The sequence below is a fragment of the Phasianus colchicus genome, chromosome 17 (assembly GCF_987193195.1).
Source record: "Phasianus colchicus chromosome 17, bPhaCol1.hap1.1, whole genome shotgun sequence".
Taxonomy (NCBI): domain Eukaryota; kingdom Metazoa; phylum Chordata; class Aves; order Galliformes; family Phasianidae; genus Phasianus; species Phasianus colchicus.
The window spans coordinates 2,346,939-2,468,834 of NC_143452.1; the positions used below are offsets into that span (position 1 = coordinate 2,346,939).

Sequence of the window (121,896 nt, forward strand, 5' to 3'; positions counted from 1 at the left end):
CCTGGGTTCTGGTTAAGGACAAGTTGAACCCAAGTCAGAGTGTGCCCTGGCAGCCAGAAAGGCTGTATGCACCCTGCGACTCTGGAACTGGCTGCCCAGGGCAGTGGGCATGGCCTGGAGCTGTTGGAGCTCAAGGAGCATTGGGACAGTACTCTCAGAAATATGGCTTGAATTTTGGCTTTTCCTCTGTGGAGCCAGGAATTGGACTCAATTACCCTTGTGATGATCCTTCCAATTTTGGATACTCTGTGATTATAAAACGGGGCAAGCAGGAGTGGACAGGGCATCCCCACCCTCAAAGAACCTTCCCAGCCTCACAAATTAATGGAAACAAGATCCCCTTTTATGGACCAATCTGTTCAGATATCTGAACCTCAGCCCCATTTAAAACTCTTTTAAAAAGGCTCCTTCCCAAGAGACTTCCTTGTTAAACATCCTCCTTGTCCTCAGAACAAACACTGGTTTTGTAATTAAGTGCTAATCGATAGCGCGTGCATGCAGGGAGCAGGAGACACAAGCGTGCTGAAGCAGCCACCCAAGAAAGCTGCACAGGGTTGCTGTAGGAAGATTTGTTTTACAGCCAGCTTACTTCAGGAGCCATGTGGCGAAACAGTAACATAAACATGAGAGCACATTGGGCATAAACAATTAGCAATCTTTTATTACAGCAAAGTACAATACATGGATTTTTTTTTTTTTCCTTTTATGTCTCCTTCTCTGCTCACACAGCAGCTTTTTTGGAAAGATGATGATTTACTGCACAGCATTGCACAAAACAATTGCAGCTTGCTGAGAGCCTCTCCCCTGTTCTCCAGCCCTTTGACTGGATCCCCTCGGGTCCTGGTGTCATGGGGTGTCCTTTCTCATGTAAGCCTGTCTTCTTATCAGGGAAAGACAACATTGCTGTCCCCATTCCACAGGAAGGGAAGCAGTATTTGGGGGGGAGGTGGGAGGGAGAGGGAACCTGTTGGCCATACACCAGATCTCCTGTAGAGCCCATCCAGGGCACAACCATTCACAGACATGGAGAAATTGACTGCGAGGTCTCCATCATCCAGCATTATTCTCATAGAACTTTTATGAAGGACAGGAACAAGCAGGACTCTGGAGCCCAGAGAGGCGAAGATGTAAATTGTGCAGATGACTGGAGGTTTTAAACTGTAGCATAAAAAATTTATATCTCTCAGATTAATGTTCACCTACTGTCCAGTTCTTGAGATGTCTGGCCCCTTGGGTATCTCAGTTCTCTCTTCTAAAGGTCAATTTAATCCGTGAGCAAGTCAGCAAGCAGGCTATATGCAGAGAGACTAATTAGAGACCACTACATCTGCAAAAGCAGTGAAAAAGAAACCTCATAATAACATTGTCTGTTATTCCCAGGAGTGCTCACCAGCCTTGTCCTCCAACCCATCTCTCTCATCCAAGGTATGAGCCACATGAGCTGCCTTGTAATTTGGGAAGGATTGTGTGGTTCCCCTTTGCTCCAGAGTCCCCCACTTCACCAGCTTTGCAGGAGGAATGTCAGAGCTCCAAAGAGGCCACAACAGCAGCAGATCCATGTCAGAGCTACGGAGGTGTTGTGTATATATTCACAGCTCAGTGCTGGTCCCTGCAGCCCCATCCGGCCCTGCCTTGTCCCTGCCACAGCTGAGCAGGAACACAGCTTTTTGACTGCACAAAATAAATTAAGATCTACTTAGAGGATGCAAGCATAAATCTCCATTCAGAAACAGAACACAGCCAAAGTCTCATCACAGACCTAATGGCAAAAGCTTGGGATGAGGAAATTGTTGCTCTTGCCGTATTTTGATTTCTTATGAAAAATGATTCACTTGGAAAGCTACCCACCACATTTACCTGCTCAGGGCTGTAAAACACCCAGTGATGCCTTACATAAGCCAGCACTGTTAGCACAGCAACATATTCTAGCTGATTTTTCATGTGATAAATAGGTGGTAATAAAGACAAGAGCACAAACAAGCAGAAAATCCTGCCAATGAACAGGAAAGCACTGCCTGGGAGTGTTCTCCACTGCCTTGCCTCTGGTTATCCTTTCTGTTTCCCCAGGGACCTCAGCCAAGCCCTGGCCAGCCCCCAGTTCCCCCAGACCCCTAGTTGAGCCTGTCCCAAAGCATGATGGCAGACAAGCAGTGAACAGCACTGTGAAAGAGGATAACAGCCACAAGAAAGCCAGCAGTCAGTAAAATCTGGGCAGAACAGAAGGTTTCTGCACAACCAGCCCTCCTCTGTCATCCCTCATTGCAGCACAGTAGCCAAAGGGCCCAAGACCGCAGTGAGTCTTGCATCAAGTCTTTTTACTTAACACTTCACCTTTATTATGCCCTTGTGCTCAAATTTAATAATGTACTTTGTAGCCATCAGAGGCTATAAAACTAGCATTTCCTCCTTTTTTGATGTTGTAGAAATCTACTGAAAATCTAATGTAAAGGGAAACATACTATTACAGACATAGTATCATAAATTGAGCAAGGGCAGAAAGTTTTTCATCTTAAACCTTCCAAACACAAGCTCTTTCATTTACCACAGACTTACAGTGTGTAGGTTAGAACAAACTCATAAGAGGTAAATCAGATATTACAGCAAGCCTTGGAGAAAGAGGACAGTGAGCTATAATGTTGATGTTTTGTTTGTCTTTGTGAGTGTTCTGCTGTCGTGTCAATTTGTACTTCCAGGGACACTGCCCTGCTTGATCATTGTCCTGTAGCAGGTTCCAGGAGTCATCAGCTTCTGGAAGATGGTGGTTGGACACATGACCCCACTGATCTTTAGTTGAGGATGGAAGCATTTTTGTGATGGTGCAATCTGCACCATGGCAGTGAAGTTCCCAGAAAGTGGGAGGAGAAAAAGCAACACCAAAGCCCATCTCAAACTCTCTGTGCCAGCAATGCCCTGATCCCCCAGAAGTGGCTGCTATCTGAGGACCAACGTTTCTGTGTAAAGACTTGGCCAACAAGTAGGACAGCACTGCTGCAGAAATGGGAGTAATATTTTTTAATTGTGAATAGGTAGGTCTTATGGAAATATTCATTTCTTTAAAATTTGGCCTAGGGAACAGATTAAAGAAATACTCCTATAAGTATTGGTTCATTTAGAGAAAATCAGCTTTATTTACTTAGGATCTTGGACTAAGTTTTGTGTTCATACGAGAGACCTTGAAGGAATTTCAGAGAATTTCACACCAGGTTATCCATTTGAGGGGTCCATTTCAGGAGTTTCTGTTACCAGACAGATGTAAACATGGTACAACAAGACCAATAAAAGGCATGGAGGTGATTAAAGGTTTGGTACAGAGAGAGACTTAGAGACCTGGGATGATCTACCTGGAGAAGGCCTGGGGGGATGTGATCCATCTGTATAAATACCTGAAGCAGGGAGTAAAGATTTTTCTGGGTGGTGCCCAGAGACAGGGCAGACTCAAATTTTTGGTAAAACATAAGAAAATAGCACTTTTCCTCTCATAATAGATGAACACAGGAATACATTGTCTGGAGAGCCTGTGGGTGTAATACCTGGGAGGTATTCCAAACCCAACTGGACACGGCTGTGGTAGACTGCTCTGCTCATCCTGCTTTGAGCAGGGGCTTGGGCTGTACCATCTCCAGAGGCTGTTTCCCACCTCAGCAGAAGCATGTGAGTCTCACAGTTAGCATCACAGCTGAGACTTTCCAACACTCTGAACAAACTGCTCACAAGCAATTAACAGAGCAGGAAGGAGCATTAACAGTTATTCCAGAAGTTCTTTTTTGAATAACAAATGAACATGAGACACTCATAAACTGCTGACAAACAACTTATGAGCAGGAGAAGTCGCCAGATTCATTAAATAAATTATACATTGAATTTTATTCCACCCTCAGCTCTATTAAAGATTATGCAGCTTTAGTCAGAGGATAAGGTTGAATTATAAATATCTGTCAGAAATAAGCAAAAGTATGTAAACATCCCATGAGCAGCCAACCAGTGGAAGTCTTCTGTAAATATATAATATTATTGTACAATTACAATGAAGAACTTAATATAACAGTCTAATAGCTGGTACTCACAATTAGCTACTTAAAATAAGCCAAGAATCAATAACAATTCATTGAGCTCAACTGACAAAATATTTCAATTATTATTGCTGCACTTATTCCATATTTATTCCACAAACGATATTAAGTACCTGTTCATCTGTTTCTTCAGTGAATATGTTTGAGATATGCCATAGTTTGTGCTCTCAAGATCTGCAGGTTTCGCATAGAGGTTGTATTTTTTACTGATATACTTAACAGTATGTTTTTATACTTCTATGCTTAACAGCTCTCCATGGATTCCCCATGAATTTGTTTAATTTTGTAGCCCAGGTAAACTTTCTGCATCTGCTGCTTCTGCACCCAGGGTTTCCATAGGTTGACTGCACACTGAGGCAAGAGGAAGAGCTGCCCTCACTTGATCTTGAGCCCATTACCTTCAGGTTTCATCTTGTAGCAAGAAACCTTGCATTAAAAAACAGTTAAATTTATTCCCTATTCAGCCTCTATATATCAGCTAAGATTTTACAGCCATTTGTAGATTTCTTTTTTTGGAAAAGAGCCATTTCTAACCACATATCCACTCACTACTCATTAGTCTTAGCTTCCACCAGGTTGCCTGCTAGAGATGGTAGACTGCCACAAATAACTCCAGGGACATTTCCAGTCCTTTTTTGGAAAACAGAAGAATATCAGTCACTTTTCCATCCCCTAATACTGGGACAGTGGAGAACAAGATTGCACTGCACCGTGAGCAGGTCTCACTTCATTCTTCATCTTAAGAGCATGGAGCTGCACCACCTAGCCCTGGCAGTCCTTTGCTGTCTTGTTATTTTTTCCTATAACTTCCTCTAGCAGTGCTTCTGTTCCACAGAAGCGTCCTGCAAAAAGGCACTCTAGAGATGGAGACATCCTGAGCCTCGGAGGATGCAGATGCAAAACAATCCTTGCTATGGCCTTCCCTTCTTTGAGTACTTTAACACCTAGTTTTGCACTGATTACAAGCTTTGGGGCTTTTGCTTTTGCATTTCTCCACATAACCGGTCAGTGTTCACATGATCCTGTCAATTTTTCAGTTGAATGTTACTTCAGTTTTTCTGAAGACTCTTAACAATGTTTATTCATACTTTTTCCTTTGCTGGTCTTTCTGTAGACATTTATGGAGGTGAAGGCTGAAGAATCCAGTGGGACTTATAGGGATGTGGCTCCAGAAGCAAACTGCTCTTCTAGAGGAATTTGTCCAAGAAAGGGCAGGGCCTGGAGCTCTCACCTTTGCTCCAGTAATGTAGAACATCATCCAGTTCCTCTCAGTATGATCTGGCAGTGTTTTGGACAGCCTGTGCAGGTACCTGGAGTACTTGGGTGCCCAGATCACTGACCAAGCTGTCAGCGCTCCTCTACAATCAGACCCTTGCACAAGCAGGAAGCAAGCATCCATCAGACTACCTAGAGAGGGTAGCTGGACTTGTCTTTTCAGAGCCTGAACATTTCATAGCCACCACGGAAAGTGATTTTACTCTCCAAAGATTAGCAATAGAAGAAAAAAAAAATAGTCTGTTCATTGCACAGATAAAATATCTGATGAATAATTTTTTATGGCATGTGTATCCAGTTATGACTTCTGCCTCTACTCCTAAACTCTCAAAGGTAAATGTCATCACAGAGATCAGCTGTCATATATCTTAATGTACTTGGAGGCTAATGTCTCCACTGAAGAGTGTAGATGGCAAGAACGTCTCATTTCTGAGGGTGCTTTATGTCAAGTGCTATTGCACATGATCTCTTCACAGCTAGGTTGGATGCTGTGTTGTTTCTTGGCAAGTACACACTCACCAGGTCCTGCAGCCCCAGCACTGACACACAGCAGGATGCATTTGCAAAGAATCTAAATTGGCAATTGAGCGACTCATCCATCTCCTTAAAAACAGCCCCTTTCTTTCCTAAGATGCCAGAATAATCACAAGGAGTACATTTAAATTACTGGAAAAATTAAATAAAAAAAAAAAAAATCCCCTTAACATTCCACTGCTCATCCAAAGAGGGGAGGTGTTCTTAATTTCCAGGATAATTAATGCTCATTAAGCTGGTAGTCTTGGGAATTCCTTTTCATCTTTTGTCCAGTTCTTCTTGGCTTAGAACCTGCAAGCCACAGCTGTGGGATGTAGGTTTTGCACCTATGCCAGATGCCCAGGGTGGATGCCTGTCTTGTAGGGCAGCTTTCAGTCTGCTCACGCTGCAGGTAGCAGCCACAGCCAGCAGACTTCCTGCCCTCATTCTACAGGAGTGAAAAGCAGGAGATGGAAAACATTTTTTCTTCCATTTATTTCAGAGGAAGGTTTTCATCCAGATTGCCTTCTTCATCTTCAGTCCTGCTGGGTGCTGTTGTTGCTCACTCATCACCACTCATCAGTGATGCCCTGGCCTGCCCCAGGGACTGTGTGTGCAGCACAGCTCTGCTGCCCAGCACTCGCCTGTCCAACCTGCTCTCCCATTTGGTGCTCACGGGTTTCCTTCTCACCACAAAACCAAGGGAACCCTAACCATCAGCCTCACCGCTGGGTGCCTGGGGAGCAAGTGAGACAAGTCAGGAGAGGGGGTATGCTTCTCGTGTTTTATTGTGTCCTCCCATTAAGTTTTTTTCTCCCATTAAGTTAGTTTCTGGCAAATCTAAAATGGCAGACAAACTTTTACGATGGATTAAGAGCCTGAGACACACCAGCAGTCCCACCAGCCTCCTCCTGCAGAGCATGAAAGCCCAGAGGAAGCAATCCTGGGTGCTCTTAGCAATGGAGCAGAGGTCATGCTGGGTTAATCTCTCAGCATTAAGGGCAGCTGCATTAGTCACTCAGTTTTTTCAGTGTGAAGCCAAAGAACTTTTTAAAAGGCAACAAGTATTTTCTAAAAACAGCGCTCAAAAATATCACACCTGATGTGCTTCCAAACAAAGCTACTGCACTGGGTTATTTAACCGGAAAGAATGACAGTTAATTGGAGTCTCTCCACTGTGACAAGTGGGGTCACAGCAATGCAGTCATTGGAGGGGCTCACTCCAAAGGACTCTGACAGTCTTCCTGTACTAGCCCCAGCTGTCCTTATCTACTGACCTGCCCCAGTAACCTGTTTTATCACAAAGACCTGCAGAGGTTCTCCTGACCCCAGAGTGTCCAATTGCATTTGCCTTACAGGCTTCTGTCTGGCATCACTATTTCTGATTGTCCTGGCTTTATTGCTGGGAAACAATGCAATTTATGGCAAAGGGCAGATGAAATCATCATTAGAAGTTGATACCTTTTAACATCCTGCAATAAAACAGGCTGAAGGAGAGGAACACTAAATTATGGTGGTGATCACCTTCTTCCAGCAGAACCTGTAGGGCTTAAAGGGAAGGATTCAAACTCGTGGTGCATGGTGTCTGAAGGAGATCGTGACCTGGTCAGTTCAGTTCCTGCATTGCATACTATGATGCAATAGGAATGAGATCAAAGATTGGCCAGAGAAAATGTTCCTTCTTCTTCCCTTGGCCTCACGTGGCTTTTTTCTCTGGAGATGGCTGACCACAGCCCCAGCAGGTGGGTGGGGAGCAAACTGGGCTCCAGCTGGGATGGCAGGAAGCAATGGGGCCAGGCTGGCACCACAAACACCTCGCACACTGCTGAGAGCCCCTGGGACAAATTCATGGGTTGGTAGGAGACCCACGCAGGGAACATTTGTCATTTGGGCTGTAATGAAAGCACTTTAGTTAAAAAAAAAAAATAAAGCCTGCTTTAAAAAGAAGCATGAGATGGATTCATTCCAGGATTATTCAAATACCTTGCTTTGGGGGAATATACTTCACTTCTCTTTTAACTTTAATATCACATTAGAGACTGTTCCCTGGGATGGTGGATACTGTATTCTGAATGCTTTATCGCCAGACTCTGAGAGCTAGTGAAGTGTTTTGGATAATACAAATGAATAATGTATCAGACATTCATTGCCTACCAGACTGATTTGTTTACTAATAATTTAGTTTAAAGTACATTATTGTTTTACTACTCACACACTGATTTACTTCCAAACAGTGACTGAACAGCTATCATTAAATTAGAATAATTTTTAACTCTAAAAGTACGTTGTTTACAATTTGCTCCTTAGCAAGGCAATTGGTCTGAGCTGCATCTGTTTGTCTCTAGGGTTACGGATCCAAAAGAATCTTCAAGCTGATTATTTCTAGGATGTCTCAAGACTTGCTTTTGTACGCAGGGTCCATTCCAGCCTTCCTGTTAATTAGCTCATCAGGAGAGAACATCAGCAGAGGTGAGACGAGCCCCCCAGCAGCAGACCCTCTGTGAGACCCTGCAGCAGCAATCACGGCTGAGGCTCCATTCTGAACTTTTCCTTGGAGGGTGACTCTTCTAATCCTGTGAAGAATGTCATCTCCATCATTCAGTATATCTGTGCATAGTTATGCAGTGCAAAACGGGTTACAGGTAGATCTTTTAGCATATTTTGCAGTGGTCCTGTGTAACTCTGTTGTGCTCATAAAATTCAGAGGCAGAATAACTCAAGCTTTGAAACCTTCCTCTCTAGTTAGAGCTTGATGGAGTGAACTTAATATGCTATAGCTGAAGAAATGTGGCTAGTTTTAGGCAATGCTGCTAATAATTGCTGCATCTGTTTGCAGAAACTTTCTCTGTTCATTTTTTAGTGATACCATGAAGGCAAATATGTATTATGCCCTTACACATGAGCTTCATTTTCTGCAGAACCAAAGTTGCTAAGTGCATTCCTTATGCTTGCATGTCATTTGGAAACAGATAATTGGATCTATGAAGAAAGATGAACAAACTGGGGAGTTTCAGTACAAAATGGAATGGGTGGGAGAAGGGGAATGATGTGGTAGCATTCTTTAAAGAAATAACTGCTGCAAAGAGAGGGACTGATTGTCTTCCATGTATGTAGAAAATAGGAATTCATGCATATAAAATGAAGTATAAAATATTCACTTTACTCATTTAGGAGCTTTCAAAAAAAAATGTGGGTTGTGGAGCACTGGAGTAGGTTTCTAATGCAATAGCAATGTCTCTATCTTTGGGGGCTGCAAGAAGAACTGGAACCAGCAGTTGTGGGGTGGGATGGGTTTGATTCTGCAGGGCTGGGGACAGAATGGCTCAGCTCCAGCCTCTGCCATTACCCAGGCTTCTGCATTTATGGTTCAAAAGTGCAGCGCTGCACTGTGAAGGTGAAGCTGCTGCTGGGCATTCTCAGCCTCCATCACAGCACTGAGACTTCACGTTGGTTTGGACGAGAGGAAAGGTTATTGCTGTGCTGGATCACCTTCAGTCAAGATAAATGGGGGTAACGGATGCTTGTTCTAGAGGTAGGAAATTGCCACCTCTTAATTTGCTGCAAAAAAGAAACTGAGGTTTTGCAGACCCTGAGAATTGGCTGCCCAGCACAACAGTAGGAATGCATGTACATCCCCCAAAGAGAAGATTGACGCCAGCTGCTGGACTCCAGAGAATTTTAGTAGGCAGTCTCCTGTTTATTTTCTTTCCCATTCAGGCTCAGAGAGGTTAACAGTATCGGAGAAGAGGAAGCCATCCTGACATTGCTCTCAGGGATAAGAACTGGGAAAAGATTGTACAGCTTACAGGCTGAGAAAGAAATTAAACCGCAGCATACAAAAATCCAATATCCCAGCTGCAGGCTCATCCACTAGGTGAAACCAATCTAATTTGTTGGTCTCTTTATTCCCAAAGCCTCCTGAGACCTTGGAGTAAAAGAAATCAGCTGCCCAGAGAGGAAAAAAAAAAAGTTTCCAGCCCAGAGGAGCAAAGGGTATGTCACATTTATTTAAAAAGAGACAGGGAACAGTGAAAGAGAAGGCAATCTTGGTTGCCTTCAAGCACTGCCACGCAGATCCTGACAGATAAGCCTGTGTTGTCAGAGCTTCAGGTTCTCTGAAACATTTCTAACACTGGCTGAGAGCTGCGCATGATGGCAGTGGGAGGAAAGCCTTGGAGCTATCGTTGATCCAAATGTAGAGCAAGAGCTGGAACAGCAGCTCCCAGCCTATTGCTCACAGCCAGAAATCTGCAGGGACCTTCCTGCTTCGCTCCCAGCAGCTGCAGAGGAGAAACTTGCAGCCCACCAGCACGGAGTGCAAGCACTGTGCTGCTCCTAGAAACAGAGGGGGTAAAGGGGAGAAAATGCATTGCTTAGGAGGTGAGGTGAGCAGGAGGAGCAGCCTGAAGGAGGAGGAGGAATGTCTCTTGGTCACCAGGTGCCTGCAAGGGGCAGTTGTCCACAGGCCAGCTTGTGGAAGGGAACTGAGATTAAAGTGCTTTAGAATATGAAAATGATTTCCTTAATACCTTGAGAAAACAGGCTGTCCATCTACCACAGAGAAAGAGGACTGGCTAGTCAGCTGCAATTGGCAAGTTTTCATAAACACTTACGCTCCTGGGAACTGTCATGAATATTCCATCAGCCCAAAGGAAGGGATTCACAGTCTGCCCCCCAGACATGCACGATTTTATACAGCAAACTGCTGCAGCTCTCCTAGAATAGCCAAAGCCTCAACAAGATTATTCAACAGCATTAGTCACTGTGCTTTCACTCCGAACTGTACCTCATGGTACACCGATGGCTGGGTAAGAGCAGCCCATCGTGTGCACTGTCCATTGCTTTTTGCCTTTGTTGAACCTGATGCACTTCTACAGCCCTGTTCTCCAGGACAGCAATTGTCCCCCCAGAATTATGGGGAAGGCACTCTGAAGTCTATGCTCTTAAGGAGAGCAATCTTACTCTGCAATCCCTGCAAGAACCTCAGTATGCTCCTGTGCAATTTAAAACATAAATTAATAAGATTATTTTTAATTGAAATGCAGTGGAGTCTATATCTTGTGCTTCAGACTTCGCACAAACTAAAATTTCTGGTGCCTGACCTGCTCATATATCTAAATATCTCTTTCCTCATTCATAATAGAGCTGGTAGAATTAATACATTATTCAGTGATTTAGTCCTTCCATCCATGATCCAAACCCATTTTCTGCAAATGTATTCATTGCTTCCTCGTGTTTGTTGACTTGTTATGTGAAGGACATTCAGCCTATATAGAGCATTAGGGAACATTTTGCTTTGTTTGCAAAACGTTATCCGTGGTGGGGAGGTCATTGGAGTCTCAAAGTATTGTTCCCACCACCCAAATCTTTTTAAATGAAGGATTAGTGAATTGCAAATGCAGATACTTAACACCAAGTACTAGCTACAGAATATTGCATAGTAAGTAGGAAGTCCTACTTCCAGTTCAAGAAATCTTCATTGCCACAGAAATGTCAGTTTGGTTTTCTTTTCTGGGCTGAAGTTGAGATTGTTTCCCATGGGAAAGGCTGTGGAGGTGAGCATCCTGAATCCCCCCTAATGCCCACGGCAAATGGTGGGATTGCACAAAACCCCATATCAAGTGGGAACTTTTCATGAAGATGCCTTCTTTTCATGAAGAGCCTTTACGAAGACGCTTGTTATTCGGGTGGTGTTTGCGTTGCGGCTGGTCGGAAAATCCCTCACATTGTGAGGTATCTCACATTCCAGCAGTGCCCAAGGCACACCCTGGAGAGCAAGTGTGTAGAAGTGCAGCCACTTTGCTCACGACAGCACTGAAACATGCTCTGAGCAAAATCATACCCTGGTATGATCCCGTGGTGGAGCTGAGCCCTCAGGAGCTTCTGAGCACAGCCTGAGTCTTTGCTGCCCACGTGCAAGGAGCGCTGGCAGGGCTGCACTGGAGGCCTGCAGGGTCTCTGGGTGCTGGGTGCCCTCCTGGCACCCTCTGGGTAGCAGAGCAGCCCCGTCCTGACCCGTTCTCCCAGGGAACGCCTGGCGGTGGCAATGAGGTCCTGGAATTTCACCCACAGCCCTGCCCACCCTGCTAAAGAAATCCCAATCGATATTCTCCATTAGAGAGTTACTGGAGTGGAAGCAATTTGGCCAGGTGTAGTTGCTGGAGGTCTGTTCTTCATCCTGCTTCTGGCTGCAAAGGCTCTTAGGGTGAAGGATTTACAGCATTTTGGAGAGACAGGGTTATCCTTCACAAGACAGGAACATTGACAAGCTGCGCCTCTTCGTCTTCATTCCACTCCTGAAATCCCTCTTGATTCATTACAGTGTGTCCTTCTTGTTGGTGTAATGAAATATAAATGTTTATGTTGATATATAAAGATAGCAACATTGATTTTCTTTTCTGCAGTAGATTTGATTACTATCAAGCTCCAAAAGCCTTCCTGAGGTCTTTTTTTTTATTTATTTTATTGCAACACCTTTTCAAACTCAGTGTTTTCCTAATTGTATTTTTTGCTGAGAGGAGCACGGAGAAGAATTGGGAAAGGATGCAGGTGAGGTCCCAGAGGGGCCATTTCGGCACATTAAAATGTTGAGATGCTCTGATTTTACAAAGACTGTACTTTGCAAATTACATATTTGCAAAAACTTAGAGATAAAATTATAAATATAACACTGCGAGCAAAGTTCTTTCACATTTATTACAACTTCCTCTAGATTTTCATCTCATTTTATATCCCCAGGGATTGGGAGGTTTGCTGGTATTCTGACACTATTTCTATTCCTGTTTCAGTATGTGATATCTTCCATATATTTGTACTGATGAGTGAATGATCAGGTGTGGGTAAGTGTACAAATGCTTTAAATATGCTCAAAAACAAGGCCAGCTTCAGCATGTAGACAGCACATGTCTCTGTGTTCAGTTTGTGCTGGTCATGAACCTGAAGAATAATCTCTTATTGGAAACTTATTTGTGAGAACTGTTTGGTATCTAGAAGCACATTTCACACCTCCACCTAACTCAGTCTTTTACATGCCCTGCTCTGCTCTGTAGAATGGGAAAAGAATAAAAAAAAAAAAAAAGCAGAAGCTGAAGTTGTACTATTGTATTACAAATCCTCAAGATGCAAAGGCACCAGAAACCTGAATGGTGGTACTCCAGAATCGTGGTACTCCAAAACAAGATGCAGAAATCACCCAGAGACCACTGGGATGATCCTGTAGGTTGGTCGCCCTGCCTTTGGCAGGAGGTTGGAACTTGATGATCCTCGGGATCCCTTCCAACCCAAGCCATTCTGTGATCCCTTGCACAGCTGCTCTTTCTCAGGTGCTTAGCTGTTCCTACAGCAAACACCTCTTTTTTAAGCTGCTCCAAGTAATTGATTTACTGAGACATAATGTTAATTATTATGGAATCCATGGAAAGGCTTGTAGTTTCATTACTTTTTTCTTAACGAACTGTATTCTCCAGTTAATCTTGGCTTTGTTGTGAATGCAGGAAAGATTCTTCCTAACTACCAAAGAAATTGATTTTTCAGGTTTCAGTGTGTTTATGTTCAGCACAACTTCACCATTTCCTTGTTTGCTGACAGAAGGGATACAGATGAAATTGGAGCAGCTTCCCCTGGGGGTGATCGCTTAGTGACTCAAACATCATCTTCCCACAAGTGCCTGGAACTGCACATTTCAGTAAGGTTTGATCCAGAAGGTTTAAGGAACACAGATTAAATTCAGGTGCTTCTGGAAAGATCCTTCATGAGCTTCCCTGGACAAGTAGATGTGCACAGACATGGGTCTGAAGGCCAGGGGTCCCTCTGAGCTCTCGTCTGGTTACACATGGCCATGTGTCATTGCCATGGACTGGAGGCCACCTCCTTGCTACTTTCTCTCTGTTAACAGAGATACTGAGCGTGATTCCTCAGCCGACATTTCTTCATAGTACCACTGTGCAGGTGTAAGAAACACGAGGAAGTGATAGAACCTTGAGCCTTCCCATATGGCCTGCAACACCTGGGCATAAAGCAAGAGCAGCCCCAAGCTGAGGCGTGCACAAAGACAGCCCTAAATCCTCCAGCTGCAGATCTCATGGACTCTGAGCTGCTCACAGCCATTCGGACGTCAGCTGGTGTGTGCAAGTCTGCAGGCAGAAGGCTCAGCACTTTGGGGATTTCAGTGAGATGAATGGTGATGATCCCTGTGCCTCCCAGCATCCATCCGGGAAGTGACAGTCTGGCATTCCAGCTCCAGAACAGCGAACACCTAGAAACCTTCACAGATCTAATCCTAAGCAAACCTGCACATTCTCACTTCAGTTTCCTCCAGGACACTTCTGAATCCTAGATGAAAACTCATTCAGCGTTAAACACTTTGTTAGCTGGATTAGCCAGAGGGGATGCTCATAATTACAGCATTGTTAGGGCTGCTTTCCATTTAAAACCATTCTGTTAAAGATGCTTTCACACACAGACTCTTGTAATTTCCCTAGCAGTGAGCTGGGTGTAACTCCTCGTTAAGCTGATAGATGTCTTTTTCTATAAATTCAATTACTGGCAGAAAATCCACTAATACAAAGGGCATAATGCAATTATTTGGAATTGATTTCTTATAAGCTTATGAACAGACATTTGGGCAAGTTCAAGTTTGCTGAGTGAGTTTATAGTAATAACTGTCACGTTTTACATTAGCTTTCATCCCAGGGGACTCCAAACCACTCTGCAAATCCTGAACGTGCATCTCTAAAGAGTAAGCATGGCCCAGTGCCCATTTGTCTTTTGCATGGGAAATCTGCATTTTATTCCCTCTCACCACAGCCTTCCAGCACAATCCTTAACAAGTCTTCAAACCCCAGTCAGAAAATGAGCAAAATGTGTGTTCTCCCTGCAGGGAAACCAGAGTAGACACAGTGTAATGACTGGCAAAGATAAGGAGGTACAAAGCAAGGTGGAAGAAGTTCATTTGGATCAAGATAGGCTCTTAGGATGAGAGAGTCCTGGAGGATGCAATACTCCTGTTTGCATGCCTGGAATGGTGGTGGTCCCTGCCACATGGTGCCACTTCTCCCCATGGGCATTAAAAGGGATCTGTGGTGAACAGAGTGGATTTAGACTTGCAGCTTTTCACTGTTAAAGGAATCCTCCTCACTATGCCATGGAAGTCCCAGTGGTTAGTTCAGAGCTCTGTGCTCTGGTTTAGGAGCAAAAAGGCACGTGGTGATGGTAACACTAACAACAGTGATGAGGGTGAGCTGTGAATGCTTTCAGGAGGATGTAGGCTCTCAGAGCACTGGGCAAGGAAGCAAAAGCATGGCAGCCAAGGGCTAGCTCTGGCTCAGAGGCTGGAATGTGGCTCCTAGGCAGTTCAGTAATGATTGTTGGTGGAGAAACTTTATGTCATTACTTTGCAAAGCTCCAAAGTTATCCAAAAGTAAGGACATGGGAATGACAATCTGCAAGAGGCCTTAATGAGGCTGTGTGTGTAATTGCTGGCCTTTTCCTGGCCCTATGGTGGGCAGAGATTGCATTAAAAATCACACTAAAGCTGAGGCACTAAAGTTAAATTGGGGCGTGTATTCCCCATACAATAAATACATTCAGTATGTCCAGAAGGAGCAAGGAGTCATGTTTTTATTTATTTTCTCATCTGACTCTAAGATGAGCTTCACATAAGCCAGGAAGAAGGGCATGAGCACAGACAGCCCTGTGCTGAGATAAATCCACCTCTCTTTTAGTGTCCCCAACATGTGGCACTCCAGAATAACCTTCTTTCTTTTTCCTTCCCAGCATTGCAATGGACATAAAATAAACCAGACCCTTCTTAACTTACATTGACATCATTTCACACCACTGGAAGAATGATCCTCACAGTTTAAATAGGTCAGATAGTAACTAATGCACTAGATAACTGCACTAATCAAGCCTGATGCCTCGTAAGAATGAGGATATACTCCTTTCATACTTAAAAAGTTTTTTTTAAAATGTTTCAAAGACATTCAGGGACTTCACAGCATTCACTGTGCAGCAGAAGCCAGTCTGACAAGGTGCCAGGCTGAAGTTATTGTAGTATTGTCACTATTTTTAAAAGGACCTGGGAAAAAAAAAAAAAAAGGAGGCATTTTAGAGGAATATTGATGGATTAAATAGATTGTATGATGGGAACCAGGAAATTGCTCAATTAAAGCATGTGTGTATTACAACATTAGGCAATTATTACATTAACAGATGGCAGAGACTTTACAGAGCTCTGTAAAACCAGATCCTAGCAGCATCCAAGTGACAAAGGGAAGTCATACAACTGCAGGCACGAGCCTGAATACCACGCTCAGATATCAGCATGTGGGCATTTAGGAGGTGAAAGCGGGGGCAATAACAGGGGAACTCGTGGTGATGGAAAATCTTTGTGTTTCCGTCAGCCTGCAGTTAGTATCTAACTAGTCCCCAAAAGGTGGTTTGTATTGTTCCCCAACTTGCAGCAAATCTGCTTGAGAAAAAATAGCACGGGAAGGCAGGGAAAGAGAGGAAGGTGAACTCACAGAATGGGCTGAAGCACGCAGTACCTCTGAGCAGAGCGGGTGGGTTGAACCTGTCTGGGATGGGGTTTGAAGGACCCTGTGACACACAGAATGGCCTGGGTTGAAAAGGAGCACAATGCTCATCCAGTTCCAACCCCCTGCTGTGTGCAGGGTCACCAACCAGCAGACCAGGCTGCCCAGAGCCACATCCAGCCTGGCCTTGAATGCCTGCAGGGATGGAGCATCCACAGCCTCCTTGGGCAACCTGTTCCAGTGCCTCACCACCTCTGTGTGAAAAACTTCCTCCTGATATGTAACTTAAACCTCCCCTGTCTCAGTTTAAACCATTCCCCCTTGTCCTATCACTATCCATCCTCGTAAACAGCTGTTCCCCCTCCTGTTTAGATGCTCCCTTCAAGTACTGGAAGGCTGCAATGAGGTCTCCCTGGAGCTTGCTAAACAAGCCCAGTTCCCTCAACCTTTCCTCATAGGAGAGCTGCTCCAGCCCTCTGACCATCTCAGTGCCCTCCTCTGAACCCATTCCAAGAGCTCCACGTCCTTCCTGTGCTGGGAGCCCCAGGCCTGGACGCAGTCCTTGCTCTGGGCATGGATGAGAATGAGTTTGTTTCCGACTCCTGGCTGTCCCCTCTGGAGAAGGGCTTTTTAGGGCTACATCCCTCACTCCTTGCTGCTGACACTTCTACTGGCTGTGAGGATTTTTTAGATTAAATCCAAGAGTGAAAGCTCATTAGCCTGGAGGCAGGAGCAGTCGCTTGGGAAGTAGGTTTGCTTCAGGGAGCATTTAATTGTTTATACAAAGCTTCACAGAGCTGAAAAGTGAGATGTACCACACAGCAGGCAGTTTTTCTCCTTGGGCTGGCAATGGCCAGAGCACTTCCCCGGGCAGATGACTGATCCCTCAAACCCCTCAAGCAAAGAGAAAATTCAGACAGCACCAACTTCCTGAGCAGCAGTAACCTCAGGCCCTCATTATCAGCATGAAAAGTTCTGCATTAAAAGCAAAACTGTGCATCAATCCACACGCAGCGCCTGAGATGTGCATTGTGTGGGAGATGGAGGGTGTAGATTTGCTTCAGTTCTCTGAAGCTCAACAATTTTTTTTCTGGTCTGGCTGTCATGTGGAAAAAAAAATCAATCAATCATTCACAGCATTTTAGCAATTACCCCCTTTTCAGATTTAATTTATCTAAATTGGAACCCTGGTGTAAAAGCAAATCCGAGATAGCTGTTTTATTATTCTGGGCCTCTTGGCACCTTGTAATTTTCAACGCAATCAAATACAAGTGGAATTTCCTGCTCTTGCAGTGGTGTTTTCACTGCAGGCAAGGTCACGTCTGCACACAGATGACAATGGGGAGCATGTCAGTCACCTCCAGCAACCACTTATTGCTGAGACTTACACGGGCAATGGGTGTCTGACGGGCTGGGCTCCGTCTTACCCACAGACTGCAGACACATCAGGATCTGGCTGATGTTTATCAGACAGCTCAGAAGTGCCCTGGAAAGGCATCATAACTTCCAGGGGTGTTTCATATTGGTATGAATCCAGTTCCATCTGAAAAGTCCAAGGAGAAACATCTTTGTAGGCACAGCAGAAAGCATTAAAACTGTTGTTGAGAATAGAGCACATCCCCCCAAAAATAAGTACATACGGTTTATGCTTATTTCTTCTGATTTGAAGGCAAACCACAGCTTGGCTTAAAATTTGGGATTTTTTCACTCTCATAGGCACTGATTGAGAACATTATCTGTGGAAAAGAACCAGAAAACACTGTGGTGATTTAAGGGGTCACTTTCAGCAGTGACTTAGGAACCAAGGGTCAGGTTGGCAAAGGTGTCCGTGGGTTTAGAGATGCACACAGACACAGGTAGCCAGATGCAAAATGGCTACGTGCAGGAGAAATGATCTTTAATGCAGATGCAAGGGCTGCACGAGTGCTAGAAGTGGCTGAGAGCAGGGGGGGAGAAAGTGGGCTGTGAGCATCAAACAGATCTTAAGAAGTGATATGGAAAAGATCTTCATTTACACCACAGTGCAGTTCTCACCACTGATACATCCAATGTGGCTGCCTCTCCATCCAGAGCAAAGGCAGAATTCACATGTTGAAGGCATTTGAAAACTTCTGGTCTGGACTATTCAGATGAATATTGCAGCAAGAAGGGCAAAACAAGTGTAATGACCTCGGTCTCCAAAGAAATCAGTTATGCTTACTGAGAAAGTAAAAATTGAATTGGGCATTATGAAAAATTCTCTGTGTAGCTGAAACTATAACCTGGATAATTCATTTAGGCTAAATATATGGTTGTAATTGAAAATCCAAATAAGGTATGCTTGTGCATTGATCCACATGATTTAAATCAAGCCATAAAACATCAACATTATCCAGCAAAAGCTGCAAAGAAATGGTAGCCAAGCAGAATATGAAATTCCAAGGAGACCACTGCACTGGCTGGGAGAAGGACTTAATTGATTTTGACCAAGAAAAAAAAACCTATTTGCTGTTTAATTGATTCCTACTCTAAATTCACAGCACTTTTGGAGTTAGTAGAGGAGCAGCAGAATAGTGATTACCCATACCAAATTACAGCCACCGGGGTCCAGAATACTGCAGGTTCTGGTTATTCTCTATGCACCAAATTGCTACCTTGGATTTTCAGAGAAACACTAAAATCTCTTTGTATAAGCACAAAAATGTCTCACCGATGAGTTACAGGATAATGAAAGCCATTCAGAACACTAAAAGGAGCTTCAGAAGAGCAAAAGCAGTGAGGATATTCACTTTGTGCTCAGTGTCCATGCTCTTCCGCACCACCTCTAGCTCAGCACAACCCTGCTGGCTTGCGGGAAGGGAGATGAAAACTTGGAGTTACACTGGAACCAACAGCACATCACACATCAGCAAAGGGCTTCACCAATGTCCCTGAGCCCTTGCCTTCACTTTGGACCTATCAGACCCTCTCAAGATGTCTCATCTGCTGGGGCCGTGCTGTTGGCAGGACTGGTCCCTTCAAGAGCAATGCTGGGGGTTGACTCATCCTCCTGAACCCACTGCTGCCATTGGAAGCACAGACAAACACCCACGTGGCACCATCTCACTGATGTTTAAGTTGCTGTTTCCCCACCGCAGCCCTAACAGCGACTGACAGACTCGTGGCAATGATTTTTCAATTTGAAAAATCCATTCTCATTTCAGAAATCATCTTCCTCTAAGTTCATCCATTTATCATACGCCACAAAGCAGAGCTGGGGCACTACCAGCACACGCCTGTTCAACAGGGAAGAAAGGTCTGTGGAACCTGGGAGAGAAAGAATGGAAATCACAGCCTGTTTGAACAGAGCAAGTAACAGAATCACAGAACCATAGGGGCTGGAAGGGCTCTCAGCCTTTCTCCATTAGGGAGATGCTCCATGCCCCAATCATCTTTGCAGCCCTCCACTGGACTCTCTCCAGCACTTTCCTCTGTCTAGAACTGGGAGATCAGAACTGTGCCCAGTGCTCCAGATGTGATCTCCCCAGGGCAGAGCAGAGCTGCATTGAGAGACAGGTTACACTAAGGAAATACGGTTGTGGTTATCAGTACTATAGGTTTTAATCATTCACAGTGCCATGGGTGTCCAACCCGTAGACTTGCCTCAACCATACTGAGTGAAGAGGAATTGTCATGGACCACATATAAAATATACAGCGTACTTAACGTATGTAAGTAATAAAAGTTCATTTATTACAACTGTTAAAAAAAAAAAAAAGAGAGCAAGAAAAAGAAAAATTAGTGGGTTGGACATGTCTGGATCATTTCTTACATCTCCATGCACCTGGGAGTTGTGGAACAGCACTGCACACATGAGGATCCCCAGCACACAAAGGCTGTCCTGGCAGGTGAGAGGACATCTCCAGCACTTACTATGCATGCACTGTGCATCAGGTATGGCACCAAGGCAGACACCAACCTCAAGCCTCTGCCCATAGGTAGATCTTTTCCAGAATTGTTTTCTGCCAAGCGCTGTGAAATGCTGGAACCTCCTCCCTGGGACATGGACAAGAGATGACCACTATCCAGGCTGTCCACTTGCCAGCTCTCTCCTAATTAAAAGCAAGATGCTGAGACGTTGCTTATCCTTATCACTGCAGTGGCCAGAGGGATGGAGGCGGTGGCTGAATGTTTAGTAGCACCTCTCAAGAAGAGGCTCACAGCCCTGCAGGTCCCCTTGTTTTACCAATAGGACTGCAGTGAGCACCTGAGTAGAAAGGAGCTCAGGATGCATGCTAAGCAGTGACTGAGCTTGGGTGAATCCTTCCTCCTTCCAACAGTGCAACATTCAGAATCAAACAGCCTGCAATTAAGTGAGAAAAAGCAAAGCTTGTCTGCAAGCCTGCCAAGGTGCATTTCCTGCAGCACTCGTAATGCATCACAGAGAAGGCTAGATGAAAAAATGAAGTGTTCAGAGAATTCTTTTCTTGTACTAATACTGACCTCTGGATGTCATTGTAAGAGTTTCCCAAGGAAAGGAGCTGAGAGACTTGTCTGTGTTAGGGGAATACAGGGCAAAGGCTGAGCTCCTGCACCTATCCACAGAGCCATGGGGAGAAAGGGACACTGCTGACCCGTGGGGACAAAATGACACCTGGTAGGACACATAATGCCAATATTTTGCGGAACCCAAAGCAAGAAGAACAAGGAAAAAGACAGAACACCTGTGTTATGCATACCAGTATGTGCACACATAGATCCCAGCTGGGACAGGGCCCATTCCCCAATGTGCCAGCCCCTGGCCAATTGATGCTGCTGTTTGCATTTTGCTCCATCACTGAGGAGCTCTCTTTTCTGAGCTTGTCACACAAGCCACTGCCTGCCAGCAGGTGCTGGAGATAAACCCCTAATGAGGGCAAAGAAACAAACTCCAAGATTTCCCATAACAGCTGCCGAGCACCTCCTGAAGTCACCAAAATTGCAGCAATCGGTGTCCCTGTAAAGCCAGGAGCCATTATCCAACATAAGCGGTTTCATTTTCTCACTCCAGTATCTCTCTCCCTTCCCAAAACATCCAAACAGGACAAAAAGAAAAAAACAAAACAAAAGCATTGTTGCAGTTTCTCCCCAAGCCAAGCAGTGAGGTGACATCAGCGCTTTGTGATAACAAGCATCCCTGGGTGCTTCTCTCTGGATCTGCCACACATTTCCCAATGTTAAACGCACAGAACATTGTACAATATATCAGGGCTTTTAGTTTGTAGGTTGTTTTTTTTTTTTTTCCCCATGGCCTTGGAGCTCTTGGATATTAAAGGGAAGGAAGGTACCCAGGTGGGTGATTCACAGACCTGTCCCCTCCTGATGAGCCCATCTCCCTCTGCCCAGCAAAGGATAACAGCACAGTTGGGTGGGAGGGGAATAATTTAGCTGGTATCAGCCCTCGTGTCCCTTTTTCTAGGAATTAAATCCAGAAAATAATTAAAATGAGTGTAAAGGCACCAATTTCATACAGAAAAGATAACAATTATGTCGACTGTGATGCTTTTGTGCTACAGGCCATCCACACATGCTCAGTGCTCAATACCACAGGCTTCCTCCTGAAGCACAGGCTGGCCAAGCACAGCATTCCAGCCACAATGATAACAGCAAGCAGTGTTCAAAAGCAAAGCCAATGATGGGCACAAAAACCCAGCATGGTGGTTTTACACTGTGCCCCCCATCCACCAGCAGCAATAAGCATCAAAAAGCTCAGCTGGAAGCAACACCACTGCTCACAGGCTCCACAAGTGAGGGCTGTGCTGCACCTGGCTCTGTGCTGGATTCCCCAGCTCATTTCACAGCAGGATAAACAACCAGCACTGAGGGTTTGTCCCAGCAGCAACACTCCGTGGGCAGGGACAAGGCAGGATGGTTTTGCAATCAGTCAACCAAATAATAAAAACCCACACAAAACCAGATCTTGGAATGTGTTTTCTCTGCTCTGATATTTTTCACGTATATGCATCAGTGAATGGGATTCTTAGGGGAAAAAAAAAAAAAGCCAGTTCAAACCTGAGGGAATTAAAGCACCTTTGCAAGGCCTTCATTCTTTACTCCTTCATTTGGTGCAGTCTCTCATTTGAGTCAAGCAATGCTGGACAGCAGGGAGACTGGAGAACTGAGCTGGGCCCTGCAGAACCAGTGGGTCCATAAGTGCTGTGTGCTGTTTGAAGGGGCTCTCCTCACCTCTGCTTTGCTCCATTCCACAGCTTTCAAGCTTTGGATGTAGAGATGCACCTGAGCTGCCTACACCACTGTGATTCTTGGGTGATGGGACCAAAAGCACCTCATAATCTCTTTTCTCTGCTCTACAGAATGGCAGGTGTTTCTAATCAGCTTCTTATAGGGTAAACACCCACTTGGTTTGTAATTTGGTTGGTAAACCTTGTATCTGCAGCTGTAATTACCCTGTGAAGGCAGCTGGGTAGACATGACATTTATGGTGACCTTCAGCTTGCAGCTGCAGTAACCATCCCATGGGAAGGGTGCAGCAAAGGCAAAGCCCCAGATGTGCTCTGGGGCTGGAGCAGTGCTTCAGCAAGCACAGCACGTGTGGGGATGAACCTCTGGATTTCCCTGCCACAGGTCTGTCCCTCCCGAGCACACCACAGCCCCTTCCCCATGCTCAGTTCCCAGGCTTGTGCAGCCCATCCTGCACCTACATCCATCCCCAGCCACCCCTTCTGCTGCCCAGTTCCTCCCCAGTTCTCAGCACAATCTGCCTTGCCAACCAATGCCTGAGCTGAACCCCTCTCCCCACGAAGCACTCCTGCTTTTCTGCTCTGAAGATTAAGGATGCTCCATCTATCCCTCCTTCCCCACATGCGCTGAATTCTCATTATTAATCCTAATCCACCCTTCTTAATACAGCCTCTCCCCCGCTCCTCACATCCCTCATGTTTTCCCATCCAGCTCTCCCCTGCCTGAATCTCAATCCCCTTTCCACAGTTCCTTGCCCCCTCTTACACATCCCATGCCAACTTCCCCCCTCCCTCTGAGGCAGCAGGAGGGAGCACAGGGTTCTGGGAGAGCTGAGCAGCACCACCCCATCTCCTGCCCACCAGCACTGCAGGGAACACAGGCAGCCTGGTAGATCATCTCAAGCTGCCAATTTGCCAACTTCTCCAATTTCTGCTCCAACTCAGCTCATCAAGGAGATGCTGCTTTGGAGTATCAAAGGAGGAATCTGCTCCTGGGTGCCAAAGAACTGGGTACAAATATTTGAAGCAATCCACAATGAAGAGAGGTGGAGACAGCTTGCAGAGATGCCCATGGGAAGAGCTGAGCAGGAGTACAACCACCCACAGCAAGCTCCATCAGAGTTTACAAAGTGAGCTTAATGCAAATGGACAAAAAGTGAGGATCAGCCATCAGAATGGCTTGAAATCAGACCGTGTCAGCACTCACCTCATTAATTACCCTCCAGATCACCTCCCAGATCCACTGCTGGAGCATCTCACATTGAATCTAAATAAATATGAGAATCAGAGGGAGATGGGGAAGTCAATACTGCAAACCAACTCCTTCTGCAAATGGATTTTCGTTACCATAGGGGCAGGCATCGGTGTCCAGAAAGCACCACAGTGCAGGCAATTATGTGCTGGTGGTGCTCTGTATTCACAGAAGCTGCTTTGCAGCAGTGAAGGGCAGCCGAGTTATCGATCAGGTCAGCTCCTGTCACTCTTGGAGGCACCAGGGGCTTTAACAAGGCACAGGAAGGCAGTATTGGAATTGTCACAAGTTCATGCTTGGTTTGTAAGGCAATTTGAAGCGGATTTATTGACTCCCTTCCCTGCCATCCACAGGGGGTGGAGGGCAGCATAGCTGTCCAGCTCTAAGCCTCACCAGGAGCTGCCAGAAGAGGCCCCGGGCAGGAGCCTGGGGAGGGATGGAGGAAGAGCTGAGTGCTGGCTTCTGCAAAGATTTCAGGCAGAAAAGCACCCACGTGCTGCACGCGGGAGCTCTGCAAAGTGATGCTAAGAGCAGCCCTGTCCTTCAGCCTCCTCTCCTGTACCCACCTTGAGCAGGGCAGCACCCAACTCAGAGCACAGGGAACTCCCTCCAGGTTTCCTGCTCCCTCTCCCCAGCTAGCAAAGGAGATATAATAGGAGAGAGGAAGGACAAGTGGGCTATGGCTGGAAAGCACAGAGCAAGGAACCAAGCTACAAAATACAGTCCCTGCCCACATCATGGAGCAGCATTTGCTCCAATAGTGGCCAGGCACAGCACCATCATCTTCTAGCACTGACAGCAAAAGATTCATCCAGTTTGCACTGTAGATTAATTCCAGTAAGCTTTGGAGATCTTACATTTCTCCACATAGAAGCTTAAGGTCACAAAAATGGAAATTCAGAGCACTCACCTCTGAGGACTCCAGCTACACGAGCAGCCTTTCAGGGCTGTCACAAACTTTAAAAAAAATGTATATGTATACTGTTTTACAGCAGGCAGTAAGTGGAGATATTGTGTAAAGGCTGTCAGTGTACTAATATGTACAGAAATATGGAAATGTAAAGTGGAATTAGGCTTCTTGCAAGCAACTAGAGAGCTTTTGCCTTTCAGCACTTGCTAAGATTTCTGGTTTCCCAATCTATTGCCTTCCCAACGAAACTGCTTGGGAAACCCTCCATCAGCAGTTTCCCTTGCCAGGTAGAGGTCACAGCAGCATGTTGGCTAATGCCTCCTAACTCAACCTGGGGAAGATGACAGTTCTTTGGAGGGATGCCCAAGGTAGCCTTCACCAAGCACATTCGCTGACCTGGAAGTCAGGCATCGAACAATGAACAGCAGGGACTGAATAAGAAGAGGCACGAGTACACGAATGTGAGTGGAGAATTAAATAATTAATATGCTAAGCAAGCTCGCAGAGGGAAATGAGGTGGCATCGAGCAAAAGGGGAACAAGGAGCAGGTGCCCCTGTGATTGCATTTAAAATTCAAATCAGCCTGCAACTGAGCTGTCACATGTGGCCACAGCCTAAGCAGGCATGAACAGCAGTAGGGGAGGATAAGACAATCACTTGGGCTATAATTATCTGAACCAAGGAATACCACATAGAGTCCAAGAGCTACTGAGAGCCAGAACAGACATCTCAAGGCATGTCTTCCCTGCCAAGGTGTTTGTCTAGGCTTGTCGGATCATTAGTAACATTTCTTACTTCTACCCAAAGTGAAAAAAAAGTAAGCAAACTGGTCTGGACAAAATTGAGAATGCTCTGGTTACTCTCTCAGAACTCAGGAGAATTTACACTTCAACCATTTGCAGGAAATCCATTCATTTCTGTGCTACCCAGCAGTCACATGCCCTCAAAACACAGTCAGAGGAATTCTCACCATTCAGAGAAACCCCTAGCTAATAGAAAGTAGAACTATAGGACTCCAAAATAAGTCACGAGTTGGTTTTCTTTCTAGCCCTTGAATTTTGAACAGTTGGTGTATTTAAGACATGCCCGGAGACATTTTTTGGAACCTGCTGGAGGGAAGGAGTTGCTCCACTTGCACAGAGCAGACATCCTGACATTCATAGCCCTGAGCAGCCTAGTGGCCCAGAGCTTCCCCTTATGAACCAAAACACTTGGAAGCAACTTTTCAGGAGAACCTCTGAGTGATTTCCCTCCTCCCTCTGCACACCAGGTTCCCAAGGCAAGAGTTTCCAACAGTGACTGCAGGAAGTGGATTTAAGCAACAAGCAAGGCTATGCCCCAGCAATCCATAAGCAGAACATGCATGATTTGCTAGGGCAAGCACTAAATTAATATAGATCTGATCTGCTGCACTCATAAATTAATGTGGAGTACAAAAATCATTTCCTCCAGGTAAATTTAGCAACTAGGTAGTTGGACACAGCTTTGACACTGAAGGAGACAACATACAACAAACACACTTCCTACCAAGCATCAGGGCTAGCTCTTGGTACTAACTGTAAACAGCACCCCACTTCCCTCCCTATAAGTGTAGCTGTAATTACATTACACAAACTGAGCATGCCTTTCCTAGAGCTCCTCACTAGAGATAAAAACTAGACAGCAGTAATCAAGGAACATGCATTGGAGAGATGATACCTGCAGTTCATCTCTGATCACAGCAATAGCTTGGCCTGTCAGTTTAGATGGGCTTACCCTTCTGCTTTCAACATGAACCATCTGCTATTTAAGGAACACAGACTTGAGTACAAGTAGTAAGAAGCAGGGCTTCCTGTTCCAGAAGCTTTTGGAAGATCAACTTCAATGACATTACTGTCCAGCAAGTCTGAAAGCAGGCTGTTGTTCTTGCTCTTTAAGAAGAGTCATGTATGGTGTGCAAAGAGCTCCTAGCTCAACTGAAGCATCTCTTGGCCAGGACAGATCAGAACTGACAGGACCAGCACCAGTAAGGTTCTGACAGCTATTCCTATGGGCTGGCCACCTGGATATCCATGTCTGAGAAGCCACTGATGGTTTGTCTATTGATGTCCATCTGAGAAGTCACTGCAACCCACTATCCTGCTGCAGGCTGGGATATGTTCACCACATAGCAGCAGATCAAAGGTTTTAAACTCAACTACTTCATGCCCACTATAGCCAAGACAGCCTCCAATAATCACATCACCCACAGGACTCTCTCTTTTTAAAAGCAAGATATCTACAAGCACCATTCCTAGTCATTATCCATAGTATGTATCTATGTACCAAGAATTTACTGTCATCAAGATGTTTTAGAAATCTCCTGCACCTGTCTATATCAGCTATGTGGTACTTCCACAGTTAATGTCTAGCAAGCTGAAGCCACCATAAGGACAAGCCACCTAATCTAGAGGTATCTCTTGGTTCTTTGAAGAATAAATAAGTCATGTCATCCACCTGGAAGGACAGCCTACAAGGCTGAATGCCACTGCTTAGAGGTTTTGAAGCAAGTTTCTGAACCCAGACTTGTCTGCAACTAAAACAGGACTGCTTTTCTTCTTTAATTTAATTGGAAGGGACAAGAACTCTTGAAGGAGGGAAAAGTAGATCATGATGAGCAATACTCACTCTTGCAGGGTCTCATCATAAGATACGAGATACAGTATGAGTTTCTGCATGCAATAGTTTTATTTTAAGTAGGGTACCTATACAAGCAGCTTCTAGGAGGAATTCTTTAAATTGCATACTATCTGAAAGATGCAGTTATTGCTTTGGATATAGGCTGGATGCACTGATGGAGACATACCATGAACAGCTTCCAAGGGAGGTGGGAACATTGAAGACCTTCAGGTCTATACTTCCAGCCTTGGGCACCACATAGTGGCACTGCTAATTCCACCACCTCCTTTTGAAGCTGCTAAAGACTACTCACTAGAATATAAAAAGTCATCCAAAGTGTGTCAACCCCATTTTCAGCTAGAAAGTTTATTATGTAAGGCCAAGACCAAGTGCTAGGCAAATCATGCCAGCCAGACCTGTGGAGCTTCAAGATCCTCAGAAACTTGTGTTTGCTTCTTTCTCCTGCAAGGCTTCCTCCTCCTCCCTAGGGGAAAATGGTCCCACCAGCCAGGACAGAGGCTTGTTGTCTGACAGGTAGTCCAGCAGCTCCTCCATGTATTCATAGATCACAGCCAGTCTCTCTTGACTCTGGCCCAAGACAGTGCTGGACAAGTCCTGGAAGGAATTTGCTGCCAAGAAAGCAGCATGAAGCTCCTCTATGGTATTAAAAGAGTGTTTCAACCTATCCTGAAGGCTTGATGGAAGGCCTTGGATTGCAGACACAACTTTAGAGCAGGTGATTTGCAGCTGCTGTATGATGCTATGTGCTAGGAGTAGGGCCAGAGACTCCATCTCCTAAGAAGAAACAGCAAGATGATAAGTGTTACGTCAAGAAAAAGAGTGAAGAAAAAAAATAAACAAGGAGATGCCCAGAACCCTTTGCTCCCCTTCCCAGGTAAATACCTCCGGCTTTGCAAAGCTGTTATCCCCGCTCTCATCAGGAAGCTTCCTAGTCCAATCCAGCCACATCTGGCACAATTGCGCTTGCAACTCCTCCTGAAGCTTTTGATTAAATCCTTGCTTGAACACCTCAATCTGAGGGAGGTAGGGAAAGGTGCCAAGACAGGTCACCACAGGTGCTTATCAAAGCAATGAAGATAAGGTCAAGCCAAACTTTTGGTTAACTCCTGCCCTCCAGCAGGAAACACCAAGCTCTACCTACCAGCTCAATGATGCTGTGAAGCTGTCCAAGGGCCTCCCGCAAGCCCTGCCAGATCTGCTTAATTTTATCCTTCGAGTGCAGGTAGGCAAACTGGAGAAGTTCATCAGAGAGAGACCCCAACCGCACAAAATACCTCCTCTTCTGCTGCTGCAGCTCCACAGACATATCTGCACCCTCCCCAGATGCTGCAAGTTTGGCTGAGGAAAGAGACAGTAAACCAATGGTTCTTACCAAGCAGAGCCAAGATTTGTCAGGAGCCAGGTGGACTCCCACATGGCACTTCCCACTAGCCCCAGTCCATACCAGTAGATCAAGGAACGGGGCCAACTGTCCCCCATTTTATGATCCCATTACAGACATAGATACTGACCTAGTTCTTCATTTCCCATGGGGAGAGAGTCGTCATCTCCTGTTCTCTCCAGCACAGCTTCTGCTCTGCTTACAGCTATCTGGCCCACTCTAAAGTCCTTAACCATCCCCACGCTGCTGGTCACTGCAGATCTGGCAGCCTCCACACCACTGTGAAGGGCCTCCATTGTTGCATCTACCACACCTGCCATTCTGCTGCTCACAATATCCTTTGCATCAGCCACTGTGGATGACACCAGCTCTTTTGTTTCAGAGATAACCTGTAGAAGAGAGATGTCAGGTAGGAGAGCAGGTCATATAATGCACTGAAAGTACTCTGCACAGCATCTGTGTATTACCTGCTCTAGTGAGAGCTTACACTGTTCCTCTAGGGGCATTTGATTCCTCTTGAGAGCCTACCTTACTCCCAAGGTTAGAAACCCTGCAAGGAACAGGGCAGCCTTCATTTCTCACCTGATCCACTGGCTTTTGAAGAAGCGGAAGCTTCTCTCCTAGTTTATCCAAACCCTTAGAGGCACACTCATTTGCTGCAGCCACTGTTAAGAAAAAAAAAATAATCAAGCTTGTTTTTCTTAACACTCAGGAATATAAGATTTGTGAGATCAAGCATGTTGTTCTGCAGGGAGCCCAGGTGAAGGTCTCCATCCAGGCAAGGTGTGCTCTGCTGCAAGCCAAATTCATAGGGCAGTTTGCCTTCATCACCCTGTTCACTTTGATTGCAGCAAGCTTTAACATAGACATAGCCATCTACGTGGTGCTTTCTCACCCCTCCCCAAGTTTCTTGAGTTCTTGATGAAATAGTTGTATAGCCACCCTTTCTGCCTAAACATCCATATAATGAGGATCCAGGATCAAGTAGCTACCAAAAAGAGAGATGCCTACTCTGGACTTTGACTGAACCTAGGCCAGTCACACAGACTTCCACTAGACACTTCTCATCAGTAATTAACCCCTTTTCCTTGCAGGGGATTAGAGCTTCTTCAGGGAAGACAACAATCCATGTAATTAAGGATCATAGCAAACAAGGCCAGTAGATGTGGCAGCCCAAGAGGAGGTTTTTTCCTTCAGCAATTATTAACTGGCAAGAATTAAACTATGAGCAGTTATCACTAAAGACCCTGGACCTAGCAAGATCAGTCTTCAAGTAACCAACATCAACAAAGTCAATCCCAGTCCTTCACGGAGCATCCCTTTGTCACATTACTTGGATTAGGACTCAGTTTTTTGGCCTCATGCACAAGGAGTGGTTATTTTAGTGCAGTAACTGTGCATTTCCACACTCTAGATCCCTTCAGCTCAGGAAGGAGGACCCAGGAAGCCCTTCAGAGGGACATGCAGACCACCCCTTCCACAGGGAGTTACCTTGTGGCTCCATAGTAACCAGTACCGGCTGCACACAGCTGGTTGTGGCTTCAGTCATGCTCTTCACTCCTTTCTCTGCTGCATCACACACTGTTCTGATGTAGGGGTGGCTCTCCTTCGTGGAGGCATAAACTGTATAAACCATGTCACAGGCAGAGCTGATCAGTGCCAAGTTAGCTAACTGATTTACTATATCCTAAATGGGGGGGAAAAAAAAGGCTATTAAGCATGAAAACACAGCACTGAGCTTTCAGTGTAGTGACAAAGCTTCTTTCCAGATGCCTGTTTGAAACACCTAGCTGTGAAACGAAGGCTTGCTTCACTTGGACTTGCTTTGAAGACTGCAGGCAAGTTAAAAACATCTGTGGAGCACTGACACTTACGGTGGGCCCATCCTAGAGATGTCTTCCTCCAGTGCACTGCTACTCAAGCAAGCTGTTTTTGTAGAAAACCTCACTGTCAGATACATATCCACCTCCTGTTAAATATCTGTATGAAGTGAACAAGACAGTACCCCTGCAGAAGGCTGGCTGACACTGATCTGGAAGAAACACAGGCTTCAGAGCTGCGGAAACATGGGAGCCTTTCCTCAGAGCTTTTTGCCCACAGCAAGTCAGCTCTAAACCTGTAGCTGTAGGCCTATCTCCCTCCTAACCAAGAACAAGGTTGCTCCACTTAGCTAACTAAAAGGTTCCCCACTGGCCCCTTAGGCCTCCCTGTGCCATCACCTCTACTTCCAGAGAAGCTGCAGGGCAGGGCCTGAGAGAAGACATTCCTCCCTCTGCACAGCCTTAGCCTCAGAGAGGTCATCCTCCTCATACCTGCACTCCAGAGGTGCAATCCACTACATCTTACACACAGCACCCACCTGCTGCTCCTCTGCCTTCACCTCTGCGGAGGTCTTGGCAGTTTCTTCTTTGTCAGCCATAGCAGAGGCCATTGTAGCTGCAGTGCAAGCAGTGCAGTGGTTTAGAAACAAGACCAAGCAGCTGGAGAGCATCCCTTTCTTGGAGGATACACCCTTCTGATGTGACTAGAAGATATTCTTTAACTCCCATTAAGAAATTAAGGTCAGATCCTTAAATGGGTCCCTTCTATTTACAAGGGAGAGTGATCTGAAGAGCTCACAAGCCACCCAGTATTCAGGTTTCACCTTCTTTACATCCAGGAAATAAGGACAGTCTTTTCTCACTCTAGGTCTCTAGAGTCTTCTCCTTTTGTCAGAGAAGTGACATTGATAGCAAGCACTACATTTGTAAGAGATACCTGGTGCCTCCTTCCTCTTCACCAAGGCTAAGAAAAGCTCTGGTATGAGAGGAGATAGTAACAGTAGAATTAGAGGGAAAACACTCATAGTTCTATGTTGTTGCCATCACTACACCCCAGTCCTACCTAGCTTTTCACTTAAAAAAAAGCACTGACCTTTCACCAGGATCACACATATACCAAAAAAAAAAAAAAAAAAAAAAAAAAAAAAAAACCCACTATTTTCACTCTGTGATAAAATGATATACAATAAATTTCTATTACAAACCAAGCCCTCACAAAGCAATCATTGCCTTGCTTCCCCTTCTAGAGAGGACAGTACCTTTTCTCCTTTGTTGAAGACAAGCAGATATCCAGCACAAAGGAATCACACAGCACACCATACTGCTATCACAGCTTCCTGCCTTTTTATACCAGAGAAGTCTGGGGAGGGACCCTGAGTGACTGGCAGGCAGCAGAAAGGACCCAGCCCCTTGCCTATGAGAGGTGGAAAGGGGCAGTGGTGGATCCTGCTGTGGCTCGTTAATTACTCTGTTATCAGGCAGATACACCTTGCACTCTGCAAACTCTTTTCAGAGGCTCTTGCAAAGGAAGAGAAGCAACACTGGCAGAACCTCTGCAAACTTTGAGATCTTGCATGAGTTCACAGGCACGGACAGGAAATGTTAATTTCTCTTTGTAGAATGATAGAAAATCGATTATCCTGTGTTGGCAGGAACCCACAGAAATCATTGAGTCCAATTCCACACAGCATCACCCAAACCCTACATCTGAGAGCACTGTTCCAACAGTCCTTCAGCTTCAGCAGCTCAGGGCTGTGCCCGCTGCCCTGGGTAGCCTGTTCCATGGTCCCAGGGCACACTCCTGGCTCAGGTTCACCTTGTCCTCAACCAGAATCCCCAGGTCCCCTTCCATGGGGTTTGCTCTCCAGCCCCTCATCCCCCAATCTGTGCTTCTGAAATTTCATGCAGTTGGTGATTGCCCTCTAATTTGTCAAGATCTTTTTGCAAGGCCTTTCTACCTCCAAAAGAGTCAACTGCTCTTCCCAGTTTAACATCATCCACAGGATCAGAGCTGATGTGATTTTGTGTTGCTTGAGGAGAACTTGTAAGGCATTTGTGTTACAGCCCGCATCCAGCACCTCAGCTCCTCACATTGTCCCTGTCACCACCAAAACAGCTCTGAGTAGGTGGCACCAGTGTGGCATTAATGTGGAGCAGCTGTCCTGCTAGCTACCAGAGGAGCATGGATCTGGTGACAGAGCAGGCAGGGCTGGCACCCCCCCCACACACACAGTTTGAAGAAAATTACCTTCCTCCTTCCCAGTATTCATGAGCTTACTCCCATCCAGCATCCATCAGCATGGCACAGAAGCTACAGAGCCCATTCCTTCATGCAGGGAGCTCTCTGTTCCCCATGCCCACAGCAGAGCAGATGTCTCAAGGCAGCCTGGGCCCCTCAGCAGCCCTCACAATCCCTGTTCCCATGTGCATAATGGAGGACAAAGCTCAGGAGTTCCTCTAGAGCCACAGCCAGGGCTTTACAGCCTTCATGTTTGCTCTGTGTTCCCTGCAGGAGCCAGTCCTGGTGCTGGGAGCCAACCTCGGTGATCTGGATGCTGTGAGAAAGATCCCTGCAGTCGTATTCACTCTTTTGAAGTTTCTACCCTTGTACACCACTGGAGCAAAGCAGCCCAGCACAGTGTGGCTGCACACGGTTGCCATGTGCTGCAGGCTACAAGCCATGGCTACTTTCAACAGGAGCAAAGCAGGACTCACAGATATTACCATTGATGAGCTGTAAGACTTGAGGTCTTTTAAGGATTTTTTCACTTTCATCTAACCCTGCCAGAGGTGCCACTGCCCTCTGTAGCTCTGGATGCTTGTGTCTCTATATCACTTACCTACACATCTCCTTACATCTCTGGGTGGTGAAGATTATTAGAAATTAACTGCTGTGATGATGGACCCTAGGTACCGTAGATCCTAATTTTACACTAAGTACAAGGCACTGTAACTGTAGTTTCTCAAGTTAATGGCAAACTCAGTGTTAGAAAAAGGAAAAGCTTCATTGAAGAAGGAGCAGTGTTTGTGCCATTTGCCTTGCAGCCTATTTTTCACTCTCTGTTTTGGGCTAAGACAGCGGTGTCGTAAATGTATCATCTGCCTGCACAAGGACTTGCAGGGCTCCCACCACCCCCCTCCTCACGTCCTCAGCCACAGACACCGTGTGTGCAGCAGTGGCTTTATACCAACAGGAGAGCACAGGCTGGGTTTTATGGTGCTGAGCTGACAAATCAGTTGAGTAGGTCTTGCACTTGACAGAACTGACTTTCAGGCTTAGGATGATCAGACTCATAATGAAGCTTATTCCCCCTGTAAGAACAGAAAGGCCTTTGATGTCTTGAGCTGTTCATGCGGCCTTGTCTGCCTGGAGTGGGATTTCTGAGGATGTTCATAGGAGAAACTGCATTTTGAACCCTTCAAAATCATAGTTGTGGAATCGTAGAATGGCTTGGGTTAGAAGGGGCCTCAGAGATCATCTAGCTCCAGCCCCACTGCTCTCTGGGCAGCCTGGTCTGGTGGTTGGCGACCTGCACATAGCAGGGGGTTGAAACTAGATGAGCATTGTGGTCCTTTTCAACCCAGGCCATTCTATGATTCTATGATTCTATGCTCTGGATAGGGTTACCAGCCACTAAATCAGGCACCAGATCAGGTTGCCCAGTGCTCCATCAGCCTGGCCTTGAACACCTCTAGGGATGAGGCATCCAAAGATTGGGCAAAAAATGAATGCTGCCTCTGCTTCTAGCTGTTCCCCAGAAGATGAGCCCACCAGGAGCCTTCAGAGGGCCCCAGGCTGCATGTGGAGGAGGGAAGCTCCTGCTGTCCCATGCCCACCAGTGCACAGAGATGCGAAGGATGGATCCTGTAGCCCTACAGAAAAAAAAAAAAAAAAAACAGCATTAATGTTTCTGTACCTATGCTGAGCTTGAGCTGCCGGGCAATAGAAAGTCAAGCATTTGAACTCCCTTTGGCTTCTGTTGAAGGAGAGAAGCACTGATTACAGAGGGGCAGGTGCATCAACTCAACTCAGTCCCAGAATTCCTGCAGAAGAACCTTCAAAACCACACTGACTTCCAAGAAACTGCTCCTGTCCCCTTTTATACCCTCTCTTTACTATTTAGCTCAACCAGAAAACTAGCTGTTTTGCTAAGCCCCTTATAAACACACTCCTACAGAGGCAGAAAGCAGCAAGCAATTTCATGTTACATGTCTGCTGGTGGTAAGACTAAAAGGCATGTCCTCATGCTCTGTGTCACAGGGTGAACAGAGTCTCTCTGCCTGGAAACTGCTGCTCAAATCCTATGCAGTATTGGCTGAGGCTTTCTTTTTCAGGAAGATGTAGTGAGGGTGATAGCTGCCTGTGTGCTGCAGAGTTTAGCATAATTGCTGTGCAGCCTGGTTCCAGCAGCTGGGTAGTTATGGTGATAACTGCCCCCCGCTGCCTTGGCCAAAGCTGCAGTGCACCTGTGTCTGTACAAAAGATGAGCAGTCAGAAATCAGAGGGGGACGAGAGGAAGCTGGCAGGATGGGCATTGGCTATACCTTTTGCTCACAGGCAGCAGAATGAATGCTGAGCAACTTGGAGAGCTGACAGTGGTGAACTGGAGAACTTTTTGCTGCTTGGCCCTGATGGTCAAGGCAGAAATCTGTTGTTGTTTTTATTTTTTCCTTTTCCTGGTTGTACTCATCTAAACCACACTGGGCAAAGAAGTAGAATAGGTTTGTCTGTATGTGTTTCAGCAGTGGTGACAGGGACAGTGGGTCATCTCCACAGGTGCAGATTTTTATGAGCACAGCATGCAGGCTTGAGAATTTGTTCTGTTATCTTTGTATCTGTTATAATATCCATAGAAATAAATAGGGGGCATTACTTTTGAAGTGACCAATAGCATTTGCACTGGTTACAAATGAATCCAGCCAGCCAGCACCAGTTTCCAAGCCCCTGGCTTTGCTTCCCTCCAGGAGGAAGAGCCATGCTGTGTCTGTGATGTGCTTCTGCTGATGCTCAATTCAAGCACTTGAGCAGAGCTGTCAGGAGGACAGGCTGAACTCTTCTGCCCATCAAATCTCACTCCTCCTGCTGGAACCTGTGTGAGCTGCAGGAGATGACAGCCTGGCCCTGAGGAAGTGCCATCAGCTGCTTTCCACCACCATCCCTTGTAACTGGACTGGGATTGTCAGGCAGGCTGGGACTCAGTGCAGTTTCAGGCTGAGGCAGGCAATGGGGTTACACCAACCCTTTAGCAGCATCCTCAGCTTGGAGACTATCACTCATCCAATTGTGCTTGGTTTCAATATTGGAAATAGATCTGGAGGACCTGTGTGCACAGAGGGGGTTATTGCTCTTCTCTGATGTAAAGCAGGAGGTCTGGACATATGAAGCACATGTATTGTGCTGGTTTGTGTCACAGCTCCAGCAGGTAACTTGGGCCCAATATTTGAAGAGAACACCCACTGAACTGTCAGAAACACCTTTCAGATACTTCATTTGAAGTCCCTCTCATGTAAAGAAACTGAAGCTTAAAATACGTACAGAGCACAAAAGAAGAGGCACAAGCAGCAGATTTTAAAAATCAGTGCTTTAGGCAACCTCCTTAGCAGCCTGTTAGATGTTTTGTAAGTGTCCTTCTCAGCTCCAGAAGAAATAATACTACTAATGATTGTGTCAGATACAAAATAATCTCACGGCCTTTTTTCCTCTGTGAGCTCCTCGCTTTCAGTAAATCATGTGCCCTTCTATGCAGCTGAAGGAATCCAAAACCCGGAGTACAGCCAGTTTGGCTGGGAGAAAAAAAAGCAGAAAGAGGGAAAGCACAACACCAGGGACATCTTTTTTCTGCATTAGTTCCAGCCAATATCTTGTTTGCCTTAGCAAGTCAGGCACTTGCTGAGCTGTGATACCTTCTCATTAGCACAGCTGAGCGCTCCCTGCCATCCCAGGAGGAGGTGTTAGACATAAGCATGGGAAGGCATAATAAGGGAATCAGCACATGCCTGTATGATTCACTGCTCTGCAAAGTGGTCTGGTGGCCCCAGGAGAGCTGGGGAGCAGCTCAGCTCCGGCAGGGTGGGGTGTGAGGCCGTCGTGATGGCAGTGGAAGCGATGGCAAGATATTCCTTCAAGCAGAGAGGTGATTTGCACGTATGGTTTAGCAGTGAGCTGTGGGAGCTAACAAGCTCCTTCAGGTGGCCCTGTGCTCACGATGATTGTCCTTATGGGCACAGCCATACCTGAAAGATCCACCAGGAAAAGCTTTCTGTGCTGCCTTGGAGATGGCACAGATGAAGCAGAGCAGGAAGAACACAAGGGCCTCTGTCTGCCACCCAACAATAGGTTTCCTCCTTTGATTTTAAAAGGGAGTTGACAACCATTATTTCCTCCTCTGCCCTGAAGTCGTGGTTTATTTCTAACAAAATCATCGCAACCCAGGTTAAGACAATCTGAATACTCAGGAAAGGCCTGCATGCATTCACTTTTCCAGATATGTTTTGAACTCCCTCTTGAATTTTCGCAGTGCGTGATGGGGAAAAGGTCCCAGAAATCACTATTTAAAAATAATTTTAAAAAAAGCATTGAAATGAGCAGAGGAGAATGAACCTCCAGTGTTCAAAAATAAATAACGTACACTGCTAGATCAATCTTCCTACGTTGACTGCATACATCTACTTTCTTTGTTCTGAGTAACAGAAAACACCGCTCCAGCCTCTTGCGATAAGCAGCTGAAGCCAACAGCTCTTCACCATACCATCATCAAGGCATGGGCTTCTCCCCACAGGGCACTTGAGAGGGGTGATGGCCTCTCCCGCTCATCCTCCCTTGCAGGTTCTCCCCTCAGCATGGTGCAGGTGTTGGTTTGGGCTGGGGTGGTTGGAGCTGCTCCCCCTGTGTTTGGAGCCCAGAAAGGACTCCTGCAGCGTGACATGAGGAGGAAGATGACTGCATGTCTCCCTTGACCACATGTGGTACCTGAACAGCGGGGCTGATGGAGAAGGTTTATGTCTCACGACTGACTGCAGATCCTAGCTGAGCTTTGTCTTAAATTTATACACCCATAAAGGCGCTCTGTCTCCATCTGATCCTCTGGTGCCTGCTAGACTTTGAGCTCACGCAGTGATCTCTCTCTTTGTGGGGATACTTACACTACATTTTTCTTCTTCAGTTGCCTATTTTTTCACACTTTGTGGGAATGTAATTACCTTTGAAATCTCTTTCCTGCAATGTAAGATCTGATTGAAATTTAGCCAATGGATTCAGAAACTATTGTGTAGGGATAATTTAAAAACCCAAGGAGATAGTTACACTGCGATGTGAACTAATCCACAATCCATTTGAGTTTAATTTATCCATAGCACTTAATTTTTTTTTTTCCTATATGTTAAATGATCTAATTTTGAGAAATTAATTCCAGGTCTGCATGTTCCCCCTTTTTCCTTTTTGCTGGTGTCTGGCAGCACCTGGAGCTGCTCCCCTCATCCCTGCCAGGGACCCCACAGCAAGCAGAGCACAGCCTCCACCCACAATCTCTTCATCTGCAGAGGCAGAAAATGCAATTAAAATGAGGAAAAAAAGGTCAGAAAACACATGGCTGACTAATTTGTGTGTGTTTGTGGATATTTAATCTCTTAATAGTTAATGCTGTATCTGAACTCCAAAGCATGGACATAGAGGTAAACGAGCAACACAAATGTAATGATCTTTTTCAGGAATTCTTCATCTTCCATGCAAGCTGTTTTCCCTATTTTGTTTAAGATTTGGGTCTCATCTTGCTGATTTGAGTCACATGAGTTGTGATAATCCCCCACAGGGCCCCTGGTCACTTCAGTCACAGGCACGAGGGGTGGTGGGGGAGAAGCCCATCCTTCCCATCCATCCATCCATCACAGGACACAGAGTGGGAGCTTTTCTTTCTGATGGAAAAGCCTCCAGTAACTTCAAGCTAAAATTAATACAGATGCCAAGTTGAGGTCATTTGATGTTATCAACCATCCTGTATATTCTCCTTTTCAGAAAGCAGCAGACCTTTAGTGTCTTTTTTCAACTGTCCCATTGACTGATCCCAAACAGATGTCGTTTTTTCCGCATAGCATGGCTTCAGGCTTTCAAGAGAGAATGATGATGCAATATGCAGTCCTCAAGGTCTGGAAACTTCATTTCAGAGAGGAGTATCTGTGTCATACTTCTTGGCAGGAAGACTGCAGGGCAGGTGTTATAAACCATAGATGCTTTCTGAACGGAGGTTGTCCACAGTCAGTTGAATTGTAGCTGCCAAACACGAATGCTGAGGCTTTGGACTATCACACAGTACTTGCCACCAGTTGGGTGCAGTTGGTAGATTAATTTCACTGTGCTTTGATTTGCAGTTTAATGACATCAAGGTTAGAATGGATTATAGCCATCTCATTTGGCCTCCAGCTTTAACTGCGGCACAGGGTGTTGTTCACCGCGTTTCACAAACATTTTAAGCATATCACTGGTATGCAAACAGCAGCCTATGGACCGTCCCAATTATCCTGCCTTTGAATTTCAGACCTAGGGACCTCAGAGGCAAATAGTTTTTGCAAATAAACATCCAGCCTTATGTGGCTACATGATGCCAGGCAATCAGGATTGCTCGTAAAGGTATGCATATTGTAGGATGACACCGATGCAATCAAAAGCAACTTGACTGTAGCATCTACATATTGTTTTCCTCATCTGCCACCAGCTTTTTTAATTTTTATTATATTTTGGGATGTTAATTGTAAAGATGTTAGGGGAAAAACTTGTATCTTAAAGCCATGGTTCTAGTTGGTGAAAACCTTAACATGAGCCAGCAGCGTGCACTTGCAGCCTGGATGGCCAATGGTATCCTGGCTTCCATCAGAAGAGGGGTGGGCAGCAGAGCAAGGGAGGTGATTGTACCTCTCTGTTCTGCCCTTGTGAAGCCCCAGCTGGAGCATTGCATCCAAGTCTGGGGTCTCAACAAAGGAAGGATGTGGAGCTTTTGGAAGGGGTCCAGAGGAGGGCCATGAGGGTGATCCAAGGGCTGGAGCCGTTCTGCTATGAAGACAGGCTGAGGGGACTGGGGTGGATCAGTCTGGAAAAGAGAGGGCTGTGGGGAGACCTCATTGCAGCCTTCCAGTATTTAAACAGTTCAGAAACATGAGGAAAATCAACTTCTTACATGAGCAGATAGTGATGGCACAAAGAGGAATGGCTTTAAACTAAAGGAAGGGAGATTTAGATTAGAAGTTTTTCAGTGAGAGGGTGGTGAGGGGCTGGAGCTGGTTGTCCAGAGAGGTTGTGCATGTCCTCTCCCTGGACGTGTACAAGGGCAGGTTGGATGGAGCCCTGGGCAATCTGACCTAGAACTTGATTTAGCAGCTGGCAGCCCTGCCTGTGGCAGGGGTTGGAACTTGATGATCCTTGAGGTCCCTTTCAACCCAAGCCATTCTATGATCCCATTCTATGATTCTATGATTAACAGCAGTGCATTTTCCAGCAGCCCTCGGAACAAACATCCTGTGCTCTCATGGCCATCCCTGCACCACACGTGGCTCAGCTCTGCCTATGGGGGCAGACACTGACTTTCCTCCCTTTGGAGCCATCTGTGCAGTCCGAGCCTCCATCCTGTGCAAGCCTTGGTGTTCAGAGCTCCAGCAGTGGTCCTGGTGGGCCAGGGCTGGGAGCTCCTCTCCCTGCATCCATAGGATTGCTGTTTCTTGGGGAAGTTTTCCAGAAATCTCTGCAGCTCTGCTCACAGCTCGCAGTTTGCCAGCGTTGGATCCGACTGTGTGCTCTCAAGTAGCCTTTGTTTGCATTATTATCTGGAGCAGCATGCTATGACTGTCCTACTTTGCTTCTCATAAAAATAGCACAGATTTAAGGTTTGATCTCTTTCCAACCACAGAGATAATTGTGAGCTGTTTGCATCCAGGACCTTCCTAGGTTCTTACAGCTATTTTAAAATGATTCTTTTTTTCAGCTTTTTTTTTTTTTTTTTTTTTTATGGGGTCACTGAAATTGGTGGCAAAGCTTGACATACCTGTCAAAATACTTTTTTTCACTGACAGAACATTTTGTGTTACACGTTAGTGTATTTTAATATGTATCCCATTCTTTTGCCGTTCTTTAAAGTAGTTTGGAGGATACACATTTCAAATCTTTTATTGTGCAGCCTTTTGTGAAACTCTCTTCATAATTGCTTCTTTATTCCTTTTGAAATCAGAATTCTTTCTGATAGGATCAAATCCGAAATCACCTGTTATGTTCCTTATATTTTTCATTTCTGAAGTCAGGCATTGCTTTTTATACTGGTTGTTGTTTGGGGTTTTTTTTTAGGCTTTTGTACTTTTCTCTACTTGTAATATGAATTGCAATGTTTGTCAGACAATTTGATTTCTGTCACCTTTATTCTCTGCTTTATGTGATCTGTTCTGTTGGTTCCTTCCTACAAGCTTTCTAACTAAATTTCTTTAATTCCCAGATGATGTGCTTTTCTCTAAGCACTGTTGTCACAGAAGAAAAGTGTAAGAAATACTATAGACTGCATGCTACTTTGCCAGCCTAATGAGACAGAAACAAATGGTACACACTGAAAGAGGCCACGCAGCTCCTGGTAAATGGAATGGGTTCTTGCCTTGGCTGCTTTGACCTCAGAAAGGTGAGATGAATGCCAGTGCAGGTGACTCTGCACATCACGGCCACTGAGCACAAGGAGAAGTTGCTGGGTGGATTCCTGGGAGCACCGTGCAGACCCAGCAGCTCCCTGCAGTGTGCACCCAGTGCCCATGGAAACCCTGGCCTGTCTTCCTATCCAGGCACATGGGCAAGCCCAGTGATATTTCAGATGCCTCCATTAATTTTCTCTCAGTTGGTGTGTTTTTCAACAAGTAGTGCGTTATTGTGGGCAGCAGGGAATCAGCAATGGGGATGGGGTGAGGGAATAGCAGGGTGTGCAGCACCAGCCCAGAGCAGGAGCTCAGGGTGGTTAATTCAGGCATGACTGAGGCTGCCAAAGCGGTCCTCGATTCTCCTAGCCCTTCCATTAGTGCCACTAAAGAGGAAAGTATGCTCTCAACCTGCTGGACAAGAGGACAAAAGGAAGACAAGAACATCAAACATCCTCAGAATAGTTTGAAGTAAAGGCATTGGAAAGCCTGTGGGTTGTTCAACGTTGGCAAAAAACAAGTGGGGGAGCAAGGACTGTGAAAAGCAATAGCAATGAACACAAAGGAGGGATCTTGGGAACTGCTCTCCTTCATCTCCCAACACGGGGGTGAGGGGGTTTCAGTGCTACTGAAGAGTGATGGAGTCCAATGAAGCAAAAAAGAAACATTGCTTTCCTTACAGTGTGTAAGCTGGTGCCATGGGGAAGCCAGGACCTGGAGTATCAGGATGAAAAATGGCCTTGATGTGCTGTATGACTATCGGGGATACTGGGTACAATTCACAAAATGGAACAAGAGAAGGGATCTTAACCTTAAGGTTAGGGCTGAGAGCAGAAAGGATCACTCTGAAGGCCCACAGTCATGGGTTTTTCATGCTGTCTTCTGGCATAGCTGTTGCTGGACATGGTGCAGCAGAGGATTTGGAGCAAGATGGCCCCAGAAGTCCAAGAAAATGCAAAACTCGTTTTCTTCAGCGACTCTTACTAAAATGTAGGCTGTGTGTAGGGGCAATGGCACATTTCTAGTCATCCTCCAAGATCAAGCTGGGAAATAGAGGCTGCTCCTCCCTACAGGTGAGACCAGGGACCCCAAAGAGAGGAAAATTACCTCTTGTGCTGCCAATGGAGCAGATTGGTGGCTTTTTGTAATGGAAAAATAATATATCTGACAAACACAACTGACTTCCAGAGAGTGGCACTGAGCTGTGGATCCAGCCAAGCCAGCATGGGGAAGTAAATTACACTTGCTTCAGAAAGCAGATCTCATCCAGGAGAAGCAGACTGACTTCCACCAGCTTGCTATGCACCAGGGTGGAAATCCAAGGAAAGTAACACCGTAACTGAATGGTGATTTGAAAAATTAACTAGCAGCTTGGAAAAACATACCCAGCTTCTGAGGAAGGCTGGAATTAGTTGTGCTGTTGCTGCTTACGTTTCTCATGCTCTGCTTGTTTATTCAATGTCTCATGTTCTCTTTTTTCCTATGTACTTCATCTCCATGCCACTGCACAGCCCAGTGAGACGTCAGAGAGCAGGCAAGGATGCACGTTCCCACGAGCCTTTTCTGCTCTACTATTTAACACATGAGACTCTTGTCAATGATGTTGAGATCTAGCTTAGATGGTCATCAGACACCCAACTCAATCAAGAAGGGAGATATTGCTGCAAATACATGCACCCAGGGCAGGGTGGGCAGCAAACAGAAAGCCATGAGCTATGGTAAATAGAACTAGCAGAAGCCTGACTGTTGCTGAATGGTGGGAACTTTGGCACCATGCAGCCAAGTGGAGGGCTCAGGCTGGGGACAGCACCATGTCCCATCCAACAGCTCAGGAGATGCAGGGTGAGGTGACAGTGAAGGGACAGCCCAGGATGGAGATGCATTCAGATCTGTCTGCATGCGCTGCCTGTAGAGTAATAATGAAAAAAAAACCACTAATGACAGCCAGAAAAGCAGTACAGTTTTTTTCCCCCCCCCAAAATACTGAGCTTTCCCTTTGAAGGGATTAGAAAAGCCAGACCTCACCACCATCTTCCCAGAGCCTCCCTGGCTGAAGAGCTGCTCATTTTAAATGATTCAAGGCTCTGGTTGTAGGAAGGGGGAAAACCCCATGGGCCCAACTGTAAAACGGAGTAGCAATATGACCTTTTACAAGCAATATGTTTTCTGTGCAAAAAACCAAACTAGCCATGAAGAAATTGTTCCCCAAAGAGCAGGAGCATCATGAGGTCTTTCACTGTTTCCAAGAACCTCTGCTACCAGGTAATGCTTGTTATTGATCAGGAACAGTTTAGGTCCATTTCTTACTTTTTCATCTATGGGCATGTTTTAAGAGCCTTATAACTCATCTGCTGGGGTTGTCACAAAGGAGGAAATTGCAGGAACGTGTAAGACAGAGAGATCTACCAAAAGATATCACCTGCAGGTACACACTGAGCTCAGCCTGGTCCTTCCTGAGGTTGGGGTACTGCCCTGGTGCAAACCCCCCCCTGTGCTGCTGGTGCCCCAATTCAGGGCCAGATGCTGCTCCATCTCACACAGTTGCTGTTGGCAGCGCTGGGAGCATTTCTTTCCCTCCCAGGCCACCTGTGAGCAGCCCTGAGCATGGATGGACTCCAGTTCTTCCATGTTCCTACATGGGGAGAAGTGGGATGTCTTCTAAAAACGCACCCCAGTGCCTGCTCAAGAATGTTTCAGGTTAGTTAGAAATCCAGCACAAGAAAGCATCACCTACCAAGAGAGTTTTGAAAGCTGCTTAGTGTAAAGGAGAGATCAAAAACAGAGCTTCAGCTTGCAAAGGAAAAACGAGCTGAAGAGGAAGGCAATGGGCTCATCTTGAGGTGAGTGAAGAATGAGGCAGGTGGCAGATGGAATCACTGGCAGTGGGACAGTGAAGTGTGGAGAAGGGATGAGTCTCCATCAGAAAGAGCTTGAAGCACAGGATGGAAGTTGTCAGTCAGCTACAGCATCATACAGGCAACCATGCACCAGAAGAAGGAGCTGGGCTCCTTGCAAACTCATTCTCCAAATACAAAGAAATTTTGCCTCATTGAGAACAAAATTGTGCATAACTCCACAGAAAACATAACTGAAATGGGTGGAACAGAGAGAGAGGGAGCAGAATAAATGGGCAGCTAGGCAGAGTGGTGTCTGCTGAGATCAAAGAAGGTGTAACTCATTTGCTTCGAAGAGAATTTTAAGTTCGTTCTTTCTTCTTTTGCAAACCTGCTGCCTCACTTCATTAATTATAAGTAATAAGATGTTTTTAATGAAGTCTGGAGGTGTGGCATGTATCCCAATCCTGACAAACATCTCGGAAATACATTTCTCCAGGTGCTGCAGTTGGCATTGCAACACACACAGAGTCCTGCTAAGCGCTCACCCTCAGGATGCCCCTTTATCTTACAGGAGTCAAAGATTCCATCCAAACTGATTTTAATGATTTGTGTTCACCTAAGAGAGTTCTCAGGTCAACAGCCTCAAAATGCCCATGGTTTTCTTGTCCCAGCTCTGTGCCTCACCCTGCTTAGTGGCATGATTTAGTGAAAGACAGCTGGCACGTGGCCCTAGCCATGCTCTGAGCTACGGCAGTACCCAGAAAAACAAATATAAGCAGAAAATGGATTTGCTGGAGGAGAAGGAAGCTGGTCCATAAGTCACGAAGACTGGCTGCTCTGCAGGGCTGGAGCTCTGCAGCTTGGGGAAATATTGCAAGAGGGAGTGTGGTTGTTCAGTTTTGTGTTTTATACACCCTGCAGCGCTTGGTGCATGTTTGCAGAGGGAGGCTGTTGGCACAGTCCAAGTGTTGGTAGCAACCTGCAGAGAGCTGCACAGCTCTGCCCAGTGACAGCTGTCCATCTGTCATGAGAGGGAGCACCAGGGAAGGAGGTGTTCATATGGCAAACCTTGGCATTTCTTGCACAGGATTGGGTTGCCTGGCAGTATTATGAAAATAATCCTAGTAACAAAGCCATGCTGTTGGCTGCCAGCTATCACAGCCACTCAGCAGGCTGTGTGTGGACATGTATCACTTTGCTTACAGGAGTGCTCTCCTGGCAAGAAGCAGTTTCAAAATAGGGGGAAACACTGTCAGTTTCTCAGCCTCCTTAATTTGCAACCATTTTGCAAGCCACTTAGCCACAACCCTCACCAGTGCTGTGGCTGCCAGTTGCACCTCTCGGTGTATTTCAGATGAGGTAGCACAGGTTGTGAGCAGCTCAGAGACCTGTAGACATCCTGCAGGAGCTCCTCAGCTTCTTGGCACTGTTGCAATTAAGCACTTTTGGAGATTTGTTTATGATTTCCAAGTGTACCCCTCACAGTGTGCATCTGATGCCACAGGAACGTTCCCCAACCATCACTAGCAGCAAGCAAGGACACTTCTTCCATCAGCAGAGTTCTCCATGGCTCTGCATGTGTGTGGCAGCAGCTTGCAGAAGTGACCATGCAATGCAGGAAAACTGTGTTACATTTCAAGCTGTATCCCAACGAAGAGTGGAAAACTGCTGGGTTGCTGGGACACACACACGTCAGTGGACCCACTCCATCACCACCAAATAGAAGATCCCCGTGGCCAACACAACCCTTGGCAGCCAGCAGCAGGCTGACTGTTGCTGTTGGGTTCGTGAGGCTCTTTGCAAATAAACTGGAAGCACAGATACACAGCATTCAGTTTATTGGTGCTAATTTGATAGTGATGTGCTTTATCTTTAGCTTTGTATTCATTGGTAGAAGGAGGAAAAAATCAGGCTCTCCTTGAAAAAAATGTGCAAAATAGTGATGGACAGTGTGCCCAGGGCAGGGCAGTCAGTGGCTGCTGTAGGTCAGTGGGACAGCAGGAGGGCAGGATGGAGGGAAGGGCTCCCTGCATCTGCAGGAATCACAGAACTGCAGGGGCTGGAAGGGACCTCAAGAGATCATCAAGTCCAACCCCTGCTAAAGCAGTTCCCTCTGCACAGGTGGGCATCCAAGTCAGAACAGTTCCCCCAAAACAGGGCTGCAGATGAGTTACCCAAACTTGGACAATTGGTATGGACTCTGAAAACAAAAAATACAGCAATTCCAGCACCTCTATTATGGCTCTCATGGACCCTTCACACGCCTGCAGCATTTGGACTCAGATTTTCCCTTTAGCTGGAGTAAATAATTCCATTCAAAGGAGCAAAATTTAACACACACAAAAGTGCACACCTCTTCCCCAAAGAAAGACAATTGAGATATTCATGTAAGCAGTCTTTTTCCCTTCTGCCTCTCTCATCATGGCTGAGCTTCCCCTGCATCTGCCCCAGTGTCTGAAGGCACCCACAGTCCCTGGTGGCTGCAGAGAAGTGGATGCTAAAAAAAAAAGCAATAAGAAGCATTATTTGTAAAGTTCAGGTTGGAAGGGAGATCACCCAGTCCAGCCTCCCGCGTAGCTCTGGTGCCTCCTGCCCACTCCTGCAGTCACATCCATGCATTTCACACGCTGCCATTCATTGCAGGGCAGCTTATCATCATCACCATCATCATCACTCAGACCAGACGTACGTGCATGGCCAGTGATGAAGTTTCACACTCTGCTTGGTTTAAAGCTTGCTTGTATTTTGGCAATCATGCCAGCTTTAACCTCCTCCTGACACCTCGCACTGAGGATGACCACCTGTCTTCCTGCAAACACCACCAGCGTGCAGCCAGGTACCACCAACTGGTCTCACCTTCAAGAAATAAACTTGGCAATAATGTTAAGCCATTTATCCTTCCACAGAATCACAGAATGAATCACAGAATGACCTGGGTTGGAGGGGACCTCAAGGATCATGTAGTTCCAACCCCCCTGCCTAGCAGGGCCACCAAACATACACCTTTACTAGATCAGGTTGCCCAGAGCCTCGTCCAACCTGGTCTTGAACACCTCCAAGGACGGGGCATCCACAACATCCCTGGGCAGCCTGTTCCAGGACCTAACCACCCTCCTAGTAAAAAACTTCCCCCTAACATCCAACCTAAATCTTCCCTCTTTTAACTTAAAACCATTTCCCCGTGTCCTGCTATTATCAGCCCTTATGAAGAGTTTACTCCCCTCCTGGGAGTAAGTTCCCTTCAGATATTGAAAGGCTGCAATGAGGTCGCCCCGCAACCTTCTCTTCTCCAGGCTGAACAAACCCAACTCCCTCAGCCTGTCCTCATAGGGGAGGTGCTCCAGCCCCCTGATCATCTTCGTGGCCCTCCTCTGGACCCTTTCCAAAATCTCCATGTCTTTTTTGTACTGAGGGCTCCACACCTGAACACAGTACTCCAGATGGGGCCTCACAAGAGCAGAGTAGAGAGGGACAATCACCTCCCTATCCCTGCTGACCACCCCTCTCCTGATGGAGCCCAGGATCCCATTTGCTTTCCGGGCTGCCAGAGCGCACTGCTGGCTCATGTTAAGTTTCTCATCTATCAGGACCCCTAGGTCTTTCTCTGCCGAGCTGCTCTCAAGGACAACTCCCCCCAGCCTGTACAGGTGCCTGGGGTTCTTCCGGCCCAAGTGCAAAACCTTGCACTTTGCCTTATTGAACCTCATTAGGTTCACCCGAGCCCAGCTTTCCAGCCTGTCAAGGTCCCTCTGAATGGCCTCCATTCCCTCCACCGTATCGACTGCACCACTCAGCTTGGTGTCATCAGCAAACTTGCTGAGGGTGCACTCCATTCCCTCATCGATGTCATTAATAAAGATGTTAAAGAGCACCGGTCCCAAGACAGACCCTTGAGGGACACCGCTCGTTACCAGCCTCCACCTGGACATAGAGCCATTGATGACCACCCTCTGTCTGCGGCCTTTCAACCAATTGCTTATCCATCTAGTTGTCCACCCGTCAAATCCACTTCCCTCCAGTTTGGAGATGAGGATGTGATGGGGGACCATGTCAAAGGCCTTGCTCAGGTCCAGGTAAATGACATCAGTTGCCTTCCCTTCGTCCACCAATGCCGTCACTCCATCATAGAAGGCCACAAGATTAGTTAAGCATGACCTTCCCCTGGTGAAGCCATGCTGGCTATCTAGGATCACGTGCTCGTTCTTTATGTGATCAAGCATATTGTCCAGGAGGATCTGTTCCATAATCTTCCCAGGCACGGAGGTGAGACTCATCCTTCCAGCCTCTGCGCTATTATTTAGTGAGATATGAATGGATGAAGATGACCCCTACACAGCTGCAAACTTCACATCTCAAGGGGAAGGTGTTCCTGGAGAGGGCTTTAGTGTGGCTGCCCATCATGGCAATACACAGGTTGAAGTTCAGCTGCTAGCAGGGACAGGGGTGGTGGGGACATGGTTTTGAGGGACATGGTTTAGTGGGCATGGTGGTGATGGGCTGACTGTTGGACTTATTTTATGGCCTTTTCCAACCTTTATGACTCCAGGATTCTGTGTTTTCTACCACACCCTACCTCCCCCCCTGCAGCTCAAAGCAGTGAGACCTGCAGTCTCCCTTTTACAATTTCCTCCTAGTAAGGATTCCAGTCAACTCAGACCCGTTCTGCTGATGGTAATGCTCCTTCCCATGGCTTTTCCAAAGCTGCAGTAAGCCTCCAAGACTCCTTGTCCCCTTATTTTCCTTTCCCAGACATCCCTCAGCAGCCACTTGGCTTATTACCCCTCTGTGACCTCCCCAGGGGTTTCCTCAAAGGTCCCTACAGCTTGGACATCCCCCAGATCTGCAGAGCTGCTCAGGAGCTTATGTGCCCCTGGGAAAACCACTGGCACTGTGACAGCCATCAGCACCACGCTCAGCTTTGTGTTCCACACTGACAGGGAAATGAGTTGCTGAGTGATTTCTCTGTGGTCTGGTTTACAGCAGAGAGAAATGGTTCTCTCTGAGCTGCTCCGCTTCATTAGTGATTTAGAGAAGAGGGGAGAAAAAGAGAAAGTTGCCTCGAGGTTGGGAATTAGATTCTGTTTTGCTTAATCCCTCTTGAAAAGCAGAGCTGCAGCGTTTTGGCACACAGCTGACGTGGGTTGCACACAGCTGGATGGGACCCTGAGAACACCCTGATCTGCCAGAGCCTCTGCCAGAGCCACCGAGTGACAGCCTGCTGTGCATGGGTTGCTTTCTTCTTTAATACAGGAAGGGAGAGCAGGGAAACCCACACGTCGTGCAGCAAACAGGGTTGGATGCGTCTCACTGAAACACAGTTCAGCAGGGCACAGATCTGCACGGTTCTATGGCAGCTGGGGTTCACCAGAGCATCACGGAGCTCACTGCTCAGCACAGCACTGCATCCCGGCTCCCCTGGGGTCTGCTAAGAGGAAATAAAGATTCTCTTCCTCGAGACTGTAGAAAAATGTCGGGGATCACAAGGATCACAGAGCCCAGCTCCACCAAACCCCAAACCCTATGACTGAGGTTGGTGTCCCAGAGCTCCCTGAGCTCCAGCAGCTCAGGCTGTGCCTGCTGCCTTGGCAGCCTGTGCCATGCCCACCGCCCTCTGGGTCACAGCCTTTCCCTGATACCCAGCTGATGGCTTCCACCTGCCAGGGTCCATTTGCTCCCAAGGTGCCATTGATGTGAAGTTATGTAGTTTGGGCCTTGCAAGAAGAAAAAAATTCATGCTTTGTTTGCATTGGATGCCCACCGTGAGATGCAAAGATATGTTAGGGGGCGGGAGATTATCAGACTCCCAACTCAGCCATGTCATCACTTCTGAAACTCGTAAAACTATATGAGAATTCTCAGCAGAAGGTGAGAATTGCAGAAGAGCCAATCTGTACCTACAGGAACCTTAGGAGAATGTAAGCACTGATAGACATAAATGGTTACCCCTTTTAGAAGAGCATGAAACTGATTTGTCAGCCATCCTAATTCTTGTCATGCACTCACAGTTAAGGATCACATAGATTAGTTCCATTAATTAAAATAGCACTAGTCTTGAATTTGCACCTTTGCTGTGTTTAAACCTGTGTTTAGATTGACAGAACATCTGGCTGTGTGTTTGAAAGGTGAGAGGTCTGCAAGTGCAGGGGGGGGATGAGAAGCAAAGTCTGGTCCTGGTGGAAGCAGGGAAATGGCTGTGTTGGGCAGTGTGATGAACAGCTGTCCTCAGACTGAAATACTGAAAGTCAGAGTTCAGCTGCTCCTCTTCTATTGCACAGCTCAAAGGCACTGACACAACGTGGCACCAGGAGGGAGAGCTGGCCTGTTTTTCTGTCTGCTTGTCTGCTGCCAGTCTGGAGGCCGATGGAGCCGGGCAGTGCTGGTGATCCCAGGGGAACGAGACATGGGAGCTGCATGGAAGGCACCTGGGAACAAAGGCACAAGGGGAAGAAGTCATGGCAAAGATACTGCCGGCCTTCAGAGCTGCTTTCTATGGCCCATCCACGTGGCTCTGCTCTGCTTTAATGCATGGACATGCAGGAAGACCAGAGCTGTCAGTGCTTACCATCAGGAGCAATCAGCTCCTCTGAACATCTCCTCGTGTCCAGGTCTCCACCACACGCTTTCATTCATGGCTTCTAGTGGTCCACAGATGTGTGCTCTGTTTATCACCCAGGTGATGAACTCCAAAAGACGAGCGGAGGTGTTCTGCAAATCTGGTCCTCGGTCACGGGATGCTTGAGGATGGGAGGCACATCTCAAGAACACGAGGCCCCAACTGCTGCTCAGGCAGAGCCACCTAGAGCAGGTTGACCGTAACCACATCTGTGTTTTCTGAAACTCCAGCCCTGAGATGCACAGCCCTGGAAGTTTTAGTTATCCACATCTTTGGCTTTTTGACATGGAAGATTTCAAGGACTCAGATGGTGCCATTATTGGAGACCAGCACCATCTGGCCCCTGTCCTTACTCACTTTAGATTAAAGACTAGAAAGCTTTTATGAAGTCAGAATTTTTTTAAAAAAAGACTGATATCTCATCTGGATTTCCTACTGTTTGCCGGTAATTAAGTTTGTCACAGTCTTGACAGAGCTGGGAACAGTGAAGGGGATCAGAAAGAAAAGATAGAGGGAGGGAAAATATAATAAGAGTCCCTCCAGAGCTGTTTCCTTCTGATTCTGTTACCAAAGAAAATGATTAAAAGAAATAATGATATTTCCATGGTGTCTGCTCCCCGGTTCCTCTACAGATATAAATTAAGCCTAACAATTTGTCAGGTTTTTTTTTTTTAAGCCCAGGTAATGTCATTCCAATATTTACTGGGCTGCACGCCAGCTCCTGGGTTTTATGGCAGTTCAGATTTAGTCTCTTTCCATCGCACTTTGTAGTTCTATCTTAGTTTATCTCCCTTCTTTTTCTTGGAGAGAGAAAAATCAGTGCAGCTCAGCAGTGCAGCATCTGAGGGGCTGGGCTGGAGGGCATCTCAGCAGAAGGACCTGCCTGCCTGCATCTCCCAACAGGGAGAAGTCCTGGGAGTTCGCTTTCATCTTCCACATTGCTGGGGTGCAACCAAAACAGCTTGAAAGCATCCAGGGCATTATGTGTGCTTCACTACTGCCACAACCCACCCCACTGAGCCTCCCACCTACCCCAGGCAGATGGATCTGGAGGTGTCTGCAGATCATCCTTGTCCAGAGAAAGGATCCATGTTCCAACATGTGGCAGCTTCGGGGCTGGAAAAGCACGTTTCTAGGCAAGTCAAGTCTTTGCTTTGGGGTTCCTTTGGAAAGGAGAACATCAGAGTGGGGAAGTCACTACGAAGAATGCAGCTCTGGCTCTGACCTAAACCTCTGCTCAAGCAATGCCCAGCTTTGGAGATGCTGCTGGCCTCTCCCTGTCCATGGAACTCCTGACAAGCAGGACTATGGCTTGTTTTCTTTTACTTTTCTTGATTGAATGAAAATTATTTGTCCCTTAGGGGAAAATATGGTCCCTACCAAAACCACTGCAGTGTTAAGGGGCACCACCTGACAGCTGCTCCAACATAAATCTTGTGTTTCCCCACCTCTCTCTGAGCTGGCAAATCTGCAGTGCTTCATCAGCGGACATTGCAGAGGGCCACGAGGATAGATTTATTTTGGAATATTCCTACTTGTCATAGCGATTAATCACCACAACCCAAGGAAAAGGAGCAAGGTTTATGAAAACATCAAGCAGGGAATGTGACTGCAGGAACCTGATGAACAGGACAGCGAGACAGGGAGATGGTTAATCCATTTTCATGCCAACACCAGCAAAAAGAAAAGAAACACTGAGCAGCATCCTTCCCCACAACAACCTCCAGAGCATCATTGTGGTCCCCATCTGAAACCACACAGCAGCTCCTCAGAACATTTTTGAGAGACAAGGCACTGTATTTTTCAGGCTCTGTCTCAAGCATGACACTTGTGAGAGTCCCTCTTCTGTGAAAAATAAATGCTCCTCTATAAAGAACTAAATCCACATTTTTCAAAACCAGCCTCAACGCTGGACGTGAATTTCAGAATACAGAGAATGGTGTTGGCTGAAGTTTTGCATTAAGGATGCTGGCAAAGCAGTCAGTTTTTGCTTGAGAGGAATCCTGTCCCCTCCACCATCTGCCATGAGAAGCCACAGGCTCCACTGGAATGCATGTCTGCAACATTAACATCATTAACATGTAAGTAAGGAGCCTGTTTCCTAGCTCAACATCTGAGACATGGACTCCAAATTGAGGCAGGCATTGTACTACCTGCACCCATAGGGCATTTATAAATGGCAGCCTGACAGAGGAGAAGTAATGCCCACTGCCAGCACCTGGAGAGCCAGCAGAAGCAGGCCTGGGTTTCCCTCCCCCAGCAAAGCACCCTGACCCCCAGCTTACCTGGGCTGAGAGCCACGAGGAGGGAGAGAAAGAGGGGAGCCCCCCCTGCAGCCTTGTGATTCCCACCTCCGGCTCCGCTCAGTATCAGGTGCCAGCAAAAGAACAGATGGCTGAGTCAAACGGGAGATGGTTCAGAGTGTCACTGTGGCGAGAAGAGATGGAATTTTTGCTAATCCAATTTATTTTTGCATCGTGGCAGCTGTAAACAAACAAATAAACAAATGAAAAAACGACCACATAAATTCCTAAACTTCAGCCCTCCTTTGGTGTTGCTGGGAGATAAGCTCCTAAATCCCTTGGCTGCAGGCATTTGGGAAGGTTGTGAGGGTTCTGGTTGCTGCTTCTCTGTAGGGTGGAGCCAGGAGACATGGAGGTCTCCAGCTTTTCCTTGCTTCTAGCTCATAACCATCACCCACTTGTCAAAGTTCATTAGCAGGAATGGGAAGAGCACATAGTCTAAACCTGATTAAGGTAATTAGAGACAGGATGTCTAGCCATTGGTGGTAATGGGGGGCATGCATGGGGATGCAGAATCACAAATAACGAGCCGGCAGCCCAGAGCAGGTTGACAGTGATTCCATCAGGTTCCTCACTGACTGGAGCTTCCCAGGCTGCTTGGTTAGCAGGAACTATGAAGAATCCAGCAGCCAGCCTTTGTCACAAGTCTTGTTGGTAATTCATAACGAAAAACACACGCTCAGGATTCATGAGATGAATTATTCTTCATGAATTGTGCATTGTCTCTCTGTGAGATAGCAATGTCTTCAGATGACTATCTGTGAAGCTCCCTGGGGTGCAAGCTTTGGTTGCTGTTGTCCCAAGGGAACGTACCAAAATCCTCTTCAGTGCTGCCTAGCAGAGAAGCGTTCCATTGCAGTCTGCAAGGGAGGGTGCTCCTCGCTGCAAAAGCTGAAATTCTATTTTTGCTTAACAGTTAAAACCCTAAATAACAGCCTTCGTGTGCAAACTGAACCATTAAATTACAGAGGTGAATCTAAGCCTTCTTACGCTGTGTAGAGTTTGCTCATGTGGAAATTTCCTGGTGCATCCTCCAGTGGATGCGTCAGTGGTGTAAAACAGGTGAGCAGGCATCAGTTTTATGGCACTGATTAAAAACATGTCTCTTCCAAAGTACAAAACAATTTCTATGCTATTTCATTATTTTTTTAATCCACTTGCCGTGAACAAATTCCCCATCATCTGAGTTATGCATCGCAGTTGATGTACAGGGCTTTGTCCAGACACAAGCTATTGAAAGCCAAGTGAATTTCACAGCCCTAAGCAACGTCTGCAGAGCTGGAAGCAGGAGCCAGTGTTGTCCCAGGCAGTGTTTTCCTGGGCCATGGCCTGGGCTTCAACCATCAGCTGTGCACTGGCCAAGCAAGTGCAATGAGCCACTGTGTCCTCTGTAGACCCTTTTATTGTAGGAGGTTAATGCAAAGCATCCAAGATGTTCAAACATCAGTAATTACACAACACAGCCAAATGTTAGCCTCTGAGACAGGCTTAGAAAACCGATCAGCTTTTGACAAAACATCTTTGCCTTTGCTTGTGCAGGCCATGAGAAGGGTGCCCACCAGCAGCTCTTCTTGGATCCCAGAGAACTCTTCGTTAAATTATTTAGAAGACATGAGCAAGACCTTCCTAGCTGTTCATACACCAAACCTCCGTATCTTTGGTTGTTGAAAAAGAATGCAGGAGGACTAATGAAACTGTAATGTATGTATTAATTAATGTACATATTTTCTCAGTAAATTCTGCGCAGCTATAAATGGGCAAATAAATAATTAACGCCGTGGAATAATTTATGTGAGCTGTTTCTTACTTGTTCTAATTACTGGTATGAACACAGCCCGATGAATTATTGAAAATCACAGAATAAATAATATTAAAATTAATTTGTCACCCGTAAGTACATGAAAAGCCAAGTTCAAATCGATGGTTAGTTGTACAAGTGCACTGCATTGTGATACTTGCCCAGTAGATGGATGCAGGAGGTGGAATGTTCCCTCCTGGCCAACTTCATCTGAAACTTTGGTTCTTCTGGGTTTTGCTTTTCTCAACAGCTGGATGCTTTTCTTCTTGGACCTTCAGAGGGCTGTTGCACAACGTGAACTGTTTTTGCAGTTGTGACCAAAGGTCAGAAGCAAGTGAAGGTAATGGACAGTAATTAACGATGCTGGCTGTTAGCGTGCTTGATTGCTTGTATCTTGCATGCATGCAGAGTAATTGTGTGCATCTTGCTAAATAATGTGCGATGGAAGGTGAATTTCTAAGAAGAAATCCAAAAGGATCTGACCTTTTAAAGAAGTGCCCCAGGTGATCTGCCCGGAGAGCTACTAGCACACACATGCAGCCATTCAGCAGAAATGTGTGCATGAATGCTGACACCACGAGGCACCGAGGTATGATGGGTGCAGCCAGTCCCCCAGCACAGCAGGCACCCTCCAGCCAAAACTGTGCCTCTCACCTTACTTATCCACTCAGCGTAACATGATGAGCGATCCATCAAACCCACTCCCTTTCCTCTCTCAGTACACCCGTGGTTAATGTGATCGATGAAGTGTGGTACCCTGAATGCTGGATTAATCAGCACGAAGATTCCTCCTGGGTCGTGCTGTTCGTGGTGACATTGCCTTCATCACAGTTCAGCCAGCAGGCATCCCATCAGACAGTGCAGTGATTCACAATGGCTCATTCACCGTGGGCAGCACCAACTGCAGCCCTTCCTGATCCCAGCATCCAAGCTGGGCATGGGCTGTGTCCAGGTGGCCACCAGCATAAGCACAGCTCTCAGTGCATGGCTTCTTATATCTGATTAGTGATTAAGTCATTTATTAATTTAATAGCACGTGTGCACAGTGGTTTATTGGTTTAGACTCTAGGATTGGAAAACTTGAATCCAAGTCCTCATTCGTCACAGCAACACCAGCACACCTGGGGGCACATCCAGAAGAGCCAAGGTATCTGGAGCAGCACCCCATGAGGTCCTCCTCCTGTCCTCCTGCTCCATGACCACACCAGCCACACTTGGGGTGTCCAGCAGGTGAATCATAGAATCATCAAGGTTGAAAAGACCACTAAGATCATCTAGTCCAGCTCTCAGCCTATGCCTGTGACTGCTCTAGGCTTTCATTATGTGCAACATCTAAACTTTTCTTGAACACCCCCAGGGACAGTGACTCCACCACCACCCCAGGCAGCCTGTGCCAAATACAGGCCTGATGGATGGAACAGGCTTGGGGGAGGATAAAGCCAAACACTTAAGTGATACCACTTCAGTTAAATAATATTTTGTGCCTGCAAAATGAGAATTACTCTTTTCCCCTTTCCTATGTCCAGTATTTTTCAAGCATTTTCATTGGAAGGATTTCACAGCTCATCCTTTTGATCCTTTTTGATTTTCCTTCATCTTTCTTCATTTTCCTCTCTCTCCTGTCAGATTCTCGAGATCTGTGGATTTTTCTACATAGCCATTTGTTTGTTTGTTTGTAGAAAAGATGTTCCTATGGAAAATCTCAGTGAATCTCAGCTCTCTTTGGGAATGCCCGTGGAGGTGCTGGGCTCACAGGCACGGCTGCTGGTTGGACTCAATGATCATAGTGGTCTTTCCAACCTTATTGATGATTCTATGAAATGGAAAATACTAAATAGGTAATAGAAGTGCACCAGAATGCAGAACTCCATCTGATACAAACGCAAAATAATATCCTTAAGACAATCATTGCTGGGCACAGCTCTTCTCTCCTGACTGCAGGCTGAGCTTTGTTCTTGCTTTGTCCAGGGATAAATAAGAGCAGAGAGGTCTCGGGATGGAGCTCCAAGCCTTGCAGCAGAGGGACATAGGTGAGCACTGCCCTTTGCCACCCCAAGCTGCTGTTTGCAGCCCCATTGAAGGCTGTCCTGGCCAACGTGGTGGGGATGAGCCCAGGGAGGTCATTTGGACCCAGACCAAAAGAAGTTGAATAAGGAAAGGCACCGTCCTCGCTGGGCTTTCCTCCTGCATCTTGGCTAATCAAGTGACTGATTATTTGCTGAATATTTAACTAGCACATCTAATATGAACTTTGCTTTATAAATGATAAATCAAGCAGGTTTTTTAAAGCTATACCTTGTCATAGTCTCTCCTCGAGCACTTTCATGGGCAGGAATAATTATTTAGTGCACACCGCATGTATAATGAATTTTCAGGCATACTTGTTTGATCTATAGCCTTGGAAATAAAAATCCCATTAGTCTAACAAGCTCACCAATTATTCCCTGAGATCACTGAGCCCATTTGAGTGAAGAAAGTTACACAAAATTGAAAGTGAATGGGGAACGGTGCAATATGTTGTTTCATAGAGCTAAACGTTATCAAATAGCATTTCATATCACAGTTGGAGGGGAGGGAAGAGCAGAGAGCTTGGACCTGCAACACCATAGGTGGTGTAGCTGCACCTGTAGCAAATTCCCAACCTCTCCCAGTCCCCTTGGGCTCCTAGAGGCAGTAGAAACATTGCCAAAGAGCCATTTCTATGGGTGAACACCTCTCTCCATTGCCTTGGTCAAAACCCACAGCAATCAGCTCTGATGGGATGCCACAACTTCGGGCAGCCCATGGTGCTCCATGCCTCCCCCAGCACCCCCAGTGCTCACGGGGACGAAGGAGCACCAGGCTCCATCTGCAAATAAAGAAAGTCAGAGAGCAGCCTGATTAATTCCTGTTTGCTCTTCGGGGCTGTTGGGAGCTGCTTCTAGTGATTAGAGGGGGGCAGAGGGCACTGCAGCAGCAGCAAAGGAAGGGAGTGATTAGAGAAAATGCTTTAACAAACACACACAGCATCAGCATTTCTAACTCTTAAGCACTTCGTTCTGCACCTTCAGAAGGATGGTTTTTTACTGCTGATTTTCTGTTCTTCTTTGAAGCAGTCTCCTCTGTGAGCCTGAGAGGCCATCTGCCATCTTGAAGTCCTGACACGTGGCCCCCAGCAGGAGCAGGTATGATTGGGGGCTTGTGCCCCCCGCACCTGATAATACATCTGAAGCACGCAAGCCAAGGCAGAGCACGCTGACTTGCATGCTGGCCATGCTGCAGCTCAGCTCATGCATGGGGAACAGGTGGGTGCAAAGCAAGTCAGCACAAATGGGCTCTTTGCAGGCTGACAGCCCATGCTCTCATTTACTCTCCCCCACCCCCATTAACTGAGCCTTGGCTTGCTTCAAATGACCATGGAGCCACATGCTCAGTCAGATCTGATTGTTTCTATTAAAGCTCCAAAAAGAGCATTTTTCCCCTATGTCTCTAGAAGAAAACGTACAATCAAAGGTAAAACAAGGGAGAAGAAAAAGCAACTGGGAACGACAAGAGAAAGGGCACAAGTGCACTGCTCAAGCAGTGAAAGCCAAGTATTAGCCTGTCACATTCAGCACTGTCCAGATAACCCTGGAAATAATTTGCTTACTGAATCCCTTCGAACATATGTAGCAGTGCTTGGGCTCTGTAGTCCCATGCAAACAGGACCATGAGCCACTTTTGGTTAACTTCTAATGTTTGTCGAGTACTCAGACACGGCACGTTAATTAAGAGTTTGAACAGATGGGCATCTATGGATTGCATCTGAGCAGGTTCAGGAAGGAGTGCCCTCCACTCTTCCCAGGAGCTGCTAATTACCACCCATCAGCAGATCACAGCTCCAGCATTGAAGCATGCTGAACTGTGTGGGAAGGCTCCTGGTGCAGCTGAATACAGGCAAGCTGTTTAAGTTGCCCTAACTTTCCCAAGATGTATGAATTTGCACCTTACACTTGGCCATCTGTTTTTCTCCGTATGGTTGCCCAGGTAGCTACAAGAGAGGAAAACCCACAGCAAAGCTGTCACTGTGCTTTTACATGGGAGCACGCTCAGTTCCCATGCAGACAAGCCCTGGGGTGAGCCACCAAGCCTGGCTGGACATGAACCAGACCTGCATGGCTTGAAGGCTTGCCATCCAACTATCCTGCCCAATGGGAGACGGGCTGCTGAGACCCTTGCTCTGGTATCCAAAGGCATGGCAACTGTGGACAGGAGTGGTTTTACCCTCTCACATGGGATGGTCAGATTTTTTACCCATTCTGGACCAAGATGGACCCATGACTTTGGCCACCTGGAAGTCACAACTCACTGGAAATCCCCCACAGAAAACCCTTCATGTAGGCAAGAAGACCTCTCTGCTTCCAAGGTATTCAGATCAAGGTTGCCCTGTGTTTGGTAGGTCATGAAATGAAAATGATTGACTGGGGATGGAAGTCACAGGGAGGATCTCCTGGACATGGGGGAGGCCAGCTCAGGTTCTTCCTGGGCTTGAAATCAAAGTGGTGCTGGCTCAGTTAGTGTAAGCATCATTGAAAGCAAAAGGGATCTTGAGAAGAACTTGCCATTGCCCCCAGAACTGGAGCAGCTGGTAGGGCCAGCAGGAAGCAGGGTCACCCCAGCAAGGGAAAGCTGGAAACATCCAGGCAGAAGTCTAGCCTACAAAGCTCTTTGGCTTTTCAGTACCAGCCCTAGGCTAACGTAATGGCTTTGGCAGTGGCACAGGCTGTGAACTTGGCTGCAGTGCTTTCAGGATGTTTAGCTTCAGCTCTTAAGTAAAATTGCCCCTTATAAATAGCTCTTCAGGGATGCTCATTGGTGGATAAGGAGGCTTAGAAAAAATGGAGAGCAACTGAGAGGCTGTGCCAGGGTTAAGGCTCAGCCCATGATCCTGGAGCCCAGGATCTCCTCTTGGAGGCTCACAGAAGCCCCATGCTCCAAGGCACCATTTTTTAGTGATGTGACTTCAGAGAGTAGAAAGGGAGAGAGCCAGAGAATATGTCTGCTTTTTTTTTTTTTTTTTTTTTTTTTTCACTTGAAAAGCAGTGCAGGCAGTGACCACGGCCAAAGAGTAAAGGTGATCCACTTAGCCAAAAACTTGTCCACCTGCAGAAGCTACAAGAGCCCTTGCTTGGTTTTGGGAAACAGTTTTCTGTTTCATGAAAAGGGAAGGGAAGGGAAGGGAAGGGAAGGGAAGGGAAGGGAAGGGAAGGGAAGGGAAGGGAAGGGAAGGGAAGGGAAGGGAAGGGAAGGGAAGGGAAGGGAAGGGAAGGGAAGACCCATGAACAGACAGAGCACAGTTCCCCTCCATTCTTCAGTAAGCTTGGCCTAAATGCTGGGACAAGGCTGCTCATTTCTGTACTGGTTTGCATTGCTGGAAAGAAACTCTACCACAATTTCATATATATTGTCATAGGGGGAGTTATTAAATAAAACATGAAAATCCTGATTAACATCCGTGCTGTTTCATTGGACTACTTTACTTGATATTAAATGTAATTAATTTTGCCCAACTTTTTTTTTTTTTTTTTAATTTTAAGTCAGCTGAGTGCTACCCTCTCCCAGTGGAGGCTGCAGGCACAGCATGGTCCCAATAGGCATAAGCTTGTCTTCCACTGAGATGCTGAGAGCCTGGGAGCCTGGTCTAAATAAAATGCCTCCTTGATTGCACAGGAATGGGAGACAGCATCTTCTCTAAGTTCTGTTGACTGAATATGATTCAGGCTTGCAGCTCCCAGACTGTTGTGACCCCCATCCCCCGGCTCAACAGTTGCACCTCACGGACATAAAGCCCAGCCCCTCATCCCCAGGTCAGCTCTGGCTCCTTGCTATGCTGGACACCAAGCTGATGGCTCTTGCTGCACGTCCATGAGCTCCACACAGAGATGAAAAAGTTGGTGACAAGGATCTTCCCTTGTTATTCCTAGAGGGAGGAGAATCAGGAAAAAAGCAGCTTCTCTGACCATACCACAAATGCCAACTAGAGGGGACCTAACAAAGAAGTGATCTCCCCACCTGAAGCTTGGGACACCCTTGTTCCCCATGGTTGCTGGAAGAACCCATTGATGTCTCAAAAGGAGACTGGAATAGTCTTTTGTGCTAAAGCTCACAGCCTCTACAGCACCATCCTGCAAAGGATCGGACCTTGGGCTGCACGAGGACCCCTGCACATTCAGGAAAGCAACAGGTGAGGGCTGCCAAGCCAAAGGCAAACAGAAAGAGGAAGGAGAATATCCCCCTCCAGCACTCCCCGCAGAGCAGAGCCCCACTCCATTCCCTTCCCATCCCACACAGGAGCACAAGACAAACGATTTCTACTGAAATACATTACTGAGCTCCAAAGGGCTCATGAAGATGGATGTGTCCCCTGGACTGGACAGATGGCAAGAGGCTGGAGAAAGAAAAAGAAACAACAATTCCACAAATCAAGCTCCAAAATGACATCCTTTAGGCGTGAAGGTGCCCTGCTCACTGCCATGCTTGCTTCCTGCGGAGCTTCCAGCAGCTGGGTGTGCATTGCTGGGCACAGCCACCGAGCCCATGGGTTTCCCTGCTGGGATGGGAGCTTCACCCTCTCACCACACACTCTGCTATTGCTTTTCCTTCAGCTGTCATTTATCCTCTCTGCCTGACTCCCAACACCTGTATCTCTTTGATTGCTCGGCTGAGAGTCACATTGGAGGGAGTGAATGGAAATCAAAGCTGCTCTGGTGTTCACGGGCTGTCTGCAAACACGCCGTGTAGATCAGCCTGCTGCTGCATGCCAGCTGAGCTTATAAAGCAAGCAAGCATCATTTTTGCCTTCACTTTTCACATCATCTCCCAGTGATTCAGTGTTTAAAGGAAAAGATTTCTACTTTTTCCCCTCTGTCTGAACATTTTTTGAGAGTGAAGAGGGTTCTGAAGAACGTTTTGTCTTGTCATTTCTTTGAGTGATGGGGGAGCAATTGAAAGACACTTTCTCCCAGAGATTTAAAGAGAAGATAGATAACCACAGATACAGTTCTCAGAACTGAAACGAAGCAAAAAAAAAACCCAAAACTTTGAAGCTGGGAACTGGTTTTTCTGTAGAACAGCAGAATGTTTGTAAATCAGTAGAACAAGCAAATGGTCACTTCTGAGCTGGAGCAGCAGATGTCTGCTATCTCCATCCATCCAGTCAGCTTCTGTGATGGTTTCATCCATTTATTTTTCTAGAGAATCAAATGAAGTACCCTTCCCTCCTCTGGCTTCTGTGGGAGGCCTTCCTGCATCTCTGTTGCTTGGGCATTTTGAGCAGGGTGCTGCTCAGAAGCAGTGAGATCTCAAGCGTGCCAAACATTGCCCCTTCAGTCAGAAGGTTCAAGAGAAAGCCTCTGTCTTCCCTCTCCTACCCACTGACTTCTTTTAAAAGATGTTGGAGCCAAGAGCAAAGATGCCAGAGAGTGCACCCCTATGGAGCTTGCCATGCTAACACCAACAGGCCCAGCTCTGGTGGCCCATTTCCCGTGGAGCCCCACCAGCTCCAGGTGCCAAAAGATGAACCAAGCTCAATTCTCACCACCCTTACTCAACAACCCACTACTCCCAGCATCCTGACCTGCAGGACACCGTACCTGCAAACCTCCCTTGCCAAGCATCCTGCTGGCATGGCATCGTCAGGGCAAATGCAATTCAAAGAGGCAGCAAGGTGGGAGCTGGAGAAGGAAGGACCCCAGCTTTAGACCTCTGGGTTATGTAAAATATTGCAACAGCTGAGATAAGAGCCAATAACCAGCATCATCTTCATTGACCGTGGACTCCAAAGCACCAGTTGACTTTCAGGAACCCCACCCTGCAGGAGTAGTTGCTGCAGCTGCGTCCTGGCCAAAGGACACAACTCACCATGCATCCGATCCCTAACCCATAGTTTGTGGCAAGAAGTGTCCCAAGAGCCCCTTAGACTTACCAGAGGAAGTTAAGGAGCTGAGGATCGAGTACCAAGCAGGAGAGCTTGCCTTGCCAACGGAGGGACGTTGAGCATCACTGCTTGGAGGGCACTTGGACTATTTGGGATGAGATCTGTGTTGGTACAGCCTCCAACATCAGCCAGAGCTTCACTGTTGGTTTCAACAATACAGATTTAGCCCTTAACCCACCTCTAATACGTCTGTTTCTTGTAGTCAGAAGAAAAATGAACAAATATAAATCACGAAGAATTTATCTGACAATGGCAAAGAGAAAAATATGAATAATTTATTTGATGGATATTATTCATCCATCCACAAAGCCAGCCAAGTAATGAAAACATTTATTCACAAATCATTTTGGTGAAGGTTGAAAAGTTTGTAGAATGAATTATTCATGACTGCGATTTGACTCCCTAAAAACCCCAAATGGATGGCTGACCTTGAAGAGAAGGATGGTGTCAGTACTGCACCTGTCTTAGGCCTTCCTCGTGCCTAACATCAACGTGGTAGCTTTGGATTGTGGAAAATGGGATGTTCACTTACAAGGCAGCCCCAGAACTGGATGGTCGTGGTGCCATATGGCCGTGCTAGAGGTCCATAATTGCTTTCTGATGGAGGCAGAAGGATGGCTTTTCCCACCAGCCATGCTCCAAGGAGTGCAGAAGTGCCCATTTCTCCATGCATAACGTGCTAGAAAGGCCCAAAACAAATGTTTTTGCTGCCAGAGGGGCTGCAGCTGCCTTTTCACATCTTCTGTACAGTTTATTCCATTATCAGAGCTCCTTCCTCCATCCTTTCTGGCAACTTTCAGCCTGATAAAATAAGCTAAATGGGTCCATATTCCCTCTAAATAATACGGACAATATTCAAGCAAGGCTATAGCTGCCACAGATGAAAATATGATATTTATGTCCCCCTGAATTCCAATCCCTACTTTATGATCCCAGCTCTTCCAAAGAGGGTCACAAATCTACACCAAATCCCCAGACTTAGGGTTTTGCATTCAGATCCTCTGAGATATCTAAAGTTACACGAAGATGGACTGCTCCCTATTGGCCATCCATATGCAGAGGCACAGAAACATGCATTATTCCAACATGACTGCTGAACGAATTGCCATCTGCTTTCAAGCAGCAGAAGAGGAGACACTCCTATGACCAGACTGGCCAACCACAAAACTTGTCATGGTTTGGTCCCATTCATCTCACACATACCAAAAGCAAAGCTGCTTCTTGGAAATGGATGCAAACAATTTATTCTCTATTGGTGAATGAAGCCAGGTTGCTTAGGAGATTTTCAGTCCTTTTGGGGAACTACAATGAGAACTCTGGGCATATGGCATTTGCAAGGTCCTCTCTCTTCCCAGAAGAGATGCTTATTACAGAGGATGCGGAAATGAAAATAAAAGTTCATGAAGGCTGAACACAACAGCTATTTCTTTTCAGCAAAGACCCTGAAGCGTTTTGGGGGAGAAAAGGGTAGAAAGGTGGGATGGTTTAGTACACAGGGATGGAGTTGACCTCAGGGATATTCAAATCCATTTCACTGCAGTCACCAAAAGCAAAAGTGTCCTCAGGTGAGATACCACCCTGCACCTACCCCCAAATATTTTAGTTGCCTTCCCCCTAATTAGTGGCCCAGTGCTTGCTACTGGTTGCCATTTAACCATCCTCACTGCCTACCAAGAGAGAAATTTAAGGAAAAATGGAACTACCTGAACCAGCCAGCGAGCTGTTGGTTTGTTTTAAAAGAATCCTAGAATGGCCAGTGTTGAAAAGGACCTCAAAGATCATCTAGCTTCAACCCCCAGCCACAGGCAGGGTTGCCAACCACCTGACCAGGCTGCCCAGAGCCACATCCAGCCTGGAAAAGAAACAGTGAAATCTCTATCCTGACATTACCCCAGCTTCATTTTTTGCTGCTTTTCCCTTACTTCTTCTGGCTATTTCCACATTTTTATATCTGAAGCGAGCTCCCCTTCATTCTGTTTATACCTGAGAGCTGCAAAACCCCTTCAGCAGATGTGACTTCCCTTTCCCCTTCTCCTGTTTTGCTTGCACAGGACAGACATCTCCATAAGGACCAGTGCCACCAGCAGTGCCTCATGCAGGTGGGTGTCCCCAGCTGAGTGAGCCCTGTGGCAGCCCCACAGCACATGCATGGTGGTGGGGGGGGGGATGGGACACAGAGCTGGGGAGCCCAGCTGAGCACAGCAAAGGGAACTGCTGCAACAGAAAGGCATCAGGGCTTGGGATGGTGCTCAGCTGCAATGAGATGCTGCTGCTGTACCTCAGGGATCTTCAGCCTGGGGCCAGCACTTCATTCTCCCCAGGATGGAGGAGGAGGACACGGTGCTACCTCTGCCATTGGATGACCAGAGAGGGCTGCTGGTGGCAGAGAGAAGGGTGGAGCAGTGTTTGGGCAGCACTTGTTCTTGGGGGGCAAGAGAACAGCATGTAACAGTGAGTGGGCATTGAGGTGAGCCCTGGGCGGTCAGATGGGACCCATAATGCTGGGCTCAGAGACCAAACAGCTCCACGTGGCTCCAATGACCTCATACCCTCCAACAAGCCTCGCTAAAAAGAATAAAAGCATTCACCATCAGTGCTGTGTCTCCAGCATAGATGCATCAAATGAGACACTGCCCATCCCAGCACCCATCACAGGGATGGAACACTCATCAGCTTACCCTGCTTCCAATAGAGACCTTTAAAAACAAACTCTATGCCTCTTTGATGCTGAGCATCTCTCACTGCGTGTGGCTGCATCCCCCTGAGCTGGGAGCACCCCTCGCCCCACCGTTCCATCCCCAGCTCGATGGGGTTGTTAGGTACCAACCACGGCTCTGTAGTGAACCCACAGTGCTCCCAGCAGTGCGAGGAGGCGGCTGTTACTGGAAGCAAAGTGTGGGCAGTGACTCCGTGGGCTTTTTCTCTACTGAAACTGTAATTAATGTGGATCCTGGGTACTAAGAGCAGGGAGAAATACAGCTTCACAGCGGTTAAGACGCATCTCATTAGCGCCGAAACCACCGCGTCGTCAAAATGCATGATGTGCAGCAAGGAGAAATCCTGTAATTGAATTCCCACCAAAGCACAGTTCATCTGCAGCAAATGGCACTGCCCTCATCTGGAGCTCATCACAGCTGCCTGCAAACGAGGAGACACTGGGATTCCACCCATTACAGCACAGAGGTGTGGGGCTGTGTTCCCAGAGCTCAGCATGGTGGATGGGGACCCCAGGGTGTCTCTAACTGGGGACCTCTGGAAGGGCTGCAGCATCTGTGCTGGTCACAGCCATAGGAATGCACCCCGTGGGCCAGGCACATCGGCCTATTTTTTTTTGTCAGTGCAGAAAACGTGGCTAAAAACATGTCAGCCAGTCACATAAAGGCAGCCCTTCCCTGCATAAATCCTTTGGCACTAATTAATAAATCACGGGCGCCATTGCTGTTTCATTATTCTAGGCTGGATTGCTACAAGTGGCAGTGATTGCATAAGTCATTTCGTGTGCACAGCTGACAAGCGTGCTGCCAGAAGCACAAACACACGGGGCAATAAATTCTGCAGGGCTGCACACTGCGGGTTCTTCCCTCACCCGTTGGTTTTAAAGGGTAAATTATTTTTCATTTCTCTATTGAATCTATTGAAAGCTTCCAAAGACAGCAACCGGGGGAAGAAAGGAGAGACACGGAGGGAGCAGCAGTGATGTTCCAGGGGCAGCTGGAAGCAATTCACTGCCTCCAGCCTTGGCCATACCAGATCTGCAATATCTGCATCTGCCACATAGGTGGATTTTGCCCACTAAGGTGCAAGGGATGCTGAGCTGCAGCTCCTGAACCTGCAGCACTGCCCCAGTGCTTTGGTCTCCTCCAGCGTGGCCAGGCACATCCCATCATTTCTGTTCTTCAGATCCCATCCTTCAGCTCTAACAAGAGAATAATTTTAATTAAGGTAATTAAAAATTTATTTGCATTTGAATTTTAAGTAGGTCTTAATTGGGAGCTGCTGCGAGGAGCCCTCCGGCAGCAGCAGCACCACGAGGAGCAGCAGAGGGGTGGGAGAGGAGGGGCAGCAGTGCGGGGTGAAGGAGGGACAGCAGTGCCTCTGTTACACAAGACAGCCCAGCGTGGCCACGGCCAAAGTGTTGCCTGGTGGTGCTTGAGCAGGACGTGCCCATCGATGCAGCAGTGACATGGACTCAGTGAGGCCTCATAGCCGCTGCATGTGGGCTCCTCACCCCACCCAGTTATTGCTGGGAGGCTCTAACTGAGCCCCCTGGTCTGCCAGGCAATGGGAGATGGACTTATCAGTGGGACAAAGGTTGTGCCCAGTGCTTCTCGCTCATCCCCCCAACACACAGCCAGCTTGAGGTTGGTGTGATGGGAGGCGTAACACATCCAGATAATGGCCCTGCTGAAAACACCCGCTAATCAGTTAAGTGGTGCCCAGCACCACTTAATTCTGCAGCTCTGCCATCACCATCTATCTGTAATAAGAGTTTTTCCTCGGTCACAGTATTAATTGTAATGGATTTATTAAGAACATAAGGGGGAAAGGACATTCCCTCCCCCAGGAGCACGGTTTGGCACCAGCTCTCCTTACTGTGCAGATTTTTACTGTTACAACTCTGTCACACAATCAGAGGTTCCTCTGATGCTGACACCCAAGAGAACAGTGCCATAGACCCCCATTTTCCCCAGAACCCTTCTCCTCCAAGCAGGCTTCTGGGCACACCACTCCACATTGGCAGCATGCCTCCCTCTCTGTGTTTGACATGCTCTGGTTCTAATTCGTTGAGCATGAGTTGCAGCCTGAGTAATTAGATTTGTCTTAATTAGTATGGATTGCCACACACCGCCATGCTGAAGACTTCCCTGTGGCCAACGCCGTGCGGTCCCACCGGCTGCTGGCCTTAGAAAGAACAGATGAGAGCCCACCTGAACTACTGAAAGGTGTGGGGCTATTGGAGCGGGGCTGGAGGGAGGCATAGGGATGCTCCCAGGGCTGAGCACTTCTCCTATGGAGACAGGCTGAGGGAGCAGGGGGTGTTCAGCCTGGAGAAAGGAAGGTTTGGATATATGGAAGATACTTTTTACTCAGAGGGCAGTGTGGCATTGGCACTGCTGCCAGAGCTGTGGGTGCCCCATCCCTGGAGGTGCCTGAGGCCATGGAGGGGCCCTGGGCAGCCTGAGCTGGGGGATGTGCCCCTGCCCATGGATAGGGTTGGACGATCATTAAGGTCCCTCCCATCCCAACCATTCTGTGCTAAATAACACTGCGCCTCATTGGGGCAGGACAGAGGTGGATCAAAAGACTCTCTCCATGGAGCCAAATCCATGTCATGCCACAAAAAGGAGCACGATTTGACTCACACCAGCTTGCTCCCAGCTTCAGAGCCGCTCTCTGAGTTTCAGACTTCCCAGGCAGCTGCACTCCGGGGCTGAGCTCAGGAGTGCTGCCATTAAAAATGAGCTGCCATGCCCTGCCAACAAGTCCCTGACATTATGAAGCCATTAAGCAGTCGATCTGATCAGTTTTCCGCTGTCACCCCGCTGCCATTCAAACTCCCATCCATCACCTCCAGCTCAGCACATCCATCTCTGTGCCCAAGCGCTGATCCCTGGGTGGTGACAGAGCCACCAATGTGGCCAACGTGAAACCCAGCTGCCTCATTGCATGAGAACCCCTCTTTTGAATGGAGGTGGATGAGGGCAAGGTGCAAGAGGCTGATGGACAATGCCCCCATCCTGCTGCAGGCCTGTGCTGGGATGTGAGGTGGCAGTGGGTGACACCATGGTGACCGCCCTGAGCGAGAAGGACCCTCTGCATCCCTGCCCAAGGCAAGGGGTTGGAACTGGATGATCTTTAAAGTCCCTCTTAACCAAATCATTCTGTTTTCATTTTTGCTTGGAGCTTTGCTGAGGCACTCAGTGGCCCAGTGTTCCTTGCAGCAGAGCTGGGTTTTCCCATCCAAGTACTGGGATTTTACCTCCAGGACCCAAGTTTTAGCCCAGCTCTACTCACTGGGGCACAGAGCAACGCCCCAGAAGGACACAGCAGATCATGGCACACCTGGTACCCAAGGGACAGCTGACACAGTCTGAACACTGACTGGTGATGACCACTGTCGAACAAGACACCAGCTCAGCACAAGCACTATGCATGCACCCAGAGCTAGCTTGTGGATAAGCAGCAACAAGTGGAAACCTTCTTGTCTCACCCTAAGCCTCGGGCTCAAGCACAGGACATGAGCCTGGAGCCAGCTTTGCTCGTGAGTGACGCCTGCAGGGGGTCTGTAAGCTGCCACTCATCCCCTTCGAATTTAAATTCATGCTCCTCTCTCAGCTCCCAGCGGGGATATTGAGGTGGCACCAAGTGTGCTGCAAGCAAAACAGAGTTCTCTGCAACAGCACCAGCGGGATTATGAGAGCTTTGTCAATATTTGGCCAGAATGGAGGTGAAACTGAACCAAGTGAGGCTAAGAAATAATGTCAGATATTGGATTGTGAAGTGTAGTTGATCGCCCACAGTGGCAGCTATTGAGGCAGTACCAGCTGCTAAGCTGAAAAGCCCTTTTTTTTCCCCCTTTTCCTCCCTTCCTTTGTATTTTAACTTCAAGTAAATTGATCACAAATTACATATTGTGCAGCCACAGAGCTGGCTGGAACAGAAAACCAGCAACCTGGAATGCTCCGCAGGGAGAGCTAATCCACAGCTTGTTCCATGCTAATAAGGGAAGAGCAGAGTCCTTCCACGGAGCTGCCCAGGGACCAGCAGTGTTCTCCCCCAGTGGAGGGACTGAAACAGGCCAGGTCCTTCCCAGGGAGAGATGCTCCCATGGAGGGACCAGGCTTTGCTGACATTGTGGTGCCCACACCCAAGGGAACAGGGTGGGAGACAACAGCAGTGGAGCGTGGCCACAGGGGTCCCAAGGAGATGACTTTCCATAGCAGGTGTCCCCACCATGAGAACCATTAGGAGCAGCACCTTGCTATGGTACACCTTGCTGGTCCCCTCTGCCATGGAAAGCATAGGATGCTCAGTCCTCTCCATCTCCATGACTCCAATGCCAACAGCTGTTTGTAGCCTTTTCAATCACCACTGCTTTGAAACAGCAGATGTTTCATCTCAGAAACATGGACATGGTCAGAACTGTGACATTTCAATCAGAGCAGCCCCTTGTGCTCAAATTCAGGCCAGGCTTTAGGCTGCAGTGGTGGCAGCCCTGGGATGGTCCCAGCCCCTTCCTCCCATGCCACACACCCTGCACACCCATGAGGAACGGGGTACTCATGGGTCCCCCTTCTCCTCGCACACCACACCTGGGTGGTGCTGGCATGGGAGTCCTCAGAGCTGGAAAGACAGGATTTGTCCCCATGCTGAATCTTTCAACCCTTCCCCCAACCAAGCTGCACCCTGAACAGATCCTGGCATCTGCAACCTGCCATCCACCCTCCCATCAATCCATCCATCACCAACCTCAACCCTGCACCCCAGCGTGCTGTCCGTGGGGACACAGGATCCCTTCACTCTCAAAGCCCAGCTCCATCCATCCCCAAGTGCTCTGGGCCCCCAGGCAGTTCCTGGGGCAGACAGCAAGACACAAGGCTGCTTCACCACCAGGCCGCCACTGCACACAGACTTCCCACCCAGCAGCTGTGTAAAATGACAAGAAGCCCAAACGTTTTTCTAAAGAATTAGAAAAAAAAAAAAAAAAACAACGATGCAAAAGTCAGATTTCATTGTCACACCAAATCCAGTGTTAGTTCAAAAGCAGCGACAGATGGCTCTGCATCCCATATCCCTCAGCCACCACCAGGGGTTGGAGGACACGTGTCCCAGCATGGAGCAGCACCACCATCAGCAGTGCCACCGCACAGCACTGCTGCATGCCTGAGCACCAGGAGCTCAGTGCAAGATCTGGGCATTCCCTGCACAGCAAGCAGTACTCTGTCCCCCAGGACAGACTGTGTTTCAAGGACACGGGTCTCCATCCCTTCCCTCCTGCACTGGGGCACACAGGTCCTGTCCCCCCCCTCCCGCACAGCCCAAGAAGAGCATGGAGGCAGCAGTGATTTTTCAACCGGTCATTGTAGATCTCCAGCTCAAAAATCTCAGCAAGATGCAGAGCTGTGGGCTCAGTGCCTGAGCCATCTGCTGCAAGCACAGCCTGAGCATCCCCGCTCCCTCCCCATGCTGCTCCCACCACCACGTCTGGGAAGGTGAAGGAACACTGAGAGCACCTGAGAGGGCTGCAATCCCACCACACAATGCCCCACGGACCACGAGTCCCACTCTGCCCTGCCATGCCTCTAAATGCTCCCTTAGGGGCAGAGGGGACCTCCACCCACCTGGCTGCTCCCTGAGGCCAGAGACCCCCTGGTGCTGCAGCACCGTTGGTACTTCAGGATAAGAAAGGGAAAGCGAAAGATGAAAACAAAAAAAAAAGAAAAAAGCAAGGAAGAAATTATTTTCATTAACGGTTGGCAGCCGACCCCCCTCCTTGCTGAGGTGGCTCGGGAGCAGGGCTCTGGCCCACGGGCACCAATGCCTCAGAGTGGAGAGCCACAACGCCTGGCTCACAGCGAGCCCCGAGCACAGAGAGCAGCCCGAGCTGTTCGGTGCGGCCACGTCTGTCTAGAGATGCAGCTTTGCCTCCCAGTGTTCATACCCGATATTGCACTCTGATGGGATCCGCCGAGCTAACCTCGGACAGCACTTTCAGCTGTACCTCTGGCTGATGCCCAGCCCAGCCCTGCTGTTGCCTGTGACACTCTCAGGCTGGGATGCTGTCAGAACCCCAGAGAAGGCTCAGTTCTAAACCTCAAACCCTGTTCTCTCATGCCAATACCTGAGCTCCAGGAGTTGGCCATTCCTGTCCCTGTTGCTGCCTGCAGAGAGCGGAGCTCAGTGCTGCCCTTCTGCCTGGCCCCGCTGGGTCCCTCCTGCTGCTGACCAAGAAAAGCTCAATTGTACATGGAGGTGGTCATGAAGAAGGATGGTGGACATCACAGCAGGTAGCAAGAACAGAAGCACAAGTGCAAGCACATAGCAAAGTACAGGAGAAGCCTAAAAACAGCAGAGTGGTATGATCCAGATCAGCTGGAAGCAGCCATCCCCCCATCCTTCTCACCCACGGGGTGGTCAACAAGGGATGCTCTTGGCTGCAGCTCTGTGATAACATGTGGAAGGACATTTTGGGGTTCCCACAGGCAAGAGAAGGAGAAACCTCCAAAGACATTCCAAAATGTGGGCTGAAAGTCCTGTTGTGGCTAGCCAGCCCTGGGCTCAGGAGATGTCAATCAGAGCTGAAACACCCAGAGAGAGAGATGGAGGCTTGGATGGGCTGCTGAGAGCCACGGGATCTGGAAAGCATTACTTTTATTTAATGGACCTTTGTGTTTGAAAATTAAATCAAGAGAACTCTTGTATTTGCCACAGGGCTGAGCATAAGCTGAACACGCAGGATTTAGAGGCGGAAGAGCTTTCCAGATGAGCAGAGTGCAATTTTGTCATAAGAACCAAAATAATGATAAAAATAACTAGCATAGGAGAAAGGGAGCTGTGAGTGCAGCATACAAATGTCAAACTTCAGATCCTCTCAGCAGAACCACAATAAAAGGGCTTAACCTATTATATCAATTAGTGGTATTACATCTCTAGACTGAGAAGAAACTCATTCTCACAGGCAGGCTAATTTCATACATGCTCTGCATTCAGGGGCTTTGGCAGTGTGGTGAATTTTAACTCGTAAATAAAAGATCTAAGGCTACCAAGGACTGATTCCATTCATACAAAGCAGCACTGGACAGAGCAATGGATTTTCATTGCTCTTGGGAGGAGAGACCCCCCCCACGTACCAACTCAAGCGGTCTCCAGCCCGGGGGAGGACATGTGCTGAGCTTTATGGTGAGAACTACTAAGAGCAAGGCCTTCTCTGCTACTCCCTTGCAGCTTCTGCAACTGCTCTCTGCATTGCTCACCCGACTTTCAAAGTAGAAAGATGGTAATTGGTGTGATGAACTCCTGAGCCTTTAAGGAGCCATCACACAGCAATTTCTTTCCTGACTCCCCCAACCCAAACACACAACATAATGACAAACACTTCCCTGCCACTGCTGATGGAAGCACCCTATGTCCCCAGGGTCAAAGTACAAATGCAATGTCCTGCCTTCTCTTCCTCTATAACAAAGGTAACAATTGCCTCCTCTGCAAAAGGTTGAAAACATTGTAAGGACAAAGTCGTGATGAGGCCCATCAATTTGGACTACATTTCCCCCTTAAGTTCCAGAACCATACAAAATCCAACAGCAATAAAGCTTTTCCAACTTTGCTGGGAAAAAAAAAAAGAAAAAAAGATTAACTGAAAACCTGAATCTGGATTCCAGTTTTCTGCGTGCCTCCTTTAACAACAAATTAACAACAGATCTACAGAAGAACACTGATACACCACAGAGGAGCCCAACGAGGGCAAGTTACCTGCCAGTGGATTGCTATCAGGGACTGCTTCCCCAAGAAGGGAGAAACCCCAGGCACTGCGGGCAGGCTGAGGTACCAGGTGGTGCTTCTATCACTTACCATTTCTGAGCTTCTACTTCAGAATCTTTAACAGCATGAGCAGTGCTGTGAGATTTCTTGTCTTCCAGCTAACCTCAGCGTTCCTGCTCAGACACCTTGCTGCATTTGAGATGGTCAGCTGTAACTCCTATAAAATACTAGGGCTTTACAACACATTTTGTTAGCACATAGCACAATGGATGTCATTTCTATGACAAAAAGTGATAAAGCCAAGGCTCTGATCTTGTCTGTCCTTAAACCTGTTGCTTCTGTTATGAACCCAGCTTTCACTTCTCCTTAGCGTGGATTTTGATGATGTCTCCCAGGAGATTATTGGAATGAATGAACAGAAACAGGAGTCCTTTGGCTACTTTGCCCAGCTAAGACTTAAGTTTTATGCAAGCAAATTAAAGCCAGATCACCAACATTCAACTAGCTCTGAAGATTGCTTAAACATCATAAGGAACTGATGACAGTAGTCACAGATGAAAATTAATCAAGATATTTAATACAGTGCAATCCATAGTAGTTTCTTAATTAAAATAATTGTGTGCATGTATCTGAATGGGTTATCAATTATCACAAAAAGCAATAAACATTGTAGTGCTATGTAGAAAAATGTACAACTGAAATTTAAATCTTCCCTACTTCCAAGATAGCATTTGTCAATTGCAGATCATTATCACCAATTAAAATGGGAATAGAGACTACGTTGTTGCAGTGACAGACACAAGGCTGGCCACACATCAGTCAAGGGATATAAATATAACTTGCAAAGAACTAAAAACCTAAAGTATTCCTGCACCTAAACACAATAAGAAGCCGATGGTGGCTTTACCACTTTTCCTTTTTTTTTTTTTTAAATGCCTTACAAGACTTCTAAACACACTTAAACTGACTTAAAATTACAGAGTGCTTTTCAGCTCATTTCAATTCAATACGCCCAAACGTTTGAAGATGAAGATCCAGCAGTGGCATTAGCACAGTCCAAAAAGCTGAATGTTTAATTTTGCAAATACCTTTTTACAGAAATTCAATCGTACAAACTGCAGGCAATTCCCTCTGCTCCCCTCTCTTTCCTTTGTGCAGACCACGCTATGCAGAAAACAGCAACGCAGTTCCCACTGCTTCAGGTTAAAATTAAAGATAAAGACATTTTACTTATGCTTTCTCCTCAACACAATATATTTGCACCCAGAACAGGTAATCAAAGTCTTTTTCCAGCCAATTACTGCTGTGGTTACATGTTTCCTGCCCAAGCTTCCAGCTCTTTCATGTCATCATCCTCTTCTTCCTCTTTCTTCTTGGCTGCAAAATATTAAAAGATCAATGAGTTACAAATGGGAATCTTGGCAGAACCCTGCAACCACTCAAGGAGAGCAGCCTCCATGCCATCAACCTAACCAGTAAGGGAGACACCAAATGCTAGTTGAGGATGTGTGAAATGTTACACCAGGCCTTCTTCAACTGAACCAAAGGTACCTTCTGAAAATCCATCATGGACTAAACTTTCTGAAGACACCACTTAAAATGAGGAAAATTAATAGGAAAAATGCAAACACAAATGAAGGTACACCAGTGGTATCTGCTGTTTGCCATAAGCACCACACCATACAGCAGGACACCCTGAGCCTTCAGTGTGAGTCCCTCCCTGCAGGATACAGTTTCTTACAGCAGCTTTTCTCCAGTATCACAGTCTCACAAATAAATTCCTTACTGCATCAGTAAGTCCTCAAACTGCAAGAATACACAGAGGGTTTTGGTACAGCTGAGTACAGAACTTGGAGACTTCCAACTCTTGTGTTGTTATGCTCTTTCAGGTGCTGAGGAGCTAACAAGCCAGGTGCTGCATCCCCTCTCTTGCCATGATCACATGTGCAGATGTGAAGCAGCAGCCTGCACATGTTGCCCTGCAGTTTGCTCCAGGGGAGCAAACAAGGCTGTTTGTTCTAATACAGTTAAGTCCAATTTCTGGAAGGAAGACCATTAACTAAGCAAAACATTTTAACCCAGAAATTGCTACAGCAACTTCTTTGGAAAAAAAAAAGGGGAAGGGAAAGGGGAAAAGTTCTTCCTCAGACAGTATTCTAGCTTCAAAATTGTCCTGTTTCTAAAAGGGAAAAAAAGAGTCGAATAATTCATGCTCCGAACAGCTTGTGTCATTTTAATGACACATTCATGTAAAAGGGAATGGAGTTAGCTTTAAGTCAAACTCAAAACCTACTGCTTGTACAAGTTTGGAATTCCTTTTTCTAAATTAAGCTTATCCAGTCTCAGCTAAACAGAAACAGCTTTTGCCTGAATTCCTCCAGACATCAGTACAGCTGGCAGGCAACAAAAACCCTTCTCATTTAGACTGATTACTTCAAAATCCAGGCAGCTCCTGAGAACTGAAAAGGCAAGAAAGTTCATGATCACTTCCCACCCAATGAATAAAAAGGAGGTAATGGAGTCATGCACCTGAGCTGTCAGGTAAAGCAGTCCCACTGAAATCTGCCCAGTAACAACTCGAAGTACTTTTAATCCTAATACAATGCAAAAGGTATCTTTAGTTTCAGGTTGGTACGTTAACAAACTTCATGAAAACAGCTACACAGTAAAAAGACAATGCCCAGATTTATCTAAAAACTATTTCTCCTGCTGTTGAATCTGAATTTGGATTAAGGCACTGATTCAAGATACTTTCAAGCAACTCGCTGCTCTCTCATCAACACTTGTTAGCCACTCTGCCTTGCAAAACAGAACCAATGCAATATCAGTTACATCTAAAAAACAAACAGCACACAAGAAGAAAACTTCACAACAAGCCACCTGAAGCAGAACCTTGTTGTTTGGCATCGTATGTTGCTTCCCAGGCCTTCAATTATTCCAGAAGCAAGATAATTACAGATACACTGACAAGCAGTTGGGAATATTCTCACCCTCTAGCTGTTTGGACCTCTTTTTCCTCTAAGAAAGCACACAAAACAGAGCTACAAAGTCTACAACTTCCTTGGAATACCTTATGGCAAATTTAGCAAAACAGATAGCAAAACTTCACATCCTGTTAATGCATGTCAAAAGTATTCCAAATCAACTATATTTCATGAGGTATCACTTCTAGTTCACAGAAGCAATTAGTGCTGCTTGAAAAGCAGCTCTAAACTGTCTGTGTAAATGCTAACACTTCTTGGCCACTCTTCATGTTACATCACTATACTAGTTTTTGCTAGATACAGGTGCTGTAAAACTGGCATGACTACAAGTCTGCTACTGCCTGGCTTGAGTACGTACAAACCACAGGCAAAGAAGAAAAGAGTGGACTCCAAACAAGACTGAGTATAAACAGATTAGGTCCTTCTAAGAGCCAGAAGAACTGGTATCAAATTTAAATAAAGCATTACCAAGGAAGTATGGTTCAGTGTGGGTATCTAAACCAGCCTGGAACTAATTCCAAGAGCTAACGAGCTCCCAGCTCAACTCCCTGTCTTTTATACCCATTGGCTGCTGGTCAGGATTACTTCCCTGCTGCATCAGCAGCAACCAGTGGAGGTTGCTGCTAACTTCTTTCTTCCACACCTCCACTCTACCTTGAGCATCATTCCCACCAAAGTTAAACTGTAAGTGCTACAACAGACAATAATTGTTCCTGTGATAGTTATTAGCTTTCACAGTTCTTATCAAAGGCAGGTTACTTCCTTGGATAAATGGCACTAGATATAACTTAGAACTCATGAGGCCATTTCATGTGACATGTCTGCGCTGCCTGCAGCTAGGATTCTCTAATCAGGGGAACTGGAAGTTAATTGAGGGTGCACTGTAAGAACCCCAGGTGTTTCTGATCAACACTTACCTGGCTTTGATGGTATTGATATTGAGGGCACATTTGGTAGTGGTACTGTTTCGGGACCACTTATTTCCAGCAAGTTTTTGTCTAATTCTTCTTGTTCTAGTTCCTCTAGTTCTGCCATGAGTTCATCCTAGTTTTATAAAGGGATAAGAAAAAATAAGAACAAACTTTTAGATCACATTTACTATCAAGCAGATTTAGCCAGCCATATTATTGCAGAATAGCCTAAATGCAAAGGATCAGTGCAAACTGAGGAGATAAAGAGCCTGAATCTTCATGTGAATTCCCATATTCCTCTCTTGGAGGAGACTGCAAAGATATGTAAGTCCAAATATTACCAGATCAGGTCATCCAGACCATCCTCAGCATAAAGTCAGGTTCACAGTTGTTGTATGCACTGGCAGAAATAGCAAGCTACAAATTCCAGGAGAGATTTACTATCTTACTGCTATTCCTAGAAACACGTAACACATAGATCTTAAAAGAAATATTTTTATTTAAACAGATGAAAAATTCAAAGCATACCTCATCAAACTCTTCCCCAAATCCTACTGGCTTCGAGATGGCTGTTGAGATCTCATCTGCCAGCTCTTGCTGTTCCGCAATGTCCTGCATTAATTCATCAACTTTATCAATATCCCTATAAAACAAAGGAAAGAGGAGGTCAATCAGGCACTTTCCCAAGCAGAGCTTAAGACTGTATTTTCTTTCTTTCTTTCCTTTTTTTTTTCTTTTTTAATAATGCCACACTATGGTGACATTTTACAAGGTTATTTCTAAAAAACCTACTTTGTATGCACATCTAAGTTTTATCCCTCTGTACCTCAATCCCTAGTCTCAATAAAGTTATGCATAATTTCTTGTTTCACTTCCCAAAAGCTTAGCTCACAGCAGTTACACACAGAGAGCTCATCTGGAAAGGTTCTGGTTTGTATTTTTGATATTAATAATCATTTGCTCTGTTCCCTGTTCCAGCATTATTACATTACGCCTACAATATTTGCTTTTGGAAGAAGTACAACATTCCCATAATGCTTTAATTATTGCTACATACACAAACTCCACAGCAAAGAAAGAATTTTAACCCTCCCCTTGAGGCTGGAAACTTGCTGTTTGCAGGCAGATCCATATGTGGTATGCCCTCCTATCTGCTTTAGACCCCACTGGTGGCAACCTTCTGCTGGGCAAAGACTGTCTGTGTGCCATGAGTGGCTTCACATTGTGTGAAACAATGCCAAATTGAGGAAGCATTCATCCTTCATATCTTGGCAAATATCCACATATACCTCATGTTTTATTTGTATTTAAGCTATAGACTTTTGAAAAGAAGATTTTACTACACTGGCTCTATTACTTGTTATAAAATATGTGATATTTAGCTTATCAAACAAACATCAAACTAAGGGTCCTACGGAAAGAGACAGAGGGGAACAACTTACATGTTGTCATGAGCAGCTTTCATAGCTTTAGCAGCAAAGCCCATATTCTTAAGCACTTCAGTGTTGGTGTTGGCATTCTCCAGGGCTTCCCTCTGAAATTCAATTGTGGACAACGTGCCATCTATCTGTGCAAGCTGCTTCTCATACCTCTTCTTACGCTTTAGGGCCTGAAGAGCAGCTGAGCAAAGGAAAGAAAAGTAGGATTTGTGAGATTTGTGATGAAGCCAGCCACTGTTTTTTAATCAAATGCCACTCAGTACACAGCAATATTCAGCACACTGCATTGTTTGTCTTATGGTTGCCTACTTGCTTAAAGGTGGCCAAGTAAGCACTGACCATCTGCAGCTGGCAGCTCAGCCAGCTGTAACAAGCCACAGCACAGAGACCTGGCTGCTGCAAACAGCACACTTCAATACACAAGCTGATGCACTCAGAAACATTTTTGTTCCCCCCAATACATCCCAGTATGGTTGCTGGTGCAGTGACTGTCAGTTGAGGTTATGGTGCTGCCGTGCAGCTGCTGGCAGCAGAAACTAAGTCAAACAGGAAGCGAGAAAAGCTCTTTGTTTTGCTGCTGGATGCTGTCATGTATGCATATGTAAACAAACACTGTGCACGTTTCATGTTACTCTTGCTACAGGATACTGCCCACACTGCAGCCTGGTGCACGCTCCCTTCTGAAACATAGTGCACGCAAGCTGGATTTACCAGTAATCCCGCCTGTAAGTAGGGAAAGGTTCAGTAGGAGCAGCACTGTATGGGCAAAGCGTTACCAAGCATGAAGCATCACTGTCTGATGAGCAACAACCAAGTGCAACATTAAGTGAAGCATACAACTACAACTTCCTCCACGGCACTTCTGCTTCTGACACAGACAGACTTCTTGTCCACTGTGTGATGGACTTAGCCACATAATATGTTCATCTTGTTTAAATGCTCAACTTACAGGCACGGAATCACAGAGTTGGATGGGACCCACAGGGATCACTAAGTTCCAACTTCCAGATCCACACAGCAGCACCCCAACCCAAACCCTCTGGCTGAGGTTGGTGTCCCAGCACTCCCCAAGCTCCAGCAGCTCAGGCTGTGCCCGCTGCCCTGCAGCCTGTGCCATGCCCACCGCCCTCTGGGCACAGCCTTTCCCTGACACAACTCCATGCCCTCAGGCCCTGTCGCTGTCACAAAGAGCTTCACAGAGAAATGGAGCTGCTGAGCACCATTTCCCCGGGTCTCCACACAGACCAGTGCCATGCACAAGGAGTGGTGAAGCTTCATATCTTCACAGTGCCCTTCCAAATCCCTCCCTGTTGTGATTCCCTAGCAGATTTTGGAGGACTGGGGCAGCAAGGAGGAGGAAATCCTGCCAGCAGACAGCTCCCCTGTATCCTCTTCTATAGCAACAACAGCTGTGACACAGTGAGCATCTCTCTGCAACAGCAGCAAAATACCTCAGCTCCTGAAAGAGGATTAAGTCTGCAGACAAAGCTGACAGACACCTCATGTATTGTCAGATGCCATCTTGAGAAGCCCTCAAGATAACACCCCAGAGTCATGAAGAAGAACACATCCCTCCAGTCCTCTAAGCAGCCATGAATACGCTCTGATTAATTTCTAATTCCTCCAATGTACTGGAATAGCAACACTGAACAGAGCCACTTTGTGCAGCCATGGCTGAAGTTGCCAAGCATCCTGCGAGGCCCAAGGGCTGATTTAGCAGATGTGACCAGAAGGACAAACAAAGGTCCCCCAACTTCTCCAGCACAAGCCCAATGCCAAACCTAAGACACTTCAGTGCCCCCCACCTCAATGGAGTAAATCCCCCTCTATTCTGGGGCCAACCTCACAGCCCCAGCAGCTTTCATTTGGCACAAGCAGGAACAGGACTTAATTTTCATGTCACACAAAGGCCAGCATTTGTTCTCCAGAATGAGACACAACACAGATATCATGTGGAACATTCCAGCTTGATGCCAAGCACAGAAAGAAAAGCAGTGATGAATTTCTGGTACATTTGGTCTGGTTAGCTTAGCACTCATTGTTTAATTAATGATAGGTAAAGTTATCTTATAAAGAAAAAGCTGTCAGTATCGTTTATATACTGGCAGATGCTGAGAAGCACCAAACAGAATTCACAGAATCGCTCAGGTTGGAAAAGACTTTGGAGATCATCGAGTCCAACCACAACCTAACCATACTAGTGATGAAACATTCTTTATTGAGCATTTTATGCATCATGGAGAATTACAGCAGAATCAGAGACCTTACAACCATTACACAAACCCAAGTACAATTTCTGTACAGCTCCCCACTGTAACTTTTTCTAAAAACAGGGAAACATCTACATTTCCTTCTTGTGTACTTTTAGAGCAAGCAGCCCTGGTAACAGTGCAAGCATCACTGTGTAAGAGCATGTGTGATCAGGAGTGGCCAAGAAGTGTCAGCAGACACTTCTGCTTCCCTTTCTGCTGTCAGGGCAATGCAAGGATAAAGCTTCCAGGACCGGGGTGCCCACCTGCACCCAGCTGAGCACGAGATGAGGGCATGCACAATGCTTCTGTGCCTGGGCACGTTGGGATGGATATCCAGGGCAGAGCAATGAGCATCAAAGTAATACATGGGCTTCTGCAATGAAGAAAACCTTTCAGAACAGACTGATGTTTCCTGCAACTAAAAAGCACCAAAACAGACAACAAAGCACTTAGTGGCTCAATTGAGACTATCACAATTCCCTGCAATCTATTGCCATCTGTGTCCCCTTGCTTTATCATCTCAATGTAAAGTTTGTATCTGAAGCAAGAAGATCTTATTAAGCTGATTATTATTATTTTTAAAGTTAACTTAAATCACATTTGTTTCCAAGCTTGTCACAGTTCAGTTGGTTCCCAATTCCCTCCTAGGGCTGATTTCTCCATTCTCAGGTTTCAGGAAGAACACATCACTCCCAACACCACCAGCACAGAGTTCTGAAGCAAATTCCAGAGCAAGGGCACCCCTGGGGCCAGCAGGAGAGCTGTACAGCCTTACAAAACAGACCATGCACGGGGGACAACCTCCAAACTCTACTGGAAACACACCAGGAACAGCCTTCACCACTGCAAACATACTCATTGCTGTCACACTTCACAGGGCAGTGGTACCTGGTGGGAGTGCAGATCTCAGGGCACAGTTCTGAGCTAGAACTGCTTCCCCTCTGCTCTTCTATTTAAGCTTTGATTTCTGAAGACAGATGAGTGGTTCTGCTGCCTTCACCTTGCAAAGCAGTCTTTACCATCTGCATAAATACCCACTGAATTCCTTCATACTGTCCAAGTTACACATTTTTATTACATTTTCAATGAAGTCAAAGCAATGAAAGCTTATTCTGAAAGAAACTGCATTAAATCTTTTCTATCTACAAAATCAATTTCCAGAACTTGAAATAAATCTGAAGGAGAGGCAGTTGGCCACTGATGCATCTTCCAGCATTGTAGTATTTCACACACTGGCAAGGAACCGGTGTGCCTCTGAAGTCCAAGTGTAATACAGCCCATCTCTGTTCTTCCTGAGGACAGCTATTGTGTTTAGCAGTCATGGAACAGGATGGCTCTGGGCTGGCACCTTTAATTAAACCTTTACTACTTCCAAGGTAGCAGTGACATCAGCAGGCGCTGTAATTTCACACCCATAATGGCCATGGAACTGCTTCTGCAGGACCCACCACCATTTATTCTGCTCTGAGCATTGCCCCCAGGCAGACTCATTGCACTCCCACCCTCAGCCTGCTGCCAGACACCTTGGCAGGAGCTGACCTGCATTTGCCATGCATGCCAATTTCCTTACCTTAGAATAAAACAAAACAAACAAAAAAGCTGTGTAAGGTTACAGGATCACTGGAGCAGCATCTTACAGCAGTTTCTGTGAAGTGCCTGATACATTCAGAAAGAAATAAGGACCAAAAGTCATTCCCCTCACTTTGTGTGCTGTGTATTTCTTAGGAGAATACATGCCTTTGCACCGAGTAAGGGTTAGCACTGCTAACCTAAAAACAGCAAGGCTTTGGGTGCGTTAACTTGTTCTTGAATTATTCCTCTTTGTATAGAAAAACAGCAGTACTTCTTCAGCTGCTCTAGAAGGGGAGAGATTTTGCTCGTCTTTTTATTCTCTTTAACTCAAACCTCTTGCAGGTTGTACATGAGGAAGAGACAGCAACTGCTGACCCACAACCAACAGATCACCCTCTCCACCTGCTAAATAGATGAGCTGAGCTGATGAGAGAAGCAAAGCCAGGCAGTAGACTTTGAATTCACTGTTTAAAAAAAACAGAAGATCAATGCTTAAGATAATCTTCACTTAATGAATCAAAGCAAGCCCCAGCATAGCAAAAATATTCAATCATCCCATGAAAGGTAGCTGTGGATGGGACATCAGACCCAACCTGCACCGATGAGGATCGAAGTGATCAGAGTACTATCCAGCCAGACTGGCTGCTTGCATTACTTCAACCTAGAAACATGTCCAAAAGTAAGTTTAATATTACAGCCTTCTTAGAAACTCAGACTTCTTGACATATTAAAAGGCATTTCTCCCTTCATTTTTACAGCCCTAGAATATTAGTTTGTGTACAGCTGATAAGCAGGAACCAGTGTCACAATGTTCAGCCACATCTCCCCCTGAGTAATGAATGTTCTCAAGTGAGAAGGGGAAATGCCCATGTTCCAGCTGCCTCACCCAGACTTACTGCCTGACAAAACACCACAGTCTGCCAAATAGTTTCGCTTTCTTTTCTAAAATTGCAGTCAGTCTGGAAGACTTTTATGCAATTGTTAAAGATATTTCAACCTGGACATAAACAACTGTTAACAGAGCTGTCATAAGTCTAAAATCTGTCCCAAAATATATATGTATGCAGCACTTTAGTGCAAGAAAACGCCCATAGTGACCAGAAGGTAGCAAGAGAATAAAGATACAATTTCTGCCACGTTGTACTGCATTCAGTGAGAAACATCTGACTGAATGTGTCAGTGATTTCATTAAACACCACCAGCCCTGCTGCAAGTTAGTACTGCTGGTTCATGCATTGGACAAGCAGTCAAAAGGATATTTATGCCCTTGGCAATCCTATTGAACTAATGCTTTTAAATAGCAAGAGTAGGAAAGCATAGATTGATATATAGAAAAAACAAAGAACTCAAGACACTTTTCCACCTACTTGCAACCACAGGCTGTGCTAGGAAAAACAAGCCTGTGTTTGGGGAAGGCAGGCAGACTGGTTCCTCCAGCAGGGGGAAAGCATTTGGGAGCTGTGCTGAAATTAAGCCATGCTTTCACAGAGGCAGCTGTGAGCCCAGGAACACCTCTCACACATGGGTCACCATCCCACACATTGCACTGCACACCTGACTGGGAACAAGAGATACATCATTAATTTTGCTGCTTCTGAAAATGTGATTCCACCTTCCTGGCACCTGCCTCAGCAGAAAACCTAATCACCACCCTTGCTGTCCTTGAAATTGGATAAACTAGAGGCACCGCTAAGCATAAGAAGCAATTTGTTCCTTGCTTGCCATAGCTTTGCAGCTGTTGAGAACAAGCAGACTGCCTGCAGTATCCCCAGAGAACTCCAAGAAGCAAAACCCCCAGTGCTACAGACAGAAAGGCAGGTATAAATCCAATAGAGACAGATCCTGCCAAAGTCTTACAGTTCTTCCCTACCTGCAAGTTTAACCTTGAATAAATACACCTGTGCTGAAGTTTGCTAGCCCAGAAAGCTACTGCCTAGCTGAATGCTCTTGTTGGTTCAAATCTAACCCAGCAGCATGGCACCAGATGCACCTGAGTCTGCAAACCTTCTGCATGTACCCAGGGAGGGCTCAGACCAGCCTGGCTGACAGAGTCAGAAGCCTCCAGCTTAGAATCCTCTGAGCAGGGACCAGAGGTCAGATCTTTCCCAAACATTTCCAAAACCTTTTGGGGTATTTCCAGAACTGCTGCTCCAGGTGTTACAGCTGGAATGCATCCTCACCTTGCACACTTCTGCCTGGGGATTGTGTCTTGGTGCTTTCCTAAGCTCCACAGGGTTTGCTCAGTATCCAGTAAGATTTCTCTACAAGAGAAGAAACATGAAGGCTTTGGGCAATGCTGCCAAGCAGACATTGCACAAGGGACTGCAGAGGAAGAAACAAGCACGCCCAGTGAGCCAGTACACAAGGCTATTGCTAAGTGGCTGCCCATTCATTCCTGAGCTGCCTTCTTAGCTGAGGTGACTACACAGCACCAAGGGTCAGAGCTCCAAGAAGACAGCCAGGACTTTAAGCTCTGTGGTGAGATAGTGGTTGGGAGAAGGAAGCAGTGAAGCGTGGATAAATATAAATTCATACTGCGTCCATGGCTAACAGAGGGCAAAGCAGCATGATTGCTTTTCCTCTGAAGGCCACCCCCTGAGACCTGTGATGTCTGGCAGATATACCCAGGCCTAAAAGTCACTTTATACTGGAAGTCTGTAGCCATTATCACATATTAGTCCCTGGTAATGGGGTAAACATCTCCCACAGAGTTCACAGAGCTGCCAGCAGCCTCCATCCCTCTTTTTGCAGGAGCATTTTACCCAAGCAGCACCAGGAGCTCAGCCTTTTCTCCCCACTCATCCTTCTGTGCCTGTCTGCTAAGCATTTAACAGAGCTCCCAAACCCTCTCCTCAAAAGGCAGGCAGCTTTTTTCAGCTTTTTCCAGCTCAGAGATTAAGCGCCTGTTTAAAACTACTTGAATAAAGTATCTAAATCCAGGCAGAGAATGAAAGGTTTCCGTCCTCTCTGTATTTAAAACAACAAGATTACAACCTCCTTCTGAAGAAAATACTGCAAGAACATTCAGTCCACTCTGCTGGAGATTAAACCAAACGATAAGGACTCCTGCTTTACAAATCTACAACTAAGCAAGGGGGGGAAAAAAAAACAACAAAGGAAAAAGCATCTGTGTGTAACAGCAATGCATGCTCTGAGCTGTGTGATTCCCACACAACGCAGCCATCAGCACTGCTCTGTGCCACCAGCAGTGCTCACAGCCCTCTGCCATCAGCACACACCTGGCTGCATGGCACTGCTGTCCCCATGTCCCAGCAGCTCCACACCGTGCCGGACCTCCACCACACTTCCTTATTGCCTGTGAGTCACCAGTGTTGAGAGTGCATTTCCAAAGGTCAGAACCCACGATTGCAGTGTCACATGTTCCTGAGACAGTGCCTAACATGCTCAGGTTTGGCATTACAAACATACAGACCACACTCTGGAGCCCAGACCTGGCAGCGAGTTGCCTCCTCCTCTCTGCAGCAAACAAAACTGCCTTGCTCCTTGAATGCTACGACAACACTCCTCTGGTCAACAACCCACACTAAGATAAGCTCCAGGACAGTTATGTCTTCTTTCCCCCTAATGCCTCTGGAGTAAGTTATTCTCCCCCACTCTTTCAACCTGCCCCACAAATGCTGCTGTTAATAACCTGCATCTTTTTCACGTCCCAATTTGATATTTATACACACTCAAAGAAGAGATTATTCAAAGTTCAACAAACATCGAAGGCTTTGGGATGAAATAAAGCACGCTTTCTGAAGGGCCCTTTGGGATTCTCACAGCCTACCAACATCTCCATAGCTTTTCTTTTTCATTCTGCACTTGCTGAAGGATGCTTTTTAGAAGGAATTCCAGGGAGAAACCCATTCTCCTCCTCGGAATCCCTCTGCCAAAAAATGCATCAGGGAGAGGAGTAGTTTTACCTTTTTCAGCTCATCAGGGTAATGGAGCACTGCAGCAGGCTGCCCAGAGAGGCTGGGGAGTCTCTGTCCATGGAGATATTCAAGACCCTGTGAGACCTGTTGTAGGGGAACTGCTTTAGCAGGGGTTGGACTCGATGCTCTCTTGAGGTCCCTTCCAACCCATGTGGTTCTGTGACTCCGTGAACAGAAGCTCTTCTTGAGCATCTCAGAACCTCCTTAACATCTAGGAATGATCTTCTCTGACAGGAAAAAAATAATCTCTATGTTTAAACAATATTTCTGCAAATGAGACACAAAACTCAGGAGATGCTGTCCCTAAGCAGCCCACTTTGAGACCTGCTCTTCCTGGAAAATGAAGCATGTTACCAACTGGGCAATCTCATTCATTTCCCAGCTTTGTGCAGTTGTTATTACAGTGCTGCCAGATTTTACTGAGCCTGTCATAATATGTGGCATTCCTGTTAGCATCTCATCTGGTGAAGTTATGCTGTTTTGAAATGTGAAAACTTTCTTTTTTTCCCCCCATGAGAAATCAGATTCCATTCCAGCTAATATGGCTGAAAGAGGATAAAGTTAAAAACTACAAGCCTTTGGAAACCCCAAAACTATAAAGTAAGCAAGCTGAACCATACTTTCTACAATGCCCTGTACTTCTTGACTCAGCCTGTAAACATTTAACTGGCAGTATTGCAGTACACCTCTGGAGGCCACAACTTAATTACATTCTGAAGACAAAGCAGTGATCAGCTCCAGAAGCCAGGGTTAGCAACACAGATTGTTACTGCAGCCCTCCCAGCTCATGGAGTCACAGGACAGACTGAGTTGCAGGGACCTTTAAGCACACCCAGTCCAACAGGTGAGGCTGCCCAAAGCTCCCATCCAACCTGGCCTTGGGCACCTCCGTGGACGGGGCACCTCCAGCATCACAGAACTGTGTGAGAAGGGTGCACTCAATCCCACTGTCAATTAGAGCACTGGGCCCAGGACCGACCCCTCAGGGACTCTACTTGTCACTGATCTCCGTGCAGACATGAAGCCATTGACCACCACTCTCTGGCTACAACCAGTTCCTTATCCATCTAACAGCGCACCCATCAAATCCAGGTATTTCCAACATGGAAAGAAGGATGTTGTATGGTATTGTGTCAAAGGCCTTACTGAAATCCGAACAGATGACTTCAAATCCAAACAGATGGCCCTCATCCACTGACACAGTTATGCCATCATAAAAAGCAATAAGACTGGTCAGGCAGGACTATGGCTGCAGCCATGCTCCTTCACTCCCATGTACATTAACACAGCTTCCAGGAGGGTCTGCTCCATGATCCTCCCCAGCACAGAGCTGAGGCTGACAGGTCACTGAGTTCCCTGGGTAAACCTTTTTACCCTTCTTAAAAATGGGTACAACATCACCTTTTTTTCCCCGATCACTGGGGACTTCACCTGACTGCCAGGACTTTTCAAATATCATCAAGAGTGGCTTTGGCTACATCAGCCAATTCCCTCATGACTCTGGGATGCATCTCATCAGAACACAGACTTATGGATGATCAGGTTCCTCAGGCAGTCACAAACCCAATCTTCACTTACAGTGGGAGAGGCACTGCTTCCTCAGCTCCTACCTTCCAAGCCACCCACCTGAGGGCTGTGGGTAGAGCAGTCTCTAGTAAAGACTGAGGCAAAAAAAAAATGTTTAAGTACCCCAGCCTTCTCCTTGTCCATTGTTAGTAGCCTGCCTGTACTGCTCACTGGAGGTAGGAGGGTACATCCTCCTGGACTTTCCTGTTCTGATTGTGTACCTACAGAAGCCTTTCTCACACTTCTTTGCACCCCTTGCTAAGTCCAGTTCCAGCTGGACCTTGGCTTTCTTGACCCCATCCCTACACAACCAGCAGCATCCCCATACTTCTCCAGGTTATCTGTTTCTACTTCCACTGCCTGTTGATTTTTCTCTTGCTCTCCACCTCAACCAGCAGGTCCCAGTTCAGCCATGCCAGTCTCTCGCCTTCTTTCCTGACTTCCTACACCCGGGGATGGAGAGCTCTTGTGCTTCCCTAGAAATCTGCCAGCTCTGCTCTGCTCCCACATCCTTGAGGACAGATTCCCAGGGGATTTTGATGACTAAATCCCTCAGGAGTTGGAAGTTGGTTTTCCCAAATTATATGCCAGCAGTTTTTCCACATGCATAATGAAGAATTTCCTCCTTACAGCTAATCTAAATCTCCCCACCCTTAGTTCAAAGCCATTACTCCTTGTCCAATCCCTACATCCCCTGATAAAGGACCCTCTCCACCTTTCCTATGGCCCCTTTAGGTACTGAAAGGCCACTTTAAGGCCTTCCCAGGGCTTCTCTTCTAAACTGTGGCAATGGAGCACAGACCAGCGCAAAAACTCTCAGCATAAAGGCAGCAGCAGCAGCTGTGAAATCAGGTTCTGAGTTCAGCCCTTGTTTGCTGCACACGAGGATAAGTACATAAGTTCCAGCATGAGCAACCCTGCTTATTTGGACAACACCAATCCAAAATGCCACAGCTGACTGCCAACCAGCTGAGAGTTAAAAGGCAACAACTGTCAGTATAATTAGGCCATAGTTATGTAAGCCCCTATATAATGAGTACTGGAAAGGCTTCATTTAAATGATGAACATGCAGGAAGCCACAGCAAACTCCTCCCAACTGGATTTCCAAGTACAAGGGTGTTATGGGCAGAACTGTCATTCCCTCTGTCCCAGCCAGGCACAGAGCTCCACCAATGGTCACCTCCACCTGCCTGCTGCATTTCCCAGTGGGAGGTTAATGTGGATGCTTCACTTCCCAATAGGAAGGTCACAACGTCCCAGGTTCCTCATGTGGGATGCAGCCACATTGCTGTGAGCAGCTATGCACTCCTGAGTCGAGGCTTTACCTATCTGTAAAGCAATGCTCTGCCAGGATAGTCTGCAACAGCACTACCTTCTCACCTGCTTTCTGCTGCCCAGGGCAGCTCTCCTGCATGGGGCACCACTCAATTCTGCAGGACACGCAGCACAGTGCACACAAACCCTATAAAAGCTCATTGGGGCTGGAACTCTTCTTAATCAGGTCTAGCATGAGTGGCAAAGAGAACTACAGAACAATCTAGGCAAGCAAAAACCCTTCTCCTAACCAGCACTGGGACTACAGACTTCTGACGTGAGGCTGCCCCTCCCTTCTGTATTTTAAGTTCATGTCCTGCTCACCAATGAAGCACAGCCGTGTCCTTCACTATTACTTTATGACTGAAAGGACTGTAATTTCTCTAGAAGATGCAGTGATCCCTTTTACTTACAAGGTCCTGCTAAAGTCAAGAACACCACAGAGCCCTGTATGCTGGGAAGCATCACAGACATACCACGTGTCTTCTTATAGAGGGCTGCTGTACTCACGTCAGAGCAAGCTCCACATCCTGCAATCCAGTGCAAAACTCAGCTATCATTCCAGCAGCAGGGAGATTCCCCTGACCAGCAAGGGCTGCTGGAGGGGAACCAGCTGGAGAAGGACACACAGGCAGCTGAAGGGCTGGGAGGGCTTGGAAAGGAGACCTGAAGGAAACAAGCGTGAAGCTCAGGAACACAGCTCTGTATGCATTCTGCCAGCCAGAAACAAGCAGGCAGTCTGCTGAACAGTCTGAGGATCTAAAGGAGGTTTAAACGAAATCAGCACTTTGCACGAGCTGAGGCTACTTTTGCAACTAGGGCTGAGGCTTCATTGGGTACTGGAGTCCACCATCTAATGCAATGGGATAGAAAAAGCAATTAAAACAAGGTAGGTGGCTGCAGACATACCAGGTGCTCTCGCTGACAGAGCATGAAGCAGAAAAGGAACACAGGACGGATGTATTGCAGCCAAACACAGTTACCAAAACACACCTGGCAGAACTACAGGCTTTTCGCTTGTACTACGGCAACCTGACTCAAAAAGCCTCTGTTCAGTGAGGGTAGGTAGAATTGTGAACTAAAAGCTTCCTCTTGCTTCTAAACATCTATTTAAAAAGAGTAATTAGCACCATTTTCCAGAGCCAGGTGTTTTAGCATTCAACTCATTAATCTCAGAGCAAGACAAAGGACTCTGCCTGCACTTGGCTTCCATCAGTGCTCACCCTGGCACTGGGGCTGCAGGTAAGCACCTGGAAGGGGAGGATGCATTTTAATGCAGCCTGTGACTGAATGCAGGGGACAGTAGGCTGCAGTGTGACAAGGGCAGGATAGGATTTGCTACAGGGCTGCTGCTACCTTTATGTCAGCATCTTATGATTTCTGAAAACAAAACCAGGTTTGCATTAACTGGTTCTGGATGCAGATGTCACTAATCTTGATGAATCTTAAAAAAATCTATCTGCAAACAAGGTTTAAGTCAGGACCTTACAGACAGGATCATGAGGCTCTCCAGTCTCCGCCCATACCCAGGTCTGAGGGCACAGCTTTCTTTTCCTTGAATTCCAGACAACCACAGTATTTCAAATCACTTAAACATCTCCATAAAGGTGTCCATGCCATTATGCAGCCGTGCTTCCATTTTTTAATTCACAACCAGTTGGCCCATGGTGGGAGACCCCACAGACTGCAGTACAACACCTGCTGGCCACCAGCAGGCAGCACCATCCTCCTCCTGCCAGCCCCAGCTCCAGCACTGCTGTGGGCAAGAGCAGAAAACTAGTTTTATTTCTCTTTTAAGGATTAGTTTTTGGCTGAAGCAGCACCCAACCCAACCCACGTAGTACCCAACTAATGCCAAGATCAGCACACAGGAGCCCCAGCCCCTAGGGGCAGCCTCTGGGGACAGCACATGGAGGAAGGTGGCAAAGAGTTTGTGTTCCTGCTAATCAGGCAGCTGGGCTGCTCTACCTGGCAGCACCAAGACCTGCCAAAAGACAGAGGTGGGCAGAAAACCTGGACTTCAGCTTACACCCAGCTTGTGTATTTGCTTTACTATTTCTGGTGTGGAATGGAAAACAGGAGTGTCCTCTTTCCAGGAAAAGCCTGAATTATACAGCAGGAATTTAACTGTGCTCTTGAATCCATTTTGCACTCAGTCACCAGTGCCAAAAAAAAAAAAAAAAACTCAACAAAACAGTAATTTTTTCTTTTACTGTGATGGAAAAAAAACTTTCACATGAGTAAAAGAAAACACTGCTTAACAGAAATCAGAGCAGATAGGAAATCCATAAAACATCCATCTCCTGCATGTTAGCCTGGTATTTGCTTTCTGCTCATTCCACTGTTTCTGATAGGAACATAACAGCACTGAGTTACTCTACACCCAAGTGGGTTGAGCACAGGTTTCCCATCCTGCTGGAATGCTCACACTGAAATGTAACTAGAAGAGACAACTGATTCTGAAGCGTTACACCAAAGAGATCAGAGATCCAGACCTAACCCATTGCTTTCACTTATAGGTGCTGTTTCCCTGGCAACCCAGCTTCATGAGCTAGCCCCGTAGGTGCCAGCCACAAGGAAAGGAGTGAAACTGGAAAAGCAGTGATTAAGATAACCCTGAGCTATCCTCAAACCAATCAGAGTGCCAGAACTTCACATCCCTCAGACAGAGTCAGCAGTTTGCTTTGTTCTGGGAAGCCAGATTGCCTGACCTGACCACTGTGCTCACAGCTGTGCTTCCTGTGTTCATGCAGGACTTACTTCCAGCACAGATTTATATCTTGTAAGATACCCAAACCAAGCCGTACTACTGCTAATTCAATTCACTGCGTGAATTATGTCCTTCAGCAACAGCAAAAGTGCTGAAAAGTATCTGAAGAAAATAAGGTAAACACCCAAACTCACACAATTTCCAAAAGAACAGATTAACTGTTTACAGGAGATAAAGTACAAGCATGGCCCAACTTTCTCCCAGACAGCACAGCATTCACTACTGCCATCCCCTCGGCCCACAGAGATGAGTTGAGCACACTGGAGCTAAGCTCTGCTCTCCACAGCTTGCTGTGGAAGGGCCGAGCTGCCCAGCACTGCCTTCTCCACCTCCCAGGAGCTGCTGGATACTGTGGCCTAATGACAATTAGCAAGAGTGAAGGCAAAAACAGAGCGAAGGTTAAAACACCAATCCTGAAGCCCTTAAGGACTGGTCAGCGAGTGCTGAACTGCCACAACTATGCAGCCAGATAAAAACATTCCAATACGAAGTGAGAGCCCACCGTACCAAGGGACAGGGCAGACTGAGGGTACTCACACCAGTTAGTTACTCATTTGAGCTTCAGAATTTCCTAAGCAGCTGTCTGGCCGCACAGCCTGCATATCATAAATGCAGATGACGAGTACACACAGCAGTTCAGAAGTTGTTAAAACCTACCATGTGCTTGGTGCATGCCCAAGAACCAGAAGTAAGAGAACTTAAGAAGTTTCAGAACTGCATTTCCTAAAAGTTGACCCAATGAATTCATTAGTAAGTTAGCTTCCAATTGGTTTTGCTTAGTATATTTCAACTATATCAAAATATCTCCATTAAAAAGACAGATTTCACACACAAAACTGGCTTAACAACAAAATGACATAATTTCTGTCAGAGAGGGACAAACCTACGTAACTAAATTAAAAAAAACACAGCATCATAACTTGTCCTATTCTGTTGATGGACAACACCCTGAGCAGAACATGCTGCCCCAGCAGATACCAGCTGCCCTTCCCAGCAGCCCAAGCATGAAGTTGCCCAGAAAGCCTGTGGAAAAATAAAAAGAAGGAAAAAAATAAAGTAGAATTTACTTTCCACCAGACCACCATCCCCAGCCCTTCTCAATTTCACAGCTCCTTAATTACTCATCAGGATCCTGTTCCACTCGAGACCTCGATTCACCTGATCCAGAATCCTGCAGTCAATGGGCAGCTTGTCCTTCCCGTACCTCCAGCACAGACCAGGGCACGAGCAGAGCTGTGGGGACAGGTGACCTACAGTGCTACAGAGTGAGGATCTCGGCAAGCAATGGGACATACAGAACAACACGAGTTACATGGAATCGCTGAAAGAGGATACAGAAACTGTACATGACTACAAACAATGCATGTTTTAGTTCTTCTTTCCAGCTTGCTGCCAAACTAACACCACAAGAAACTCTGTCTTATTGCATCTGTTGCAATAAATTACAACCGAATGGAGAAACTGGCAGTGAAGTTCACAGAACTCCTCAAAAGGACCAACCCTGGGAGCAGAGGGGCTGAAGCCAGCCCTGCTCCACTGTGTCACCACCGAGAAGCCCTGGAGCTGCAGAGGAGGCCCAGCTGCCCGGCAGAACAACAGGAAGGAGCTCCAGGAAGAACCTGTTGGGTGGCCCGGCTGGAGGTTCAGCCCCGCACTGAGCCAGTCCTGCTGCATCACATCGCTGCTGCCTTCCGTCCTCCTGCTCTGACACCGCCCAGCGCCAACACCGCAACCCCAGCCAGCCTCCCGGAACGCGGTGCGTTCACCACGGCCGTGCAACAGGCGAGCAGCAGTGCGGGCAAACACACAGTGATTCAGACTCACAGAACAGAACCATTAAGGCTGGAAAAGGATCCCCAAGCCCAACCCCTCCGAACCCACCGACCCTCGCTGCCAAATCCCCACGGTTCTCAACACCTCGAGGGACGGTGGCTGCCCCACCCCGGGCAGCCGTGCCGCTGCACCACCGCCCCTTCCGATAAGTTCCCCTCACACCCAGCACGGCCGTCCCTTGCCTCAATGCAGGACGAGGCGAGGCCTCAGCACGGCTCCGCCTGGAGCCCCGCACCCCGCGCTCACCGCGCTTGTTCTTGGTGCCGTGTTTGCGTGCCGCCGCCAGCTCCTGCTCGATCTTCTTCTCCAGGAACTCCTGCTTCTTGCTCAGCATCTCCTCCGTATCCCGCAGCCGCTGGATGGCCTCCTGAGGAGACGGGCCCTTTCCTGCGCCCTTCCCGCCGGCGCCGGCCCCGAACAGCTTCCCCAGGAGCCCCGACATGGCTGCGCCGTGCCGGGCCGCGCTACGAAGCGATGGCGGCTGCGGAGCGCTTGCGGCGCTCCCCTCACTTCGTTCCCGTCGCTGCGTGCCCCTCGGGCAGCCCGGCCCTCTGTCCGCCCGCCGCTCCGAAAAGCCCCGCAACGCCCGGACCGCTCCGCCGCCACCGGCCGCTCGCTCGGGCCCGCACCCCGCCCCGGCTCTCCGCCCCACCGCGGCCGACCCCGTGACGCATACAGCTCCCGGCGCACCCCGCGGCTCAGCGCCGCTCCGCCAAGCAGCGGCCGCGCGAGAGGCACGCTGGGAAACGTAGTGCGGGGCGCGGAGCACGACGGGAAAGGCGGGGAGCGGCGGGCAGCCGGGCGGAACCCGGAAGTGGCGTCATGTGGCGAGTGACGTTGGCGCGCGGTGACGTCAGCGGATGGGCGGTCGCCATGGCGACCGGGAAGGAGCGGGAGGAGGAGCGGGCGCAGGCCGTGGGCGGCTGCCCCGTACTGGGAGTGATGGAACCGGGCGTAACCGCGGCTGAGGGCCGAGGCAGGACCCGGCAGCCTTAGAAACACAGAATAGAACCATAGAATCATTTCAGGCGGGTACTTTAAGACACCCTGGTGCAACCCCCCTCCACTCAACGGGGACACCGACAGCTCCATCGGTGCTCAGAACCCCCAGCCTGACCCTGGGTGTCTGCAGGGATGGGGCACCAGCACCCCTCTGGGCAGCCTGTGCCAGTGCCTCACTGCACTCCTAAAAACTTCCCCATATTCCCTCTTCTAGTTTGAAGCCATTTCCTCTTCTCCCATCACGACAGACCCCGCTCAAGAGCTCGTTCCCTTCTTTCTCACAGCCCCTTTAGACACTGACAGGCCACTCTCAGCTCTCCCTGGAGCCTTCTCTAACCTGCACAGCCCCAGCTCTCTCAGCCTGTCCTCATATGGTTGGTGCTCCATTCCTCAGATCATTTTTGTGCCCCCCCTCTCCGGTTTGCACCCCAGCAGGTTTAGGGGCTGGATGACACAGCTAACTGCCATGCACTGAGCACAGCACTGCCTTCTGCAGGACAGCAGCAGCTCAGTGAGAAAATCCATCTGCAGGAGTTCACCAACAATGCCTGCTGGCAAACCCTGCTTCACTCCAGCTTGTTAGCTTTGTCATGGCAAACATGGAAGAAAGATAAAGAAATATAGAGAAGAAAAATCCAAGGGTTACAGAAATCACTCCCAGGGTAGGAAGCCCCTCAGAGGGAGATATCAGAATCTCAGAGTGCAGACACAGCCTTCTACCTGCCTTTATGACTCTATGATCTGCTGCCAGAGGTGGATGCTGAGCACCTGAGCCACTTGTTCTGATTCAGCATCAGCTCCAGATTTCCAGAGCAGGCCTGCCTGGAAACCTCCAGAAAATGCCAGGAGGCTTCTGGCAGCAGATTTGTGGCCTCAACAGAGCCAACCCTGTGGTGAGGTATCCGGCTGTCAGTGCTCAGAGCACACAGACATACAGCCCAGCAGCTCTGCTCCTCCTCAGCACATGCTGCAGAAGCAGAGATGCAGTTCCTGGGTGAAATTCTTCCAGTTTGACCCACAAGAAATAGAACAGCTTGTGCACATCCTAACTGACCCAAGGTTTCAGAGAAGCTCATAGAGATGGACAGAACAGCAAGAAACAGGGTTTCCGGAGTTCCTGGCATGCTGTCAGGAGCCTCCTTCCTGGCACAACTGTTCTGCACACACAGAACAGCACTGCACATCATTCTCAATGTCTCAATGACAGCATCTTCTTTTTCCTGATTCAGTTCTCTTTCCCACAAGATTTTTCTATGTCAAAATTTAATCTTCTTTTCTTCTTGATGTTCTTTTCAATAACTGCTTCTTTATTTTTTCCACTTTTCAAACAAGGGGCAAAGCCAGCAGCTGGGGCTGCCAGTGCCCCTGTGCCTTCCCTCTGCAAACCCCCCGAATGCTGGAGCATTCATCAGGCATGCATAAGGCTTGCAGCCACAGAGCTTCTGAAGGCAAGATCTATACAGTCACCCAGCCCAGCTTCTCTTCTGATCAGGGTCCTCTGTTACATTATCTTACACAATCACTCTGAGATTTACTCAGAGGATAATTGTTATGTTAAAGATAAAACTTTATGGTAATGTGAAACGCTTACTCTGTGTACCACCACCACACATGCAAACAGGACAGCTCAGCATTTCAGCTCTTGTATCCCACGGTCACAGGTGGAGCTGTATTGTGGTTCTGCTGCTGACCTTTGAATTGCATTCAGTGTAGCGAGTAGAAACCAGCTCAAGCACCTCATTTCAACAGACTGATCTGTGAGCAGAGCTGGAAGAAAGCAGGGCCCGGAAGGGAACGGCCATTCCTCCAGACTGCCCTCCAAGCTGGAGGAGAGCTGCACCACATGTTGTCGTCTCAAAATAGACCTGAGTGCAGCACTGCAGCCAGCACCCGGAGCCACATAATGACACCGTACACTGTGGGTAAAGAGAGCAGCAAAATAGGGACAGCATATTTAGCAATCTGTTTCCTTTCCTGCAAGAACTGTCTTTAAAACATTATGGGCAAATAACCTCTGCCCTTTTCAACAGAAGAGAGATTGCACAGAAGCACTTGCCCTAACTCCTAAGTATGCCCACTCAGAGCAGGATGCTCAGGGCCTTGCTGAGCTTTGAGTACAACCCGGTACCGACACCCCACTGCCTCTCCACAACCTTGTTCCAGTGCCTGACCACCCTCTTGGAAGAAATCCCTCTACACTGAGTCTGAATTTCCAGCACATCTCTACCTTCCTGCCTTGCTGCTGTGCACCCCTGAAGAGTGCGGCTCTATCTCCTCTCCTGCAAACTCCCTATTTTCAGAGTCTCTGCAAGGAGACAGGAGGAGTGCCTGGAGCTCAGGCAGGCAGCAGCCAAGCACCGTGGTGAGACCAGTCAGACCAGTGACACTGGGTTGACTGCTCTGGTGGCCAAAAATCCATTTGGAAGCAGTAGGTGAGGCAGGGACTTCACAGCCAGGCTGTCAGCTCCACTGAATTCATGCTCTGCCCCACATCACCCCCAGGCTGGAAATGCAGTGTTTTCACACCTATAAAGAAGCAGTTAATCACAGAAAATTTACCAAGGGAAGCTCAGCTTACCCATACACAGAGAAAGAAAAAGCAAACAAATGAAAAAAACAACAGTGGAGAGCAGAGTATGGAGACAGTGTGTCCCAGGTAGACCTGGAAGCAGCAGGGATATTATCCAGAGTCCAGCTCCCTTCTCCAACTACCAGGACCACTGGATAGCAGCACAAAAATAAAGACAACGTGGTTTGTGAAGGAAGAGGGAGCCCAACAGGCCAGTGCAGATGGCAGCAGCACACTTAACTTCTCTCCTACCGACTTTGGGCTCCACATCTGCCCACACAGCTCCTCTCCCAACATTACACAATGGTAATTTTCAGTTCCCTCTCATTAGGTGTCCTGGTTTGGTGTTCCCATGTCAGCTTTGAATCTCTTACTTGGGAAATCAGACAGAAGAATCCAAGTGGATGACAGAAAATGCTCTAGTAGCAGGATTTCCTTGCTCCCGGATCATACTGACTTCCCATCTGTCAATGATCAACTGAAATTATTAACTGACCCATAAAACTGAGCTAAGGGCACATACAGACTGGGAACAACAGGAGACGTGCACAGAGGTATCCTGCAGCACTTGGTCCAGAGCAGATGCTAGAAAACTGGGCCATAGATGTATCGTAGGTTTCCTGTGTGACCCTAGGCAGCAGACCTCACCCAGGCCTAAGTTTCTCTCATTGTACATAGGAGGTATCATACTTAACTGTTAAAAGGACTGACTCATTAATACCTCAGGCACTTGGAGATTCTCAGATATGGAGAAAAATGTGAAAAGAACACCATGAAAGGAACATCAAGCAGAAAGGACCTAATACACATGTGCACACCCAGCACCATACACAGTTACTCCCACCCACCGACTCCACACAGTTTACAACACATGACATATAGACAAGGTGTTCTTTTTACTGATAAGAGCAGAGAAAGATACCAGAAAAGTCTATCAGAATATTTCTGAACAGTGTTCCCAAAGGATCTCACAATGAACTTGCTTCCACTAGGAAGGATCATTTGTTTGCTCTTGAAAAGGGCACCCAAATACTGGGCAATATAGCTTTTAGGCCAGAAAAACCACAGATGGGACAGGCTGTGATTTGCAAAGCCACCTGATTTCAGCAGCTCTGTTTGTTGCAAGTTTATATGCTCCTCCTTCTCACCCTGATTCAGGGATCTTAGTCTTTCTTGCCCTTAACTGACCAGTGATGCAGAGGGACAAGAAAAAAACGGAGCCATTCTCTTCAGTGCCTTGTAGCCATCAGTGGCTTCCAAGAAGTCCTTCGCCCATGGATGGGAAGATCAAATGGAAATGAAAGCCATTTTCTCCCATATCCATCTACTTCCCACAAGAGCTTTGGTCTTTTTCACCAGGATAAATTTCAGCACCAAGTCTGACAATCCCAGCAGCAGCCCTGAGCCACACAGTGGCTCTACACATGATCACTCAGTCTGGATGTAAACAGGGACAGCCAGCATGGTGCAGGGGCCATCCGATGCAGCCTGCAGTTCTGCCAAGGACAAATTGGATGCAATACTGCTGGGCTGCCCAGGAACGACAAGGTCTGAGTCAGCAGCTCCTGACCCACCAACCACAATGGACAGAACAGCATCCGACTCCTGGAATGGCTCTTTGTTAGGGACATCTTCCTGGGGGCTTTCCCCAGCAGCACTGTCCTTCAGCTCTCCCAGAGCCAGCTGGTTGGGAAGGGAAAGGCCCGCTTTGCGTCCCCGCACCACCCGTTTCTTCTGGGGCTTCCTGAGCTGCAGGTCTTTGTCCTTGGGTGAGCCCAGCCGGCACTTGTGGTCCTTCATGTACTTGTGGCGAGTGAAGCCTTTGCTGCAGGTGGGGCAGCGGTATTTGTAGTTGCCGGTGTGCGAGCGCTGATGCTCCATCATGTGGGCTCGTCGGCTGAAGGACTTGTTACAGTACTGGCACTTGTGGATCTTCATCCCTGCGCATAGCATGGGAGGAGAGAGCTCTGTTAGAGAGTGCAGGAAAACCTACACTGCAAAGGGGAAGCGTGATAGCTTTACCTCCTCCTCCACGCAGTCTCAAACAGCCACCTTCTCACTCAACAAGCCCCATTCTTTTCAGCTTGCTTATTAAAACAACCAAAGGAGATGTCTAAGAGACATCATTCCATGCAAATTTGCTATCAGAGAAGGATGAACTGTTACACCTCAAACACCACTGTTTGAAATGTTTACAATAATGGTTCTTGCCTCAAGTTAGAGGTTTAAAATATCACTAGGAAAAAAAAAATGTGTCAGGTGATTGTGATGAAAATGCAGAACAGTCTTAAACTCAGATTTTTTTTCTCCTAAATGTAATCTTAAAACGTCATAGACTGCACTGTCAGCACAGTCTCATCTCATCACAATTTGCAGGGCTTTGGATGTGAATGGCACAAGAAAACACTTTCAGTTTTACCTTGACAGAAAACAAAGCAAAAAAAAAACCCAAAACAAGAACAACAAAAAAGGTTTCCTAGGGCACAGTAGTAAATGAATCGACTTTATTAGGAGCTGGAGCATCATTTTTGCACTTACCTGAATGGGACAGTATATGAGCTTTCAGCTTGTCAGGCCTGTTGAACTCTTTATTGCAGCCTGTGTGGCTTCTGTAAGAACAACAAATGCTGGTGAACAGCATGAAGCAGCTGAGGATTGATGCATAAACTGGAGAGAGATCCATAGCCCTTCTTATCAGAAACTGGATGGCTCCCTGAGTATGGTTACAGTTGGAACCCCACTATTTCAGCCTTTCTGGAAGGGGCAAAAAATAAACAGGCTGATATCAGGACACGTGGCTTTTGCTGGGCCACACACTGCCTTTGCATTCTGCTAACAACAGCAGGTTCAAGGTTCCAATGGGAGTCAGAAATATTCTGGAGGGAGACACAGGGTGATTGGAGCAGGGACAAGTCAATCTTGACCATCTCAGAAATGACAAAGATTTTGGGATGCACCTCCTAAATCTAGATTTCTTTGGTTTGTACATTAGTTCCTCTGCTTCTAAGTGCAGCTGGGGAGACCCCAACACTCAAGCAATTCTGTGCTTTGTGCTCAAATTATATTCTTTCTCTTCCCCAGTGCTCTGCGAGTGCAATCTCCCAAGCCTCCCATGTAGCCAGGCATTGTTTTAGAGGACCTGATGAACTGAGATGAAATTATATTGCCCTACAGAAAGTCAAACACAACCAACACTTCTGGGTTCCCAGCATTCTCTCCTCCTCAAGCAGCAGAGAACTGTCAAATGCCACATGTTCCCTAGGACATGTACAAGGGACATTCCTTCCTTTCCAAACCATGCCACAAGCCATCAAGACAAGCTGCAATGCTGGAGATGCTACGTACGAAAAAGGACATTTGTACTTCTTGAAAGGTTCGTGGATCAGCATGTGCCTCTTGAGTTTGTCTTTCCGATTGAAAGCTGCATCACACACCGAGCATTTAAAGGGCTTTTCACCTGGATTAAAAAAAAGAAAAAGAAATGAAGAGACAGGGAAAGCACAGTCACACAGGGCTGCTCTAGTCATTGCAGGATGACTGCAATCATCAGGATTGCCACTGGCTGCAGTGCTGCTCTACTTTATAAGCTCTCCAGGATTCCTTACCCTGCCCTGTGGGTAAATAGATGGATACTATCCTCACTGCTCCAGCTCTCCAGGGCAGCTCCCTTAGCTTCTGCAGCCCTAGGCAATGGGAAAGCTAATTCTGTGTTTCACTTCCAACTGGTACAGTACTGGGCACAAGACTGAATGAAAACCACACATTTCCTAAAAGCCAAGTTACCACAAATAACTCATACACTGCTCCTCTGAATATCAGGGAAATGCCCAGAGCATCACATGGCCTCAGCAAGGACCATGATGTGGAGTCATAGAACACTGCAGTGCCAGCAAAGCCCCATACCTGAATGGATGTGGGCATGCAGCTTGAGGTAGTGCTCCCGGCGAAAGAACTTTTTGCAGATCTGGCACTTGAACTTGCTGCCTCCGCCGTGGGTGGGGATGTGGCGACGCAGGTACCTCTCACAGGGGAACACCTGTCAGCACACAGAAACCAGGCTGAGTCAGGGGACATCACTGAGCTGAACGGGCAAAGGACTTGTAACCTGTATAAAAAGCACGAGCTCACAGTGACTGCTTTTTTGGAAAGGAAGCACTGAGAGGACCTTTAGTTTTGTATAGGGAAAATACACACAGAGCTGATAAAGCATATAACAAAACAAACCCTTATCCTTAAGAAACGTATGAGCTGAAACATTACTGCTAAATTTTCTCACACCAAACTGCTGAGGACCAGCACCCTAGACAGATGCTCAGCTTCCTGCCAGAGCCAGCAGCAGGACCATGACACCTTCCCCTGTCCAACACTTCCTACCTTCCCACTACTGTTGATTTTAGTTTGTGCTCCCTGTTATCTATTATCAAGAGCTCCCACTCATGGTCTTTATGAAGTCAGTATGAATGCTTCCCTTCATGTAATGAGAACATTGGAAACATTCAAGCTGAGTTCCTAATGAGGATTCTACAAGAACACATCCAGGGGGAGCAAATGAGAGCCTAGACTTTTGTTACCCAGTACTCAGTATCCAGAGCTCCAGAAAACAGCAATATTAGCAAAAATACAAATAGAAGTTAAAAACAATGCGGCAGATAATGGGTTTTCAAAGATGCATATGGCATGCAAAGTCCCATTCAGGCTCAGAAGGGTATCTGTCACTTGGGGTGAGGGTGGAGAGAAGGCAGGTAAAGAAAAACAGGTTACTAACCATGCCAAGAGCACGTATTCCCTTCCTGAACTACCTCAGTACAGAATGGTCACTCCTTTGAGATTGTCCCTGCCCCCACTGCAGGATTTTCATTTCCTCTGCTTTAAACAGAGGAACATTTCAGTCTGGATTTCAAAAATTAATTTATTAAAATTCAAACACCACAAAAATTTGCCCATCAAGCCCCTTTCAGGGCCATGCTGAAATGAGCACTTCCAGCCAAAACCTACCCGTGCATCATGCCGGTCCCAGTCACATCATTCTGAAAGGTTTCTCTTTGCCAGGACACAGAGCACTCATCCAAAAGGTGGGACCAAGGGGGAACCCAGAGAGTTCTGTTGCAACAAGAGATGAGGACAGCAACGTAGGTGTCAGAGCTCCCTCGGGACCCACGGGTTTCTATTCACAACTCTTCCAGCCATGGGCAGATAAGCATGGTGGCTCAAAGGCACCACCACTACTCTGAGACTTCCCAAAACCTCATCACTGACACACTTACTTTTAAGAAACAAAGACTGCAGCCTAAAGCATGCAGTTCTGCATTGTCATGGGAATAAGGGGACTCCCCTTACAAGTTCTGTTCATTAGGTCAGCAAACGAGGACTAGGGAGAAAAGCCAACACTGTGGGGAGGAATGCACTCTGCACGAGGTCAGGGATGTAACCACCTCTGCCTCTCTGAAAAGCACCTCATGAGCCTGCCAGTCCGTACTGAGGTAGAAGGCAGATAAAAGGGAGACAAGGGGTCTTGTGCCATCAGAGCCAGGACTGGCTCATACAGCAGTCACCCACTCACCTTCTGGCAGTGAGGGCAGGGGAAGTTGTGCGTTGCTGTCTGCAGATGGTGCTCCAGGGCTTCAGGAGTGGAGTACTTGTTTACACACTTCACACATCTGAATGCAGAAAGGACAGAGCTTATGAACAGGGCTACATCCACATGTAGACCCCACACAGGGCAGCCCAGCCCTTCACCAGCCACCTTCCGCATTGATTTTTGGCAGGGTCAGTTTGGTACAGACATTAACACCATCACCTGGGTGCTCTGAAACCTCAGCAACCCACATGGCCAGATCACACACACAAACTTAACACCCTTCACCAGGAGAAGATGCTGGAAAACTGGGTGAAGAAACCTTTCAATTACTACTGCTCTTCTACACAAACTCCCATGGGAGCACCCAAAGACCAAAGCACATACTCCACATCATCTCTTCATGGAGACAACTAAGATCTCACCTAACATAAAACATCTCCTCCCATCTTCATGCAAGTGAAGGAGCTGAGCATGGAGTCACAGCACAGCAGTATTTCCTGTGGCTGGAGCAGCCACAAGGTGACATGCTTTACTGTGGGCTCCCCAGCATCTAACAGAGCTTCAGCTCACACCAACTCCTCTCCTGCAACACCTGAGCTCACTCCACCTGACCCACCAATTCTCACAAACCCTGGCAGTATTTCTGAGACCTGTGCCAAAGCTGACTGGTAATGCGTGATGGGGACATGCATAATCAGTGAGGAACAAACACACTCACACCATGCATCTGCAGTGAAACTTCTGCTTACTTTAGCAGACTAAAGCCTCCACAAACACAAGCAGAGCTCTGACTTCAAAGATCTCTGCCAATAAGCTTTAGGATGAAGCTCCAGGCACAAGAATGGCTAGAAACTATGGTCTAAGTAGCAGCAGCTATTTATTCCATTAGGGTCCTAAGTGACTTTCAATATCCTCTGGGCTTCCTCCTCTTCCTGTATATCCCTACAGGCATTTCAACATCCCCAGAGAGCTGTGAATTCCCTCACCCTTTCCTCTCTACTTACAGAAAGGCTTCTCCAGGTTGTAGGCCCTTTCACAGCAGAAGAATAGAAGTAATAACTCATTCTACCCAGGCACAGCTTCTGCAGAGCACACTCCCTTTGCTGCAGGTAATTAACGAATCAAGCTGAAAGGGGCTTCCCAGGGTCACCTGCCCAGCCTGGAGCAGGCTCAGCTACGCTCACCTCACTCGTGACTGATGATAAGAGCTCTTGCAGTGGTGGGGTCTTCCTAAATAGCTAATGGCAGTCCTTCTGAAAGGGCCCTTGCATTCAAAATGCTTGGCTCAAATATCCTGGTGGAGAGGCCCCCATCTACCATCTGTGTGTCCAGGAGAATTATGGCTGTTGAGCAAGCAGCCTCCTCATCTTTATGTTCCCCCTGCTCTCAACCAGACACACACTGCACACACCCACTCCTACAAGCCTTGTGAGCACTGTATGCTACTGTACTTGTACACGGCCACGTCCTTCTTGGGGCTGTGCTGGGGCAGCAGGCTGTGCGAGTACTGGTGGACGCCCAGCTCATACAGGGAGGGGAAGTCCTTGCTGCAGAGGTGGCAGCGATAACTCAGCTCCTCCTGGTGGCTCTTGATGTGGTCGAGGAAAGATTCCAGCTTCTGGAAGGTCTGAGCGCAGCTTTTCACCACACACTTGTACACCTGGGTGAAGAAGTGAAAGAGAAAGTGGAGAGGCACGCCATGGAAACATTCAGGGCAAGTCCTCTGGTAACAGGCAGAGAAATCTCCCTTTTTGGAAATCACAGCAGCTGGGTACTTCGTAGAACACAACCACTGCCTTAAGAGGAACTAAGGTTTCCTGCACTAGGTTGCACCAGGATTCCCAGAGCACAGACCATGCCCACACACTGCCCATGAGGCCAAGAGCACTCAGTCAGGGCATAGCAAGGAAACCCTGCCCTGCAGGAGCACAACATGGTGATAAACCAAACAAAACAAAACACTTCCCTACTGGGAATAACAGTGCAGGGCAGCTCAGCATCAAAACGTAGCTGACAACTGTAGGTGAAGACAATGGCAGAACCTGCTGGGAATTAAACAGGAACGAAAATTACACTCCTGCAGCACAACAGCTACTGAACTGATATCCAAAGATCACCCAGCTCAAGGAAGGTCCCCACCACACACAGTTGGCCCCACATAACCCTTCCCTGACCCTCAGAGCCACTTCAGCTGCTGGCCAACAGCTGCAGTTCACAGGCAGATCCTGCTCTCTTTCCATCTCTATCCCTGGGGTAAGATCAGCTACAAAAGATGAACCCTTCTAGCCCTCAGCTCTCTCACTTCTTAAGGGCTGGGCTAAACCTATTCAACTTCCACATGATATTTGCTCTGCCCACACAAATTGCCAAGGCACTCCCCTAAGAAAACAAGCAAGAAAGTAAGATGGGAGAAGGAGATGTTTCTGTGAGCACGTGAAACCACCTGAGGGAGTGAGACCACAGTGCCCCAGCAGTGACCGTCCTACAATGCAAGAGCTGCCACCTACTTGGAAAACTTTGGATTTTGCCTTTTTTCTTTTTCTCTAGTCACTCAAACCTGCTTGACCTATTTTTCACCAGTGGCTCAGCAGGACAGGGGCAGCAGAGCTTTTCAAAGCCACCCAGATCACACAGCTGCAACCCAGACATGCAAAGAGCTAAGCTGAATGGCAAGAATTTACTAAGTAGGCAGTATGCTTTAGACCCTGTGAGCCTGTCTCAATCTCACCACAGACACAGGGCACCCTCTGTCCCTACCTGTTCATTCTTGTGCTGTGTCATGTGCGATTTGAGCTGGAAATAGGTGTTGAATTTGCTGGGACAAAACTGGCACTGGTAAGAGCTGTCGATCAAGACAACCTGTTTGGCTTCCAGTTTGCCAGCATCACTCTCCTCCATGGGGCTCATGTCTTGGAGAGGTTGTGCAGGGTTCCTAGAGGGTTGAGTCAAACCTGGAGAAAAAGGAGAGAGAAAGTCACAGGTTGCCACAAGATAGCTCTGAAAGCTGCTCTGCAAACTTAGTGCTGGTTTGGTTACCCAGGTTTGGTCTGATACCCAGGTTTGATACCCAGGTTTGGTCTGAATCCAGGCTCTTCCTTTCAAAGGCAGATTTTTAGATCAGAAACTCACTTTCTAATGGCATAGTTATAAGTTTGTCTACAGGTGACCTAAAGCTCTGACTACTCCATCTTCCCCTCCTTGACCCATTCTCTTTACCATTGTGCTTCCAGGAACATAACTGTGCTCTGTGAGTACGGCAGGCTGCCAAGGGGGAACCAGTGCCAAATTTATTCAAATGTCCAGCAGGAGACAGGTGGTCAGATCCAGCCAGTAGCAGCCCTGCTGTCTGCAGAGACCAGCTCCAGCTGAACCTTGTCCTAAGTATGACATTGCCACAGTACTGTTTCTTCATTTCTACCCATGACCAAGGTCATCAGCAGAAAGGGCAGACACCATCTACGAGCAAGGAGCTCTCCTTTGCATCAAGTATTTTCAGTTGGCCACAGGGACCAGACCAGTCCAGGCAATTTGCATATTGCCAGCAGGTGAGAGTACCAGGCTGTGCTAAATCACCAGCCTAGACCAGAGCTACCAAGTGTGGTTCAGGTACTATCCAAGGTGCACCTGTCAGGGAGTGAGAAAGGGAAAGATATCTCTCCCCGTTCCTATACACGTCCTGACACAGAGGCACTGTTTTCACCAGCACCTGAATCAGAGGCTGGGAGTACCAGTGGATGAAGCTGTCAGCAAGAGTGGAACAAACACAACTCAAGCATCCACTGCATTTCCCCATTGTATGCCATTAAGTCCCACAGCAGGACAGCAAGAGGAACGCTTAGCCCCCATCTTCCCCATTTCTCTGTGGAGGATCAGGAGATGCAGAAATGTGCAGAGCCCTCCCAACACTGCTCTGCCCCTAGCACACACCATCCCCAGGCAGCAAACCTGCGTTCTCCTCATCCTCTGCCTGGTTGGGGTTCAAGGCCATGACCTGCACAGTGATGGAGTTGCGGGAGATGGTGCATCCTAGTCCTGGAGGCCACACTTTATGGGTCTGCATGTGTTTCTTCACATTGGACTTCTGGGCGAAGGCTCGGCCGCACACAATGCACTGGAAGGGCTTCTCACCTGTGTGACTGAATGCAGAAGGCACTGTAGCTGTAGCTAGTGAAAAGAGGAGGCAGTTCCCAGGCCTGGGCTGCACTACACCATCTCTGCTTGGCAGATCAGCCTCCAGACCAGCCAAACAAGTGTTTTCAGACCCTAACAGTACAGGAATGGTAAAAGGCCTGAGGAAACTAGCCCAGCACACAAACTCTGAAAGTCTGGGAATAACAAGGGATCAAATGAAGTGAGAGAGGTAAAGAGCTCCTCAGCAACATCAGGTCATTCACTGTTAGAGTTTCTGCATGGACTTCTGAGACCCCACTGTTCTTCTCACAAGTAAAGATAAATAAAGATTCTCTGTCACTTACCCCCCCTGCATACATGTGGCTTCTACCTTGCAGTACCCTGATCTCCCCAAACCTGCTCTCCCCTGTCCACAGCAGAAATGCCCTTCTACTTTGCTCCTTTGCTACCAGAGGAAAAAGCTGGCTTTGGCACATGGAGTATGTAAGATAAAGAGCCCAGGATGGGAAGGCGAGCAAATCACCATTTGCTCCTCATCTGTCCTGAGCTGAGCATACCCTACTGGAGAAAATGCTGAAGATCTCAACTGCCTCCTGCTAAACCTCTGGCTTTCATAAAAGCTCCCTGTGTAGACATAAGCTTAGCTTATGGTTTGCTGATTCCAGCCTTCCTGCAAACATGCAAGCTGCAGCTTACTGAGGAGGCAGAAAAAGAGTTGAGGGAAGCAGTGGAGACAACACTGCTCCAGAAAACAGGCGGCTTTCAGGGTCTCATCAGTTAGGAAAGGTCTCCAGTCTCAGCCCATTAGCAGAAAGAAGATTGTATCTTTGGTGCAGCCTTCACTTCAGCCACTAAACTGCGCTCCTGTACAGAAGCCCTAGAGGGTGAGGGATGAAGCTCAAGGTCATTAGAGCATGGATTCTGGGAGATATGACAAACATGAGGTTTACTGGGCTATGCAGACTCCCTCAGCAGGGCTGTGCCCAGACCCACTCCAGCCACCCGACTTTGCCCAGGCTAACATCACCCTTACCTTCTGATGTGCTGTTGCAGGTCAAAGTTCTTGGTAAAGGCCTTGTCACAGTAAGTGCATTTCAGCTTTGGGGACTTGGGTTTCCCTGAAAGAGTAAGAGTGTGCACAAGAATGATGTGATTTGACACAACCTCATTGTCACCCTCCACTGCAGGGCCTTCAACCAAAGACATTTCAGAACCAGAACAAAGAACTGCCTGAACAGACTGGGTAGAGGTGAAGGAACAAGCACCTATTAAATGTAGCCTGAGCTAGCTCAATAAGTGCTGAGGAGAGCAGAAGTTGGGAGGCAGGGAATTCCCTTTGGGCATTAACCACTCTAGGGAACCTTCCAGCTACACTACAAATGGAAAACAGCAGAACCATGGGCTGCTCTAGGAAACTCTGGACTGAGAGCTGCTTGATCATTCACACCTCTGCAAATAACATTTTAACTCTGTGGGTCCAATCTTGGCCACGTGGCTTTCCTCCATCTCATGCCTGGGACCTCTCTGGTCGCTTGCTGAGCACACATCCACCACACCATTAGCAAGCAGGCTCAGCCAGCAGAGGATCTAGTGCTCCTCTGTCCTGTGGCTGGGTGTGCCACTGTCCTGTGTCATTCACAGCACTGAAATACACACAGGGTTGGCTCTGCTGCACCCTTGATATTACAGCCTTTGAAATCAAGCCTCTCTCATCTGGCCCACAGGAACTGCAGCTGGGCATTATTGCTTCAGGTTACACAGACCAAGCTCTAACACCTTATTTTGCAGGATCTCCCCATTTTTAAGAGCGATCCAATCAGCAATGAAGCTGCAGAGATTTAGCACAAGTTTGCCCATGCAGCAGCACAGCGACTGTCCTTTCATGTGTACACAGAGGGGACAGACAAGAAGCCCACGCTTTCACCTGCTCTTGATAGCCTTGTGCAGGGGGTGGTGCTCCTCCCAGGGAGCTGCAGCACAGTCAGTGCCACCCCACAGGACCCTGAGAGCCAGTGGCACAAGGTAAGCATGGTGGCCTGCAGGTTAGCACAGGGTATCTGCCATAAGGACACTTACCTTCCTGCAGCCCACTCTCACTTTTGGAACGTCTACTTTTGACAGCTGAGGTGGAATCAAAACCAACCACGTTGCCTCCTCCTGCACTGGTCAAAGGTGTGGGAACGCTGGCACTCTTGGGCTTGAACCCCTGCTTCCCAGGGCTGTACACAGGGGGAGAGGGGTACACAGGACTTTCCACACACTGGCTTGGTACCTGCAAGAGTTCCATTACCAGTGGAAAGAGGTTTGCTACACAGCACAATACTGTGCTAAGCACAGTTCCTACTATCCTCCATCTCCAGCAACACTTGCCACATCAGGTTATTAGGCTGGCTGAGTTTTCTACTTCCTGCCACACAATAAATTTCTGACAACAATGTCAATTCATTGTTGAATTGATTCACCAATTCAACAGTGTTTCTCTAAAACTAACACTATGCACACTCTGGCTGAACATCACAAAGCATGCAAGAAAAGAATATCAAAGAAAAACTGAAGGAGACCTCTAGTACCCTGCCTATGCCTAGTGCATGGAATAGTTCCTCATTCCTCCAGGGCAGGTGACCAGCACCATCACCACTGAGCCTGCAGGCTCACAGCACCCTGAAGGCTGTGACCTCCAAGCCCTGCCCCAGCAGGACTGCAGATGGGAAAGAAAACACAAGAAAACTTCAGGTGGCAAAACACAGCTGTTTACATCAGCACATCAAAAATGGATGTTTAGAGAAAAGGACAGAGACCAACAAAGAGTGATATGGCTTAAGGGCATTCCTATTTCCCACCCTGATAAATTAGCGTAGTATCCAAGTATCTGACATGCCCATCCATTTCTGAACACTGTCACTTGCAGATCAGCAGCCAGTTACAAAGGTAAGGCTGGCAAACCTCTATCACACCCAGTAAATTCCACTGCGAATGTCAGTGCAATCATGGAGGCTGTGCACAGTTGAACCACCATTAAACCCACTCCTGCCTGTGCCTCTCTTTAGAAGAAGCTGCCTTTGTCAAGCTCACTGAGATTCAGATTGACTTCTTCTCTCCACATAAGCCTGCAGTGCACAGTGCAGTGCACCCCTCAGACAACTCCTTCACCTCAGCCCTTCTTGCAACACCCACAGGAAGCCTGCATCTGCCCTGCAGCTTTCTTTATAGCTTGTTCATAGAATCACAGAATGGCTTGGGTTGGAAGTGACCTTAAAGATCATTTAGTTCCAATCCACTCTGTTGTGAATAAGTTTGCCAGCCACTAAATCAGGCACTAGATCAGGCTGCCCAGGGCCTCGCCAAGCCTGGCATTGAGCCCCTCCAGGGATGGGACATACGCAACTGTTTGGGCAGTCTGTGCCAGAGCCTCACCACCCTTTTGAGTTCTCAGAATCCCCTTCATCTTACTGACATCTTTCTGATCAGTACTTTTTCCCCAGAGGAAATAATCCCTCAGATAACCTAACATAACCTCCCAGTCTCTAATTCGGCATTTCTAGCCCAAGCAACACTGCTGTCTGGCTTGCAAGAAGAGACCCAGGAGTACAGAGAGCCTGGGGCCATCCTTACCTCCATGGCTGGGTATGGCTGCATCCCCAGCGCCTGGATCTCCACTGAGCTGTTTGCTGCCATGGCTGCAGGAGCACTGTACACTTCAACCACGCCGCTGCCGGTGTTGGGCTGCCCCGGAGCCCCCAGGCTTGGAGGGGGGGGTGGTGGAGGTTGTGGAGGAGGTGGTGGAGGGGGAGGTGGAGGCGGAGGGGGCTGTGAGAGGTAACCAGCCCCAGCATGCATACTTAAGCTGCTCTAAAAACAGAAGAAGGAAAGACAGACAAGATGTTGAGAACACAGCACTGCTCTAGCAGCAAAAAGCTGGAGGCGTTGCTTCTTGACACATGCTCCCATGTCCCAAACCAAAAGGGCACCTGCAATAGTGATGGTGCCTTAATACAAAGCAGCACTGCCCAAACATCAGGTGCACAGAGGGTTGATTTGGACTGGCAGTAGACACCGTCTCCTCCAGAACCCAAACATTCAGACCCCACTGCTTTTTTGCTTTGTTTTTAAACCCTATGGTTATAGAGGATATTTTCAGGGCAAGGGGAGCGTATCCAGCATGTGCAGCCTTAGGGAAAGCCCAGAACAACCATGCCAGGAAAAGAGGGATGCATGAGGCAAACTGATAAGGGCTCTGGAAACCAACCACTACACAGGAGTGCAGCAGAAAGCTGGGGATATCTCATTGCAAAGATCTGAGCATCCAGCAACAAGGACACCAGCAGAAAGCAGGCCCTGAGTTACCCTGTCATTTATCCAATGCCCCTTCCCAAGCCTGGCTGTCCCCTGAGGAAGATGCCCATCACTCTGCATCAAAGCAGATCTCTAGGCTCTGATCAACCACCTGCATTCTCCTGCCACACAGCCAACAGTCCCAGGAAGTGAAAGCCCTTCAGCCCACACATGTCCCTTACCTGTACTGGGGGCTGCACCGCTGGCATGGGTTGGTCCAAGGATGTAAAAGCAGACATGGCTGACATCAGCACCTCATCACTAACCAAGATGTTCCCCTGCACCAAGGTCTGAATCAAAGGCGACGGAGGAACGGTGATGTATGTAGAAATTTGCTAAAAGAAAATAAATAAACAAGGCATTGTTGACCAGCAACAAGACAATACAATAAACTCAGAAACATGATGACAAGGCTTACTGCTGAGCCTCTGAGCCTCTACTATATGCTGACCAGAGGATGTGAGAAGCCAAAGTAATTACCCACAGCTTCCTGTTGAGTTCGAGGCAGTTTCTAGCTGTAACAATAAAGCAGTGCCAGAAATGTTCTCCAGAAAATGGTATAAAAGATGACAGCGGCTCAAGGAAGAGGTCACTGGCTGCAGTTCAAATCAGTGGTTATTAGCCAGTTCTACAGGACAAACTAGTCACAGACAAGATCGTGTCTTTACTGAATATTTCCTGCCAGCCAGGGAAGTTGGAGGAAGACAGAGGCTGCTCTGGCTGCAGATGGTGAAGAGGAGGGGAGGGTGGATGTCCTTAATTTATGGATGAAAACAAACAGCATTTGCTGTTTGAGAGCTCCCATTTTGCTTCTGGGAAGCACCATCCACTGGCACTGAGTAAACTGAAAAAATAACAGTTGGTTTGAAGAACTTCAGAAACCACCATGGCTGCAAGCACAGCATGTGTCATGCACAAGGGACTCGCTCCTGGTAAGTCTGTTGGGAAGGAGAGCTACTGAGGCAAGGATATTCCCTTACTGCACAACACACCACATGATATGGGGTTAACTGCAGGAGATGAAAGAAGGAGCACAGGGGTGAGGCTGCCACAGACACCTGGCTTCCTCTTCTGACCATGAGCCAGTGAGAGACTCTCCCACTGAGCCTTGCATGGTGACTGCCCAAGCACACTGCAAATCAGGTGGTCCTGAGCAGAACCTCTTCCAGCCTGAAAAAGGCGTATCAGACACTCATTCTGAAGGACACCTTGCTGCGAGTACCAGGCAAATGTAATGGGAGGTCAAAAGCTAAGAAGAGACCACAGCTGAGAGAGGTGAATTATGAGGCATCGTTGGACCTAAAAGCATCACCTAGGGGTCTCTCCACTCCCACAACCACGGTGGCAGAGCCTGCTGGTTCACAGCATGGTACCTGTCGGCTCGTGCTCGGAGCCTGCTGCACCGACGTGATGGAAGGGGTGTACACACTGTTGGTGGACAGTGAGACTGTGGAGAGGGAAGGGGTGTTTCCCTGGCACTGCTCTCTCTTGTGGGTCATGAAGGCAGGCAAGGAGTTGAACTGCTTCTTGCACTTCCCACACAGGAACACATCTTCATCATCTGCAATTAGAGAAAACAGGTCACTGCTGCAGGCCTTGCCCAGTGCTACACTCCAGCTACAGCCAGTAAAGGCAAGAAAACAGACACTTAATGTATCCTGGCATCTCATGGATATCATCAGGAGATAACAGGTGCAACTGTCCTTCCCTAATCCTAACCTCTCCCTAAATCCAACTAATGTGAACGAGACCTGTCTCAGTTGTGCTTCCAAACACAAAACATGCTGTCTCCTTGAGATGAACTGAATCCCATCATCAGTCTTCTCATCCCAATGGCACGATTAATCAATCCAGCCTCACTCCTGTAACACCTTCTGTTTTTAGTCTACATAGCTTCTTCCAAAGCTTTATCCCAGATGAGACAGACTTTATTACGCAGGTTGCACAAAGGATGAGAAGTAAGGTGCATCAAATCACACAGTCAACTGCAACTTCTGCCTGAATCCCATCCCCAGGAGCACTGCTGGTCTTTGGTGCCTCTGCTTGATGTTAGAGGCAGAAGACGAGAACCCAGTCATCACTGGTCTATATGAAATTTGCAGCACTGGTAAATCACATAAGCACATGGCAGTTTTCACTTGAGCCAGTTGCACTCAAACCTCTGGAAAAAAAAAATATCCTGAAGCTCACAGAGTTGTATCTCCCATCTGTTTTGGGGATGCAGACCAGAACCTCTCCAGGGGCACAACTCAGATCCTGGCCACCACAAAAGGCTTTCTCTCTCTCTCTCCCAGGGCAATGCGGTAATTCACTGTCTAATTTGATCTTATTGGATGACCCACGCAAGGGGAAAAAGAGCTGAAGGAATAAACACTCTCACAGGGAAAGACTCACACATCATTCCTGGCTGCTGGGTCTGCTGCCAGCCAAATTGTCAGCAAGCAGCATGTGTGGAACCCAGCACCTAACTCAGTACCTAACTCACAGCACCCTTGGTTGAACGCTGTGGGTTTCTGCATGCACAGGAACCACCCATTCCCATGTCCATTCACACAGATGAGGTACCCAGTGATTGAATACATCCCCAGAGGAAAAGAAATGGCTCATTAAATAAAAAAATATGAATACAGGTAGTGGCAAGGAGCAGCTGTTCTCTTCCTCCCCACCTTTATCCAGAACACAGAGGCCACTCTTGCCACAAACCACCCAAAAGCTCTCTGCTCACTTCGGCACTCACCCTTCCTCCTGCTCTGCCCAGTCCTGCTGAAGGATTCCAACACTCACAGCAGCACCCAACATGGCCAGGCTGGCTGTTCTAACAGCCATGAGAGCACACTGGGGCAGACCTGCAGCCCGTGGCCCCCTCGCCTCACTTCTGCTCCCCAGAACTCACCCATGGGCTGGATGGGGGCAGCTGCATTGACATTTTGAGCAGATGGATCTGTTACACCTCCTTGACCATCCAGCAAGGACTGCACAGCCAGGACCGTCTGATTATCCATTCCTGGAAGAAGACACAAGCACAGGTGGTAAATCAAGCATGGCCTGAACACAGATGGAGCACCTGGGGGCCAGGAGCTCACTCAAAGTAAGTCATGGAGGGAAGTTCTCTGCTGCACAGCCACCCTCACCTTCTCACCATGCTCCACAGCATTAAGATTCACACTAAAGCAGCACTCCTATGTGTGTCTGTATACAGCTTTGGTACAAGCAGAGGAAAAGGAAGTAGTGCAAGGAAAGCTGAAAGAGGGCTTGGTTCCAGATGCCCACTGCAACAAGGAAGGATGCTTAGATAGCTACAAGGCAGACGCTTGGAAGTCATGGGCTGCCCAGTACAGAAGCCTGGGTGGCTCTCTCTGGGGACACAGCAGGATACTGCAAAGACAAGCCACCAAGCTTGCTGAAGACAAAATGCCTGGTGTGCAGCATCCTACTCTCAGCCCACACCTGAGCTTCTTTGAGATGTTTTCTTAAAACACCTCCCTGTTTTCAAGATCAGCCTTCCCGTGTCTGACCTGGCAAAAGCCTGCAAACTACAGGAGGATTTAGATACAGCAGGAAGTATTAAGCAGGAGCTCTGGGGAGCACTGGCTGAGACTCAGTGCTGGGACACACAGCAAGCAGGACCACAGCTCTCTCAGCTCTGCACCTCTCCATGAGTGCCTCTCCCTCACAGGCTGACAGTCACACACTCTTATTTCCATCTGCTGTGGGGCTCCAGGAGTGCATGCACACCCAGATTGTTGCAAGAACCAGCTCACTTGGCCTGGAACAAATATTTTTCATTACAACCAAAAGGCTCTAAAACGTTCCCACTAAATACAGGAAATGGGGACTGCTCACATACAGAGGGAACGTGGCCAGAGACACACAGCTGCTGCATCGAGCCCAGCACTCACATTTTCTCCAAGATCTTTGCCAAATTAAGCTCTTACCTAGTTGGACCTTGGCATTATGTGCTGCACTAAAGAGAAAATTCATCAGTCCAATCATTTTCCAACAGTGCAGGTGAGCAGAGTCCCCACTGAGAGGTCACACGTTTTAAAGACATTCTAAATACCCATTTCTCCCACAACTCCAGCGCGAAGCCAACAACAGTGAGACTCCACGAGCACCATTTCCATCAATCACCCTGCACCAAGGAGAGGTCACAACGCTGCACGTGCCCTTGGCAGACAGCACAGCACTGTTCTGCAGCTGCCAGGGGGCGGAGGGCAGTAGCAGCTACTGGAAAGCAGCAGATCTCGCTGCCTCACGCCCTGCCGCACCAATGGGAGCCCTGTCACATAAATCACAGCCAGGCACAGCAGAGCTGCAGGGCCAGTTTTGCAAGCCTTCACTCTGCAGAGTGCTGCATCCCATCCTCTGCAGGCACCACGCCGCTGGATCCTCTCACACTGGCTTTAAAACACACCTCCTGCTCTGCACAGCATCTCCTGGGCAACTGCAAAGGCAAACTGCAGGCACTGCTTGACAAATCTAAAGCAGAGAGGGGAACAGAGCAGCCTTTTTGCAGAGGGAGTAAGCTAGCAGGATACAAAAGAAAACTGGGGATCAAATGCTCAGTTTTAGCATATTTGGGGAATAAGCAAAAAGAGTGGAAATGAAGAATTATTCCCATTGCACCAAGAATGGTGCACTTGGCATGCCCAGCCCTGGGCTTTCTTTCTGGCTCACTGACAGATCTTCAGAGAGAAAAAGCTGCACGGTGGCCTCAATCCTGCTTGCAGGATCAGCAGCACACGCAGCCAGAGCAAAGCAGCCCAAGACAACAGAAATAACTGCTCTCCGTTCTTTTGTCAATTTGCACTGATGCACAGGGTGTCCCTGCATCTCACAAGTTAAACGCACAATGACAGACTTAATACAGAGGGAAACATGTAAGGTTTAGTAACCAATAAAGCCAGGCAGGCACAGCTGCTTGGTTATTGCTGCTGCAGCTCCATGAGACAGCCATGGAGCAGTTCTGCACTGGTAACAGCCTGCAGGATGCTCTTCAGCCATGAAACCTTAAAAATAAATAAATAAATAAATGAAAGCCATCTGTGCCTTCCCAGCAGCAGCACGCCTTCCCAAAACCTGAGAGAAACGCACAGATTTGGGGAAGCCAGGATAAAAATCCAAGATTGCTGATTTGGGCTTTCATTTCCCTCTCCTATCAAATCTCTCTCAGTTTAGACAGCAGAACAAATCTGCCCACCTCACCCAGGTTCTCCTATCACCTCAAGCCCCGAATTTCACATAGTAAACCCTTTGGTTTGCTCCTGTCAACACAGCTCCAAGGGCTGCAGTGGCAGCGCAGAGGATTCTCTGCCCCATGGCATTCATTGGGGACACGACTGCCTCGAGCACCACGCAGACACCGAGTCACAGTCAGCTTGTAATCAATCCAGTCAGCAAAACAAAGCAAATAGGTCCAGCTATCAAGAGCCGTCATTTATTGGGAAAAAAGAAAGAAAAACAAACACAATTCGCAAAGATGCTTTGGCCTCCCGAACTCTGCAACGAAACCCGCGCGGCATGGAGCTGATAGCAGAGAGGAAACGGTGCACCTGGTCACACACAAAGTGCTGGCAAACGCACCAAGAGCTGAGCAAACTGAGGGAAATATTTGTTCTCGCTCATCCTCCTGCTGCTGCGGCCGCAGGTGCTGTTTGCACAGCAGTGTTACGATGCTGACACAAGGCCTGTGTGACAACGGTGTCCCCTCGTGTCAAAGGGAAAGACGGAATCCTATTTGGGAAGAAGACGCCTGGTAAAACAGCTTTTCCGCAGCAGGCTGACCACAAGCACGGAGCCCCGTGTAGCCAGGGCTACAGAGCCCTGCACGGACCAATATACACACGTAGGGGCGGGCAGCTGTCGGGCAGCAGGCTGGAGGCAGGAGGGGAGAACGAACGGCAGCGGGGCCGGATCCCGCAGCCTTGGGGATGGGGGAGCATCCAGAGTGCTGGCAGCAGGGCGCTGACGGTGCCCCAGCCGGGCGATGCGGCGCCCCGGGGCTCGGCGTGTCTATCGTGCATCGGCGTCCCAGCGGGCAGAGGACAGCGAGGTGACGGCGAGGCCCCAAAGCACGGGGACACGGATGGGAGGGGACACGGTGTGCGGGGACAGGAGCGCCCGCCCGAAGCGGCGAGCCGGCAGGGCGGTGCGGAAGGCAGGGGGCGAAGGGAGGGCCGTGAAGGAAAGGGCGCGGGGAGGGGAGCGGCGGGCCGCCCCGAGGACCGACGGGCACCGCGATGCCGCCCGGAGGCGCGGAGGGGCCCGGCTGCGCTCCCGCCCCTGCAGCCGCCGCCGCACGGGGCCGCTCGCACCGCCCGTCCGCGGGGATGGGGGGGGAGGGAGGCGGCCTCGAGCCGCGGGACCCCGGGGCCGGGCCGGACGGGAGCGGCGCCGCCGTTACCTTCCAGCGCCTCGAAGATCGCCTGCGCCATCTTGGAGCCGGGGCGGCCGCGACCCGACAGCCGGAGCGGGCATGGAGGGAGGAGGGAGGGGAGGCGGAGGGAGGGGCGGCACCACCCGCCGCCAGGGGGCGGCCTCCGCACGCCGCGTGAGCTCGGGCCGGGAGCGGGGCGCGCGGCGGGGCAGGGCCGGGCGCCGAGCCGCTCTCCCCGGCAGGGCACGGCAGGGGGCGGCCGGGGGGCAAACGGCGCCGCTCGCGGAGCGCCCGGCGGAGCTTTAGCATGGCACCGCGGAAGGCGCCGACGGCATCCCGGCGGCCGGCGCCGCGCTGAGGGTCGGGAGCGCCTCGGGACCCCCCTCGGGGCCGGCCGTGCCGAGCGCGGTCTCGACCTCTCCCCGGGGGCAGCGGCGCCTCCGGTTGGCCGCCGGCACGAACGGGCGAGTGGGACGTCGCCGCCTATTGGCCGGGAGCGTTGACGGACAGCCCGGGCAGCCCGTGCGCGCAGCGGGCGCGGCCCCGCCTCCCGGAAGCGTGCGCGCTGAGCGCTGCGGAGTGCCGGGCGGCACCATGGCGGGCGGCGCCGCTCCGCCGGCTGCGCTGCTCCGCGCCATCAACGCGCTGCTCCTGCAGCGCCGCTACCGCGCTGCGCTCGCCGTCCTCAAGGGCTTCCGCAACGGGGCCGTGTGAGTGCTGGGCGGCGGGGAGCGCTGCGAGGTCCGGGCCCGCACGTGGGGGCTGGGGAGGAAAGGCTCCGGGGTCGTGCCGCGCCGTGCCGCCGGGGCCGAGCGGCTTCTTCGTGCCCGCTGCTGTGTGCCGGCATCGCTCGGCGCTGTGCTGCTGCCGGGCCGCCCGAAAAGCACGGCCGGCACGCTCCTGTAGCACTGCGGGCTGTTGGTAGGATGGATGGTAGGATGGTCGTTTGATGGCGCGGTGTTAAAAACATCTCGCTTCTCGCTTTTGCAGGTATGGAGCAAAGATTCGTGCTCCGCATGCCCTGGTGATGACTTTCCTGTTCAAGAGTGGAAGGTACCGCCCTGCTTCTAAGTTTCTGCACTGCTCCCTGGGATGCTTCCATCCAGGCGTTAGTTATGCCTTGCTCCCATAGAGCCCACGTTTAAAAAGCAGAAAATAAGTTGGACGCATTCAGTGCACGCTGTTGTGTTAAGCAGGGTAACCTGTGTGTGCACACAGATGGATGTGCTGCTGGGAGTCAGTCACAGAATGGCCAGGGTTGGAAGGGACCTCAAGGATCATGAAGCTCCAACCCCCTGCCACACGCAGGGCCACCAACCTCCACATTCAGTGCTAGACCAGGCTGCTCAGGGCCCCATCCAACCTGGCCCTGAACACCTCAGGGATGGACGGGGCATCCACAGCCTCTCTGGGCAGCTGTTCCAGCACCTCACTGCTCTCTGTAAAGAACTTAATCACTCATGCAGTGGTTGCTGAGGAGCAATGGACAGGTGAGAAATGAGCAGATGCAAACAGCAGCGGTCTGCTCTCCTCCGTGCTTTCATACAGGGGGCTGAGCTGCACCAGTGCCCATTGTGGCTCTTCCCAGTTAGCCAGAAATTTGAACTTAGATAAGAAAAGAAAAAAAAAGCTGGTTGGCTCTTTGTAGAATTGGACAAATGCAGAGTGTGAGGAGAGCTGGTGAGTGACCCAGAGTCAGTGATCCCTCCTCCCTCACAAAGCAGGAGATGTTTTTTGGGGGTATCAGAGCTGTTGATGTGGGTGGGCAGGCTGGAGGCATGTAAGATCCGGGCTGGTCACTGGCAATGCTGCCTTTTTGCTCTCCTAATTTTCTGTTTCTTTTGTTCAGTTTAAGAGAGAAATTGAAAGCGATTGCTCAGGCCACGTACACTCATTCCCGGAACTTGGCGTATTTTGTGTTCACCTACAAGGGGCTGATGGCGTTGCAGTCCCGACTACAGGGGAAAAAAATTCCATTTCATTCTTTCTTTGCAGCCTGCATTGGGGGTTGGTTAGTGTTCGGTGAGAACAATCCCATCAACAGCCAGGTAAATGTCTTTGCTGAATGTTTGGTTGACAGAAAGACTAACAGATGGGTGGGTTGTGTGCCAGGAAGTGGTTGGTATAGCCTGGCCCATTTCTCCCTGTGCAGCATTACTTTTATAGTACAGCTCGTTGTACAAAGTTCTGTTTTTGACTGTTCTGTGCTCAGACACTGGAGGTGGTTGTGTGCCCCCATGGTGATGTTTGTAGTTTGAGAGCTAAACATCCTGGTGAACCTCCAGAGCTGCACTTGTATCTAGGAGGACAGGTTGGCAACCCAAAGCTGTGGGGTTACCCCACCCATCCTCTGCCCTGTGGTAACTGTGCTCAATCTGCCTGCTTGCAGAGCTAAACCCACAAGCTTGAGCTTTGTTGTGTGCAGAGAACGGTTGGTTGCAGAGCTGCACTTGACTAAATTGGGTAAACTGACAAAAGCTGCTCAGGGAAAGCTTGGTTTGAAGCTGCTTGTTACCAGCTTTCATTTGGGTCAATAAAACAAGTAGGCACAGGTGAATCACAAGTGTTCTACTTGCACAAGCCCCTGCTCTAAGACCATACCTTCAGTCGGGTTTTAGGTGGTGCCCAGAGTTCTGGGTTTGTATCTTGGCAGGCTAACAAGGCTGCTCTGTGGATATCAGCAGCAGCATCTGAGGTAGCTTTGATGAAAGTTGTGCAACTGATCTGCAACTGCAGAGATTTATTGCAACAGGTGTAATTTCTTGCTTACTAAACTAGAGCACTTACATGGCAGTAGGACTTGAAGAAGGTAGGCAAGGCACAGACATCTCCAGTTTGAGATGGCTTGATGTGTGAACCTACAGACTGTTTGCTGTTACACAGGATGAACTGTTTCTGCCTCTGTTGCACAGCTTATCACAGCTGCATCGCTCGCTCTGATCAGATTTACCAGCCAGGCTCTTTTCCTGACGTTCTCTGGGTTTTCTCTCCATGCAGATCATTATGTACCTGCTGTCTCGAATCCTGTTTGGCTTGTCTCGGCTGGCCGTGGAGAAGGGCTACATCCCACAGCCCAGGCAGGATCCCTTCCCACTTGTCGCTGCTCTGGTGTGGGGAACGGTTCTCTGGCTCTTTGAATACCACCGGCAGACCCTGCAGCCTTCTCTGCAGGCCTCCATGACCTACCTGTATGATGACAGCAATGTGTGGCACGACATTTCTGACTTCCTCATTTATAACAAAAAGCCTGAGAGCAAATAGTCGGCTCGTTGTACAACGGATGGTGCCTTCCAGCAGCTGAGGGGAAAGGTGGTTCTCTTGCTCTTGACTGATGAATGTGTTTAAATTAACACCTATCAAGGAGAGTTGCCTCTTGTGTCCTCATCAAAATATTCTTATTAATCTTCTGTTAGCTCTGTTTAGAGCTAGTAAATACCCCATGGAAACTTATTACAGTGCCTCAGGGAGAGTGAAATGCCTTGGGAACCTTCAGTAAAATCAGTCTTTTTTTAAAGAGACCTTATTTTTCTTTGGTTTTGTTTGCTTATTGCATTTCTTAAAAAGGAAAAAAAAAAAAAGCACTTTTAATAATGACAACTTGACAGTAAGTGGGGAATAGATCTAATCATGGAAGCAATGTTCTGGGCATTATCTGAATGTTTGCAAGGTGGAAGGGTTTTTCTGTGCTGCTGCACTCACTGTAGTGGTGAGATGGGATTTGGGGACCTGCTTGGTTCTGAAAGCAGGGATGTTTTTTCTTGATTTCTATGGAAGACAGGAAATCCAATACAAACCATTGCAGGGATAGTTGTGTTCTCCCTAGGAGAGTTCCTCTACAGTTTTCTCTCAGGGGGACTGAATCAAACCATGAAGTCTCTCTGATACAAGCCCTGTAAATATTTTTGCTCAATTCTTCTCATGCACTTGGGATAAATCTCTCCCTCTACAGAGCACACTAATTAATACCCTGCAATTATTTAAAACTTTTTGCTCAAGCTTTTAAAAGCTGATTGAACTAAATACCAAAACCCCCTGTGCTACTTAAGGCTCCTTTGCAAACAGGCTGAGGCACATTGCCTG

At 47.7% G+C, this 121,896-nt stretch overlaps 4 protein-coding genes across 8 annotated transcripts; 1 reads left to right on the forward strand and 3 right to left on the reverse strand.

Annotated features, from left to right (window-relative positions):
• Positions 1 to 26,666: 26,666 nt before the first annotated feature.
• LOC116235128 (perilipin-3-like) lies at positions 26,667 to 31,978 on the reverse strand. Of its 2 annotated transcripts, XM_031603097.2 has the most exons (8): positions 31,871 to 31,978; positions 31,151 to 31,227; positions 30,283 to 30,478; positions 29,374 to 29,456; positions 28,922 to 29,180; positions 28,552 to 28,748; positions 28,293 to 28,424; positions 26,667 to 28,184 (listed from the first exon to the last, which is right to left on the reverse strand). In XM_031603097.2, the coding sequence occupies exons 1-8, from the start codon at positions 31,929 to 31,931 to the stop codon at positions 27,825 to 27,827; spliced, it is 1,365 nt and encodes a 454-aa protein (XP_031458957.2). In that variant the 5' UTR covers positions 31,932 to 31,978; the 3' UTR covers positions 26,667 to 27,824. The 2 variants fall into 2 exon arrangements, with proteins under 2 accessions (XP_031458957.2, XP_031458958.2); XM_031603098.2 differs by lacking the exon at positions 31,151 to 31,227 and having other exon boundaries at positions 26,669 to 28,184; positions 31,871 to 31,941.
• A 41,825-nt stretch (positions 31,979 to 73,803) lies between these two features.
• On the reverse strand, positions 73,804 to 94,502 carry CHMP4B (charged multivesicular body protein 4B). Its single transcript, XM_031603099.2, has 5 exons — positions 94,075 to 94,502; positions 78,586 to 78,763; positions 77,672 to 77,786; positions 77,150 to 77,276; positions 73,804 to 74,625 (listed from the first exon to the last, which is right to left on the reverse strand). The coding sequence occupies exons 1-5, from the start codon at positions 94,268 to 94,270 to the stop codon at positions 74,558 to 74,560; spliced, it is 684 nt and encodes a 227-aa protein (XP_031458959.1). The 5' UTR covers positions 94,271 to 94,502; the 3' UTR covers positions 73,804 to 74,557.
• Positions 94,503 to 96,243: 1,741 nt separating this feature from the next.
• Positions 96,244 to 118,019, reverse strand: ZNF341 (zinc finger protein 341). 3 transcript variants are annotated; one of them, XM_090152359.1, is made up of 15 exons: positions 117,024 to 117,242; positions 114,334 to 114,444; positions 112,814 to 113,001; positions 111,623 to 111,775; positions 110,721 to 110,957; positions 109,185 to 109,380; positions 108,142 to 108,226; positions 106,923 to 107,113; positions 105,735 to 105,928; positions 104,429 to 104,637; positions 102,960 to 103,056; positions 101,303 to 101,435; positions 100,745 to 100,856; positions 99,938 to 100,008; positions 96,244 to 99,339 (listed from the first exon to the last, which is right to left on the reverse strand). In XM_090152359.1, the coding sequence occupies exons 2-15, from the start codon at positions 114,440 to 114,442 to the stop codon at positions 98,828 to 98,830; spliced, it is 2,487 nt and encodes an 828-aa protein (XP_090008485.1). In that variant the 5' UTR covers positions 114,443 to 114,444; positions 117,024 to 117,242; the 3' UTR covers positions 96,244 to 98,827. The 3 variants fall into 3 exon arrangements, 2 of the variants coding, with proteins under 2 accessions (XP_090008485.1, XP_031458960.2); XM_031603100.2 differs by lacking the exon at positions 117,024 to 117,242 and adding an exon at positions 117,844 to 118,017 and having other exon boundaries at positions 96,246 to 99,339; XR_016472020.1 differs by lacking the exons at positions 96,244 to 99,339; positions 99,938 to 100,008; positions 100,745 to 100,856; positions 117,024 to 117,242 and adding exons at positions 102,395 to 102,499; positions 117,844 to 118,019 and having other exon boundaries at positions 101,302 to 101,435.
• PXMP4 (peroxisomal membrane protein 4) lies at positions 117,371 to 121,332 on the forward strand. Of its 2 annotated transcripts, none has more exons than XM_090152360.1 (4): positions 117,371 to 117,492; positions 118,807 to 118,869; positions 119,666 to 119,864; positions 120,814 to 121,332. In XM_090152360.1, the coding sequence occupies exons 1-4, from the start codon at positions 117,371 to 117,373 to the stop codon at positions 121,075 to 121,077; spliced, it is 648 nt and encodes a 215-aa protein (XP_090008486.1). In that variant the 3' UTR covers positions 121,078 to 121,332. The 2 variants fall into 2 exon arrangements, with proteins under 2 accessions (XP_090008486.1, XP_031458962.2); XM_031603102.2 differs by lacking the exon at positions 117,371 to 117,492 and adding an exon at positions 118,369 to 118,526.
• Positions 121,333 to 121,896: the final 564 nt, after the last annotated feature.

Bases quoted from the DNA above. Each gene is read 5' to 3' on its own strand.
- LOC116235128 (XM_031603097.2), bottom strand. From the start codon at position 31,931: ATGGTGTGCTGTGTGATTCCTTTGTGCTGGATATCTGCTTGTCTTCAA. The intron at 31,228-31,870 runs GTACTGTCCTCT...CTTGCACTGCAG, and splicing joins TCTTCAACAAAGGAGAAAAG to CTACAATGGCCTCTGCTATG. The intron at 28,185-28,292 runs GTATTTACCTGG...GTTTCTTCTTAG, and splicing joins ACAGCTTTGCAAAGCCGGAG to GAGATGGAGTCTCTGGCCCT.
- CHMP4B (XM_031603099.2), bottom strand. From the start codon at position 94,270: ATGTCGGGGCTCCTGGGGAAGCTGTTCGGGGCCGGCGCCGGCGGGAAG. The intron at 77,787-78,585 runs GTAAGTTGTTCC...TTTGTTTTATAG, and splicing joins AAAGCTGCTCATGACAACAT to GGATATTGATAAAGTTGATG. The intron at 74,626-77,149 runs GTAAGTGTTGAT...AATATTTTGCAG, and splicing joins ATCAATACCATCAAAGCCAG to CCAAGAAGAAAGAGGAAGAA.
- PXMP4 (XM_090152360.1), top strand. From the start codon at position 117,371: ATGGGGGAGCATCCAGAGTGCTGGCAGCAGGGCGCTGACGGTGCCCCA. The intron at 118,870-119,665 runs GTACCGCCCTGC...TCTTTTGTTCAG, and splicing joins TTCCTGTTCAAGAGTGGAAG to TTTAAGAGAGAAATTGAAAG. The intron at 119,865-120,813 runs GTAAATGTCTTT...CTCTCCATGCAG, and splicing joins ACAATCCCATCAACAGCCAG to ATCATTATGTACCTGCTGTC.
- ZNF341 (XM_031603100.2), bottom strand. From the start codon at position 117,874: ATGGCGCAGGCGATCTTCGAGGCGCTGGAAG. The intron at 110,958-111,622 runs GTAAGGGACATG...TTCTGTTTTTAG, and splicing joins CGGTGCAGCCCCCAGTACAG to AGCAGCTTAAGTATGCATGC. The intron at 101,436-102,959 runs GTGAGTGGGTGA...GTGTGCTGACAG, and splicing joins CCTGCCCTCACTGCCAGAAG to GTGTTCCCCTGTGAGAGGTA.